The sequence below is a fragment of the Xyrauchen texanus genome, chromosome 42, assembly GCF_025860055.1.
Source record: "Xyrauchen texanus isolate HMW12.3.18 chromosome 42, RBS_HiC_50CHRs, whole genome shotgun sequence".
Taxonomy (NCBI): Eukaryota; Metazoa; Chordata; class Actinopteri; order Cypriniformes; family Catostomidae; genus Xyrauchen; species Xyrauchen texanus.
In genome coordinates, this window is record NC_068317.1 from 22,541,909 (window position 1) to 22,686,087 (window position 144,179).

At 37.6% G+C, this 144,179-nt stretch overlaps 7 protein-coding genes across 11 annotated transcripts; 3 read left to right on the forward strand and 4 right to left on the reverse strand.

Annotated features, from left to right (window-relative positions):
- Positions 1 to 649: 649 nt before the first annotated feature.
- On the forward strand, positions 650 to 6,159 carry LOC127634760 (lipase member H-like). Its single transcript, XM_052114433.1, has 10 exons — positions 650 to 701; positions 2,354 to 2,730; positions 3,032 to 3,140; positions 3,245 to 3,346; positions 3,899 to 3,988; positions 4,255 to 4,422; positions 4,891 to 4,980; positions 5,073 to 5,181; positions 5,257 to 5,430; positions 5,579 to 6,159. The coding sequence occupies exons 1-10, from the start codon at positions 650 to 652 to the stop codon at positions 5,652 to 5,654; spliced, it is 1,347 nt and encodes a 448-aa protein (XP_051970393.1). The 3' UTR covers positions 5,655 to 6,159.
- A 158-nt stretch (positions 6,160 to 6,317) lies between these two features.
- On the reverse strand, positions 6,318 to 18,310 carry zgc:112982 (uncharacterized protein LOC503771 homolog). 2 transcript variants are annotated; one of them, XM_052114427.1, is made up of 11 exons: positions 18,095 to 18,310; positions 16,085 to 16,128; positions 15,432 to 15,971; positions 14,291 to 14,995; positions 10,901 to 11,070; positions 10,686 to 10,824; positions 9,029 to 9,086; positions 8,698 to 8,828; positions 8,370 to 8,466; positions 8,179 to 8,284; positions 6,318 to 7,013 (listed from the first exon to the last, which is right to left on the reverse strand). In XM_052114427.1, exons 2-10 carry the CDS (start codon positions 16,120 to 16,122, stop codon positions 8,186 to 8,188), a joined length of 1,977 nt encoding a protein of 658 aa, XP_051970387.1. In that variant the 5' UTR covers positions 16,123 to 16,128; positions 18,095 to 18,310; the 3' UTR covers positions 6,318 to 7,013; positions 8,179 to 8,185. The 2 variants fall into 2 exon arrangements, with proteins under 2 accessions (XP_051970387.1, XP_051970386.1); XM_052114426.1 differs by having other exon boundaries at positions 15,432 to 15,998.
- A 375-nt stretch (positions 18,311 to 18,685) lies between these two features.
- Positions 18,686 to 36,031, reverse strand: map7d2b (MAP7 domain containing 2b). 3 transcript variants are annotated; one of them, XM_052114437.1, is made up of 17 exons: positions 35,773 to 36,031; positions 34,585 to 34,653; positions 33,248 to 33,411; positions 28,653 to 28,755; positions 27,125 to 27,217; positions 24,856 to 24,951; positions 24,603 to 24,733; positions 24,233 to 24,354; positions 23,911 to 24,119; positions 23,014 to 23,146; positions 22,737 to 22,917; positions 22,285 to 22,389; positions 22,085 to 22,135; positions 21,892 to 21,970; positions 20,467 to 20,593; positions 20,083 to 20,343; positions 18,686 to 19,943 (listed from the first exon to the last, which is right to left on the reverse strand). In XM_052114437.1, the coding sequence occupies exons 1-16, from the start codon at positions 35,798 to 35,800 to the stop codon at positions 20,091 to 20,093; spliced, it is 1,944 nt and encodes a 647-aa protein (XP_051970397.1). In that variant the 5' UTR covers positions 35,801 to 36,031; the 3' UTR covers positions 18,686 to 19,943; positions 20,083 to 20,090. The 3 variants fall into 3 exon arrangements, with proteins under 3 accessions (XP_051970397.1, XP_051970398.1, XP_051970399.1); XM_052114438.1 differs by lacking the exon at positions 27,125 to 27,217; XM_052114439.1 differs by lacking the exons at positions 27,125 to 27,217; positions 33,248 to 33,411; positions 34,585 to 34,653; positions 35,773 to 36,031 and having other exon boundaries at positions 28,653 to 29,033.
- Positions 36,032 to 36,965: 934 nt separating this feature from the next.
- LOC127634980 (eukaryotic translation initiation factor 1A, Y-chromosomal) lies at positions 36,966 to 42,553 on the reverse strand. Its single transcript, XM_052114762.1, has 7 exons — positions 42,397 to 42,553; positions 41,638 to 41,721; positions 41,418 to 41,521; positions 41,061 to 41,111; positions 40,764 to 40,845; positions 40,542 to 40,633; positions 36,966 to 37,916 (listed from the first exon to the last, which is right to left on the reverse strand). Exons 1-7 carry the CDS (start codon positions 42,410 to 42,412, stop codon positions 37,911 to 37,913), a joined length of 435 nt encoding a protein of 144 aa, XP_051970722.1. The 5' UTR covers positions 42,413 to 42,553; the 3' UTR covers positions 36,966 to 37,910.
- A 1,044-nt stretch (positions 42,554 to 43,597) lies between these two features.
- Positions 43,598 to 49,036, forward strand: si:dkey-226l10.6 (zinc finger protein 62 homolog). Its single transcript, XM_052115283.1, has 2 exons — positions 43,598 to 44,037; positions 46,408 to 49,036. The coding sequence occupies exons 1-2, from the start codon at positions 43,720 to 43,722 to the stop codon at positions 47,554 to 47,556; spliced, it is 1,467 nt and encodes a 488-aa protein (XP_051971243.1). The 5' UTR covers positions 43,598 to 43,719; the 3' UTR covers positions 47,557 to 49,036.
- A 172-nt stretch (positions 49,037 to 49,208) lies between these two features.
- LOC127635327 (ribosomal protein S6 kinase alpha-3) lies at positions 49,209 to 102,585 on the reverse strand. Its single transcript, XM_052115270.1, has 22 exons — positions 102,281 to 102,585; positions 99,557 to 99,616; positions 67,901 to 68,017; positions 67,462 to 67,543; positions 63,416 to 63,496; positions 63,220 to 63,299; positions 62,660 to 62,766; positions 62,158 to 62,195; positions 61,033 to 61,175; positions 60,885 to 60,955; positions 59,556 to 59,644; positions 59,383 to 59,447; positions 57,793 to 57,895; positions 57,441 to 57,565; positions 57,183 to 57,308; positions 56,415 to 56,504; positions 55,733 to 55,891; positions 52,785 to 52,946; positions 52,615 to 52,691; positions 52,406 to 52,523; positions 51,951 to 52,091; positions 49,209 to 50,761 (listed from the first exon to the last, which is right to left on the reverse strand). Exons 1-22 carry the CDS (start codon positions 102,341 to 102,343, stop codon positions 50,639 to 50,641), a joined length of 2,220 nt encoding a protein of 739 aa, XP_051971230.1. The 5' UTR covers positions 102,344 to 102,585; the 3' UTR covers positions 49,209 to 50,638.
- A 7,186-nt stretch (positions 102,586 to 109,771) lies between these two features.
- On the forward strand, positions 109,772 to 120,205 carry LOC127635328 (YTH domain-containing family protein 3-like). Of its 2 annotated transcripts, XM_052115273.1 has the most exons (5): positions 109,772 to 110,103; positions 110,651 to 110,675; positions 111,215 to 111,294; positions 111,568 to 113,211; positions 118,717 to 120,205. In XM_052115273.1, exons 1-5 carry the CDS (start codon positions 110,080 to 110,082, stop codon positions 118,738 to 118,740), a joined length of 1,797 nt encoding a protein of 598 aa, XP_051971233.1. In that variant the 5' UTR covers positions 109,772 to 110,079; the 3' UTR covers positions 118,741 to 120,205. The 2 variants fall into 2 exon arrangements, with proteins under 2 accessions (XP_051971233.1, XP_051971231.1); XM_052115271.1 differs by lacking the exon at positions 118,717 to 120,205 and having other exon boundaries at positions 111,568 to 116,257.
- The last annotated feature ends 23,974 nt before the right edge of the window (positions 120,206 to 144,179 follow it).

Here is a 144,179-nt window from a genome sequence, read left to right on the forward strand (position 1 = left end):
AACCAAACATGTCAATAGTTTTTGCATATTGGAGGGCTTATGCAATTTATGGTAATATAAAAACATTTCAATGTACATTATTTGAGTTCAGATCACCTCCAGGGCAAGGAATCTCCACGGCAAACCCTGAGAAGTGGCGTGTAATGTTCTTCAAACAATGTCAAATCTGTTGTCAAGTTGTCAAATCAGATATGATTTAATGTATATGGTAATATAAATACATTTGTTTTCTTTTAAAGATGTTTTTAATTTTGTACAATAAACAATTCTGCTGCTGTGCTAGGTGGCCATTTGATGTCCTGTATAAAATCTGGGTCCTGAAACAAAACCAGTTTACAGCCACTGCTAGAGTACTAGAGCTTTATAGTACAAGTGTCCTGATAAAGTTTCTTTATTAAGGTCTTGTTAATCTTCACCAAATCTTTCTTTTGATTTTCTATACTCTTCTGGAAAAGTTTCTAAGCTGCCCTGCTGACTTACCACACTATTGCACTAACCACAGAGCAAGTATTCTGAGATCTTGTCCAATCTCCTTCACCCCGCCCATTACCCCTCCTCCATGGCTATCCCTAGTTCTTTTCTCTTCTTTACTACATGTACTCCCTCTCATCCTTCCCTCTGTTGACCTCTCTCTCACTTCCTGGTAAGGATGTCACTGAGGCGTTTCCTGAGTTTGGTGAGCATCTGTATGCTTTGTAAAGGTAAGAGACAGAACAGGTCTCAATAGATTAAGCAAATTTAATGTGGTTAGCTGTCTGATTCCTTGACTCTCCTTGTCTGTTGGAGATGACTTAAAAATGTAAAATTACTTGTGTTCAGGGGAATATGCTTTTTAAATAAGGGTAAAGACTGCTCCATGAGATGATTTCATTTTTGAACATTTATTATCTTGTGTGATGAACTTAAACAAGGACTGTGTTTGTGGTCAGAGAGACCATTTTAATAGCTCGGAAAATATACTTAACATTAAAATTAGGCTGACTTTTCACAATCTTTCAACTGTCCACCAAGTAATGTTGATTGTGTTTGAGGTCCCAGAAACCTCAGACATAAAACATAGATGGTACAATTTTCAGAGGCTAAGATTCTCTGACTGGTATACACATTGAAGGGATACATTACTGCCAGTTGTTTTTATTTTCTTCTACAATATGTTTTTATTGGGGTAAAATTGATCCCGAACAGAAACAATGTTAAAATGTAAAGACAAAACTTCATAATATCTGCATACTGGGTTTTAATTAGGTCAAAGGATCTTATCAAAAGAATCTGAAGGGAAAACAAAAGGTTTGTAGAAACATGTGGAACAAGAGGTGGGATGATCTGCTTTTTTTATAGAAGCCTGATCCAATTGTGCCTTCAACGTGCACGCTAATTACAGAGCTCAGATCACCTCCAGGGCCGGGAATCTCCACGGCAAACCCTGGGAAGTAATGTGTAATGTTTTTCAAAACGATGTCAGCTAGACAAATGAGATACTATCTAAGGTTCTGCAGGACTGGGAGGATGTTATGTAGGTAGAAGCATCAATCTTTGATATGTGGGAATAACAGAGACTATAAGGAATGGAAAACTGGGTCACTAAAACCCAGGCTTAGTTCACGTTAGGTCAGTGAGCTAAGATTTTGGATGAATGCTATTCTGAGATGCGGGTTGATGCTGTTTTGGTGGCATGAGAGGGACCAACACAATATTAGGCAGGTGGTTTTTCAGCGTATATGCAGACCAGTTTCATACACTCAGCAGCAAACACGTCATCACTTTGCTCATTCTTGAAGTACAAAAACCTTCATAACATTTGTGTGAATGGTGACTAGATCCACAACTTTGGACTGCCAACTGCACCGCATCGAATCGTCCTTGTAGGAAATACTGTAATTGTAAGGGATAATATACAGTGAGCTGATTTAATAACAAAATACACTCCATTCATAGTGATCTGACATGGTGATCATCAGGTTGGTCTTTCAGGATTTATTTTCTGATAATGACAAGTACATATGAAATAAAGATTCTAGATGAAATTGTTGTATTACGTATTTGACAAGAAAAAGACTGCAGAGTGATACAAGAGACAATGAACTAGTACAGCTACATAGGAAATAATTTGCCAGGCACAGTGATTCATTGATTGAATGCAGAGTGCTACAACTGACCAATCAGAATGAAGAATTCCAAAGAGCTGTGTAAAAAAGATGGATAGATTATTCTCCTGAATTAGCTGTTGATCCTAACATAAATCTGTATCTAAAAGCAAAAAGTATAACTAGCCATAACAATTATACTTTTCAATAATTAACAGCATAATCCCTTTCATACACAACAGAGAAGTAAATGTTTCTTCTGTCTCTAGGTCAAGAAAGTGAGTGCGACAACTTCACTGATCTGTATTTCCATGAGTCGTTCATGGGGACATATCTGGATGTTCGTCTACTCCTCTACACCCGCGCCATCCTAGAGTGTGGTCAAGAGCTTCCCCACCATAACTTCTCTCAACAGCCCCTGTTTGACGTGACCAGACCCACAACTTTTGTCATACATGGGTACCGACCAACAGGTGCACCACCCATCTGGATCAACCACATTGTGCACCTGCTAGCAGCACAGAAAGACATGAACATCCTCGTAGTGGACTGGAACAGAGGCGCTGCCAACCTTAACTACTTCACAGCTGTGGCCAATACACGTCGTACAGCTACAAACATCACTGGTTTCATAGAGGGCATGGTGGTGAGCGTTATGAGACTTGTATTAAGAATTTGGGGGTTACCAATATTGTGCTCATAGGGTTATGTTTGCTTGGCAAAGAAAAATACATCCATCCATGAAAAGCTTGCCTGAAATCAAGTTTAAAAGACCTTGAAGTTTGGGTGTTAACCCAAACCTTAACACCCAATCTTCAAGGCCTTTTAAACTTGATTTCAGGCAAGCTTTTCTCAGCAAACATTAAGCTTCTTTCTAGTTGTAAATTGTTTGTTTAGTTATGTCTGCCAAATGGACAGATGTGGTGAAAAGTCTATATTTCTTTCAGAAAGAGGGAGCATCACTTGACTCCATCCACCTGATTGGGGTCAGCCTAGGTGCACATGTGGCTGGGTTTATTGGGGCGATGCTGGGTGGAAGAGTGGGCAGAATCACAGGTGAGGCTCATGAGAGCAAATTAAACAAAACCTGTTCTAATATCTTTAAAGAGTTTTGTTCAATAAAACTTAGAAAATGCTTTTTTCCATTTGAATTACTCTAGGTCTTGACCCAGCGGGGCCAATGTTTGCTGGTGTTCCCCCTGAGGAACGCCTTGATCCAACTGATGCCCAGTTTGTTGATGTGCTGCACACAGATATGAACTGTAAGCGTAATACAGCATGCGATCAAGCTACTGATAGAAAAAAGTACATTAAAATATGAAGATCTACATGTAGTTGTGTAAGGCTATATTTGAAATGGAATACTAGCGTACTGCTTAGTATATACTGTACAAACTGCCTATTATTTAAAACAAATAGTATTGTAAACAGTATGTATTTGAGTATTTTGTTGCTGCTTGACCTCAATACATTCAGATATCATCTTTCAAATAAAAAGGGATATTTGTAATTTCTCATTATATTTTGTGGTATACAAAAGCAGTCTGATCAAATAATGAGTTAAAATAAGATGTTAAAAATCCTGGACGATATTGCTTCTGTGTCATTTTTCACTTTGAAAATGAAAGATTGAGCACACTGCTTTGAGGGATGCAGTATTCTTTGCAGGAGGACCTGTTGTACATTTTGGCAAATATAGAATTTCATATGGACATTCTACACATACTGCAAAAATTGTACCAAAAGTGTGCTATTTTAAATTTAAACAGACTAATACTCTCACGCTTAAAACTCTGTAATGTTTCCTGTGGCAGCCTTTGGCCTTAGAGGAACCCATGGCCATATTGATTTCTATGCCAATGGAGGATTAGATCAGCCCGGTTGTCCCAAGACCATCTTCTCAGGTCAGTCTTTATAAGATCTGGAAGACATCAGGATCTAAACATGTAAATGAGATGTAAATTATGAATGAGCCTCAAACAGAATGCTATCAAAATAAAAACAAAACAGAAAGCTATAAGGATAAATGAAATGATTCTACCAAAGCATGTTTCCATATAAATGTACCTAGCTTTGAAACTAAGATTGTCTTTATTACATAATCCATACAACGGGATTGATTTTGAAATGGGAAGGATGTTCATTTACCCATTTGTGCTCTTCTCCACAGGGAAATCTTATTTCATGTGTGATCACCAGAGGTCTGTTTTCCTGTACCTGTGTGCTCTGAATCACACCTGTAACCTTACAGCATACCCCTGTTCCTCATACGTTGATTTCCTGATTGGCCAGTGTTTGCAGTGTGAGACCTTCAAGCCTGCTTCCTGTCCTGTTCTAGGTATAAGCATTCCCAATAATTAGCCTACACACACACACACACATTGGGTTTCCATGATTTATGAGGAATTTGCATAGACATAATGGTTTTTATATTGTACAAACTTTATATTCTATCCCCTAACCCTACCCCTAAAACTAACAGGACATTTTCAGCATTTTTAAATAATAAAAAAAATTAAAAACATTTTAGTATGATTTATAAGCCGTTTTCCTCGTGGGGACCGACAATTTGTCCCCACAGCCTCAAAAATTTTTTTTACTATCCTTATGGGGACATTTGGTCCCCACAAAGTGATAAATACACACACGACTACTATGACTGATTATTGTAAAAGTACCCATCGAAGAGCTTTTTAATATTACTTGTAAGAGGCATCTCCCAAAGTCAGTACCTTCAGATGTTTGAATCTTTAAAAACAAAACCATCAGACACTGTAATATTAACAACTATGTTGTAAATCTTCAGGTTATGACATGAGTCAGTGGAGAGATACGCTATTGAGGTTGGGGCAAACAAGAGCCTTTTTCTCAACTACGGCAGAACTCCCCTACAACAGTGAGTTACCAGGACTATAGTTTATTTTTGTGCATAAGAATTCTCAAAGGCAGTTTGTGCAATATTTCTGATTTCTCATTATTTTTTAAAAGAGACAAGCTACAGAGTGGAACTAGTAACCTGGAACCAGTTTCTTCGCTGGGGAGTGGTCATACTCCGCTTGCACAATGGAAAAAATTTATTAGAAACAAGGATTGATCAGTAAGTATAATGAGTTTATAAACCATATTTCTTTCAAATGTACATAAACAAAGTCCTCTTTCTGTCTGTATTTAGTAAGCTGTTGCGATTTGAGCAGTATACATCCACTCGACTACTTGCACAGTTTGATGAAGACCTAGATCCAATTCATAAAATCTATTTGCGGATTGTCACTGGGAACATTATCGGACCCTGTTACAAGATAAGGCTGCTTCGTATTCGGATATCACCACTGGAAAAGCTGAACAGGTAAATAACAACAATCCATTACTGTCCATCTTGTCTCCCTAAACATTGCAATTGAGACTTGTAAGAAACAAATGCTGCATGCTGAATTTCTCCATTTGCACAATGCTGACAGATATCTCATCGTATTCTCGGTTCATGTCCCCAACAGGTCACCAATGTGTCGATATGACATTATTCTAGAGGAGAATGCGGAGGTGTCCTTCAAACCTTTGCCCTGTAATTAATCTAATTTGTGAGAAATCACCTCAAAATGCCTCTCTCAACTCAGAGCCATTTTAAGTAGGATTAAAAAGTTCCAGGCCATAATTTCAAAGTTGGTCAGCACGTGATTGTCTGTGTTTAATAGGACAAACACACCTAGAAAGTTAAGAGGTATTGGTTCAAATGTTCTTTAAGTGAGGACAACAACATCTCACATGTGTGTGTTAAATATCTGAGACACTTTTAAAACACTTGATACATTTAGTGCCTTGTGTGTGTGCGATATTACTGCTGTGATTTTCCAGAGCAGTTGTATAGTTGTATTCGATCTGTTATTCCAGATGCTGCATTCAGGGAAGTTTTGCTCTGTCAGATTATATTTTCCTTACAAATGTTATTAAAACAACTTTGTATTTTTTTTTATATATTTTATCTGTTGAAATTGTTTTTTTTTTTTTTACTGTACAGTCAGTGTATGGTTTGTCATTACCGATATAAACCAAATATTCTACTGTATAGATGTTTAACATGTACAGCTTATGCATTATCTATTTTGCAAAATAAATGTAGACTTAAATGTACAGTAAAACTATCTGAAGCATACATTTTTAACATTTAGGCACAAATAGATTTCCTTTACAGAAGAAATTCTAATATCAGAGTTTACACAGAGAAATTCAGAGAATATGCATTTATTTTGTGTCATATGTAGGTACAACAAAAAGTCTGCATTTTAGTATAAAAGCAAAACTGACTGTGTTGCATACTGCTATGAAATGGAATACGTAAAGTACAGCAAGGGTACATCTCTACAAACAAATACAACATTTTTCCTAAATATCAGGTGAAAAGCCGGACAATATAAGTGAAAATATTTCAGCCAATTCTTCATGTTTCAGGTTGACTGCGGTGTAAAATTATTAAGGTTAGAGTAACTTTTTTTCGTCCGCTATTCTGTCTGGCGTGCAGTCGAGCAGTCATGTATATTTTTGACAGAGCCTGTTCGGATGCGTTCTGCATGTGCACTACAACTGCTTTGCGATACTATTTAGTACAGTTAACTCCACACAAATGCACAGATGCAGACACAGCACGTGGACTATGCCGATGATGTTAGATATTAGAATACATTGTATACTAAATTGACAAGTTCAAAATCAGGAGGGAGTCAAAAACAGATGAAAAACGTATCTGGAAAAATCCCTATTAGTGTCGTCTCAGTGAAGGTGCAAAAAAAGTAAATGTGTACAAATGGTACAGAAAACTAGTCAAGGTCTTTGTGGTTTTAACTAAACCACCAACAAAACAGAAACGGCAAAAGAACAATGTGCTTTAAGCGACCTCAGATTTGAAATGTCATTTTTTTCTTCACAAAGTGCCATCTGCAAAAGAAAATACATTTTTATTAGCAATATAAAGTGAAAAAAAAAAACATGCAGTGGAGAAAAGAATTCAAAATATATATTGTAAAACAAAACGTAACATTTACTGTTAAAAGGTTTGCAAAATCACTTCAAGTCACTCTTCAATAAATACATCATTAAAGGGGTCATGACATGAGAAACCAAATTTGCCTTGATCTTTTGGTATATAAGAGGTCTTTGTATCATTAAAACGTCCTGCAAGTTTAATATTTTAAGACGTCCTCCCCATTCTAAACGAATCATTTATTTAATCAAGCTCAAAATACAGCTCGTTCTGGATTCATGGTTAGAAGTGACGTGTCGGTTAGAAGTGACGTAACAGCGTTTGCATATGACCGCCTCCAGCACAAGATAACTACGCTTTAAGCGCAAGACAGCTACGCTCATTTCAGTATCGCCGTCGCCTCACAAGTGTTCAGTCGATGGACAGCGAGCTCTGACAGAGACTACTTGTGCACAGGAAAATTACGATGCCACACAGATGTGCTGTTCCTGGCTGTGGTCAAACAAAACCTCTGAATAAGCTGCCGAAAGATCCAGACGTCAGGGAAAAATGGATGCAGTTTATTTTTTGCGGACGTTCCAGTCACGGCAGTGTTAACTTAAGCGTTTGTTCTGTACATTTTAAGGATGACTGTTTTGAGAACAAATCTCAATATGATGCTTTCTTTGCCAGAAAACTGTTGCTCAAAGATAAGTCCGTGCCGACTATTCTGGGAACAACGACGACGCAAACTGTAAGTAATCTATTTTAAACTTTAAACTACTTTTTAAAGCGCAATTTCATTCATTATGAATAATCACAGTGTTTTTACTTAGTTTACTTGCATATTGTTCTGGCTGGGGCGTCAATAATTGATACATAGGCACTGACGTTAGCCAATCATAACAGTGGGCGTTAACACTGAAGTCTTAAATGGAAAACGCCCCCAAAACAGACTGTTTGAATCAGAGGATGAGAAACAGGGTGGGAAAAGGTCATAAATCACTAGATTTTAAAAGTTTTTCTTAAAAAAAAATATATTAATACTATAATTGCACCTAAGGGAACATAATAATACAATAAAAAAAACCATGTCATGACCCCTTTAAGTAATGACAAAAAAACACAAATATTCTCTACCACTGTTTCAAGTCCTCCTTCCCTGTGGTCTGCTGTTGCGATTGGAATTTCCCCTCGGATTGAAGTTCTGTCTGTTTGGTGCATCCATTCTTTGACGAGGACCATTCTGATGAACCAGAGTCATGAGATGAACATCCAACATTTCTTGAAATATTTGTATTCTACATGCACAAGAAACAGACACAACTCACCCATTGCCTTGGTCGTTCAGGTGCCTGTTCAGACCAGCCAAAGTTCCCTTCCAACTCCTCTGGATCCTCACTCATGTAGAGGGGCTCACTCTCGTGACTTAAGAAAATAATAATTCATATGACATATCATAATGTCATGCTTTTTTTGAGAGATGCGGATGACAAACAATTTTGCATTTGCTAAGACGGTACATTCTGAAAACTCTGAACAGATAATTTAATATCGCTGCATGAAAACACAATTAATCTGATGCTTGAAAATGTAATTTTGAAACAATATAAAAACACAAGCAAATCAAGATAACGAAAACACTTTTAAAATCCATACCTCTGAGGTGCCGTTTGAGTAAAGTTGCCCCCAGCAATGGTGATCTTCACATCTTCCAGTCGCTGCTGTCTTCTTCGCTCCAGGTCATACCGGAGGTCACCAGGGTCAGGGACAAGCTGTCGACTATGCAGCTGGCAGAAATATTCACATTTGCACCAACATTAATAAAAGTTCTCTGGTACTGCATTCTTTAAAAAATGATGCAGATCGAAAACGGAAAATAGAGTTTTTAACCAAAAAGGTAATAGTGTGGAGAAGGTTTGTTTGTAAAAACTCTCTCTTATTTCCCCATGCAGGAATGACAATATGGATCTGACAAAGATTAACTTACCCGTTCTGGCCCTATCTTGCAGAAGATCTGAGTTTCAGATGAAGGCATTCCAAGTGGCCTACAATAAGAAATGAAAAAATTTTAAACTTATATTCTTTTTTTTAACTTCTTCCAAACTTATATACACCTCTCCCCAAAATACAATGACTACTTTTACATGGACACCAGCAATCGGCTTTCTACGAGTGGCGTTAAAGAGCCATTCCATACGACTCCAGTGTTTCAATTAGTGATGTCAATTTTCAGAATCAATCGTTGTGGAAATTAACAATTAATCGACTCCAAAAAATATTTGCATGTAGCATTATTATTTAAATATAATTTACATTAATACACTAAAGGAATGCAAGTATTGGCATTTTCCTCCTAAAATATTCTTAGTTCAGTGAATTTTAATACATATAGGCTGTGTTTAGTACAAATTTTTTAATTGTTTAAAGACTGTTAATGAATTAGGGTACTGTTAAAAATAGCTTGTACACAAGATGTCACTTATGCATGTCGGAGTTCATTAAAACTTCATGTTGTGGAACATGGGATATTTTGGAAATTAAGTCAAATCATAACACGCTGCATAAATATGGTATTAACATACCATTTCTAAGGTGACGATAGTGAGATGTCAGCTGAATGTACTTTCGCGCTTTCCCAGTGATTGCTGACGTAATTGTAGGTTGGGATGAAACGAGGAGATCAACAGAGCTTGTTGTCATGTACTTTAACACACTATCAAGGTGAGTGCAGAAAAAAGTCATGTTTGTTTAAAGAGAAATGCTCCAACATTCTTTACATTGAGCCCGATTAATCTGGCAACTGCGTGTCTTCTATGACCGTCCTCTAGAGGCAGAAGACTGTATAGATAGCCTTATCAACATCTGATGACTTTATTTCAGAATACATTTATCCTGAAATGAATTAATCGACAATCATCAAGCTTAAATGATTAATTGAATTTCGATCAATCATTAACATCCCTAGTTTCAATCCATATTTTCAAAAGTGATATGATAGGTGTGGATGAGAAACAGATCAAAATTTAAAGGGATAGTTCACACAAAATTGCAAATGCTCTCATAATTTAGTCACCTTTATGCTACGCTCAATGTGTATGACTTTCTTCTGCAGAACACAAATTAAGATATTTAGAAGCAAATTTCAACCCTGTACATCCTCACAATGCAAGTGAGTGCCTACATTTTAACAATCACACCAATATTAAAGTCATTTTTTTGTCAATTTCACTTCCATGTCCATTAGGGGGCGAAATGAGAAAGTCATACACATCTGGGATGGCATAGGGTGAATAAATGACGAGAACTTTCATTTTTGGGTGAACTATTCCTTTAACTTTCCATCGAGACAATTCCGCTGCAAAAGAGGGGTTTCACTCTAACATAAAACTCTGGGATTTCCTCAATGTAAGTGCACATATTCTATCACATGTGAGGGGCCGCTGGTATTTTACACTGGAATAATTTAAATGTATAAATGGGTGTAATTCATAGTGTATGTTCTTTTCCCACTGTACTATGCCCAAGAAATGTTTAATTATTTCCGGTGTTGAGTTGTTGGTCTCCATCCTATGACAAACAGTATGATTTGGGGTTTAATCAGATCATTGATGTTTTCAAACAAGGCAGTGTCTTTAGAGATTTACCTATTCAGGACTGGTCCCACACATCCCATTTCTTCTTCTTCCTCCTCCTCCTCTTCCTTAAAGTCACCCTGAAGTGAATAATACTGTTCATTTGAGAACCGATCGTTAAGAGTGATCCCTTGACCCTTAAAGCAATTTTCTGCAAAACAAACGCACCCATTCATTTTCAAGATTCAACTACAATATGCAACCAAGCAAATTGATTGGTTACTGACCTTTGACTTGATGCACAAGTGTGATGATTTCTTGGGCAAATGTCCCAGAATGTACTGCCGATTCTCTATAGGTTCCAGAATGCTCCAGCAAAGGCAGGAAGTCAAGGCGCTGTCGACCCACATTGACCAAGTCCAGTGATAACTGCCTATCTGAAGAATATCCTAAATGACTGAATAACAGGCAACATATTATCAAAAACCATTTCAGCTGTAAAATTCACCACTAAAATTTTAAATTAATGAGAAGACAGAAAAGAGCTGTTGTATAAAGTGATTTTTTTTAATGAATGAATATTCTAAGACAAACATCTAATTTATTAGTCATTATTAATCTTTCCCAGTTGTAATAAAATCAGGTACATAATATGTTTAGATCAAAGATCAGTATTAACGTTAAATCGCAAACACAATATTCAAACAAAATGTTATTTCTTTTGTTTCTTAACTACAACATTTTAAATTAATGCAAATAAATTGAATTTTTACCAGTTATATATAGACAAAATCACCAGCAGCACGCTTTTATGAATGCAAAATATCTCCTCAAGGGAAATTAAAGGTGCTAGGTACTTGGAAAACCTCAACTGAAAAAACTGCTGATTTACTGTGGCACAGTAAGGAGCACAAAAATTAAATACAAGATCCTTAGAAGTTAAGCAGCATCCTAATTATCTGGAGACTGCATTGTATTACTGTTTTTTTTTTTTTTTTTTTTTTTAAATAATAGCGATGCAAAGTCATAATTGCAATTTGAATATTGAATGCCAAACAACCCTAAAAGTGCAAATCTAGGTTGGCTAAACCTTAACTGCTATTGTACATACCATGCCGTTATATAAATAATATAATGGTAAATAACAAATATGGCAGGTCGAAGTTCATGCCTCTCCTCTCACTAGGTTTCCATCCATCAATGAGGGTCCTTCAGGAAGCTTCTTATTTGTTCCTCATTGTCAACACATGGCGATCACATCAACAAATCTCAAACAGTACATTCCAACCAAATGGAAGGTATGGGTGCACAAGCTTGGTAGGTGAGCAAGAGAAATCCAAGGTAAGCATTAGACGCATTGAGTCTCTCAATCAACTCAGGTAATTCCTGACTTCCTCCTTTCTTGAGGATCTCCAGGGTTTAAGAATTACAATGGAGTGCTCTCTTCCTCGTACGATGATAATGATTATGACATAACGATGCATTACTCTTCACGTTCAGCTGAGATCCTAGACTTTCCCTTGGCATCTGGCAAATCTGTGGTGTGCCGTTTTTACGACCACTTCCTCCACTGTTTGAACTCCAGTTGCTTTTATTCAGCAATTTGCATTTACCACATGTCATCAACCTCCTCCTTTACTGTGCCTGTCCCACACATCCTTTTTTTTGCCACACATCCAGTTTTTGCCATGTTTGCCAAATCGGTCACTTTGAAGAGTCTTTCAGGTGCCAGCAGCTTTCTTTCAGTGTCAATACACAAAATACAACCATTTCTACTGACAGAATGTTCATAAATTTGTTGAGATGCCTTGACCGATTCCTAGAATCGAAATGCTGAACCAAAATATAGAAAGTGGCTCCAAAACCATCACCATTGGTTCATTTTCTTACATTTGAGCAGAGTATTTTGATTATGCTTCTCAGCTTTCCGTATTTGTTGTGAAAGAAATGTTGTGACATCAACACCATGAAAACATAACCTTGTGTATCATCTTCAACGAAAGCATCTTTGCTGCATCCACATGTAATCCAACACTCACTCAGTTGAAGATTGTTGGTTGATTGCTGGGCGGGAAATGTATCAAAAAATACATACATATCTGAATAATCCTTTGAGCTTGGGGTGTTCAATGACTTTCTGTGGATCAAATTTCTTCACACCAAGGTCAAGATGTGTATTTCAGATGTCCATTCACATGTTTTTGGTTCCATTTACAGATTTCAATTTGTTCATGCTTTTCTGCTTCCTCTTCTTTCTTTAAACCAAGCCCATACTCTTTGTCCACAGGAGAAACCATCTGCAGCAAATGACAGCCAGTCTGAAGACTGTGGACATGACGGACATGTGTGCAGACCTATTCGACTTTAGATTTAAATCACGTTTTAATGATGCTAAACGGATTCTTCAAACTAGTGGTTGATAATTTGTATAGTTGGTGACTTACCTTTAGTCAATACAGTTCTGAAATGAATAAACAGAGCTTATAAAATGCGGGGTACTGGTATTTTGGTGGAGACATCATCTTGAAGAACCGAAAAGTAATTTTCAGCAAGTATGCAGACTGTCCTTTATTTGGGTTAACTGGTGGAGCCGTCCTCAAATCTTCTTCAGAAGCAACTGGAGATCATTCTACCATGTAAAATATTTCCAACATCTAATTCTCCACTGATATGAAGCACTTATCAGCAGGAAGAAGTGGTCTTCATTTAAGTCATACCTCACTTCAAATATGGTGATTCAGTCCTTTGACTTCCATTCTGAATGAAGATAGAAACTGAAAGTCAAACCACATCCTCTCCAGAAGACAATTCCACAGGTACGTCTGACAGCAAAACGCTGAGGATCCAATCCCTGAAGCTGTCTTTTGGGTCAAGGAATAACACACTGTATCTTGCAATATCATCTTTGTCAATCTTACTTCTTATGACATCTGGGATTTTTACATTGTTTGTAGTTGCTCAAAATACATTGGGCATCACCTGTAGTGTAAACTTCAAATACGTCCTTCTCCTGTCAGTCTCCTTTGAAGATCTACTAGCCATGGATCATAACATCAGGGACTTGAAGCTGTCCAGGTTCTTGATATTTTTGAGCTTCGCTGGTGGCTTCCAAGACCAAAAGATTTTACACGGGCTGAAATGACGTTTTGGGCACCAATAGAATAGAACTCACAGAGGAAGATTTATATATGAGAAAACTCTGGTCAATCCTCATTCCATCCAATTACTTCATACTTCTAGTAGCATGGTTCAATTCTTGAAATATGAATCCACAAGGGACAAGACTAAATGTTGATGTATATCTTCTAGTATCCGCACAACACAGTAAATCCTTCTCCTTTTAAAGCTCTTCAGAGGGTAATACAGAATATCCTGGGAGCCTTGACCAAATAAAGGAGAGAACCATTCAAATGGACATGTAAATGCATAACGTTCCCATCCTTACAGCATGCTTCTCCTGGTATGATCTTTAATTCAGTCAAAAATCCATGCTTTGACCATTGCTCTTCAAAGGGTTTTCTGGATTCTTCGTGACACTTTCCAGAGAATCTTCTTGATGTTCTCTTTCACCATTCATAGACTGTTGCTCATCCTGTCTTCAAGACGTTGAGACAACAGATAGGAAGAGGCATGAACTTGCAACCAGAACCAAAAGTGGAACAACAATGATACTATACCTGCTTTGCCCGATGGGGCGACTCATGTCCACCTTGATCTTGAGGGTCTCCTGTTCACTGAAATCCATTCTCGGCACAGGACCAGTGTTGGTGTTTAGATTCCTTTGGTATTGAGGTCTTAGACTAACCTCATTTTTTCCCATCATCAACCTCCCATGATTCTCTTGAGAAGATCTCTCCTTCCCCCATTCATGGACAGAGTCTCTTTCTCTGTCACTCCTGTCTGTTCTCAAATCGATATCATTCATATCATTAAACTCCATTTCCCTTTGTTTTTCTGGGTCTCTTGAATGTGACTCCATTCTAGCTCGATCCGGGTGTCTTGCTCGGTCTCTTACTTTACTTTCTTTTTCATAAGAAGCGTGTCGATTCCTTAAATCCTCTCGGATGTCAGTGTTTGATGGTCCACTGTGCCTACCTTGTAAGGTACGTGTATGTTGACCTTGGTCTCTTCTATCTCGATGAGGTTCCCGGTTCCTTGAGGTCTCACTTCTTCTAGGTGGATCTCTGCTCCTTGGACGTCCACTTGTTCTTGAGTGGTCTCTACTCCTTGAGACTTGTTTTGAAATTCCGTGATCATGTTCCACAATGACTGGTGCACACTGCAAGCTAAAACCCCTGTGATGTTCGCTGTACTCATCCTGCAGACCAAAATCTGTAAATCCTTTAGATGGATGATGCTCAATATAATCTGACTTTGTTGACCTGTATTAAGAAAGCAAGTAACATTTGTCCAAGATTAGAATGAAACTACAGTTAAACGTAGTTACGAGCAAGTAACGTTTGAACCACATTAGAATGCAGTAAAACCAAACTACAAGCAAAGTATAAGATAACAGTACAATTTAACAGGATGTTTTATGCATGTATAGAAATTAGACGAGTTCCATAAGACGACAACGACAGTTAACTGAAACGAAGTAATTTCAAATATCAAACAACAAAGTAATGAAGACTAAATTAGTTAAGTTACTGACTGCATAGCGGTAAAAATGTAAATTCAAGGCATAATGAATGTGACTTAAAATCTGTATCCATCACAGAAAGTGATGGAGACAGTGGTTGAATCCTTCAAATCTTCTTGTCTTCGTTGCTCTCCCACCACATCAGCATGAAGAGGGAAAGAGATTTGTTCTTGTACCTCTCAGAAAAGGAGCCTCTTTTATATTTATCGTCATGTTCTTCATTATGAAATTCGTATTCCATCCTGTCAGGTCTTCTTCCTTCTGAATGTCTTGGATAAGACCTGTCTCTTGATTCTTTGTGGTTCTTTTGTGAACTATGCTCCTGCCTGCCTATATTTTTCTCAATGCCTTCATTTCGGTTCCAGACTGGTGATGGCATTCTGTAATGCTCTTCCATGTCAAAACGTGCATGATCAGGGGAAGGTAACCTCTCCCTAGGCAGCCTCCTTGGAGAATGGAGTGGTCTTTCATCATGACCCTGCACCTGATAGCTGGATGTAGGTGAAGTCTCCTTTTTTTGAGCATGCTCTATCGCATCAATAAATTTGGCCCAGTGATCAACATGTTGCTCTCCTTGATTGGGATCTCGGTTCCAGTGAGTGTTACTTTCTACTTTGTTGTCATATTCTGCGTTTCTCCATGAATCAGACTGTACTGATGAATGTATCTGGCCATCAAAGAATCTGTCTGCTCTTCTCCCATGAAGGGTTGGAATTCTGTTGATATTTGAGAGGTTCAATATGCTGTTAAAAATCAAACCAGCAATGAACAATTAAATTATGATTTATAGAGCAACTCCAAATCAAAACATCTGGTTTAAATTAAATACCTTGAATATACAGGAGATCTCGATCGCGGACGTGACATTATCTCCTTAAAAAACAAGACACTGTTAGATGAGACCCGATATATGCAAATGTAGTCCCCAGGCTTCCCACACCTTATGATGAATTAATTTCCACAACCTTTTCATGATTTATCTGGTTGTTTTTTATTACTTTAATGAGATTGCACAATGCTCTAATCTAGCCCATGCTGAAAACATTTATATTTACTACAGAAATTTCTGTGGCTTTTAAAGATTTTGTTAAATTCCATGACTTTCCAGGGGATAGAATGGGGATCAGAAAAAAAGATTAGACTTTCCAGGGCATGAAATCATAATTTTATCAGGATTTAATCACAATTCCAGGATATTTCACAGGCATAGCCGTGGGTAGTAGTAGTTGATTGCTGTCAAACTGTTGTATTCTGTGATCAAACCCAGAATAGGGTTTCAAGGTTTTCCCCATGACCATGGCAGAGTTCCATTTATGAAAATTTCACAGTTCTTGCACATTAACCAGTGATTTGTCGGTCTCTAATATGAATATAATTTGTATTTCTCATGATAAATAACAGCCCAAACACATTTAGAAATGACAACTACGTCTTTCAAATAAGTAATTCGATTAGTTAATATTAACTAGAACATATCAGGCAAAACAGCATGGTTTCACTGATATATAATATAAAACTGGTTTGCTCATGACGTCACATCAGTGAAGCCACTGCGCCGCCAAATTGCTATGACCAAACATTCCAATGTCCCCATTGACTTAATAGGAAATCATCTAATTTCAGCGGGTAAACATTAGTCAATCACCAATGTTATACATGAAATCTGCATGTACATCCCTACAACACAAACGTCCTACACTTGTAATTATTTAATGTTGATATTTTTTCTGTTTCTTAAACTCAAGAGCAAGTTATGTAAATCTTCATCAAACAGTATCGACAGCGAACAGATCAGCTGAATGTAAACTAGTTCACTGAAACTAAGGTAAGATACAAACATACATTTTAGACCATTTTATTTATTGAGATAATCAAAGTGTTTGTTCAGTTGTTTTATGATTTTATCAAAAAGTACCTAGTTCTCGCGGTTCCTTGAATAAGTGTGCGCGCAGAGAGTGAAGGAGACAACCAAACCAAAGCTGGTTAAAATTCAACTGATACGCTAGGTTTAAATGGCTAATGAACGCATATTTATGACATTTATCCATGTATGACTACAGAGAGCACTTCAATATGAAAACAAGCAAATCCCGAGCATTTAAGGTGATTTAGAAATCCCGGTCTGAGGTAAGGACGTATTGTCACCCTAAACAGTTTTTCCTACCTTTGGTGATCGTTGTGCTGCATTGATAAGGACAACACCAAGGCAGGTGAATGCTCGGCCATCGATTCGCGTATATCTTCTCCCTCATAACAGGAGCCAATTAAACATTAAAGATGATTGTCACTAGAGGGCAAAATGCGACTGTTGTATACGGAGACGACAAAAAGGGGGCCCCTATCGCCTGCCAATTATTAATGCTGTATGAGAGTTGCAAAATGGCTGCTCGAGCACTTCCTCACGCTGGCAGTTTACCATTGCATCAGCGATCAAATTCTATATATTTATCAATGCATAGTATCCTGTAAGTGTTAGTATAGTAAAAGTATAGTAAATGTTTGAAGAGGCGAAAATTGTTGAAATCAAACACCCCAACAGGAAGAGAAATCAAATTATATTAAACCGTGGCACTTATATACGACATCTTTTATTAATAAACTACGGCAAAAAAAGAGACTCGTTTACAAAAATAATACAGATCCATCAATAATAAGAACATCATTAGCTCTCGGCTAGGCCTGCGCCGAATAAAATGCCAATGGGACATAAATGATGATTCAAGAAAAAGGCGTGATGACAGTTAATTAAAACAATAAATAAATAAACATTTAAAACCGAATTCATGAGGTAAAAGTTATGATAAATAGAGTAATAATGATTGGTGTAAGCTGCACTTACCCGCGCTATGGTTTCCCCACACTGCGAGACGATGCGTCCACCAAAATACCAGTTTCACGTGAAAGAAAGGACGAACTATAACGAGATTAATTATATTACAGATTGAGCGGAAGTAAGAATCAGTGCGATGAATCAAGTACAAGGAGATCGCAAATTTCTTTATTTTCTTCAAACGACCAACTTGACCCAGCGCTCCGCACACAAGGTTGATCCGGAAGAGAATGACGCTTTTTCTTCATCAGCACTTTCTGCGCCTGCGCTGCCAATGACCCCTACAGACGGATGTGTAAATTGTCACACATTTCAGTGAAATTATACTGTATATTGTGGCTACTATATATATATATATATATATATATATATATATATATATATATATATATATATTTTGTTTTTACATTATAAGTTATAAATAGCAAATATAAATCAGGATAATATTGCTTGACTGATGCATATGTAGGCTATATGCTGGACTGTACGTAAAATGTAATAAATATATGCTTTTTTTAACTGGCTAGTTATTTATTATTCATAACAATGGTAAAACTGCATATATTGTGCATAATGAATGCTCAGGATATGATACAGTTTTTATTACAGTTTTATTTCAATATCTCAAGGTTCTGCAACTTCAAAGCAGATGATCCATTGATTCATGCACCTTCTCATGTGTCATTATAAAGTGCTGAATTCCAGTATCAACCCATCACCCTCTGTATAATCTAAAATGGGATCAACATCCCAAAATTTGCTATAGATAGATGATAGTTAGAATAGAGCAATGGAACACTCAATAGTTTAACTGTTACAGACACAAACATCTTTCAAGATATTTGTTCCTTGTTGGTCCTCCTGAACCAATCCAGTGCATCAGAAGATTTTTTTTTACAACAGCATCATACTACATACCATTGAGACCACCAAACATCAGTTCAAACACTGGGAATTCAAATAACTGAGCTCACATGCAAATCTCACAAGTTTTTTTTTCCCCACCAGGTAAGCAAATTGGCCTATGATTTATCATAGCATGTGCATGTCTTTATACTGTACAGCGTTACTAATGCACTTTTCTGCAGAGAACTGTTTGCAGTGATGTTATATACTTCATAGATAACAAAACAATACAGAAAAAGCCCATGGAGAATTAAAAGCACAATGCTATGTCAACACAAGGGAGTGGCGCACGTTTCATTCCCTTTTTACACAATAAACTTAATTTGACGTACAGGCTTTTTTGTGTACATCCCCAAAACTTCGAACAGCAGCAGACTAATAATACAATGATGCCAGTATAACAGTGTTATAATGGAATAATATCACACTTTACATCTGTAATAAGTATTAATATCCACGTTCATACTACAAAGCTTGGATTGCTCAGACAATGCGGAGAATCATGGCTTTACACAATATACTGTTTGCAAACTCTGGCCATAGAATACAGCACAATGAGCAGACGCTGCACACAACGCCTTGTTTGCTGGTCATTTATGCAACCCAAAATAAAAAAAATTACACAATTGAGCTGCTACAATTGTCACGGTGTATCACTCGTCAATGCTACAGGTGTATAACAAAAAGACCACTAAGACTTGTTTGGTGATACTACAGTGAAATCGTGTGAAATATTATATCTATAAGGAGCAGGCAAATGTTATTTTTTTGTGTGGAGAATCAACTGTCAGGGTGTCCCTTCTTGGTTATTCACACATAGTTTAATATTCAGTGTTTGTTCTCCAGTTCTGATGGTATTGAGGAAGAGGAGGCTCTGATGAAGAAGCTTTATTGGGCAAGGACTGTCAGCTTCAATCCATCATTTCAGTCCAGCCTGATGCTTCAAAAGTGTCTAAAAAAAAAAAGAGAGGACAAATTACAAAACAAGATCAGATTTCAGTAGATTTGAACCCACTTATGGAGGTACTACAAACAACTAAATGGATTGAGAAGGATGGATACACCAAAACTGTAATAATAATCATGATCACCTCTGTAATTAGATGTTGAGTTTGTCTGAGGTTGGTCTAAGACTCTGAAAAATTGATGAGTCAATAGCAGCGGTGCTGCAATCCTGGATCAGGTTCTTGTTGCAGTCACCAAATGCTGGAGCAGTTGATACTTTGGGATGTGAGACCTGCCTGGTCAGTCTCAGGATATCACCCAAAGCAACAGAACTCATGCTGTTCTGTGAGATCTCGCTGACGGGGGAATATTCTGAAACAGGGAGCAGCTCATCTCTGGAGACTGGGCTGCAAGGGAAAGTATTTCGGTACATTTTAGGGCATTTAGCCAATGCAGGAAGCATGCTAATTAGGTTCTACCCATTATAAGCTTAGCATTCAACATATGTCATGACATTGTTAGAGACTAGCCTGACATCCATGGACTGGACTCCATCAGAGAGATCATCTGCCCCACTATTCTTTGCCTCCAGTGGCTCAAGGAATACGACTGGAGAATTAGACGTTGCCTTTGGTGGACTGTTGTTCTGTGTGCTAACTGTAGTGCAAGATAAAAAAAAATATTTCAAGCTCAAAAAAACTCTATGTGGGGTGTGAGAGACCCCAAATACATTTTAATAGCTGTGCAACTATTGTTAACATTGAATGTTGATACTTTATGACATTTCTCAATCTTAGGAGAAATTATTACAAAAAACGTATTACACATGCTTCAACCATCCTCCATCAAAATAGTTAATTTACTCTTTGGGGGTCTCAGAGACACCTGATATAAAACATAAAAAAGCTAAGACTCTCTGAAGGGTGGAATACACTCCTGATGGTTTATTATTTTTCTACAATGTGTTTTTGCTGTTGTCAAACTGACCCCAAACATATAAATGTTCCTAGAGTAGATACCTTTGAATAGGGCATGCCTAATTTGTGGTATAACAGAACGATGAAGGGTCAATAATATCTGCCTATTGTGTTTTGATTCAAGGCAATGGGAATTGTTAAAATAATTTAAAGGAAAACTAAGAGATTCATTTTTTGTTATTTTTACACATACCTCATTGGTGTATCTGGGACCCAAAACATAAAAACAGTAAAGTCAATATCAAAAGAACTAAAGTCTTAAAGGTGCACTCAGTAATTTTTCCCCATAAAAAAGTTTTACTCCTAAAGAAATGAATTGTTATTTTAAATCATGTGTATAAAATCATGAGCACTCGCATGAAATGAGTACTCTAGTAATATCAGTAAACCTAATAAAAGCTGTTTTATTATACATGGTGCAGGGGCACCCACATGGTGGCTGCCATTTTAGAATCACATGACCAGCTGAATCCTACTCACTTAATCTAAGAAACTGTCTTGTTATTTGACACTTTCACTCTTGTATGAAATTATTCAAGGCTGATTGTGTATCGTGAATTACCACAATGCATCTGTAACTGAAAACTCTTGATTTTGAATGGAGCTGCATCCACGCCACTAGGTGTCACTTAATCTAGACCAAGATGGCATGAACCAAAAATTGCTGAGTGCACTTTTAAATATTCAAGAATAATTTTAAAGCAATTTTACAAGATTATCAAAATTCTAATTTGCTGTTGAAGATACACTGATTACAGTTCATAATTATGCCATATGATGGCGCTCGTTCATTAGTACATAATACAGATTTTTCCTCATGCTGAGTCACTCAGCCATTCAACAACAAGAAACAGATCAATGAATGTGTTTGTGTGAATTACACAGTCTGATGCTTTTACACAGTGAAATTAAAATGTTAAGTGTTGGTACATTTAAGATATGTCCACTGTAGAACTGCATTGTGATAAGAGTCAATACCTCCAGTTTCCAAGGGAGACGGTGAGACGGACTGGGAAACGGATATTGAGGATGGGGCTTCCATCTGTGCTTCCTCTTTCTACCCAAACACATGACATGCAAAATTATTAGATACAGTTGGTAAATCATTGTCATTTGATAATGTAGCCGCTCTTTATGCAGGTTTGAATGAAACAGACTGTTTCGATTTTACCTTTGATTCTCCATCCGGCTTTCTTGTTCTTTTCATTATCTCCTCAATACGCTGCCAAAATCACAGATGCAAACAACAATATTCAGTTAAAAATTCAGTGTAAAAGTGTATAATGCACTTTACATTACATAGTAATTTAAATAGCATCCATTGAATTAGCTATTTATTGCATGCTTCTAATTGTAAACAAAGAGTACAACCTTCTTCCTTTGCAGTCTTTCTTGCTCCTCCTGAATTTTCAGAAGCTCTATCTCCTGTCTCTTCCGTTCGGCTTCCCTATGAACCCTCTGCAGTGCTTCCTCTCTCTGCCAGATAGCACCACACACCACATATCCATTCATATCACACACGTATCTGTACAATTATTCACAGCTAAAGAAGGACAGATTGGTGCCGCACATGTTCGGGTAGGTGGATGAGGTAATTGAGTGTGCCAAATGTGTTTTGATGAGTCAGTTTTATTTATGTGTGTCTTGTTTTGATGTAATCATTTACTTGTGTAAATGAAAAGATCTTTGTATTAAAATATTAAAGAATGCAAAATAGAAGCATTTTCACAAGTGATTTCAGACTTTTGGACCCTACTGAATCTATGGGTTTCTGAGGGTCCTTCTTTAGATAAAATCAGATTCAAAAATAATAAACCTCTGACCTGTTTATCCAGCTCATCTTGGAGCTCTTTCCAACGTTGCTCCTTATGTTGACTGTCCTCCTGCTCTCTCTGGCAGCGTTCCACCTCTTGTTTCTGTCTTTTTTCCACTGCTTGCCGAGCTGCCTGCTCCTGCCGATGTCTTTCTTCCTCTTGCTGTCTCTGGAGCTCCTCAGCCCTGAGCCTAAGAGTCATGGACAAGATGATAAATAATATGTGATGATATATACAAGCAAACGCATCAATGTGACATATAGATCCTAGAGACACACATGTGTACCTCTCCTCCTGTAGGCGTTGCTTTTCCTCCTGCTCTTTCTGTACTCTAGCCAGGCGTCGTCTTTCTGCCAGCAGCCTGGAGGCCTCCTCAGCATCAGTGGTACCCGCTTTCCCGGTGGGAGTCACTGGAGACTCTAATACACACAGATGGAGTGAATAAAGTAGCCACTTAGTCCTTGCCACATTATTGGAATCTTATTAGGCACAGATTATAATACTTATTTATCATATTTAAATTTGTAATGTGTCATTTCTGTGACATTTGTGGCACCAAATGCAATTGCAAAAATAATAACTCTTTCAGAAACAGGCTTCCCAAACATTTGTCTGACATTGGTCATACAAACAGGTAGTCCCACCCCAAACCATTGATTGTGCCACTTAAACAAAAAGTGTAAACAACCACAAAGTCACAGTGTTAAAATTAAGAATTTCTTTCAAATTGATTTTAAATTATATAAATTAAATTAATATGTATTACATTTAAAATAATATTTATTATTCAATAATGTATTTAATTATTATTTAATTTTCACATCTAAAGATTTAGAGTAATCAGGACTTAAATATTGATCTGTTTCTCATCCACACCTATTATATTGCTTCTGAAGATAAAGATTTCAACACTGGAGTAATTTGGATTACTTTTATTTTTCCTTTATGTGCTTTTTGGAGCTACAAATGCCTGATCACCATTAAATTGCATTGTATGGACCTACAGTGCTGAGATATTCTTTTAAAAATCTTCATTTGTGTTCTGCTGAAGAAAGAAAGTCATACACGTCTGGGATGGCATGAGGGTGAGTAAATGTTAAGAGAATTTCATTTTTTTATCCCTTTAACATAAATAAATCAAACAAAGCAGGTTTAATGAAAAAGAACTATTATAAGATACTACCTAAATTGTGTCCAAATTCCTTGCTTGTGGATTTGGGGATTCTCTCTGTTCTGGATGTCTTTCTCTCCAGAGTGCTGTAGCCTTTACTTTCCTCCCCTCCCCACCTCTTGCTCTCTGTGCTGGGCGTGGTGGCCCTGTGCCTCAATGGCGATGGGGCGTATTGCCCTGGGGAGGCTGGGGACCTTACAGGGCTCTTACAGGACCTTGATCTGAATAACAAGTATCAAGTATCAGTCAGTAGTATCAACCTAAAAAGAGCTTCACTTTCTCAAAGGATGTATGAACAGAAACCTAGCAATCGTCATTAGTTTGAGAATATTACCTTTTGGGAGTGCTGGGGTTTTTGTGGGTAGATGAACTTCGGGTGGGTGTTGTTGGTGACTCAAGTTTTTTCATTGACGGGTCAAGTAAGGTTTGGGCGATGCTCTTGTCTGATTTCTCAGTCTAATTCCAAAAGCAGAGACTAGAATCATTGTCATGATACAGTATGTAACTGTTTCATTCCTATGAGCTATAAATCCATCACTGGAACTGGACATGCACAGATCAGAGCAGTGTAGTTGCTAGGAGACCAGCTCCTCGGATGGGTGTGTCCCTCCAATACTATGCACTAAATATAAACGTCTGAGCTACAGTATGTGACTAAATTAATATTGACAAATATGTTGATCACATCTATCAGGTCATCAGACCTGAGGTGTCTTTGGGGTTGTGGCTGCTCCTCTGGAGTCGTCCAGTGGTCCACAGAATGATGCACTAACCTTCTTCCGATCGGCTTTACTGGGAGGAGCTCTGTAAGGAGACCTATGAGGGCTGGAGGAGGCTATTCGGGAACAAAGACAAGACACTGAGGTTCCGGAGGTCAAAAGAAAACAAAGGAATAAAAAGGGTGGGGCAAAAAATGGAACTCAATTAAATAATGAAGCTTAATACAAACACACTTGCCTCTCTCCGTCATGTTGGGCAATGTAGCGGCAGAGGAGGACAGATGTCTGCTAAGGGAAGAGTCTGGGGACTCGGGTGGAACCATAAAATTTTGGACTGCAGTAAAATGTATAATGAGAGGATGCAGGGAGAAAGAAAACAAAGGCAAAAACAACCATCAGACAAGATCGTAATGATACTGATTCACTCACAGATGTGCAGATAAAAGGACAGTTAATCCAAAAATGAAAATTCTCTCATCATTTATTCATCTTCATGTTGTTCAAAACCTGTATGACATTCTTTTTTCCATGGAACACAAAAGGAGATATTAGGCAGAATGTTAGAGACCGAATGCCTCAGTCACCATTCACTTTCACTAAAAAGAAAAAAGATGCAATGAAAATGAATGGTGACTCAGGCTTACATTCTGTTTAGCATCTCCTTTTGTGTTCCACAGATAGGGGTTTGAAAGAACATGAGTGATTAAATGATAACAGAATTAAATTTCTTTGGGTCGAATAGCCCTTTAATTTTTAGGAAACATTCCAGAGGCTTGTTTTTCTGATATAATTAATACTCACATGGGTATTCATATTTTCAATAATCAAAGAATTTATGGAGGGCTCTGATTTTGTTTATGAAGCAGCAGGCACTTAGTTCATATGTAGCAGATCTGTCTACATAGATGAGAGTTTGTGCTGTTTGTGTGTATGTAAGTAGGTGTGTGTGTGTTTGTGTGTCTGATAATACTGCTTGTGGGACTTGCAGGAGAGTTTGCCAAGGTGGGATGTGGGCCTGCATCTCAATTCAGATAATAGATGAGACCCCAATGCATTCTTTCGGGACGTGTAATGCAGATCCAGGCAGATTCTGATTACAGATCCTCCCCTTCGCATCCAGACTCCTTAGTAGGCAGGGGAGAATATGACTAGTGAGAAAATGAATAGACTCCCTAGCTGATGCATTGAGACTGTATGACCTAGCATGGGTTCAAATTCTGCTTTAAAGTGCTATTGAAATTATTCTACTTCCCAGTCCTGAGGTCGTAATTTGGAGTGTCACATTCAAGCACTTTGTTTACAGAGAGAATAGGAAACATGGAGAGTGCCAGGTTGATTCTTGTACATTTTGCACAATCTCATTTTTAAACCATAATATTGGCCATGTATATTCCAGGTTTAATACAAGTTAAGCTCAATCAAAGCACTTACTTTAATTCTTCTGTTAAAACTCATGTATTATTGGAGCTGTAATGTTGTTCAAATTTTTACCATCATTTTAGGGTTTGTTAACATTACATCGTCATGGCAATGAAGCTGTAAAATTGGCTATAACTTAATAGAGAAAAGGTTAGTAAGTGATTTTATCACTCTAAAATCCTGTTTACATGCATATTGTTTATGTCTTGTTGCAATATTTTGTACAAGTGAGTTTTTTAACGTTCAAAATTTGGCCCTCATTTGGCCCACATTCATTTATACATTTTTGTGCTAATCAATATTATGGCAAAAATGCTGTCGATTGGGCTTGACTTATATTGAACCTGGAATAATCCTTTAATGGAATAAATGGAACATGTTAATCATGATAATGGAATTTTGGTCAAATACATGCTATTTTCTATATGTAAAAACAGCACAATACGCTACGCAATTAAATTGTTAGCGATAACACGGTAGGTGCATTTAGAAAAATTAATAAAACCTATAATTCACTAGAGAAACCATGCTCTTCTCTGCCATGTTGAATGTTTATGTCTTCTCCCAACTCGGAAACTTCGTTATTAAAATTATCTTTGAGTTTCCTAGAAGGAAATGATAATTCCAACAGCACGTGAAGGCAGCATAAATTCTAAACCCATAGTTGTGATTGAAATAGGGTTGCTAAAGTGTCCTGAGTGTGTCATTTCTACAGTATGTGGTTACTAGGGTGTTCTAGGTGGTTGCTTACTGCCCCAAGTCAAAGAGTCTACCCCAAGTCTCTCTGATGTTCTCGTCCCTAGATATGGCTCAAATCCCTCCATCACTGTAAATATATGGATTACTTTCATGTGTTTTATGGGCAGCCAGGATTTAGAAAAATCCCTAACCCTAAGTATGAACAAAAGCAATAGTAATGATGTTTGTCTTGGCTTATCAAGGAAAAGAAAAACAAAGGGGTAGATATTTTTTAACATATTAGAAAGAACAAATGTACAATATATCTCAAATCCAATGCACAATGACAATGTACAATCTCATGCACATACAAGAAGGGGGTGCCACATAAAGCAGTAGGAAGTCAGTACCGTTCCTGGATTTTCTGGCAGTAAGGTGAGCAGCAGGGTCATTGGCTAAGGATGCAGAAGCAGGAGGAGAGGGCGGGGCAATCTTAGGATCACCTGTGCAGCAGGCGATGCAAAGCAGAGAAAGGATGAGGTGCATGAGCTCAGCGTATTTCACAAGATCACAGTATATTGTACTAAATATGCTACAAAATATGAGAGGTCACTTCAGAACATAGTGTCCCTGTGAAATACTGATATACTTTGTCAGCAGATTTCTGCTGATGGGGAGCTGCGTTATTTCCAGCAGGAATATATAAAAAAAAATAAATAAATAAAAAAAAAGAGTAGAATTGTGCTTTATAAAGCAGGATGGTAATATGAACCACTACAAGATGGAATAACCCAGAGCACAGCATGCAGCCAATGATTCTGATCATATCAGTATATCAAATAGCCTAATGTTCTCCAAGGGCGACCATAAACTCAATATTACGCTCAAACCCAATAAGCAAAACAGACATTATATACATGTTTTCCTAAGATACAATATCATCAATCTGCTCTGATAAATGTCTTAGGGCTACCTCTCTGCTCTTGGACAATGTAAATAATTGATGTAGTTATGAATGCACCACAGACTCTGGGTGGTGCTTTTGCATCCGTCTCTTAGCAACAATGTTTTTCTGCTCAAACACAGTCTGTTTATCTAAACCCCAGATCAGAGTTATAGAATTGTATAATTAAAATCTTCAGATAAATGGGATTGTATTTGAGAAATAATCTGGCAGAGACAGAACCCAAGGCCCTCAGCTACGCAGTATTAATTTGCCCTGTTTAAGCACAGTGACAGCACAGTTTATAATGTTTGTTCTCCAGCAAAAACAGCCCAAATTGGCTGGTAGAGTTAGCAGAGCTATTGCACAGAGGATTTATGGTGCCTCTAGGTATCTGATACTTATCAGTGGTTGTCAATTCTAACCTTGAGACTCAGCCTCCCTGCAGCTGGAGCGACTCATTGAGATGCTCACTCCAGCCAGCCAGATATCAGCAACAGAATGACGCCTCCGTGACAATGCAGCTACCTCATAAAACAGTTGCATCTAATACAGCCTGTAAGAGCTGTCACAAAACAGCTGATTTACATCCTGTATCATCCCTGCCCCACCACTGCTGTATTTGTCAATATCCCAGTTCTTTTTAAAGGTATAGTTCACCCCAAAATGAAAATGTTCTAATCATTTATCTGCATGCTAGGCATAATGTTAGCCTGTTATTCACCATTCACTTTCTTTGCATGAAACATAAACACAATGAAAGTGAGCAGTGATGGTGGCTACCCCACCTGAAATCTCCTTTTGTGTTCAGCAGAGAAATGAAAACCATTTACAAAATTGAATTTTTTTGTCTAAACTATACCTTTAAAACAAAAAGGCTGCAGTGCAGTTTCCACACCCTGTTTTTCTATCTCTTCATCTAATTCCCTTCTCTCATCTTCCCACGGCTCTGAGTTTACACAAGGGAGCCTCCACGCCCTCCCAGTCACACTCACCCTCACAGACTCCGGGAGGTCCACCCCAAGTCCAGCGTTTAGGCCTCTGGTCCACCTGGAGGTTGCGTTCCAAGGAGCGTCGCATCAAGGCCTCCAACCGCTCCTGTTCATTGCGTTCCAAAACAGGAAAAAAAAGAGACTCTCTGACAGAGCTGTCGCTACGGCGCCATTCAGATGGGGATGAGGCTAGCTGCTCCATGGCGACCACCTCTCTTATCCGTCTCTGCCTCTCACTCTCTCTGTCTTTCTTCCTTCCTCCCCGAATGCATGCAAAACAAAATGACGAGGGCCTTGCCTTCTGTGTCTGACTCTCTCGCCTTCACCCTCCCTTGCACTCAGTGACTCTTCCTCTCTCTCTCTCTATCTCTCTCTCCCAGGTGACTGTGTGTCTAAAGAGCGTATTGCCAGACAGAAGAGAGAGCAGCCACACTTAACTCCACCCACACCCTCCCCCCTCAGTGGATGACACAATGGGTGAGCACACACAGAGTATTATAATGACACAGGTTGCATCACTGATATCAGGAAGCCGCTCTGCATTTTTTAAATGTCTTTTATATACTCACTCTCTCTATCCAGCTCTCCCCATTCTCTCCTTTTTTCCAGTTTAACTCCTCCTCTAGCCATTATAGCTCTGTTTCTTACTCTGATTTTTTTCATCTTGATTGATTCTGAAAAAATTTACTTAACCCTTAAATTCCCAGAGCATTGATATTTACACGTGGAAATTATGCAGTGCAGCTTGTCAGAATGCACAAACTCAAGAGAGTTAAAATCACAAAATATAACCAAAACTCCAAGCAATAAAAGCAGAACAGTGAAATTGCATTCATTATAGAGCACAACAGTCCCCATCCACTTTTTCAGCCATCTTGATTCCAGAATAATTTTTTTCCACTATTCAATTTTTTCCATTGGGATTTCATACAATTCATCATTCATTAAAGAGTTCTAAACCATTAACCGCAGAGCACAGAGGTGAATCACAACATTACACATTTTTATTTGAAGCAAAAAAGTATATGAAAATCAGACAAATGATAAAGGTACAAGACTGTACTAAAATTTTCATAAGCACAATCGAATTAAAATGTATTTAAAGTTGTTGATTATAAATATATGAAGTATTTGTTTGTGGCAATTCACTGATTGGTGGATCTTTCTCTGTAGGATCATGGGTAGTGTTGTTGTTCACCACAAATTTTGCAATTAAATTTTTTTATAAAAATGAAGATGAAATAACGCAGACAGCTTTAACAGAAGCATATAACATTGATTAACAACTTTGGAGCTTATGGTAGTCTGTCTTTAAAGGTTTATATGTTATCATTAAAAATCAGTTCTCCTCAATTATGAGATTTTTTATTTAAAGTACAATTCTGGACTTTTATGCACAACCACACAGCTCTCTGCAATACTTGATTCTGATTGGCCAATCGTGCCACTCTAATATTTGTGTACAATGATCACTTAACTGTATAATTGGCCATTGTCCCAGGAAATTATTTCCAACATAGCTGTGCTAGTTTCATGTCTTGTTTCACTCCGCTGTCTTTTTTTCTCACATGATAAAATTATTTCGACATGAGAATTATTTGGTAAGTAGCCGTGTAATAAAGCACGATAATATACACATTAGCCGGTCACTATAACAAAATAAACCCCTTCAGGATGTTACAAGACCCCTCTTGGATCCTATCACACATCCTCAATCAAAATATCAAATTATTTTTCTATTGGATACATCTAATGATAAAGACTAAAATGATGAATGCTTTCATAGCTATGAGCGTATAATCCATCATAAAACTAGGTGGCTCACACTGCACATTGTCTGCTGGTGCATAAAAGGAGGGCAGGCTACAGATACAGATTTGATACCTCTGCAGATGCAGAGGAGGCAGAGTTAAATTAAAAAAAGTGCTGGCCAAGAACACCTGAGGTCATCTGAGGTAAGGCAAACCATAAGACAGAGCACTACAATACAGTCTGAATCAAGAACAGCAGTACCACACCCCACACACAATGATCCAACAGCTAACTGCAGATTATCTCTTCTAGTAAGCATTGTATTGACGTGATACAGTATTTTGCATATGAGTTTCCGGTTGGCTTCTCAATACACACTTACTATGACACACTGCATTTACCAAGTTAAGAATGCATATCGGGAACAGTGAGGTAATTTGAGCATCCCAGAGAGACTGTGATTACAGCACTGGAATGGGGGTAGCCAGATTTCTCTCCCCTGCTAAGGCAAAGCTCAATGTCACAAAAGCTGGGTACTTTGGGAGGCTAAATTACAGATGAGTGAAGAAAATGTGTGAAAATGGCCAAGCAAATATGTTAACATGTATGGTGTCCCCTAGTATGATTTCAGCTACACTATTAGGACATCTTGAGCCAATATACAGTAAATAGCGATTGCACTCCTTGTTTTCAGTCTCTGCACAATCCAAACATATGCCTTTGCTTAGGCCTTTTTGATGGCCTTTTTTAAGCCTACTATGCAGCCAATGGTTTGGTCCCTATTATCTAAACCTAATCACATATCTAGTGTACTAGCTGTTATAAATAACAATATGCCAAACCCTCAATAGTGGAATAACTTCCAACAATTAACAAGCTACATTTTGTCCAAGACTTAAGACTGATCTTGTTCAAATGTATCTTGATAAAAACAAATGGGAAATATAAGCACTGATCATACAATATCTACTCACCAAACTCAATATACTTTTTCTCCTTATTAACTTGGCCTTTACCATCTTTGCCTCATCTTAGCACTGGATTTGCATATTTTTCCTCCATGTAATAAAGTAATTGTCACAAGGTAAACACACTTAAAGAAGGAAAATGGTAAGGGCTTAAAGTAAAACAAAAACAACAACAAAAAATTGCAGATGACTTCATTTTATCCACCAGAAATAGTGGAAAAAGTGGGTGTTCCAGACTAGAATGGAGTTTGCACTGGATTGCGGAGGACACTTTTTTTGACTAGGATGTGGAGGCTGAAGGTCAATTTCATCCTTAAGGACATCCCAATGTAATGCTTACTATGGCAAAAGCTTCTTTTTCAAATCTATCCTTATATGCTATTACAGCAGTCCTTGCCTTTACTACATTAATGCTAACTGGTATTACATTTCTGTGTTAACAATCTGCAATATTTTAGAAAGGCTGCATTAAAGGAATATTCCAGGTTCAATACAATTTAAGCTCAATCGATAGAATTTGTGGCATAATATTGATTACCACAAAATTTATTTTCATTTGCCGCTCCTTTTCTTTTAAAAAAAAAAAAGCAAAAATCTGGGTTATAGTGAGGCAATTACAATGGAGGTGAATGGGGCCAATCCGTAAACATTAAAATACTCACTGCTTCAAAATTATAGCCACAGGAGTAAACAATATGCGCGTTAACATGATTTTTGTGTGATAAAATCCCTTTCTAACCTTTAGTTTTAGCCAATTTTACAACTTTAAAACGACTAACAATGACGATATAAACAACTTTTCAGCTTAAATTATACACAAGTTTTGACAGAAGAATTCATTTAAATGCTTTTATAAAATGATAAGCTCCACATTTCTGCCTTTAAACTATCCAAAAATTGGCCCCATTCACTTCCATTGTAAGTGCTTCAATGCAACCTCAATTTTTGCTTTTTTTTTTTTGAAAAGGAGGGATGAGTCTAAATACATTTTTGTGGTAATCAACATTATGCCACAAATGCTGTTGATTGGTTTTATTTTGTATTGAACCCGGAATATTCCTTTATAAGTTTTAAACTTAAAGCAAATAGTACACCCAAAAATGAATGTTCTCTCATTATCACATTATCACACCCTAATGTCACCCCAGATTAATTAAGATTTTTAGAAGAAGATAGAGCTCTGTCAGGTCCTTATAATGCAAATAAACGGGTGCCAGCACTTTGACGGTCCAAAAGTCAATTTTGGGCAGCATATAAGTAATCCACATGACTCCAGTCGATCAATGAATGTCTTTTGAAGTAAATCATGTTTATGTAAGAAACAAGTCGATAATTAAAATGTTTTTAACTTAAAATCAGCGCTTCCATTCAGGGCTCTAATGCTGTTTGAAATGAACTAACTTTCGCATGACGTTCGTTCTTCTGTTATAAAAAAGCATTGCTTCCGAATTCTGAACTCGCCGTTGCACTTACGTCATACGAAAGCTACTTAATACATCAACTGCTGCAGGAAGCACTTTTTAAAAGTTAATAATGTTTCAATAATCTATTTGTTTTTTGCACAAACTGATCTTGCTTCAGAAGATATTCAATGATCGATTGGAGTCGCATGGATTACTTTTATGCTGCCCAAATGTGACTTGTCAAAATGCTTGCACCTGTTTACTTTCATTATAAGGAACTGACAGAGCTCTATCTTCTATCTTTATTTGTGTTCTGTTGAAGAAAGACAATCATACACTTCTGGGATGGTATCAGGATAAGTGAATAATTAGAGGATTTTCATTTTTAGGGTGAACTATTCCTTAAAACAAAAAAGAAAAAAAAAACTATCACTGGATACCCCAAAGAAAGTAAAGATTGGCTGTGACCCCTGACCTTTTCCTCCTCAATGCGTTGCCTCCGTTTCTCCTCCACAGCTGAACGACGGAGTATCTCCTTCTGCCGTTGCTCGTCCAAACGCCTCCCTCGTTCTTCCACCGAGCGTTCATACTGTTGCTGTGCACGCTGTTCTTTCTCCCAAAGAGCTTGTTCCCGCACAGCTAGAGAGAGTGGGGGGTGGATATGGATGACTATAGATTGCCCTGATACAGAAAAGGCCAAGCCTCTCCCTACCTGCTGACAATACTGATTTGTTTGTGCTAAGCTCTTAGGAGTATTATTAGAAATCTTGCAGCATCACGCAAAAGCACAAGTTTTCAGATAAAGATGCCAGTTTACAAATGCACACTTTGCAGTCAGCCATGATTTATTTCTTTTGTGAAAGTGTCCCATTACAGGGAGGTTTGCAAGCTAAACTGAGTAGTTTTCATGTGATCTCAAGATTGTGGCCCCCATGAGTCAGCCAAGCTCCATGTTAAAGAAACAGCTTTAATTAGGCCACTGATATAACTGGATTCTTCATCTCATGAGAGTGTGCATGATATTAAACATTGTTTTCAAAAGAACTATTAATTTCTGTAGGGGTACACGTTTTTTAATGAAGAAACGAATCCTGGGTGCATGTTTAAAAGAATTGTTCACACAAAAAAGAAAATTCTCTCATCATTTACTCACTCTTATGCAATTCCAGATGTGTATGACTTTCTTTCATCTGCTGAACTCAAATTAAGATTTTTAGAAGAATATTTCAACTCTGTAGGTCCATACAATTCAAGTGAATGGGTGTAAACATTTTGAAGCTCCAAAGATCACATAAATCAGCATTTATCTAGTCCATAAGACTCCAGTGGTTAAATCAATGTCTTCAGAAGTGATTTGATAGGTGTGGGTGAGAAACAGATCAATATTTAATTCCTTTTTACTATAAATTCTCCTCCCTGATCAGTCAATCTCAATCTTGTGTTTATGGTGATTCACATTCTTCATGCATATCACCACCTACTGGGCAGGGAGAAAAAAGGACTTGAATATTTATCTGTTTCTCACCCACACCTATCATATCACTTCTGAATATATGGATTAATACACTGGAGTAGTATGGGTTACTTTTATGATGCCTTTATGTGCTTTATGGAGTGTCAACCTTTTTGCACACATTCACTTGCATTGTATGGACCTACAGAGCTGGGACATTATTCTACAAATCTTAATTTGTGTTCTCTAGAAGAAAGATTGTCATATACATCTGGGATTGCATGAGGGAGATTAAATGATGAGAGAATTGTCATTTTTGGGTAAACTGTCCCTTTAACAAATGCAAAATTGAAGCTTACCTTGGCTCCTGTCTCTCTCCTCTCTCTTTTCTTTAGCTAGTCGAATTCTGTCTTTTTTTGAACTGCCATCTTTGCATGAGAAAGGGAATTATATGTTAAAAGCACTTCAATAAGCAGGGAACACACCTTGAAGAGTCTGTGCAATCATATCACAAGCCAAGAATGACCCAAATATTCAAGACTGGGTGGGACCAAATGTAAAAATGTAGGAACCGGTCATTGAAAAACCCATATTGATCAACCACTATTCTGAATATCAGGTCTATAGCCCTGTCAAAAGCACTACAAACACAGGCTGGGATGAAATCTTTGGTTTTACTGGTGTAATGTATGCAAATATATGCAAAGTCAAAATGCTTGTGAGGAACACAAACGGAGAAGAGATTTTCCATGATTCACAGTAGAACCTGTGCCACAGACTGTCAGGGCTCTTTAAAGCTACATTAAAGCACATTTAACATGCCTTTGATTAATCTTTTAAAGAAAACACAATATGTATAGACAGTTTGGCAAAATCATTATAAAGGTTTTTGGAATCATGTGGCATGCAAATATAGGTGGTAAGAAGCATGCTTGAAAATGAAAGACTCAAATCAAACAAAGGCTATATTAATTCAAAGCTAAAAAAACCATTCTTATGTAAACGTATACAGAAATGCATCATTAGATCAGAAAAATGCATCATATTTGAATAAACAATAACATTTGATAATGTATATTATTATACATTCTGCATCATTACGTATGTATCATCGTTAATGCATCATAATGAAGAGTATTTATTTTACAATGAAGATGATTTCAATATGTCAATAGGAAGATTTTAAAAGCCACTATGTATTTTTTAAATGAACAGTTCATTTTGCTGCACAGTCCAAAGAGTTGACATATGTTAACGGCTGGCATCAGTAGCCTACATCTGGTTGTCAATGCTGAGATTGCTTGGTATTAAGATAAGCAGCTATTTAAGAATGTCATGAAATAATGTAGCAAGACTACAATTTCTCTTTCAAATATATTGACTTGGGGGAATACTTCACCTGCACAGGTCAATCTTATGTTACCCATCCTCTTACCTCAGCAGCACCATTTCCATGCCAGCGAATCAAGATGCTCGCCTTTTCCCATTTTCCAGTGATTTTTGGGTGATATTCTGGATTTACCATAAGAAAATATTCCAAAACATACCTGCCGGGTTTTCCACGACCGTAGCCATTTTCAGTCTCTATGGGATTTATTCCACAAATCACTGTACAGATGACATTCCGACTCCAAAACAAACTGCTCCCTTAATTATCAAACACAACCTGTGTATAACATTCAAAACGTGACGGAGAAACAAAACGGTGAAGATTTGATTAATCCGAACCTCTTGAATGTATTCTTCCAGTCAGATACCAATTGTGAAGGCAGAACAACCACAAGAGCGCAAGGTTCTAATAAATTACAACACGCTCGACCAATCGCTACGCGCGAGGCACGCGCGCGCGCAAGCAATGCACCCACGAGCAAAGCATTACGTCATAGTGTATACAGAGCTATATATGGAAGGCTGAACAGCTGCGCACGATAAAAAAAATATAATTTTTTGTTTTCCCCGGAGGCGTTCAGTTATATTGGTTGTGCCTAGAATTTCATTTTCCATTTAATTGATCAACAAGGACATTTCTGCGTGTCATTTCTTCATTTGCATAACACTGACAGTATGACCAATGTGTTATTATTAACCAGTCAGCCAAAGCACTGTGATTATGTTGTTTATAACTGACACTGCGGAGTTTAGCAAAATATGCAAATAACTGATTATTGAGATTGACTCCTCAGGTGCATGCACAATTTGCAGTGATTCAACCAATCAATAAAATGAATCTGAATATACTAAAATGCAATATAATACAAAACATAAGCACTTCAGTGCTGTGGACAGATTTAACCACAAACCAAAGATAACGTGTCTCTTAACGGTTAAGCTCTGAGCATAGACACACGTGCTGTACTCTTTGTTTTTTACACTGTAACACACGTGATGGTAGAATGAAACATGCAGTGACTAAAAGCTCTGAAGCCTATGGCTAGACGCACTCACACTTGGTATCCAATGTAGCATAAATCATTTGAGATAAAGACAATAAAATTGATACACTTATTTAGTATTACGAGATCACTGTTCATTATAAAATTATTGGGGGTAAAACAAACATGAATTATTTCCCCCTGAAGCTTTTTTTTTAAACTAGTCATCAAAACATGGGACAGAAAAAAACATCTGGTAATTTATGTGTGCAGATTCTGGTTAATGCATTCATTATGTAATAAATAAGACTACTTTTTGAAAAATGACAAGCTAAATGGCTTAAAAAACTAATCTTTTGGATTTTGAATGTTGTTCAACTTTATTTCAAAATCACAGGTTTTCTGATCAAAAGCTTAACACAAAAAAGGCAACCAACATCTCCATCAAAACAATATACAAAATATTAAAAAGTTATAACAGCTGATATTCTCATTCAAAAGGACTTAATCAGCAAGAATACCACCCATTAGCTCTCATAATTCTTGCATGAAAGTGTCTATTTGCATACAAAAATACTACCTCTTCCTTGTCATTTGCTTTGTGAGATATAATTTTAGAAAGTAAAAAATACTATTTCTGCTAACATATGGAGCTTTTCTAGTTTTGTGTCAAGCTACTATATTAAGTTGTAACCAAGTAATTGTCAAATAACATACTTATTTAAAAGCTTCAAATTCTTTTCATAAATTCAGCAGCCCTGAAGAAATGAGTATTCATTTATCATTTGAAGTAGACACATATACAAAACAGGATGGATATAGTAGGATAGTAGGATGGATATAAAAAATAAAAAAACATCACACAAAAAGTGGAACAAGGAGCCAACCAGAGACAGGCTTTCAGAATTATAAATGCATTGCCCAATGCACTGTTGTGTGATCAGTAAATAATAGATTTAATAAAACATTCAAAAAGAGATGCATTTTAGAGGCATCACATTTTCCCATAGAGTTAAACTCAACAGAAATTTTTTACATTTCTTTTAGGATACAGACTGCTAGACCAAACATATAACTGGTTATCTTTTTATTGCGAATCCCAGAGATTCGGTACTTGTAACTAAATTTCACTTGATGTGAAATCAATATAAATACATTAAAGGATAACAAAATGGATTGCAGGTGACAACAGAAACCTAAAAGTTGAGGCTGTGTACATATGGTTGGAAGAGCGACTTCTGAGGGGGTTGGGGGGGTTGTGAAGATGACTGTCTCTGGGGGATGAGAAATGTTTATTTCCCAGCTTCATCTTCTTAGATCTGGAGGAGAGGGAACATTGTCATGACAATAGGTATCACCACAATATTTGCACAGATATACTTCATGAATATACACCACTTACTTAAAGGTATAGTTCACCCAAAAATTTTAATTCTCTCATAATTTATTCTCCCTCATGCCATCCAGATGTGTGACTTTCTTCAACTGAACAAAGATTTTTAGAAGAATATTTCAGCGCTGTTGGTCCATACAATGCAAGCGGATAGTGATTAGCACTATAAAGTTCCAAAAAGCACAGACAATTGCAGTAAAAGCAATCCATAAGACTCCAGTGGTTAAATTAATGTCTTCTAAAGTGATACAATCAATCTGGGTGAGAAAGAGATAAATATCCATGTCCTTGTCACTATAATTGTTTACTTCCGGTCTCTTTGATGCCTGTCCACAACAGGACTCGGTTCCCTCCACCTCTCCCAAGATGCAAGCGTGCTGGTATGTTCAAATAAAAGCAAAACCAATGACGCTTGTGAACAGTGTTCTCTTGTAAATAAATCGAGCTGCACTTCCGGTTGAAACACTTCAGATCTCGCGTGAACATGCCAACATGCTTAATTCACGCAAGAGGAGGAGGGAACCAAATCCCGTAGTGGACAGGCATCAGAGAGAGACCGGAAGTAAACAATTATAGTTTAAAGGACTTAGATATTGATCTGTTGCTCACACAAATCGATCGTATCGCTTCAGACATTCATTTACCCACTAGAGTCCTATGGATTGCTTTTACTACAATTGTCTGTGTTTTTGGAGCTTTAAAGTGCTAATCACCTTCCACTTGCATTGTATGGACGTACAGAGCTGAAATATTATTTTAAAAATAATTCTGCAGAAAAAACAGTCACACACATCTGCGATGGCATGAGGGTGAGTAAATGAGAGAATTTTCATTTTTGGGTTAACTAACACTAACTAATATCTTCAATGTAACAGAATTGATGTACTTGTTTTATACGATTGTACTTGTATTGTGAAAAATTATCTTTGGGGAATTGTCGTTTGATCTCATTTAACGAAACATGAGATCATACGGAACTCTAATGATGACACGCAAGAGCAGCACTGCAGCTCGTGCCTGACTGAGGAGAGGAAGAATTACACAGCTCACAGTCCAGACACACTCCAAACCTTACAAACATCTTCAGGTGATGTAGATCGCAAAGTATGAGGGAAGTATACTCCAAAAATTCAAAATAATATATACAGAAGCGCTCTCAGTGTGAAATACAGCGGAGCCGGAGTTGCCGTTTCACTGAAGCAAACCTTGCGTATCAGAGCGTCTTTTAAGGAAACACAATCACCATTATATTTTTATTGCATCCTTTATTAAAGTTCAAATAATAAGGAAGCAGTTCATGTAAATAACTACAAACTCCAAAACTGGGATTTCTCTGTGCTTGTCAGAGCTGCTTATATGAGTTGCGAGAAGTGTCCTGATCTAAGGGGGAGAGATTGAGGCACACTCTGTCATGGGGACACTCATCCCTCGAGCGCTCACACTTAATGCAGTTAGTTTATAACGTGATGGCTCACAACTTTTTGAATCATAATATATGCATCACTGTCCATTTCTTATCATGAAGAAAATTGTCAATGCACAGCTTCATAAAAAATTATTTATTCCCAATGTGCTCTATATCCTCGTGGTGGCGTAGTGACTCGCCTCAATCTGGGTGGAGGACGAATCTCAGTTGCCTCCGTGTCTGAGACAGTCAATCTTTGCATCTTATCACGTGGCTTATTGAGCACGTTACCGCGGAGAGGTAGTGCATGTGGAGGACCATGCTATTCTCCGCAGCATCCACGCGCAAGAGCGAGAACCACATTATAGTGACCATGAGGAGGTTACCCTAGCACTCCCAGGATTCAAACTTGTGACTCCATGGGTGGTAGTCAGTGTCTTTACTCGCTGAGCTACACAGGACACACGCAGCTTTATAAGAGTTTTTTTTTTTTGTGAGTTAAAGATGGATTGATGAGAACAGAATGGTGAGAGAGGGTTGTCTTCGCCCCACTATACACGGCAACAAAATAAATTTTTGATTTGTTTTTTTGGCTCATTTTAAAAAATTATATCTAAAACTAATATAAAACAACATACACTTACTTTAGCAGCTATACTGCAAAAAAAATAATCTGAGAATGTTGAATTTAATATATAAATATATATATAAAAAAAAACATTTTAAAATATCTAAAAACCTTTAAACAAAAGATGCATTCACCTGTGAAGAACTTGAGAATTTGCTTCTCAAGAAAATGTATCTTGTTTTAAGGATTTTTAGTCATTTTTAAATGGAAAACAAGACAAAAACAATTAATAACAATAGGATTTTTTTGCAGTGATTTTTTTTTTTTACTGAATTACATTTTTGCCATTAATTCAGTGAATGTCATTTAGAGGTATTTTTAAAAGACAATTTTGTCCTCTTTATTGTTAGCAAGCACGTTTAATACAACATTTTAACTCGGGCACAAGCTGAATAGATGTTTAAGAGCTAATGCTTAATTGTTGCAATTATTGTAGAAGTCAAATAATCGTTCTAATAACCATTAGATTAGTCGATTATCAAAATAATCGTTAGTTGCAGCCCTACTTGAGTACTTACATCATCTATGTCCTCATCATCATCACCAATGTCATCAAACTGAATCTCATCATCATCACCAGGTCCGAAGGTATCAGTCTCATTGATTTTGGCTGCAAGGTACCAACATCAAGAATTTAAAATGACATTACATTGAATACACTAGAGCAAAAAGTTTTTTTTGTTTAGTTATAACTGTTTAGTACAGGTTATAATTTCCAGATTAAGATCAAATATGCTCACCGTGCTCTGGAAGCTCTCCATAGGCTTTCAGACTCCGAGCTTCATCAGCATTATACTTCAAAATGACATCTGCTTTATTATCCTAGATGTTAAAAGATAAATGTAAGAGACTTACTCCTAAAATCCATCAAAGAGGTATGTACAGTTTAAGAATATGCCTTCTTATTTTCAGAACAAAAATTAAGGTTTTAAAATATCAAATACAGTATATACAGTTTCAGCCCAAAATATACTTGAATAGGAACTTTGTGGACATAAACAAACATTTTATAATTTAGTAGGAAATATTTAACAAACCTGGTAATCCCTTAATCCAATGAGTATAATGTCTGATGTGTTAATCCAAACCTAATATTACAAAGAGACAAAAAAAAGTGTTGAGACAACGAGGCAAACAAATGCACACATTGTTAAAGAACAATAAAACATTTCATTATAGTCCGTTTCTATCACATTTCAGGATTGTATTTCATCCTATGTAGATTAACACTTTCAGGTAAAGTAAATTATGCAGTTCTCAAACATAACATTACCTAATTAGTTTCATTAGAGGATATTGACTGATTGGCCTACACCCCAAGCTCTAGAACCCAGCTAATTCACAAAGTGATGAGAAAATGCTGAATCCGCACAAACTGGAGCTGTAAATTGCACCTTTTTCCGGAGCTTTCCTCGAATGTGACAAAGCCGCTTGACTCCATCAAAGCACAAGGCCTCTAACCTCCCATTTCCCAACATCTTGATGACCTGAGCATATTCTAAAAGACAGAAGACACATTTTCAACACATTACAAATCTAAAAGCTAATGTTTTACATTAAAGGAAGTACCCCACATCATGAAGGTGTAATATATGGAAGGGTACTGCAAGGCACCTTGTCCATCCTCTTTGAAAACCAGCTCCCTTTTCTCGGATTCATTCTCATTCTTACCACGTCGCCGATTCTTTCCTCCTTTACCTGGACACAGACATAGAAAAATGGATAGTTAACCATAATGCATGTTCTCATGTGGTTAATCATGAACCAATGACTATGGCAGAAAAACATGATGCAGCAACATTCTCAACATCTAAAATCAAAAATGATAACCGGCCTGAAAAGACTGGACTACCAGCCACAAAACAAAAACATGTGCCTGACTTTTGCTGGTTTTACTGTGAATAAACCTGTCATAAGAAATGTTAATTTCCGAGCAAAGTACAAGCATCCAACAGAGTATGACACACCTAACATGATTGTGGAAATATAAGACACGGATGATGTTTATATATCATTATAACATATATGGCTAACCTTTAGCTAATTTTTATATGTTAACACTCTTATTAACAGCTATAGATCACTGTCTTTCACTTTAAACCCCTAAATGTGCCATTATTACAAAATTGTAACTGCGTAACACACAGAGTAGCGGACAAAATCCCTTTCTATATATTGACAACGAGTTATATTTTACACTCGAGCTAACAGGCAACGCGTTGTGTTTATAAAACAGATGAATCTGTCGAAAGGGTGACAAAAATCTTTATAAACGAGCCGCCACACAGGATATCACGTTTAACAGTTCGCCACACTTTGTTTGCTAAATTTGGGGCTAATGTCCCAACCAATTGACATTAGAGAGCTCATTACCTTTGTTTTTCGGCATATCCTGTACACAAAGTCGTTTGTTCCCGTATAATGTTCAGAAACGACAGTAATAATGATTATTTTTCTTCTTAAACGTGCAGCTGTGGGAATTAACGCCGCTAAAGAGAAAAGCCGAGAATGACGCATGCGCAGACGCAGAGTGCTTTATTCAACAGCACAAAACTTTATTCACAACCTGAACCAACTCAAGAGCTGATAGGAAATGGCTATTTAAATGTTTTGTTACAACAGAGTGAAATAAAGCTAAATATATATATTTTTTTATTATTTTATTATAATCTAATGGTATATAAATAAAAGGTGTATTAATAAACCCTTATAATTAGAACATAATAAAATTGAGTATATTCTGATATGTTTTGATGTTTTGTTTTTCATATAAGAGATGATGCCACAAATATAGAACAGAATTCATTACTTCCACAATGAAATTTCTGACTGTAAAACATGTAGTAAGCTACGAATAACACATAAGATACACGTAAGCAACACAACATTGTATGTAGTTAAATAGACACACATCTTATATCATTTCAGTAGTACACCCAAATGACAAAACCCATATCATACTGTTCATATGTTGTACTTGCTATAGTTTACTTCCACGTTGCTTCTTCGTCAAATAGCTTTGTCAAATGTAAATCAAGTCAATCACTGAAACATCATCACCAGCATATGATATGCTGATAATTCATCACAAAAAATTGACACCATTACATATCTTGGGTCTTTAATTACCCTATATATAATTACCCTATATTTTGGTAATCAAGGAGTTAAAAATATTATTATTATTATTTTAATTTTTTTGCAATTTTGTCTTACACTATTCAGAAGAGAAAGGCTGAGGAATACTAAAGAGGTGTGGGAATAGCTCCAAAAAAATAGATGAGGTACAGTGGGTGGAATATGGTACCAGGCCACAAAAGACCCAAAGTATGCATGAAAGGGTTAATAAACACATAATTATATTAGACATATGACATATTACATGATACAATATATATTATATAATAATAGAATGGTAACATTATATTAATAAAACAAATGAATTAACCTGAATTAACAAAGAACGTCAAAAAGTTACATTAATGTGTTATTTACGTACTTAGAAAATATCTGTCATCCTCTTCAATAGGGGGCGACAATCTTTAATATTTACATTTGTGAGTGACATCAGAAGAAACAGCGTGATATTTGCTTTCTTTCCTAAACATACAACGTGCTAAAGAGTAATTATCCACCGGGACAATGGATTGTTAGCAATCTAATTGCAAACAACAGCTTATTATGAGAGATTAAGTTATGTATTCTAAAATTAACAATATGCTACATAAATGTGTGGTTGGCGGCTGTCCGAACCGATCTGACACGATTATTCATTATATTTTACCGGAGGATCCTAAAAGACGCAGTCTGTGGTTAAAGTTTATAGAAGATAGTAAAGCTGATGGGGAAATTGCGTCCTCCTCATGCCGGGTGTGCGGGGATCATTTCTCCGAAGAAAACTACTTCAAACTGGATCTGGGATTCACCACACGCTTGATTTTAAGCGTCAATGCTGTTCCCACGATCGTCTCTGTTAATCGATCTACTCAGACTGAAAACGAGAATCAAAACGAGGTAAGATGGTTTCAAAACTAAACAAAGGAGCTGGGCAATTAATGTAAGATGATTAATGATCATGACATGAATTAAAGGTGCAGATGCACACAAACATTATTATGTGATTATTATTTTTTATGCCTAAACAAGTTAAAATAAAATTTTAAACCGAAGAATAAAATCATTAGCACTCACACGAGATTAGTAACCTTATACAAGCTGTTTTATTCTACATGGCGCGGGTCCCCTCAGGGGGGCTGCCATGTTATCAGCATCACACGACCAGCCGAATTCTACTTGCTTTAAATGGATAGTTTAACACAAAAATAAAAATTCTCTCTTCATTTACTCAGCCTTATGCCATCCCAGACATGTATGACTTACTTTCTTCTGCAGAACACAATGAAGATGCATAGGAGAAAATATCAGCTCTATTGATCAGTACAATGCAAGTGAATGGTGGACAGAACTTTGAATCTCTAAAATCAGTCAGCATAAATGTAATCCATATGACTCCGGTGGTTTAATACATGTCTTCAGAAGCGATATGAAAGGTGTGGGTGAGAAACAAATCAATAATTAAGTCCTTTTTACTATAAATGTCTACTTTCAAATCCACATTCTTCTTTTGTTTATTTGGCAATTAGCATTCTTTAGGCATATCGCCACCTACTGGTTGGGCGAGTCGAAAGTGGAGATTTATTTAAAAAAAAAACAAAAGGACTTTAAAATTTATTCGTTTCTCACCCACACCTAATATATCACTTCTGAATCATGGATTTACCCACTGGAGTTGGATTGTATTACTTTTATGCTGATTTATGTGATTTTTGGAAATTCAAATTTCTGGCCACCTATCACTTATGTACCTACAGAGCAAAGATATTATTCTTAAATCTTCATTTGTGTTCTGCAATAGAAAGAAAGTTATGCACATCTGTAATGGCATGAGGGTGAGTAAATGATTAGAGAATTTTCATTTTTGGGTGAACTATGCTTTTAATTTCAATATATGCCCTGCAATTGGATACTTTCACTAATGGATTAAAGGCTGATTGTAATGAGTGCATTTCTACATTGGCATCGGTAACTAAAAAGTATAGAATTTGAATGATGCACAAAAATGATCTTTTGCCACCACCTGCCGGCTAACATGTAATTTCAAAAATAAAGACAGTAACTCCTAACAGATATGCTCTACACTTACACTTTAGTTTAGAACAGCATGAACACAAGAGGAGTGATAAACAAGTGTCCGAGTGCTGATGCTGTCAGGCCATTAGTGCTCATGGAACGTCTCTCGTCCAATCAGATTTGAGGACCGGAACTAACTGTGGTGTGTGTGTGTGTGTATATATATATATATATATATATATATATATATATATATATATATATATATATATATATATTAGGGCTGTCAATGGATTACAATTTTAATGGAATTAATTACATGGTGTCCCGATTAATTAATCACATATACAAATATTTGCTGAGAAAGCGCTTGTATAACAATAATTCAATAAATAATGATTAATTAATTATACATAGTTATCTTTAAATATTTTTAAATTATTTTATTTATTTATATATATATATATATATATATATATATATATATATATATATAAATATAATATATAGGAAAAATCTGTTATACATTTTTGTATTGAAAAAATGTGTTGTAATAAATAATGCTTATAAATTATTTTCATAAATATTATTTATTTCCAGAAAGGCTAGTTACATTGACCCAACCACAGAAATAGGGAGCCATTATGGTCTTATATGCTAATGGCTTTGCATTGTACATAGATGTTAGGAAATAAACTGGCCTTGTTTTGTAAACTGGCACTTTTATATTAATTTAACAATGCATTTGGTGATTTGGAAACAGTTCTCTAAAGTCTGATGAAGATGAATGAAAAACATTGAATAAAATATCACAATATATTGTAGTTTTGAATAACAATACCAAAAATAAAAAAAATCTCAATAATGTATTGTGACCCAAATATCGATGTTATATCATATCGCCAGTTACTTTGTGATTCCCACCCGTAATCACACACACACACACACACACATATACAAACATACATGTATATAATCATGGAATTATTGCCCAGGAGGACAGAGATTTTCCTATGATGGATCATTACAAATAAAGCAGTATAATGCTTTGACGTTCTCTGTTAATTAATAAATAAAGATGATATTTTTCTAGTTTGGAGAGGGATGGCAAGTAAATTATATTGCATACGTTTTTAACGATTGTAGTTATTTTTAAAAGTTACTTTTTTTAATTAAGTTTTATTCAATATTACTTGCAGTTATGCCAGTTATGTACTTCATTCATCAACTCCTGTATTGCTTTTTATCTGACAGGAGGCCGAGGATGAGAATGTAGTGAGTGACACATACAAAATTACCATTGGTGAGACCATTTCACTTGCTGGTGTCAAAGAGGAGCCTCTTGAATATGACTTAAGTGCCAGCATGGCAGCCAAAAAAGAAGAGCAGAACCTCTCACTGGATAAGTGTTTTGATTATGAGGAGATTGAACTGGCTCTTACTGATGAGATGGATGTACTTATGGACAGTTCAACTAAACCAGTGGTTCAAGATGTTGGTGGTAAAGCAGTTAAGTTCATCAGTTGTTCAACTTGTGGAAAGAAGTTTCGTAGAAGACGTAACCTTATGAAGCATCGACGGGCTGAACATCCTAAGAAGACATTCCTGACCAAATCAGAGGTTAAAGAGAAGATTTTCGTTTGTTCTTGTGGGGAGAAGTTTCATACTATGCCTCTCCTTTTGCAGCATCGAGCTACACACTCTAAGGATGGAAAGTACAGTTGTTACCATTGCGGAATGGGCTTTACTGGGAAAGTGCTTTTGAAAGCTCACCAGAAAATTCACAAAGATACAGACTCCCTTTTGCCATACCTGTGCGACTCTTGTCCTAGACGCTTTGGCTACAAAGTTGCTCTTATCGCTCATTTGAAAAATCACTCAACCCACACTTGCACCTGCCCCATTTGTGAAGAGGGCTTTCAACTCAGATCTTCTCTCACTCACCACCTCAAAGTACATCACGCTGGGAAAAGAATCCCATGTAAGATATGTGAAAAGACGTTCCTGGTTGTCAACGACTATATTAAACACATAGACAGCCACGTTGGGATGACCCCATACTACTGCGCAATCTGTCAAATCTATCTAACACAGCGAAGCTATGTGCCACACATGCAGACCCATGAGAAAATGGAGCGAGAGTCTGTTGAGTACAAACCAAAGCGTGGCAGAAAGGTTTGTGTCAATGTGTCGACTCATCAGAAAAACCCAGAAGGAACAACACTTGGAATGGAGCCGGTGGTGCAGGATGAGGCCGGAATGGAGCCGCTCAGTGAAAGTGAAATGGATACTCTGGCTGAGAGTTCAGCATCAGCGGTGGAATATACAGTTGAGTCTGTGGAGTCTGCAGAGGCACAGATTGTTTTGGAAGAGGAGATGGACACTAGAGGGATAAGCCAATGAGATATCTTTTGTCTACTCATGGCATTCGTAACATCAAAAGTAGCAAGACTTAAATGAATATCTTTGCAAAGCTTTATTAACTAAAATATCAAACCAAGTAGAAATTATTCTAAAGAAATAAAGGACAAAACTCATAAAACCCCATTATAAATAGACAAATGATTGTGACACTTTCTAATCAAATGCTAGCATAATGTCATACATTCACTAAAAATTACCATGTTGGTTAAAAAGACCAGTTGGTTAAAAAATGGCTCAGAAAAGTGAAGTTAGTTCTGAGAAAAGACTTTTCAGATGCCTCTTGGTTTGATATTTTGATATCTATAATGAAATGTATACATTTTAAGTGTGACTTAAATGTCTAAATACTTTATTGGGCCACTGTGTAATTTTTTCTTTTTTTTTCTTTAAATGTACATGCTCACAGTTTTTATTTGGTATTATTTTAGGCCATTGCCTCATTAAAGAAAAGAAGAAAAAACTTTGTTTACCTGAGGAAAATGATCACTTGAAAGCTGATTTTCTTCATTAGTCAAGTTAATGGTTAAACCCAAGGGTGCAGTCTTAATTTCACAGCTACACTGTTGAGCAAACTGCTTATTTTAAAGGGTGGAGTAAGTCATTTTAGTCCAGTTCACTTTTTTGTCAAATTCCACAAATATCTCTTCACAGTCTACCAGCTGTCCGTTCTGTGTGTGCTCTGAAAAAATCCAGTGTTTGTACACAGCTCAGGAACCCCGCTTACTCCACCTTTAAGAAGACATCTGTATTCATGACAGAACACAAAGATATATCATATACGTACATTTGTATTTTTTTTTTAATGTAAACATAGTCTTCTGCTGTGGTACCATATTAGTATTAATGTTTTGCTGCAAAGACATTTTAAAATCATTTTATATGCATATAATGTATACTTTGTAATATGCATTTCATAAAAGCATTAAAACAATGGCATATCCAGGAAATTACTTTAAGATGGGCCTCAATAAAAAGGGATGGGCCACACGCTAATGTTTTTAAAACCAAATTTTACTTAACAGAGAAGTGGCACATTCAAATATTTCTTTCACACTTTCAGAAACAAAATGTAAGATATATTTTTTTTTCACTATTTGTTATAAATATATATATATTTGAAGTCAAAGAAAACCCTCTAATATTCTGGGTGGTCCAGTGTCTAATTTGGGTGGGCCCAGGCCCATCCCGGCCCACACTTGGATATGCCACTGCATTAAAATATCCTGTATTTTCAATAATGCAGGTCTGATGGTTAATGCTCATTTGAATGTGGTTTCTTGTAATCAACACTTTTTTCTGAGTGAATTAGAAAAATGCAGGTGGTCATTTAATTGTATCCAAAAAGTGGGTGTTACATACCAGAATGGAGACAAGTGGTTGAAGGGTATTGGTGATATCAACTGAAAAGTAAATTAATTCATAGGTGGAGCAAGTTGTATATATATGTATTTTGTTACATTTTACATGTAGTACACAGATTAATCAAGCTTAGCAAGACTATGAATGTGTATAAAGGAGGTTAATTGGGTGAATTCTGATTCTTTGTTGACTAGAACACTAAAACACTGCAAACAAGTGAAGTGTTTTTTATTTTTACTTTATTTTCTACATGTACAAATGAAAGAAAAGAACATGTACAAAATGAAAGAACAGGATAGCAGCTTGCTTACATGGACAGCAACATTTTTCCAACACTCTTCCAAGACAGGAATAATACAACTGAGATGAAAAGAAAATGTACAACAATGTTTAAACTTGATTTTAAGAAAAAAAAAAAAAAACTTAAAGGAATTAAAATAAGTTGTCAAAAAGAGGGGGGAAACTTCCTCAGTCATGCTCATAAACTTCCACAGAGCTACAAGCTAATATAGCATCTTGCCCATGCACATTTATAAAAATATGTCTAAGGCTGCGAGTAGTCACTTCAAAAAGTCACTACATATATTTCTGAGCAAAACCTTCCTACATACAACAATTACACAGGTCAGCAGGTTTTTAGGTGAGGCGATACAGCTGTATACATTTTCCTTTCCAGCTTATTTATGTATTGCATTTCACCTGAGTTTTCTATTTGACATTCTTTGCTGCTTACAGCAGCGGTGGCCTCCATTGCAATTTTGTGCTTTGGGCCATTTCACATTGTTGTCCTGTAAAAAAACATATCTTAAAGGAACAGTTCAACCAGAAAGACAATGCTGTCTTTTATTCACACTCATGTTGTTCTGTGTGACTGACTTTCTTCTGTGGAACACAAAAGGAGATGGGCAGAAAGTTAACCTCAGTTACCATCCAATTTAATTGCATCTTTTTTCCATACAATAAAAATGAAGGGTGACTGAAGCTGTCATTCTGCCTAACATCATCTTTTTTGTGCCACAGATGACAATAAGTGGGTGTGAAACAACACAAGGGGATAGTGCACCCAAAAGTGAATGCAGGTCTGCTTAGAGGACTTTCAGTTTTTTTTGTTAAAGGATAAATAGGAAAAAGTAAAGTAGTGGTGGGACAGTGGCTTTCATGATTTGAGATAGGGGACAAGTGCAGTAGATTTAAGTAAGAGCACAATACAATATACTTGGACTATTCAGTGATGATTTGAAAGCACATAACTTTCCCCACATACAACACCCCCATACAACTGGAGCTTTTCTCAACTGTGTGCACACTTCGGCACATGTATCTGTTGGAATTTGTTACAATATCAAAAGTTTACTCTGTAAAATCCCCACCCTCTATGAATACATGAAATACTTAGCTTTATATAATAGCTGATATACAGCATATTTACAGGTTTATATTCATGAATGATACTGTTACTCAGATGAAGTCCACAGAACTGTCCTGATACTTCAGAGGTTTGGAGGCAGCAATAACTGTACAGGCAAAACAATTTAGTTTGCCCTCGTTTTAACAAGAGAAGGAAGATTTTGATTGTCCACCAGGGGTCCTCAGAACCTACGCTAGGATCCAAGGCCTTGTCGCAAGGTGGGCACTGCAGCAAGCAAGCCGAGATTAGGCTTTGCTCAAACCAAACTAGAGGTTGGATGTGGTATGTATGTGCTCATAGAGCAGTGGAGGTCAGTTTTTTTACCCCCCTGCGCTGAGCGAGAACAGAGCAGCCCACGGGCTCCAGCACTGGAGGAACATTCCTATTCAAGGCCGAGTAGGTAGCAGCCATCGCCCCCTACAGGAGAGAAGATTTAACACAAAACCTTGCAATATTTATAGATACCAGTTAAAAACAAATCAATCAATCTAAACTTTGATATTTTATTCAGGTTAACCATAATAAGACAAATTAAGCAATTAAATAATATATTTTTATTAAATGATTTGCTGATGTTTGTTTTTACTCTTGTTATATTTTTCTCTATTTAATGATTTACTTATATCTATTTACTTATTAATATACAGTACTGTGCAAAAGTCTTGGATGTTTAACAAAAACATTTGTCTTAAGATGGTTATTTAGCTGTTGTGTGTCTGGAACATCCTATCAGCCAACAAGCAAGAAATAGTCCAGGTGTACCTAACAGAATTGGTGCTTTTTTAAAGGCAAGGTTGGTCACACCAACATTTACATTTACTGGACTTTGTATGATGTTAATTGAAAAATTATAACTAATTATGGCACTATTTTTGAAGAAATCCTCAATATGCAACATTTTTCACAAGTGCCTAAAACTTTCGCACAGTACTGTATGTATACAGGTATGCATGTGCAAATTAATTAAAGGGATCATGACATGCCGTTTTTTAATTTATATGTTCTTTGAGTTTCACTTAGAATATTAAACAAAAGAGCATTGAAGAGCTCTATTTTCTATCCTCATTCTAACCCTCTTTCAGAAACGGTTCATTTTGGTGTTGCTTCTCCTTTAAGACTTGAAAGTAAACACCAACTGTTATGATTGGCTCTCTGCTCTTGACTGACCTGATCTCATCCTTCCATATCACTGCTCACTGCTACTGGGCAGGGCCACTGAAGTGATAAGTTAAAGTAGACGTTGATGTGTTATAGTGGGGGCGGTCAGATGCAAATGTCTACAGTGACATCACAATGTGGAGAAAGTAGAGAACAAGTCGTTTCGGCAGCTTGGTTTCAACAAACACTCTTTTTGCAGTAAAGAGGACATTTTGAGATCTGAATCTTACAGTATGTTTATATGGACACTAGAGGGATAAGCCAATGAGATATCTTCTAGTATCCCTCTAGTGTCCATGCTTAACTCTTATATCAAAAGATTTTTATTCCTCATGCCATGACCCCTTTATTAAGACAACATTAAACCTGAAAAAGCAAAAAAATAAATGCCATTTCAGGGGCATGGTAAAATGCCCTAGGGGAAAAGAGTGTATGGAAGGGAGCAAACCTTCACCAAATGGGGGGCATCCTGTCTGTTTAGCTGGTATTTGGGAAGCTGGTCTTTGTGGATGATCCAGGGATGTCTTAACACTTGTGCAGCTGTTAGTCTCTGATGGGGGTCTACATGCAACATCTTAGACACCAAGTCCTGCACAAAAAATAAACAGGTGTATGATATCATAGTTCATGTCATACATACATCTGTCTCTTGTGTCAATAATGTTTGTATGGTGGCCCTCGAAGGAGGTGTGTCCTAAAGGGTGTGTAGGAGTCAGGTTTCCCAAATCTTTTGAGCAGTGAATTTGCATGACCTTTCCAGTCGCTCATGGTTACTGGATCAGAACCATGAATTATATATTAATATTTGTTATATGAATGTTTATCGCAATTTAAAATTCCATGGCTTTTACAGGTTTCCATTGGCATATTTCAGATGTTTCTCTCATGTAGTGCCACACTCACCTTGGCCTCAGATGAAACAGAATTCCAGTATCCACCTGTGAGAGAAAACTTCCCACTGCCGATTCGAGCCAGAATCTCTTCAGGTGTGTCCTCTGGGCCATTAGCAAATGGAGTAAATCTAAGAAAAATACAACAACTCAGTATCAGTTGAACAGGACCACCTTTTAAAAAGTACAGTAGAACTTTCTTGAGTGGCGTAGTTCACTTACCCAGTTAACATTGTGTATAGAAGGACACCTAAACTCCAGATGTCACAGGCAGCATCATAACCCTGTTTCTTCAGCACCTGGGGAACGAAGAGACTAGCTATGATCAAAAATACAAAAATTTTCCAATAGACCATTGTGCCACAATGCACATGCAAAACAGCTAAATGTACCTCTGGAGCCACAAAATTTGCAGTATAACAGGGTGTCATCAGCAGTCCGTTTTCAGCTCTTAACTGCTTGGCAAAGCCAAAGTCACAGATCCGGATGGACTCAGGATCCCCAGATTCATCAACATAAAGGATGTTACTGGGCTTCAGATCCCTGTGAACCACCTGAGCATGAGAGGAAGCTTCCTTTAGATCCATGAGCAAGCCTCTCCAATTACATATAGAAACTATATACACATATTTTATCTTAAAGGGGTAGTAGTTCACCCACAAATTTTAATTCTGTCATAATTTATATGGAATATGAAATATCCCTTTAAAGGTGCAGTATGTAACAATTTTCATGTAATATTCCCCCCTTTTATTCCAATGAGTGAATGGCTTGTAATGCAATTTAAGAAATGAGCCCTTCCCAGACTTCCTATGCTGCCTATTAAAGCCTGTAGACTGATTTTCATGTGAAGGGAGCGGGTCGGTTTTACCAGGAAAATCCAAAGGATGTGTAGCTTCTCTTTCGCTATTCAACAGTGACAATAAATTGCAACACTAGGTAACTTTATCTTAGAAATGGAATCCAGCAAATGAACGGCTCCCAGCACAGCACAGACACCTACACAAACTAACAGTACGCTAAAAAAATAATTATAATTTATTTACTGAATCCCATCTGGCTAAGCTGGAACATGATAGTGGTCAAGCAAAAACTAGTGAACATCGGCAGGGCATTTGATTGCTGGAGGGACCTTCATTCGGGTTTGGGGATCAAAACTGACCCTGAAATGGCGTTCTTCTTTTTGGACAGATAAGCTTGCATAACAGCAAAGCATGTGAGATACAGTGCATCAGGAAAGTATTCACAGCGCTTCACTTTTTCCACATTTTGTTATGTTACAGCCTTATTCCAAAATGGATTAAGTTCATTATTTTCCTCAAAATTCTTCAAACAATACCCCATAATGACAATGTGAAAGAAGTTTGTTTGAAATCTTCACAAATGTGTTAAACATAAAAAAATAAAAAAAATCACATTTACAAGTATTCACAGCATTTGCTCAATACTTTGTTGAAGCATCTTTGGCACCAATTACAGCTTCAAGTCTTTCTGTGTATGATGCTACGAGCTTGGCACACCTATGTTTGGGCAGTTTCTCCCATTCTTCTTTGCAGGACCTCTCAAGCTTCATCAGGTTGGATGGGGAGCGTCTGTGCAGAGCCATTTTCAGATCTCTCCAGAGATGTTCAATTGGGTCTGGACTCTGACTGGGCCACTCAAGGACACTGACAGAGTTGAGGTCCAGTGTGCTCTGGAACAGGTTTTCATCAAGGATGTCTCTGTACATTGCTGCATTCATTTTTCCCTCGATCCTGACTAGTCTCCCAGTTCTTGCCGCTGAAAACCATCCCCACAGCATGATGCTGACACCACCATTCTTCACTGTAGGGATGGTATTGGCCAGGTGATGAGGTATCCTCCAGACATGATGCTTGCAATTCAGGCCAAAGAGTTCAATCTTTGTATCATCAGACCAGGGTATTTTGTTTCTCTTGGTCTGAGAGTCCTTCAGGTGCCTCCAGGCGGGCTGTCATGTGCCTTTTACTGAGGAGTGGCTTCCGTCTGGCCACTGTACCATACAGGCCTGATTGGTGGAGTGCTGCAGAGATGGTTGTTCTTCTGGAAAGTTCTCCTCTCTCCACAGAGAAATGCTGGAGCTCTGTCAGAGTGACCATCAGGTTCTTGGTCACCTCTCTGACTAAGGTCCTTCTCCCCTGATCGCTCAGTTTTGCCGGTTGGCCAGCTCTAGGAAGAGTCCTGGTGCTTCCAAACTTCCATTTACGGATGATGGAGGCCACTCTGCTCATTGGGACATTCAATGCTCCAGAAATTTTTCTGTACCCTTCCCCATATCTGTGCCTCAATACAATCCTGTCTCGGAGGTCTACAGACAATTCCTTGGACTTCATGGCTTGGTTTGTGCTATGCACTGTTAACTGTGGGACCTTATGTAGACATGCCTTTCCAAATCATGTCCAATCAACTGAATTTACCACAGGTGGACTCCAATAAAGTTGTAGAAACATCTCAAGGATGATCAGTGGAAACAGGATGCACCTGAGCTCAATTTTGAGTGTCATGGCAAAGGCTGTGAATACTTATGTACATGTGATTTATTTCAATTTATTTTAATTTTTAATAAATTTGCAAAGATTTCAAACAAACTTCTTTCACATTGTCATTATGGGGTATTGTTTGTAGAATTTTGAGGAAAATAATGAATTTAATAAATTTTGGAATAAGGCTGTAACATAACAAAATGTGGAAAAAGTTTAGCACTGTGAATACTTTCTGAATGTTATAGTGCCATAACGATTAATCTGTGTAATTTTAACTTGATCTTGCCAGCTAACGCTGACGAATTGCAAGCTACCTTGCTTTCGTAACTTTAAAATAATTTCAATGATCTTCTCTTTATTCTAAAATCACGTGTACAGGATAAATTTAAGCAAATACACTGGTTTCTTGATCGTAGTACAACATATGACATACAAAACATACAATAGTGCAACATAACAGTGCAGTGCAACAGTAAACTGTCTGGTATAGTTTGGTAGTATGTAGCTGTATGTGTGTATCAGTATGCTATGTTAGCTGATAAGTAGTTTTAGTTTAGCCTCAAAGTTTGTAGTAATACAATCATAAATGTGTAATGCTTCCTCATCTGTCAGCATGATGCCGGTGGATCACGTTCAGTCTCTTTGTACGTTATGTCATGGTTTTGGCCAATGCTCACTCGCATCCCTATGGAGTGTATGCATGAGCAGCTGGCTGCAGTTCACTTAACGCCCAGAGGTGTCATTAATAACAGGAGTTTCTGAATTGTACATACCGCATCTTTAAATAATACTTCTACTCCATCTTCTACTGTAGTGCAAGTTCTACATAGTCTACACACCCCTTGAGCATGGAGGTACTCCACAGTCTTTGAGATGGTGTACAACACAGCACTGGTCTCCCTTTCTGAGAAGAACTTCTGTTTGAGGATCTTATCCAGCAGCTCTCCACCCTTCAGCAGCTCTGTCACCAGATACACTGAGCGCCCATCATCATATACCTGCAGATGGTGCCACAGTAAAAGAGAAATAGATTATCAAAGCTAATAATAGATAATAAGTTTAAATTTACCATCCCTTCGATGTTTATAATGTTATAGAAATACATTCTGCAATACATGATGTCAACATGAAAATATACTGATGTTTATATTTGCGACTAAATGCATTTACATTTTGAACCCGATCAATGAAACGGATGCTTTCCTTTGAGTCAATCACTTCTAATGTAAGGAAACATATTGTAAATGCAATGCTAAAACATTGCAAAATGAAAATTAATGATGGCTATCCTGCTCATTTTTGAAGAGAGACAATAAGAGCAAGAGCTCATTACACCATTCACTCAATACAACGGCGGAAATTCTGGAACAATCACTCTTGGTATACACATCAATGCTCTTTGAACACGACAAGATATTACCTTAATATAATTGTGTTTACCAATATGACATTGCCCAATGTCTACCAATGCATTGTCTCTTCCTTATGCAAGATGAAAATGAAATGGTTATAAACACTCACGTCTTTCAGGGTAATTACATTTGGATGTTGTCCATAGCGTAACAGGATTTCCACCTCCTCTGTTGGATCCCTTTTAGCTTTATTGATAATCTAGACAACAAATATATACAGATGCATCAAAGAGTTCAGAAAACTGAAAGTTCAAAAAGGCAGTTAATAAAGTAGAAATTATCAAATTAGAAGTCTTAAATAATGTAAAACATGAAAAAAGGAAGGCTCTGGACAAAACATGCATTAAAATGTGATTTAGTCTCATTATACAGTATAAACTAGATGTTTACATGTTCTAATACACTGTATTTTTTGCGGGGAGAGAGGGGCGTTTTTGTGTTTATTACAGACAGGATATGTTCAGATCCCTAATACTAAGCTTGAGAAATAGTAGTTGTGGTGCTTGCCTTAATTTTATGTTTTTGGGGGCCGTTCAGACCGAAGGCGTTAAGGTGCTAACACATGAAAAAGAACAGAAAGCATGTGTCTCAAGGCCCGTTTTGAAAAGTTTAAGTGCTTTTTAACTTGACACAGCATTTAAAAATGTGTTGCTCCTGTACAAGGTGCTAAAAAAGTATCAAGACATGGTGCAACAGTCAAAAACACCCATCTAGCATGTGTTTACATTGAAAAACCATGCAGAAGGATGAAAAATGCATTCGGTGGGAACGACCCCTTAAGTCTTTTTGAAGTCATTTGCTGGATGCATTATCTGCAGAGACCTGTCTCAATGAAAAGCAGCCAGCCAGTGTGTCATTTTAATGTGACTATCCTCACCTTCACTGCGTACTCCATGCCAGTGCTTTTCTGTATGCAGCGTTTGCAGATGGAATACGAGCCAACTCCTATATCCTCCTTCACCTCGTATGAGTCAGTGAACTGAGACACGTTTCTGTGGAGCAGCTATAGAGTGGAAATAGCCTGATGAAATAAAATCGGACTCATAGCCAGACCTTAAACACAGGTATTACAGCATTTATGTGTGGAAAAATCCTTTATATGCAGTTTAAATGCATTTTCAATAAGTGTGTATACCTGAACTACAGAGCTCATACTGTTGCTCTGCAGGGGTTGAGACTCCTCTTCTGAGCTTATTGCCACAAAACTAAACCCTCTGAAGAGCTGATTGGCATTGGCACTAGGTGGTACACCTGGCGAGTCTGACAAATACACACAGAGTGTTTTGGTCTCATCGTTAAATACCCCATCAAATAATCCAACACAGATTTCAAAAGGTCTATGAGCATTTAATTAAATTTAATTTTGGGTATTATGTATTTGTCTGAAAGGCATTTACATAAACAGAGCTGTACAGTCTACCGGTAGAAGATCAACGATCAGTCACAGAAAGTTTAAGTTAAGGTTTAAGAAGGTTAAGCTGATGTACCTTTGGGAGATTTTGCTGTGAATTCTGGGTCAAAGTAGAATGTGTCGTCTGGTCTACCAGAGGCAGGTTTGAAGGGTGGGTAAAGCTCTCTTCTAAATAATTTCTTGTGGCAAAAACATAACATTCACACATTACAACCAACATGCAACGGTGGAACTGAAAGACCCCATGAGATCACTTGACAAGCACAGTTTGAGGAAGTTGGGACAGGACACATTGAAGGGCTCCTTTTTTACATTGGACCTTAGTTTACGTCACAGCCACGAACCATGATTTGAATATTTGCAATTGTTAGCTGGAGGTGCCATATGAGTCATCAATATTTTTAGGTCAGTTTTTTCAGAAGAGAAATTCTGTACTTTTGTAAAAGCATATTTCTGATATTGTCAACTTTTAGGAATACTCTAGCATATACTGTAAAACGACTAAAACGACTACAAGTTTGCTTGACTTTGATTTCAGGGAGTCTTCAAAAACTAAATAAAAAAGTTTATCTCAGAGATTTTGGACATGGCATGATTTTTGGTGCCAGACGTGCTGGTTTGAGTATTTCTGTAACTGTTGATCTCCTGGGATTTTTAAGCACAACACTCAGAATGGTGCCAAAAACAAAAAACTTCTAGTGAGCGGCAGTTCTTTGGACGGAAACACCTCATTGATGAGCGAGGTCAAAGGAGAATGGCCAGCCTGGTTTGAGCTGAAAGAAAGACTACGGTAACCCAGATAACCCCTCTGTACAATTGACATGAGCAGAATAGCATCTCAGAATGAACAACATGCTTGAGGCGAATGTGCTACAACAGCAGAAGGCCAGCAGGTTCCACTTCTGTCAGCCAAGAACAGAAAACTGAGGCTGCAGTGGGCAAGGCCACCGATAAGTGAGGACAACTAGACCTTTTGACCCGAGCCTGGGCTTTAGTTAGTGGGAGGGGAGGGGGGCACAGAAAGGCTGTTCCATATTGTAAAGTGCATCTAAGTGCATTAAGCAGGAGACATGGTTAAAAACACAGAGAAGTGTGCAACAGCGAAAAATGTAAGCAGCCGTGGCAGCGTAAGCTGAAAAACGGTCTGCACCGTTGGACAACTAACTGGAGGGGTCCCGCTGAATACATTTTGTACTGGGCCCAATAATTGCAGCCCTGGCAGTGTGCACAGGCTCACCAAAATTGGACCTTTCTGTCAGCTTCAACCAGTCTGTCCATTCTCTGTTGACCTCTCTTATCAACAAGGCGTTTCTGTCCGTAGAACTGCAGCTCAATTTTGCAGGTTGTTTTTTATTTTTGGTAGGAAAAAAAGTAAACTCTAAAGACTGTTGTACGTGAAAATCACAGGAGATCAGCAGTTCCAGAAATACTAAAACCAGCCTGTCTGGCACTAAAAATCATGCAACATTCAAAATCACTGAGATCACATTTTTTCCCCATTCTGATGGTTGACGTTAAACTCTAGACCTGTATCTGCATTATGTTATGCATTGCACTGCTGCCACATGATTGGCTGATTAGACAATCACATGAATAAGCAAGTGTACAGGTGTTCCTAATAAAGTGCTCAGTGAGTGTGCGTGTGTGTGTATACATGCAAACATACATTCCAGTCAATGGTAGCATAAAACGGGTGTCTCTTTATCTCTTCGACTCCATCTGGACCAGCACCTGTAGACGCCCATAATGAAACATTAAGGACACATGTTTAAAACAACCAAACATAATTCAATACATCAAAATCAATTCTAATGTGCAAGTGTGTTGTCTGCTGCTTACCTAATCTATTGGAAGGGTTTCGTTTGAAAAGGCTTCTGAGGAGACTTTGAGCTTCTGAGCTCAGAAACTGAGGCATTCCAAGCTTGGCCCTACAACAGAAGAGGTCAAGAATCGATCCAGATGCCAGACAGTCACAACCACAGGCAGCATGCCCACAGATTGTTGACATGCATCAGATGGATATTGGCATTAAAATATAGCTAGCTTCAATCTGATTAATTGGCTTCTGCGCAATTAACAGGAGTCGGGGTGCACAGGTTTTTATCAATCTGCCAGAAAACAAAGTTGTGATTTGGATTTGCCAACATTTGCATTTGAATATGTAAAAGATGCAGTAAACAACATCCTTGAGCACACCTATCCATCCACTATATATTATATTACACTTAATTTTCAGATTTGCCAGCCCCGAAACATCAGGTAAAATGTGATAAGTTTATACAGTTTGTTTAATTTTATATTGGTAAAAAGGTTGCTGTCTGTTATAAGTGGACACTTCTTGACCAGTTTAAGCTGCAATGTGGACAAGACCTTATTCTGAAGGTCACATATCTTGATATGTGTCAAAACTATGGCACAGAGGGTAGCACATTTGTTCATATTTAAGATCTACAGGCACGCAGGGACCCTGGTTCAAATCCAGCCTACTGTAGGTCACATCACGTAAATTTTATTTGTATAGCACTTTTCACAACACACATCGTTTCAAAGCAGCTTCACAGAAAATTATGCTGTAAATGTCTTAAAGTCATTGTGCAGTTTAAATTAATAACATGAAAATTTGAGAAAGACAAAATCAGTTACTTGTCTACACTAGTGTCATTTCTAGGGCTAATGCTTTGTGTTTTTGTACTGTATAAGTGGCCATAGCTCAGATCTTATCAGCCTCTCTAGAAGCCTTGAATAAATTGTAATAGACAATTACAGTGTTCAAACCCTCATCTTGCCTATGCTCTGCAGTCGTTCCACTAAAACCACTTTACTACAGCTTATCAATGCCATCAAACTCTATGCAGACATTTGATTATAATCATCCACCACAGTAGAGAGCTAGTGTAGCATGTCTGGGCTTTATTTACCGCTCAGAAGGCCGTTTTATGATGTGAAGTGTGCTTTGTGTGGTTCCATGTTTACTGATAGTTAAGTGGTTAGACTTTAGGCTAAACAGCTCTATCAGTTAAACCAAGGGCACGTTCTCATTGCTACAGCACTAAGCAGCCAGATGTTATGCAGACCAAATCCGCCAACACTTCCAGCTCAGACTGGATGACTGTGTTGTGATTATAGAGTGAGGCAAGTATCCTCTGGGAGGATGAGACTCTCACTCACTTCAGAATCATAGTCATGGTTTCCTTGCGGTCCTTGCCTTGGAAAGGCAGCGTTCCAGTTAGCATTTCAAACTGAGGATGGAAAACAAAACAGATTATTTGTCAGACGTCTGATTCATTATGTTGATGGGAAATAGCCACTTTCTCACCATGAGTACACCATAAGACCACCAGTCAGCACTGTAAGTGTGTCCTCTTCGGTTCACCACCTCTGGTGCCATATACTCTACCGTCCCGCAGAAAGAGTACGCTTTGTTTTCATGATCAATTGACTCTTTACTGAGTCCGAAATCTGTAGACACATAAAAACACTTTTTCAGAGAGGAAAAATCTCAATTAGTGATTGACCGAAATTAAAATTCTACACCAAAACCGAAATTTCAGGATATACTGGGCTGCAAACCAAAAGTGCAAATGATAAATTAGCATAAAAAAATAAATAAATAAATAACACTATGCATTTTATAGTATAACAGTTAATTTATGTTTTCAAGTGATGTGACTTTATAAAAACATTTATGCTCCAAAATGTTTTGAAATATTTAATGACTAGTCAGTCCACTAAGCAGCCTTCTTTGGAACATCCCAGGCAGCTATATTCTATGAATACAAGTGACAGTTCAGGCTAAAAAAAGCAATTTTTCAGGATGGTCCAGCTAATGTGCATGCACGTTCTCGAATTGAAGGACAGTAGATATGTTAATTATGTCACACTCTGAGCAACTAAGAAAATTGGAAACTTCCAAATCGTACTTGGATTCAGACCACAATATGCTTCCATAAACGGTGAGTTTGTTGTGCAATTGTGCTGGTCCGTTTGGATTTGTCCATGTGAATATAATCACACAGAGGGTGCACAAGACTCATCAACTGTAAATGCAAGCTAATTTCCATTAATATATATTCAATCATCAGCTGCATTTACATTAAATCCATTTAAACCAGTTTCAATTTGCACTTGCATTCTTCTCCTTGTCAAATCTGCTGTTCACAGTAAAAGGATCTGTTAAAGTAACAATGTCTGTTAAAATTTTCTGTGCATCCTTCATTTCAATCTTCCACAAAAAAAAAAAAATGTCTGTGTATTAGCCCAATGGATGTCACCTTGTCACATTAAAGTATGAGTGTGGTTTACATGATCATAAACCTCTATAGAGGGAAGGTTAAACCATCTGTCTGCCCTCCCATGAGGCTGCAGCCGAACGGCATCAACACTAAACCCCCAAGGTGGCACAATGCTAATGCAGCCATTCCAGAAATCTGAAATTACCTACCTGTCAGCTTTATGTGGCCATCCTCATCCAGTAGAATGCTGAAATTACACAGATTCACAGTATTAGAAAGCAATTTACCTGAGTATGTGCACACTCACACAAGGGTCTCCTTACTTTCTATTGCCACTGCCACCCTGAGACATGAGAACATATCTTTTTATGCCACTGTTACTACTACAAACATTATTTTTATTGCCCTATTCTCTCTAGACATAAATGTGATTTATGGATGACCTTAAAGACCAGCAGTGCGGAAAGATGAAAGCAAGAGAGAATGAGTGTTTTAGTGAAAGAGAGATAAAAAGTAAAAGAACAAATAATAAACAGTATGGAAAGAAAAACACAAATTATGTAATGCTTTGAGACTCATTTATGGCTATAGTCTATTGTACAAGTATAAAAGGTCATACAGCTTTTGTGCTCTGCAATGATTGTTTATTTTAGCACAAGACACTCAAATGTTTTATGATCTACTCTGGGTGTATATGGGAACATTCATTACTTCTCTGGTTTGAGGTCTCTGTAGATGATGCCCAGTCCATGCAGATGGTCCAGAGCCAAAGCCAGTTCAGCCAGATAAAACTTCACATCCTCCTCTGTGAACATCACCTGAAGACAGAGAGGACATTGTTACCTTACTTTAATAAACAGACAACCACACACACATGTTGGTCTACCTATCATTATGAGGACTTTCCATGGACATAATGATATTTATACTGTACAAACTGTAGATTCTATCCCCTAAACCTACAGTTGCTATTTGGCTTTGTAAGGCAGTGTTTTATGTTACTGCTGAACAGCAAACACATTTTACTTTGTATTTTCATTAATGTCAGATGGCAAAGGCTTTGAAGAACGTACCCGTGTGGGAGAAATTGATTAAAGTATTGCATTGGAAAGTAATTCTTACTAAAGTTCAGCACTATTTTAAAGTGGTGGAAAGTTTTCATTCCTATTATTAATTTTTAATAACTATTGGCCGATTAATCGGCAATCGATTTTCCCACCTAAGTTATCATTATCGGCAAAACCCACTATTGATTGACCTCTAGTGTTTACCTCTTTTGACAGTCGAGTAAAAAGATCCCCGCCTCTTAAAAAGTCCAGAATCAGATAGAGCTTTCCTTCAGTCTGGAATGCTGCAATTACACAAGATGAGAGAAAGAGACAAAGAGACAGAGAGAGGTTAATTCGTTTACAGAACATTAGGATGAGAGCTGTTCTTCATTCTGATTGGCCAATGACCAGCACTCACCATAGTGTAGCTTAACTATAAAGGGATGATTAACCTCTACCAGGATGTCCCGCTCCATCTTGGTCCTGACCCGGTCTCGTACTGAAAACACACACATAAACACGCTAAATGGCTCTGCTACTGAAGGGTTAGTTCACCCAAAAATGAAAATTCTCTCATGATTTACTTACCTTTAAGCCATCCCGGATGTGTGTGACTTTTCTTCTTCAGCAGAACCGAAATGAAGAATTTTAGAAGCCCATTTCAGCTCTGTTTGTCCATACAATTCAAGTAAACAGGTTTGATGGTCCAAAAGGCATATTTAGGCAGCATACAAGTAATCCACATGACTTCATTCGATCAATTAATGTCTTCTGAAGCAAACGATAGGTTTGTGTCAGAAACAAATTGATAATTAAGATACTTTTAACTTTAAATTGTTGCTTCCAGCCAGCGCTGGATTGCTGTTTGAAATGACCTTGATGTTCGTTCCTCTGTTGTAAAGTTCCAACTTCACACGTGAACGCGCGCCATTGTGCTTACATCACGCAACGGTAACGTCATGCGTCGACTGCTTGCAGGAAGCGATATTTAACAGTTAATAAAGTTTTAATTATCTATTTATTTTTTACAAAAACTTCAGTCCAGGAGACAATAATTGATCGACTGCAGTCATGTGGATTACATTTATGATGCCTAGATATGCCTTTTGGACTGTCAAACAGCCACCAGCACTGTATGGACAAACTGAGCTGCAATGGGCTTATAAAATTCTTCACTTCGGTTCCGCTGAAGAAGGAAATTCATACACATCTGGGATGGCTTAAAGGAAGTAAACCATGAGAGAATTTTCATTTCGGGGAACAAACCCTATAAGAATATTGCTGTTAAGTTCACTAACAACACTTTCTCTCCTCAATAAAAAACTCTCCCCCCACCCAGAAATCTGGCACATCAGTATCAGACAGATGGCACCGGATGACTAATTAAATAAAGGAGAGAGCAAGAACATGCAGTGCAAGAGACACAAGAGTGTGTGTGTGTGGGGGGTGTGGGGGGGGGGGGTACAGATGTGTTTATCATGTGGAGTTTTTTTTTCTTCCCATTGCTGAACAGCAGATATCTATTTACAATCTAAAACATCTACATCTGGGAATTACATAACCAAAATACTGGAATAAACGGAAGCGGTTACTGTGGAAAGAGTGAGTGCTTAGTGAATTTCTGCATTATTTCGAGTCCCACGTGATAATGAGACTTTTGAACTGCATGCAATATCTCGCCTCGTACACCTGCAAAACTTCCTGTCGAGGGCAAAAACAATTCATTTGCACTTTTGGCAACAGGGTTACAGCCAACTAAAACTAAAAACAAGCAATGATGAAAATATTCAAGCACTCTTTTTTAATGTCTGTATTTCAAGGAGACACAAATTTACTAAATTAAATCCAACAGTTTAGACTTCACAGTAAATATAACAATACAAAAAAAAAATTTGAGCTGGATATCACAAACTACCTGAGGACATGATACACCACTGGTTTAGATGATTTAGATGGCCTGCTTGTTCATCAACTGAACTATATAAAATTCTAAAAATACATACATATATAAATACAAGTATATAAAGTGTTGATATAGTAAAAAAAGAAACACAAAATATCAACATACAGTACACTTTATGATTGCATTGGCAAAGCCCTACCAAAATCTACTGACAGATTTATCAATCAATAGTAAACAATTTTTAATTTCTATTTTGCGTAAACATTGGATATTTTGAAAATTGGACTATTATATGTGCTTATTTAATTTCACTAAGCAATTCTGAGTACATCCTATTTTTGTCACTAAATTGTATTATGTATAAATTAAATCAACATTATATCAGCCATCGGCCACACAGGACTCTTGATATCTATATCGCCATCGGCCATTAAAAGGACTGCTGAGAGGATTATTGGTTACCCCCTGCCCACCCTTGAAGAACTCTTCCAGAGTGAGGAAAAAGTCTGGAAAAATCACTCTGGACCCCACTCACCCAGCCCACTACGCTTTTGAACTGTTGCCTTCTGGTCGACGCTTCAGAGCACTGAGCACCAGAACCGTCAGTCACAGGAACAGTTTTTTCCCTCAGGCTATCCATCTCATGAACGGTTAATAACTGCCCCATTGAGCAATAATTATGTGCAATTCACAGTTTAGTCTTTTTATATTTATCAAACACATCCTGCCTCTTCTGCCATTACATTCCCTTGAACTGTATATGAACTTGAACCTGCACTACGTATGCATGCATGCATGCTGGTATATATGTATGTATGTACGTATGTGTTTATGTGTGTGTATGTATGTAAGTATACAGGGCTGGACTGATAATCTGGCATCGGCCACGAAACGGGCCATGATAAGCTTTGGTGGTCGATATCCCCAATGCAGTCTGCAGTAGCAACCACGGAGGTGACACTTCCCCCGTGTGCTGGTATTTATGGCGGGAACCCCGAGCCACAACCAATGCCCATGCCTGCCAAGGTTAACGAGCCAGTGACCATGCCTGTAGCCTCGACCGTCCCAGAGCCAATGGCTGCCTGTAGCCTCGACCGTCCCAGAGCCATTGCCTGCCTGTAGCCTCGACCGTCCCAGAGCCAATGCCTGCCTGTAGCCTCGACTGTCCCAGCTATTAATTCATTTGCACTTTTGGCAACAGCGTTACAGCCAACTAAAACTAAAAACAAGCAATGATGAATGTAGCCTCGACCGTCCCAGAGCCAATACCTGCCTGTAGCCTCGAATGTCCCAGAGCCAATGTCTGCCTGTAGCCTCGACCATCCCAGAGCCAATGCCTGCCTGTAGCCTTGACTGTCCCAGAGCCAATGCCTGCCTCTAGCCTCGACTGTCCCAGAGTCAATGCCTGCCTGTAGCCTCGACCATCCCAGAGCCATTGCCTGCCTGTGGCCTCGACCATCCCAGAGCCAATGCCTGTCTGTAGCCTCAACCATCCCAGAGCCAATGCATGTCCATGCTCATGACCATGGAGGTTGTTCCCCAGTCTCTGCCCATACTCTTAACCATGGCTCTTAGTCCAGAGTCTTCCACGGCTTCGCCCCTCACAGCCCCACCTTCCACAGCTCCGCCCTCAGAGTCTTCCATGACTTTACCATCTAACAAAAACTACCTACTGACCCGGTCCCTGCTCTGCGGCTACCTCCCAGGCCTCCTGACAGTCTACCCCTGTCCTAAGGTTACCTTCCAGGCCTCCTGATCACTCCCAGTCTCTTTCCTGGCCACGGGATTGTCCGCCTATCCCTCCTGGACTCCATGGTCTTCTCTTGGATCCTCCCAGTCACCTGTTTCCTCCTGCCCTCCTCCACCTTTAGGTGCCAGGAGTCAACTTGTAAAGGGGTTGGGGGGGTGTAAATGTCACAGTAACAGTGTTTCAAAGGACTGTTATTTTGAAGTAGTTTTTCGTCCGTTGTCTTCTGTTTCCCCCGGACTACGTTTCCCAGAATGCACTGTCCTCATCACTGCCATCTGTTCCCCATCATTGTCCCATGTTCCTGAATCTGTCATCAGCCCTCTTTTGTATAATACCTACTAGTTTAGTTCCATCATTGTTGGTTCTAGTTCGTTGTTACATTGTCAACCCAAATGACTGCCTAGTTTTGTATCCTTTAGTCATCGTGTTCTGTGTATCCTCGCCTTCTTGTCATTGTCAATTAAATGATTGCTGCACCTACAGTATATCCTGCTCTCTTGCCTCATCCATACAACACATGACAATATGTGTATATATATATATATATATATATATATATATATATATACATACTGTATATTAGTCTTTTTGTGTATTCTGTATAAACTTTATTTTCTATTCAATTTATTTTATTCATTTTTTTAATTATTGATGCTATATTGTATTGTTGGGCATTGGAATCTCCTGTCACCAAGACAAATTCCTTGTATGTGTAACCATACCTGGCAATAAAGCTGATTCTGATTTCTATAAAGCCCAAAGTATAAATCCACAAAGCATACATATATCAGTTGACTACTTTACTTTATACCTTTCAGAGTGGCTTTCTTCAGCACTTTCATTGCATAAAGCTGTCCTGCATCAGGGCCTGTTGTTTTCTTCACCAAAAATACCTGTGATGTTTCCAGAAACAAACAAAATCATGGCTTCATCAGAAACAATAACAAAAAACACTTTAAAGCAGGATATTCTATCCTTCAATTTTTCCTGAAAACACAATTAGTCATTGTGCTACACCACGCAAAGCTCATGACACTGTAACTATAGTGACCACTGTAATTGTTCCATGTGTAATTATACTTAGACTGTCCTTACAACGAAAATTACTTTTGTTTATGAGAATATTTATTTAACATTTGCGCATGACAGGCTTTCATCTGTGTGCTCATGCTGATTACTTCTAAAAGTCTAATGGAAACCCACATACTGTACACACGCCAAACACTGAAAATACACCTGATGTAACGCACCTTTCCAAAGGAGCCCTGTCCAAGCACCTTGCGGAGCTCGAACTGTTGTGGGTCGGCCTTTTCTGAGCCTTCTTTCACATGGTGTGTGATGCTGATCTCTTTAACAGACACTTCTTCCTGGAGAGGAAACAGAAAAAGGAGAGAATTAAATAAGCAAGAGTCAAGACACAGGGTTGGTAACCGAGAACCAGTTCTTATTTAGAATCGGTTCCATTTAAAATAAAATAAAAATACAAAAAAATAATGATTAGCATGACTTTAGGTTCCTTTAATTGTTCTTGATGTAGATGGAACATCATACTCAAATACTCTGCCAGTAATTCTACTGTAGTGTTTATAAAGTGCAAAACATTTAGCACAACCAGTGTAGTCTGATTCCCAGACAGATTATTCCCGGACAAAGAGCCAGTTCTTTTTAGTGAAGCAAAACACTTATGAATCAGTCAGAGCGGTAACTGAATTGATCTGACTCTTACTGAACCACAAGATATTAATTTTGTCATGTCTGTCTTGAAATAAACCAAGAACTGTTACCGTGTTAAAGCTCTTGAGACATAAATCAGTGTAAGCTACTGACTGACTGTTCTTATGACAATGTATTTTATAGAAGTACAGTTATTTTATATAAATAATTGAATGAATGAAAAATATTTTAGCAATTTATATTTAATATACTGTATAGTACCAATCTTTGGATTGCATTTATTCTGCAGTAAAAATAAACACATTTTTGCAAGCATTGTATAGGCCTACATATATTGATATATCTGTTCTGTTGAAATTGAAAATGATCTCATTTGGCAACAGAGTGCTGAGGGCAAAATAATTTGATAACATTTTTATTTCTAAACATTTCTTCCTCATAAGTTTCTGATTCCCATCCCACTAAGAAACATGCAAATGAATGCCAAAATTTAAGTGATGTAGATCCCACAATCAAAAGTCCAAACTAGTTAAAAAAAATAATAAGGTACAAAAACTATCATCAGCCAAAGAGAAAGCACTTCTTCTGCAATCTGGCACTAATAAACCAGAGTAGACATAGCCAGGCAAGTAAATTAGACTTTTATAGCACTTTTTATATTGTTTCAAAGCAGTTTTACAGACAATCATGCCTTAATGTCTTAAAGCCCCCAGTAAGAAAGTCAAAGACGAGTGTGCCAAAAAAACTAAAACAACAACTCCATAAGATGTTTATAATATTGTTTTAATTTCACGTATCATGGAATTAACAAATGGATAGAAAATTAGCAAATTCCCGCATGCAACCGGTGAGCAGCAAAGTGGTCACAAACGCATCGTTCTCACCCACGCCACGCACATCACAGCCGTGCCATGCTCTATCCCACGTGTTCCTGGGCGCGACAAGGGGCTCTGTGCCCTGCTCCATGCCTGTTGGAGGAGGAGGGGTTGAGCCCCGGCAATCTCCCTGCAGTTTGCGCCTGCCGCTGGGCTTCTGATACAGAATGAAAGCAAGACCTTACTATCTAGAAAGCTCATGTGATGGACAGCTTCCCACACGGTTGCCATGACACCGCCCCCAATCCTCCTGCTCCATCACAGTACTGGTGGGTGTGTAGAAGGGTGACTAAAGACACAGCCTCACTCTTTTCCTCCCACTCGCTCTCTCTCTCTCCCTCTAATCCATCAGCTTTCCATCTCCACACGGTGAGATGATGTCATCTTGTGTTGGCGTACCGACAAAGTGGCTCTCACCAAACTGATGAAACTTTATGAGTGCAGACAGCCCTCCACCACTCAACATACTGAGACCTAAACAACAACAATCCACTAAGATGCATTAAGACACACTAGTGTCTTAAGAACATTCATCTGAAATTTGACCACTCAATCTGAACAAGTAGAGGAACAAACCGAACACACATCACTACATAATTTTTACGTTTTCTAAAGAACATGTGAGTGCTGCTTGCCTGTCCAGATGCAAGAAACTCTTTCAATGAATGTTCTAGGTTCAATAAAAGTAAAGCTCATTTAACAGCATTTGTGGCATAATGTTGATTACCACAAAAAAACTAAATTTTAACTTGTCCATCCTTTATTTAAAAACAATATAGTTAAATACACTCACAAAAGCATACACAGATACATACAAAACATACATGTTCACATGATTTTAGTCTGATAAAATCACAATCACACAAACACGAAACCCTGTAATTACAGTAAATTAGTGTAAATCATGTTAACATACTGTATATAAAGTTTACATCTGTGGCTAAACTTTTGAATGGTGTGTTTTTTTTTTTTTTTTGCATTTATGGACTAGCCCCATTCACTTCCATTGTAAGTGCCTTCATTTTTTGTCAATGATTGAAATTATTCCACAAAAGCTGTCGATTGAGCTTGTATTGAACCCAGAACATCCCTTTAAGTACTGAATATCCTTCTTTATAATTTTTTGTAAATTGTCAATAAGGTTTTTCTTAACTTGAGGGGTTTCTGGCAACCTGCTACTGGTCCCTAGATATGACTCGGGATCCTCTTTTAATGTAAGTCAACATTTTGAAACCCATTTTATCACCTGCTTCAACAAACCATTCAATTTGAGGTATCATTCATGTCCATAGTACAAATGGTGTGTGATGAGTTACATGACAAAATATAATACTTATGGTTAGGATTTTTTTCAAATTAGACTAATAGCCATTAAAAAGAACAATTTAAGCGGAATGTTAAAAATTGCATTATACAGTTTTCTACTACTAGTACTAGCACTACATAGAAATCCAATATGCAGTATGTAAACATTGCAAAGTGTGCAAATATTTTGCATGAAATAACTAGATAACCTACTACAGTTGCTAAAATGTGAAGCATTCACCCCCAAGCACACTCAATCATTTAATTTGGGAAGTTATGGCACATTTGACACCAAATTACAAACAATTACTGTATTTATTTCACAGCGGATAACTGGACATCCCCTCTTATGTAACCATGGACAACACTGTCAAGTGACAACAATGTTGCTTACTACAGTTTAAAGCATTTATTGTTGCATTGTGTATTTTATTTCAAATACTACAAGTAAAAAAAAACTGTAGGCAGTAAACACTGCATAGTATGGTATTCCATTCTGAATGAAACTTAAGACTTGCTAGGCTGCTACAATCCCCTTGTGTGAAGATCACAAGAATTGCGTAAAGATCTCTGTCCACCTCAATGAGGACCCCCAAATTTCCCCTTTCCTCCTGTCTCAAGTGTTATCTCTAAAGTTGATGGAACCATAAATACCTCAGAATCCCGTGGAGAGTGACATGGAACCGAGGCCAGCAAACGCTCCATCCTGTTCCAGCCTAGATCAGTCTGGCATTGTGCCAGCCTGGCCTCTCTCAGAGCAGCCAGCATCCTGCCATGAGGTGCTGGAACTCCGTCCAGCCCTGACAGCGTTTCTAACCTGAAGTCCAGTAAGTCTACTATATGACGGTGTAGTCGCCTTTGTCTAGTCCAGTCTGGTATGTTTGTCTCTAGCATCAAGCAATAGGATTTATAAAAACTAGTTTCTGTTGGGGCAAACCAGTCGTCCTCAACTTCAGATGGCTTGGCTTGATAGGTTCTTGCCGAGAAGCATGTAGAATCAGGAATGGGTGGGCAGGAATTTTCTCTGGAAGCATCCAGAACTCAGCAAAGCACCAATGCAATCTGCGTTTCCCTGACATCACTTAGCAACTTCTGCTTCATGAACGAGAGAAGCACTAAACCAATCGGCAGCTGAGGGAGGCAGAATGAATCCGCTGTTCACCTGCACCATGTTAAGTACATAAACACATCCAACCAGCAGCACCTCCCTGCCTCTCTCTCGCTTAGCATAATTCACACTTCATCTAAATGAGGCCAAAAATGGAAACTGATACTTCAGAATGAAAATGAACCTCTAACGCATTCAGATACAAGTAAAAGTTACCATATTTAAGTGGCATCAACTAACATTAACTAAATATCTTTAATTTACAACAGTTCTTGATGGATAATTAACATTGAACCCTTTTGAATACAGACATCTAAGCACAGTGATCTGGTTCAGATGTCAGAAAATGGCTAAAGGATGGGGCCTTTATTCCTGCCTGGTGTATGTTTATGTGATTGTGCCTGATTCTTCCCTGATGAAGAGGAAAGCTAAAGTCTAGGGTATTATGTGCATTGTGGTGGAAAGGTTTTGTTTTGGACTGGTATTTAAGAGGCAGTGATTCAGAGTGCAGATGGCGATGATACAGAATGCACATGTGCCATTATATCACTGACTTAAAGAGCACCTGTATACAACACACACACACACACACACACACACACACACACAGCATTTATCAATATCTCATGCCATCTTTTATTTAAAAATGTAATATTCAAAAGGTTTCATTTATTTATATATATTCTAGTGCCTACTAAATCTGTAGTGTATACAGTACTACTAGGTTTTCAAACTTTTTGATTCCAAAGACCCCCAAATACTGTATGATGATACCCTTTTGACGGCCCCCTTCCTTTAAAGGAATATTCCAAGATCAATACAAGTTAAGCTCAATTGACAGCATTTAAGGCTTAATGTTGAACACCACCGAAATAATTTAAAAATCGTCCCTTCTTTTCTTTAAAAAAGCAAAAATTGAGTAACAGTGAGGCATTTACAATGGAAGAGAATGTGGCCAATATTTCAAGGCAGAAATTTGAAGCTTTTATCTTATTTGAACATTAATTATTCCATTAAAACTTGTGTATTATTTGAGCTGTAAAGTTGTTTAAATAAAATTTTACAGTGATTTTATGGTTTTGGGGTTGGTTGACATTACATCATCACATTCAAAAATTAACTTCCATTTTAAATGCCTCACTGTAACCTTAATTTTTGCTGTTTTTAAAGAAAAGGAGGAATGAGTCTAAACTGTTATTTGTGGTAATATATATATTGTCACAAATGCTGTTGTTTGGGATTAACTTGTATTGAACAAAGACCTATTTATACTGTGTGAGGAAAATAGGAGTGAAAAAATTGTAGATTTTTTTTATACAATGTGTTGTTTTTCCCCCTACATTTGTAATAAACATATTAACACGTATATAAATGCTTATTTTCAGAAACTATCAAATAAATGACCTATGTAAAGCATACTACATAATAGGGCATACAACAGCCAAGAGCATGTCACCTCTGAAAGTCGATTTTTGGATTCTCAAAACGTTTTTTTAAATTTAGATTTTTTTTTTGAACAACTGTAAACATTAACTTATTGCTAAAGTCCCATTAGTTCATATGTGTTTTTTATGTAATTAAGTGAATCAGCCACACTTTAAATAACCATGTAATTCATAATTGTAAGCCACCAACAACATGATATATTGATCCAAAAGGGAGATAACATAAACAAAGGTCAAATGGCAAAATAAATAAAATAGAATGAAAAGCAAGGACACAGAGTCTGGTCGAGCATCTGAGAGCACATTAAATAAACTTGACTGTAAACTGTAATTCTGACTCATCATCACTTCATTTAAAAGGCACCTTGGGCCATTAAATACATTAATAATGGAATCACTCTGAGGACACGACAGCCTGACCTCTTAAAATCAGATTTTTCCTCTGGTGTTCATTTGTTACTTGCAGACAACTCTCATTACAAACATAATTCATTTATGCATATTCAGCCTGTAGGCCATAATATTAGTTTGCTGTTGATAAATAATTACTCAAATTGAAAGGGAAAGAAAAAAAGAGACACAAATTAAAAACATACAAAAGATGTAACACCATACAAAATCAACCAAAGAGTCCCTCAAACTTGTTTTTCTATAATGTCCATATTGGCTCATTTCCATGCTTACAAGCAAGTGTCTGATACATGCCTTCAAGAGGTACACGTCAGCATTGGAGACAAACCGAAACCCAATCACTGTCCACAGTGCGGCACTCACCGATTTGTAGGGAAACCTTTCAGGCTCCTTTTGAAAGAGTCTCCGCAGAGTCTTCAGTCGACACTGCAGTGTGCGGACCACCGCCTCACCGAAAACCAGTGTCCAGGTCTTATTGCACCCCATTGCACTGCCACACCTCTTCTGCCTCTGATCTGGAGGGACACTGTCCAAGGAAGTGTGTGTGCCACGATATGCAAAGGCTGTAAGGAGTGAGTGCCTGTATGACAATCAGTGATTCACTGAGGGGGGAAGCCCAGTCCTGATGGAAGGGAGTGCTAAACCCAAACTTGGAGATTCCCCTCTCCCAACCCTCCAATCCCTCTAGCACACACTCTTGGAGATCCCCACACACTCTCACAGCTGACCAGTCACAGAGAAACACATACACACATACTCTGGCATGGCCTTGTTTCAGGATGTAGGGCTACAGCTGAGATTAACAACACCTGTTGTGTGAAGTCCAGTGGTACAAGGGTAGACTGTCCTATTCAAAAATTGAGGTGTACAGAACACAAAGTGAACTTTAAAGGAGACATGACATGAGGAATCAAATTATCCTTGATATTTTGACATATAAGAGGTCATTGTACTGTAGTATAAAACACACTACACTGCAAGTTTTAGATCTCAAAGCTTTCTCTCCAGTTCAAAAAGAGCATTAATTGTTTCCACTCTGCAAAAACGACTCGTCTTAAAATGGGCAACATTTTGTAATGTCACAGTGGAGTGCCATTTGCATAGTGCCCGCCTCCACATCATACGTAGTTGTAGAATCCTGTGAAAGCGGCTGGGATACTGCAACACTGAAAGTGGTACTACTGTAACTGTAGTTTGCTTTTAACCAGCGAAAGGAGTAAAGTTAGGTCCAAAGACATGTTGTGTTCCTGGCTGTGGAAAAACTGTCTCTCTGCATAACCTTCTGAAGGATCCCACCGTTAGGAATGAGTGGTTAATTGAAACGAAGTTCCTAAACGCATCATTGTGGGAAAAAATGCTTTGATTCTTTGGATTCGTGGATGAATTCTTCTGAGAAACTTGTATTGGAAGTGTAGCAGTGGCAACAATACTGGGCAAGACGTGTAATGGTGGTGAGCATAGTGGTGGCGTAGTGGCTAAAGCACAGGGCTGTTAATCAGAAGGTCGCAGGTTCTAACCCCATGGCCACCACCATTGTGTCCTTGAGCAAGTCACTTAACTCCAGGTTGTTCCGGGGAATTGTCCCTGTAATAATTGCACTGTAAGTCGCTTTGGATAAAAGCGTCTGCCAAATGCATGTAAATGTACTTTTGAAATGTATTCCACTACAGATAACAGAATACATGCTTTAAAATGAAATTTGTAACATATTCTGTTAGATTACTCAAGGTCAGTATGTATTCTAAATACTTTGGATTACTTCTTCAGCAATTGTAGATTTTTTTCTTTTGTTTTGACTAGAAAAACTCAGTAAGACAAAATACACGTTAAAAATACATTCTCTGAAAAATCGGAATATCTTATGCAGTGTTGTTTCTAAAACAAGATAAATCAAACTGATCTTGTTTTAAGGATTTTTAAAAATATTTTTACAGGAAAACAAAAAAATTATTATCAAGAATAGGATTTTTGCCCTAATATCAAAGGTCTTACTAGAAAAAATTAATTATGATCAAATGTGAATTTTCTTGATGAAGAAATATGATCGTGTCTGCTAACATGTGCATGTAAAATGGCTAGAAATAGCATTTTAGCTAAGCGTAAAGCTGACATTTTACACAAGGTTTATTTCTATTTCTTCTGCTCCAAACTTACTTCAAACTTAAGAAAGTGTTTCACTGCTGTTCAAATTCACTTTGGATCGCATCATATATATGTTTAAATGTTTTCCATCTGAAAAGACTAAATATTAAAAGAAACAAATGACAAGAAAATGCAAAGTAATCTCTCCAGTAATCAAAACACATTTTGTAAGAGGAACAGACAATCCCACTCTAATTCTATTTTCCACTTCCTCATGCTCATAGATCCTGTCAGCTGCATGTATGGAATTTTGGGAGTCAGTTTCACTAAGTTGCGCAACACAATTAACAGCTCGGCTGGCCTGACTTTGAGGCTCTCGATGTTGGAAAGGCAACCTTGAGCTATGCTCCATTAACAGGACACCACACTCACCATTTTCCACTAAGATAACACATGCTCAATCAACAGTTCCTAAAACAGCATTTTATCATGTATGCATAGGCATATGAGGAGAGTTTTCTATTAAGTTAGGTGTTAACAAACAGAAGCACAGTGTAGCAAACCCTGTACGATATGGACTGTGCTCAGGGTTCGGGTTCTGTGTACATTGTGTGATTGAAATGAGTTATGCAACTTAATGGAACAGGTTTGTCACCTCAGAGCAGCTGTGAGATCTTTGTGGATCCAGTTTCTCTCTTTGTACTGATGGAGCTCAAGGTCAGTCGGGGTGAAGGGCAAGTATGAAGCTCCATTTTATAAAATCTTAAAATGCAAACACTTCAGAGGCAGGTACATTATGGGAACTATTTTGGTATGAGCTGCAGCCTAGAGGTAGGTAAATGTGCTCAGACATATAGACAAATGTCCCCCCAATTCAGTGAGGCATTTCAAATGGAAGTGAATGGGGCCAATTTGTAAATGTTAAAATACACACAGTTTCAAAAGTATAGCCACAAGACATAAACAATACATTTAAGACGTTAACATGATTTTAGTGTAATGAAATCGCTTACTAATAATTTCTGTGTAAAATTATATCTAATTTTACAACTTCGTTGCCATGACAACATAACACTGTAAATGACCATTTAAACAACTTTTAACAGAAATAATATAAGTACTTTTATCAAATTATAAGCTTCACATTTCTGCCTCTAAACCCTACAAAACTTGGCCCCATTCACATCCATTGTAAGTGTCTCACTGTAACCTTGTTTTTTTGGGGGGGGGTTTTTTGAAAAGGAGGGATGAGTCCAAACAATTAGTTTGTGTTCTAACTGTAGAATGCTTGATTCTGATTGGTTGACAGATGTTCTAAGATATGTGATAATTTTATTCAGTAAAAGCATGGCTATAGCCCTATTCGGATGGTACTAGTTTTCCCTTAGGTAGGAAATTCGTGTTTCCCAGGCGATTTTAATCCAGTCTGAATTTGACAATTTGTGTTTTTCTCACATAACCTCTGTAAAAATTCCAGAGCAAATTACCAACTAATTTCGGCTAAATCGTGGGTCCTCTGAGAAATCTAATCCCATCTGAATGCGAATGCCTGTGATTGCTGAAACTACTTGAACTACTGTGAAGAACGTACTTATGCTCACCAATCTTCTGCCTACTGTGCACCTTTCAATTTGGATGTAGATTTTTTGCCATCTGATGAAAACATACGAAAATACAATTTTGAAAAAAATTAAATCATGACTACTCACATGAAATGAGGACTCTAGTCCTAACAGTAACCTTTTTAAAGCTCTTTTATTCTATATGGGGCAGGGACGCCCTCACGGGGCTGCCATTTTAGAATCACATGACCAGCTGAATACTACTTGCTTAACCTCAATAACTGTCTTGTTATTGGACAATTTCACTCTTGGATTAAATTAATCATGACTGATTGAGAATAGCAAATTTCTACAATGGCATATTTAACTGATTTTGAATGATGCTGCACCACACCACTAGGTCACCACTGTAAGTCCAAGATGACAGAAACAAAAAGTTACTGAGCGCACCTTTAAAGGGTTAGTTCACCCATATATGAAAATTATCCCATAATTTATTCACCCTCAACACCTCCTAGGTGTATATGACATCTCTGGAGAGACCTGAAAATGGCTGACCACCGATGGTCCCCATCCAACCTGACAGAACTTGAGAGGATCTGCAGAGAAGAATGGCAGAACATCCCAAATCCAGGTGTGCAAAGCTTGTCGCATCATCCCAAAAAGACTTGAGGCTGTAAACGCTGCCAAAGGTGCTTCAACAAAGGTACCGAGTTAAGGGTCTGAATACTTATGTCAATGCGATATTTCAGTATTTTCTTTTTAATAAATTCTCAAAGTATTCAAAAATAAATGTTTTGCTTTGTCATTATGAAGTTTAGAGTGTAGATTGATGTGAAAGTAGTAATAATTTAAAGCATTTTAGCATAAGGCTGCAACATAAAATCTGAAAAACAAAAAAACTAATGCAATTAATGTAGTTGTTGTAATTATAGAGTACGTAAATATAGAACAGTCCTGTAAAATAAAGTGCTACCATTATTTCTTATGTGATCAAAAATATGCCACAAATGCTGTCTATTTAACTTAACTGGTATCGAACCTAGAATATTCAACAAAGGCCAAAAATAATATTCAGGAAATTATACCTGTCCTTCGTTTTCCCCATGCTCTTAGACTTTACTGACGCCTATTTGAGAAGGGTATCGATACAGATTTCCTGATTTGATTCAATTCCGATTCACAGGCTAATCGATTATGATTTAGATTTGATTCAATACTGATTCATTTGGGTATATTTATGTTATAATGTCAATTTTGCTTACATATGAAAGAAATTCTCAGATAATGCTGTAACTTAACTAACACATTTTTTTTAAATTAACAACAGGGCCCAAACTAGCAATTCAGTTGGTATTTATTTAACAGATACAATAATAAACACAACCAAAAGTAAACCTTAAATTAAAGTAAAAGATACATCTTGGGATTTTAAGAAATCGATATCGGAATTGTTCAAATCAAGATCTATATTTTGACTGAGCCATAACACCAATCAGCATGGATGCATGAAGTTAGTTTATTAACTACTGCTGTTTCACACTACAGCAATTAGTTTATCTTTGTTTTCATTTTCTTTTCATGAAGGTGACCCACTCCATGAACAATAAAAGTCTTTATCGCATGTGAGTGTCCATTATTTTAGTACTATTTATTTCTTTTGGTGTAAAACATTACAGTGACACTTGTTAATCACATTGTAAATTTTTTTTTTCAAATGGTATGATATTATCATACTTATATAATTCCATACGTTTAATACAAAATGATGTGAATTTTATGTCAAAAAGATTTCTACATAAGGCTAATAGAAGCAAAATGATGGCATAATGTATTCATTCATTTCCGAGGGGGGGACAGGAAGATCAATGGAACTTATCAATTATAAGTGAGCTACTATCCTCAACACGATCCAACTCAAAGCATTGTTCCACTGCTCTGAGCTTTTTGTAATATATTTCAACTGACAGTAATATTCAGGAACAGAATGTTTAAACCAAAAAAGATGTCTGAAGACCACTAAACTAAATTATTCTAACCAAAAAGAACTTGTCTGTGACAATTCAGAAGCAAACCATAAATATATTTTTCCAGGCATCTGGGTGGTTTGCAATTCACTATAATGCTGACCGAGTTAACAGTTTATTTTTATAATATTTCCTCAGGGCTTTGTGTCCGTCTCAACAATCACAACTTCCTAACATCTCTGTGGCCCCTATGATCTTTTAATTGCTGGAGAGCAAAGAAAATAGGAACACTTTACTATAAGGTTCCGTTAGTTAACATTAGTTTATACACTCACCTAAAGGATTATTAGGAACACCTGTTCAATTTCTCATTAATGCAATAATCTAATCAACCAATCACATGGCAGTTGCTTCAATGCATTTAGGGGTGTGGTCCTGGTCAAGACAATCTCCTGAACTCCAAACTGAATATCAGCATGGGAAAGAAAGGTGATGTAAGCAATTTTGAGCATGGCATGGTTGTTGGTGCCATACGGGCCGGTCTGAGTATTTCACAATCTGCTCAGTTACTGGGATTTTCACGCACAACCATTTCTAGGGTTTACAAAGAATGGTGTGAAAAGGGAAAAACATCCAGTATGTGGCAGTCCTCTGGGCGAAAATGCCTTTTTGATGCTAGAGGTCAGAGGAGAATGGGCCGACTGATTCAATCTGATAGAAGAGCAACTTTGCCTGAAATAACCACTCGTTACAACCGGGGTATGCAGCAAAGCATTTGTGAAGCCACAACACGCACAACCTTGAGGCGGATGGGTTACAACAGCAGAAGACCCCACCGGGTACCACTCATCTCCACTACAAATAGGAAAAAGAGGCTACAATTTGCAAAAGCCCACCAAAATTGGACAGTTGAAGACTGGAAAAATGTTGCCTGGTCTGATGAGTCTCAATTTCTGTTGAGACATTCAGATGGTAGAGTCAGAATTTGGCATAAACAGAATGAGAACATGGATCCATCATGCCTTGTTACCACTGTGCAGGCTGGTGGTGCTGGTGTAATGGTGTGGGGGATGTTTTCTTGGCACACTTTAGGCCCCTTAGTGCCAATTGGGCATCGTTTAAATGCCACGGCCTACCTGAGCATTGTTTCTGACCATGTCCATCCCTTTATGGCCACCATGTACCCATCCTCTGATGGCTACTTCCAGCAGGATAATGCACCATGTCACAAAGCTCGAATCATTTCAAATTGGTTTCTTGAACATGACAATGAGTTCACTGTACTAAAATGGCCCCCACAGTCACCAGATCTCAACCCAATAGAGCATCTTTGGGATGTGGTGGAACGGGAGCTTCGTGCCCTGGATGTGCATCCCACAAATCTCCATCAACTGCAAGATGCTATCCTATCAATATGGGCCAACATTTCTAAAGAATGCTTTCAGCACCTTGTTGAATCAATGCCACGTAGAATTAAGGCAGTTCTGAAGGCGAAAGGGGGTCAAACACAGTATTAGTATGGTGTTCCTAATAATCCTTTAGGTGAGTGTATATTAGGTATCATGAACAAACAATTAACAATATATTTTTTTACAGCATTAAATCTTAGTAACTGTCAGTTAATAAAAATAAAATTCTTCATTGTTAGTTCATAGTGTATTTACTTACGTTATCAAATACAAATTTTGATTTAAAAAATGTATGTGTTTGTTGAAATGACTATTAACTAAGTCTAATAAATGCTGTAAAGGTATTGTTCATTTTTAGTTCATGTTAACAGATGGAGCCTCATTGTAAAGTGTTACCAAGATATCATAAGAATGTTTTTTTACAAAAACAAAAAGGAATGAAATGTCACTCCTGTTCCGGTTGCTGCCAGCACATGCATGAGTCTGTATTTGTAGCTTGCTAGCCTGCTTAGCATTGCTTATTCTTATAAATTCTTCGTTTTATTCTTTGCCATTTTACAGCGTGCTTAATTTTTTCCTTCTTTTCTACGGTTTCAACTGCGTGTATTTTTCCTCCGCGCACCTGTTTCCCCCATTTTTTCTGCATGCATTTGTTTGCTCTTCTGTGTTTTACACAGATTATTGCAGCAATCTCAAACCTCTGCTAATCAGGAACCACATCAAACCACATCGATCTCAAACCCTCGCCACACAAGAACAACCATAACAACAACAACAAAGAACTGCAGTAAGTCATGGCATCAGCTCATGTTTTGCATCTTGCAAAAACCACGTCAGACACTGCAATATGCTCTGGCCCCCTCCCTGCTTGTCATGGTGATGAGATTTATAGTAGATTAGTGTCACTGAACGGCTGGATGTCTGAGTGGTGTCCAGAGAATAGCATAGGATTTATAGACAAATAGAGTTTTTGGCATAGACTTGACCTGCTAAAGAGAGACAGACACTATCCCGCCAAAGAAGGTGCCATTCTCCTCTCTAGTAATTTGGCTCATAGTCTTAATAGTGATATTATTTGACAAACTGGGGCCCAGGTCAGGAATCAGACAAACTTTTAAATCCAAATGTCTACTAGCTGCCTTGAGACATCACACAGGTCACATAAACTAAAACATATAGAGACTGTATCACCTAGATATCATATAGAGACTGTGTCTGTTCCCCGAACTACCAAACACAAACCCCTCACTAAATAATTTCCCAAAGAATTTATTAAGGTCAAACTTAATGATGCCTGTGACACCGTGAGATATAAATAAAAGAATCTCTGTTGTCTTTTGCCCTTGCTACAATATATAGATCACCTGTGCCATATTCCTTTGATTTCCTTGGTGAATTTGAAAAATTTCTACCAGATCTAGTAATTACTGTAGACAGAGCTTTAATTGTTGGTGACTTCAAAAATCACATAGATAATGAAAATGACACATTGGGATTAGCATTTATGTTTGTAGCTACAGACAAAACTGCCAGGTCAACATATTTTAGCAAACTCATAGAAAATAACCACAACAATCCTTGTATTATTCAGTAAAATGGCTAAATTGGTTAGGAATAAAGCATCGACTGAACCAGATATTCCATTGCAGAAAAATAGTAATGAAGTCATGAATTTCTTTACAGATAAATTTGAAATCATCAGACATAAAATTGGAATTATGCAATCAACTGTCAAAGCACCTCAGAAAACAGTGTCTCATAATTTTCCTTCTACTCAATTCTGACAAAACAGAAGTAGAAATTATTGGACCAGAAACCTCTAAAAATAAACCACAAAAACATCATTTGACTCTCGATGGATTTACTGTTATGTCATCTTCTATATTGAAGAACTTAGGTGTTATATTTGATACCAATCTGTTGTCTGAAAATCTAATTTCCAACGTTTGTAAAACAGCGTTCTTCCACCTCTGAAAGTTACGACACATGCTCTCTCCATCCATCCATCCATCTTCAACCGCTTATCCGAAGTCGGGTCGCGGGGGCAGCTGCTCCAGCAGGGGGCCCCAAACTTCCCTATCCCGAGCCACATTAACCAGCTCTGACTGGGCGACCCGAGCGTTCCCAGGCCAGTGTGGAGATGTAATCTCTCCACCTAGTCCTGGGTCTTCCCGAGGCCTCCTCCCAGCTGGACGTGCCTGAAACACCTCCCTAGGGAGGCAGCCAGGGGGCATCCTTACCAGATGCCCAAACCACCTCAACTGACTCCTTTCAACGCAAAGGAGCAGCGGCTCTACTCCGAGCTCCTCACGGATGACTGAGCTCCTCACCCTATCTCTAAGGGAGAAGCCCGCCACCCTTCTGAGGAAGCCCATTTCGGCCGCTTGTACTCGCGACCTAGTTCTTTCGGTCATGACCCAACCTTCATGACCATAGGTGAGGGTAGGAACAAAAATTGACCGGTAGATCGAGAGCTTTGCCTTTCGGCTCAGCTCTCTTTTCGTGACAACGGTGCGATAGAGCGAGTGCAATACCGCCCCTGCTGCCCCGACTCTCCGGCCAACCTCCCGCTCCATTGTCCCCTCACTCGTGAACAAGACCCCGAGGTACTTGAACTCATTCACTTGGGGCAAAACCTCATTCCCTACCTGGAGTACGCACTCCATCGGTTTCCTGCTGAGACATGCTCTCTGTTGCTGAAAAAAGTATTAACGCGTTCATGACCTCAAGACTAGATTATAGTAATGCATTGCTGATGTAATGCATTAGCCCAATTTTAGCGTTGTTACATTTGCTACCTGTTAAATTTAATATTAACTGTTAACTACATACAAAGCTTTGAATAGTCTAGCTCAAAAGTTCTTAAGTTAACCTTCTACCATGCTATATTCTATCATGTTAATTACGATCACAAAATTCTGGCCTGATAGTTCCAAAAATAACAAAATCCCCAAAAGGAGGTAGATCATATTCCTATTTGGCTCCTATGGAATAGTCTCTATAACACTGTTTGGGATGCAGACACGCTCAATCAGTTTACGTCTAGACTAAAGACTTATCCATTTAGCCAGGCATACACCTAATTTATCCATCAACTCACAATTAGGCTGCTTTAGGTCTACCGGAACCAGAAACATTTGTCAGAAATATCTAGCATAATCTATAACTCTGCAATAAATTGAATGGCATCTAAGCTAATATTATTCTATTTGTTTCCCTGTTTCAACCTCGGGATTCATATCCCATGTTACCAGAGCTGGCCAGGTCCAGCTCCATTTTTGTTTGGTGTCGGACTCCATTGCTAAGTGTCGTTGAGTGATGACAAAAACTACAGCTGGTGCTAGCCAGACATCACTTCAGTCTTTTACGATGGACTTCAGAGGATGAACTGATGCCAACTTTATATGCCACTGTTTGAACCTTGGACTAAGGATAGACCCCACCGAACCTCACCAGAATGACCTACCGGTTGAACTGTGATGCACCTCATTGATCTCTGCCTGCATCACCTTTGATGGACTACACTCTTGAAATGGAATACATAGACCATCAATTAATTGTCAACAAAAGCCTTCATCAGCCAACTAACAAAGGACAATGTATCAATGTGAACTTCTGCAGTTAAACCAGGATGGACTTCAAAGATATTAGTCATTAATCTTACAGTTCATACAAAATCTTTGTTTAAACACTGGCCCATAACATTTACTTAGTTTGCACATTTTAAACCATGACTTGCACTGCACACAGATAACTAATATTGGCATTATATTCATGTTATTTAGCCAAAGGGAAACTGGCCCGCATGTGAGCCTGGTTTCTTCCAAGGTTATTTTTCTCCATTAGCATCATCTTGGTGTATTGTGTTCCTTGCCACTGTTGCCTTCGTCTTGCTTACTGGGGTTCTAAATACAATTATTTAATCATTTAATAATTTAATTATATACACAATTTACAATCATATCTAATTGAATCAAATAAAAATGTTATACCCCCCAGGTTTCCACTTAACATTTACACAAAGGCATATACAGTATGTGTACCATACAAACATACAAAACCAGGTCTTAACCACAAACACACATGTTCAGGTCTACAAAGAGGCATTGTCCTTGAGTCCTATTAGTCTTGCTGCTCTGATCTTTTCTGGGGCCCAGTTCACTAATAACGGATTTCAAACACTGCCAGAGTTACACACTTGAAAGACTCTGCTCATTAGTGAAAGAAAAGAACATGGCACAAACATGTTTAATGCAACAAATGAATGCATGCACAACACAAAATATGGAATAGAATAAATTAGGAGAATGTGTGGATGATAAAACCGCTAAATCAAACTGATTCCTAACTGTTTCATGGTGTCAACTCCAAAAGTGTTCTTTAGAAAAATGAATTCTAGCTCTTTGATGTGGCTCTTCCTGTTCAGAGCACCTATGAGCAATGAATCCTCCACCAATACAGACACAAACTACACTTCATTGTTCAGTCTACACACTACATCCTTTATTGTCAATTTCCTTCTGCATGCCCCCTTCACTTGACCTATAAAAATAAATAAATAAAAACATAACAACAAAAAAAATCAACCCACTACCAAATGTCTCTCTCCATTAAAAGGGAGTTAAAACAGTTGATATTAGAGCTGTTTTTTATGCCTTACACAGCATATCAGAACTATGTACCAGCATACGTCTCATTTTCTAACTGGGTCAGAGTCAGTATTTATAGAAAAACTTATACTTTTACTTTAATGTCTCAAATATTTCTAGCTCACAGAAGCAAAGGGATCCTACCCGTGTGTTCCTCTGCCTGATTCGCAGGGGAAACATTTTCAGCATGGTCCTGTCGGCATGACGGCCTCTCCACGTTGTGGACGGCTTAACCAGAACCCTTGTCCAGTGTGGCAGGAGTGATCACTTGGGCAGTCTGATTGTGGTGCAGTCATACATACACACAAAAGCACAGCAAAGGAAACGCCTGCCCAGGAAGGGCCTACAGCTGCAGGTCAACACTGAGATTACAGCATGTCCTGCCCTGGTTTCCTTGGCAACACCTGCACAGGAAGAGGCACATCTGTCCAAAGAGAGCATCTCTAAGTTGCTAAAGGACCTCTGATATATCAACCATGTACCGTACACACATTCTCAGGTAAACATATGCTTAGATTCCAGTCGACAAATAAAGTTCTTCTGAGCCCAAACGATTGATTCTTTTTAGAAACAAAACAATACTTATATACTTTTTAACTACAAATGTTAGTATGTAGAGTACATTCACTTGCATTGTTTAAAGGAGGAGTCCTGAAATGTAATCCAGAAATCTTAAATTCTATTTTGATGACAAAATAAACTTTTCATTTTTGGGTGAACTATTCCTTTATTGTAAACATTAAATTGCTTGTGGAACATAAATAAAATTGTGAAAGTTGGGAGAAAGGTTGTATTATCTATACAATAGCCTAAAACAAGCACTTTTTGGGCAGTTTCAGCGCAATTTGAGCGAAGCGCCCATAGACAGCAAAAGAACCAGGAAAGAGCAGGGCAGAGTGTGTGTAACTTCATCCATAGGAAGAGTGGAACCGATGTTTTCTGAAACCATGCCTTTTATGTACATTTGGATATTGCCTCATAAAGCGCAAAGAGCGATAATCAGTGCTACACAGACATTTTTCCTAGAACGTTCTTGCTACCTGGTAGAAACTTTTCCACGGGGTACTGGGTCGTGACCCGGGGGTTGGGGACCTCTGGCCTAAATAGCTCTTTGGTTATTGGTTAACATTATTTTCAGCCTAGGTGACGTCAAACGAAAAAGAATGTTGTTTCAGAGAAGGAGCAAGTATTACATTTGAATGAAAAATGACAAAGTCTTTGGAATAATGTGTACTGATGAATTGTTCACAATAAGACAAGCAATATGTATTAAGGAAGTAAATAGGGTCCATTTTGATTTCAACTTGCTCCCAATTTAGTGAATGACTTAGCCTCCAGTGTGCTGTCTATCTGCACAGGTCTAAGCAAAGTTCAAAAGGCACCTCATTTTCATCCTAACTCCAAATCCTTTTGGATGAACCCATTGATTCTCAATGTGCTAATGCACAGTAAGTCTAGGATTTCTAAACAAACATAGCGCTATTGTACACTATAGTGTAACAGTGTGGCATGTGTGCAAACATTAAAAAAAAAATGTCTGTCATACATCGTCATTTAAGTGTTACATTAGATCAAATCGAGATTATTTCAAATCTTGAACCGAATCATGAGATAATTAGGACGACTAGATCTCTAGAAAATACACACACTGTGTCATTTAAAATGTCAAACATCATTTAAAGTGAGCCATTTTAAGAAAGCAAATGCTATTCAGAAAGCACAGAGATCATAGACAGCAGACGTGCAATCATCAGCAATTGAGGTTTTGTCTACGTCAGATCTTCCTGCATGGTCTAAACAGCCAGGTCATGTGGCGCCAAAGCAAATTCAAAGGTGGGGTATTATTTTTTCATCTGCCTCACTTGACTTCCTGTGCTGAATGACAGAGCAGGAACCCTCCCATCAGTTCTTGGAAAGCACTCAGGAAGTGAGGCATCCTGATGAGGGCATTACATCACCCTCTGATCCTGACCTCATAGACATCTAAAATCCTCCTCTCACTCATGACACAGTGCCAAGATTGGCTCCAAACACATCTCCCATTGTGGAAAAACACTGTCTGTTTCTCTTTTTTCACACAGTGGGACATGTGAAATCAACTGTAATGTTTTTCTAAGTTAGAGAATGACAAACAGAACAAGAGCACCAAAAAACATGAAAAGATGTCTAGTCACAAGCATGGTGTGTGTGTGTATATATATATATATACACACACACACTGGCTTCCATAATGTTGGAATAATGTAGAGATTTTGCTGTTTCGGAAGGAAATTGGTACTTTAATTTACCAAAGTGGCATTCAACTGATCACAAAGTATAGTCAGGACATTACTGATGTAAAAAAAAAAACAGCACCATCACTATTTGAAAAATGTTTTTTTTCTAGACAGGCCCCATTTCCAGCAGCCATCACTATCCTTGAGTAATAATGCTAAATTGCTAATACGGTACAAGAAAATCAATTGCCATTATATCAAACACAGTTGAAAGCCATTTGGTTTGTTAAATGAAGCTTAACATTGTTTTTGTGTTTGTTTTTAAGTTGCCAAAGTATGCAATAGACTGGCATGTCTTAATGTCAATATTAGGTCACAAATGGGAAGATAGGCAAAGAAAAAGCCACTTTTGAAACAGAAAAACCACAAAAAAAAAAAAAAACAACAACAAAAAACACACACAGACATTGGACAACAGACAATTGTAAAAGAGTGTTATGGATATTAACCCCATTGAGCTATTGTGGGATCAGCTAGACTGTAATGTGCATGATAAGTGGCCGACAAGACAGCCACATCCATGTCAAGTGCTACAGGAAACGTGGGGTTAAATGTCACCTGAGTATCTGGACAAACGGACAGCTGGAAGGGCAAGGATCTGCAAAGCTGTCATAGCTGCATGTAGAGGATTTGTTTTGATGAGAACACTTTGAAATAGTTTAAGAAGTTCTGAATATTTCTATCAAATTGTAATAGTAATTTTTCATGTTATTAATGTCCTGACTATACATTGTGATCAGTTGAATGCCATCTATTATAAAAAATAAAGTTATTTCTTTCCATAAGAGCAAAATCTGTACATTATTCCAAACTTTTGGCTGCTAGCATATATTTATAAACAGCTCTGGAAAAAATTAAGAGACCACTGCAAAATGATTAGTTTCTCTGGATTTACAATTTATAGGTATGTGTTTGAATGAAATGAACATTTTTGTTTTCTTCTATAAAGTATGGACAACAATTCTCCCAAATTCCAAATAAAAAAAAATTGTAATTTAGAGCATTTATTTGCAGAAAATGACCACTGGCCAAAAAAAACGAAAAAGAAGCAGTGTTTTCAGACCTCAAATAATGCAAAGAAAACAAGTTCATATTCATTTATAAACAACACAATACTAATGTTTTAATTTAGGAAGAGTTCAGAAATCAATATTTGGTGGAATAACCCTGATTTTCAATCACAGCTTTCTACCAGTCTTTCGCATTGCTGTTGGTGACTTTATACCACTCCTGGCACAAACATTCAAGCAGCTTGGCTTTGTTTGATTGCTTGTGGCCATCCATCTTCCTCTTGATCATATTCCAGAGGTTTTCAATGGGGTTCAGGTCTGGAGATTGGGCTTGATATGGTGCTCCTCCATCCACACCTTGATTGATCTGGCTGTGTGGCAGGATAACCTTGTACGTGGCTTGATACCTGCATCCTTCCCAAAGACGAATCTGCCCAATTAAAGCCTTGCTGAAGCACCCCCAGATCATCACTGATCCTCCACCTGGTCATCTAATGGCTAGATGGTTTCGAATTCTCAGGGCCAGCAAAGCCTTCTCTCCTGGCCTAACATGACAAATAAATCATTCTTTTTCTTCCATTCATTCTTAATCACCTTTTTGCCTATGTATTATTAATCGCTTTCCACTCTTAATTAATCTTCAAACAAATAGAGAAAAACTAAAAGTTTGAGTCAGAATTTATTCATTGATGCTTACAAGCAAAGTGTGACAGCTGTTTCACAAATCACATACCCGAAGCAGTGCTGAGTCTGAGCTTCACGTCCTCATGCCTTCAGAATTTCTGCAGAATCCCTCAACACTGCAGTGAATAGGCAACTTAAGTCAGATTGTCAGATTCATCAGCCAATCAGATTGATTTATTTGTTCTTGGTGGGTGTGATCTTTAGGATATGTCCTGATTGAGGCCTTCTACCTTGAGTGACGCAATCACGCTTTAAGTGATGTATGTATTCAAGAGCGAAAAGCGAATGATCAAGCTCTCTGACGAGTTGGCTGTCATCACTGCTGGTATTGCCGTTGAGAAAGAGATCCTTATGGATTTAAATACATGCGATTTTCTGCATGACCGTGGCATTGCTTAATTTATTATACAGGAAAGTAGGAAATTGGTAAGTGCTTTTTGCATTGTTATAGCAACATCAGGAGTTTTCTAAGTGTAAATAAGGCTGCTTGAGTATTCAGTGTCAGACCAAGTTTTGAAAAGTAGTGCTGCGTTCCATTCAACACTGAAAGTTGGATTTTACAACTTCCTACAAGGAGAAGTGCAATGAAATGCATCTTGAAGTCAGAATTACAACTTGAAGGCTCATGCAGGCATTCTCAAATCTGATTTCATCGAGATGTAAGGGCATGATGTCACACAAACCTGTTGACACTCAGAGAGATATACAAGGTAAGGGATAAACATTCACTTTATTAAGTAATATCGATAAATGAGTTTGTTTCCACATTACATGATATTACATCTTGTTTTACAAACACCTGCAAAAACAGGTGTATAAAACATGGTAAATTATAATCTCTTTTGATAATCATTTACCTGAAGAACAAATGCTAGCACTGCAGCATTATTTATCAGTTGGGTTGCTAGAGACATCTCTAATGAGAGTCAAACGCCTGCTAAGCTAACGGGAGCATTGCAATTTTGTTTCCATAAACATCATCTTTCGAATATCGGGGAATATAATGCATTTAAGGTATCCCACATCCAACTTGAATGGAACACAGCATAACCGTGTACACTGATGAAACTAAATGTATGGTAGATTCATATGAGAAATTATTTTTGAATGTCTGTTCAGGAGACATTCATATCACAAAACAGTCATGTGCATGGATGGGTTTTTAAAATGTCGATTGGTATTACTATTTAGCTGTGACATAATGTATGATGCTCAAAGGCATAGGGTGTCTTATTCGTTGTGAAACTGTGTTTTCTTAATGGCATGAATCACACTGAAGGCCTAGACTGTAGATGCACGGCCCACAACTGTTAGACGGAGACCTGGAGAGGCCTACAAGCCACAGTGTCTCACACCCACTGTGAAATTTGTATATATATATATATATAAAAAATTTGGCATCAAATTGTATTAAAAATGCACGTTTTTGTTCCTATGACTATGAGATTATTTAGCTCATTGGTTAACAGACTATCGTTTTTACAGTTCAAATTAAACCATGTATTGCTGTAGTGTCTGAAAAAACTACTGGCCAAATTTTCACCAGGTTTTTTTTTTTTGGGTGACCTATCAATTTGATTTTGGACCCTGTTAGGAATGCATGTTCAGGGTATGTCAAAAAGTGATGTGGTCTTTCCAGAAGCCGTTTTAAAAAAATGCCTTATGACAATGCCTATGACGAACCCATATTGTGCCCTTTATTAGAGCACAGAATCCAGCACTTACTCATCCTGACACAGCACATACTGCAAACCGTAAAAAATTTAAGCATTTTCTCACCATCCTCTCCTGCTGCTTCCCAAATGCCTCAGTCTTATCAAAACACTCACTGGAGTCATTCACAATTACTGTCGTTGTGGCAGTGGGCCACCGATGTATATGAAATGGAGGGCGTTTTATCTGCAGAGTGAGGGCTGGTGAAGGACATTTTTACATTAAAGCCACAGACAAGATGAATGGATTCCCCTCTCTAGATCTCAATAACATTTCAACAACCACCCCCACTCCACAATCTTTCTCGTAAAATCACTCTCTACCTCTGCTTTCAATTTGCTATGGCTGCCTCTTTTCTTCTCTGTTTTTTTAAATTCCTCTGTCATGTGCTCATCTTGGCAGGACAGCAGACCAGAGCTCAATAATTAGGATGGCCCATGGCCCAGGGCCAGTTTGAGAAAGTTTCGGGCAAGTTGATGGAGCTGTCACATGCCCTCGCGGACTTCATCATGCACATGTAATTTAATGACTTGCAAACGTAAACATTTGGTGTTCTGTGATTTTTTGGAACATAGCTGTTTTGTGAATTCTGTCGATGTAAATATATCACCATGCTGCTATCCAGCTGGCTGACATAGATATAGTTTCGTCTAAATTGCAAGAGTGAATTTGAAGCATTAGTGAGAGGGTTGAAAAATGCTTAACAAATCAGTAGAGATGCAATGATGCATCAGCCAAACATGAATTACTTTGAATTGGGTAACAATGACAGCAGAGTTGCCATTTGTAAGATTTGCACTGCTAGAATTCAAGAGGAACTACTGTTTAAAATTTTAACCCTAGAATGCATACTGTATGTTCAATGCTGGTGTTCAATGCATTTAACACTGGTATCACTCTTGTAATACATTGATTTTTCTTATTTGTGTTATGCAATTAAACATTTGTTAAATACCATGTTCACGTTCATATTTATGTTTAGTATTTAAGTCTAACAAGTTGTCTTTCAGCCGATGCTTTTATCAAAAGTGCATTTATCCAAAGTGCAAAACTTACCAACACTACGGTATCGGTATTTATCGACGGTACACCTTTATCGATAACCATATAAAAAAAAATTCCGATATAATGCTCGATAGTTTCATTTAAATGCATTCAAATGTAAATAGACATGAAGTTTGGTTGCATGAACAACCCTCATCATAAACAGCCTATCATATGGCTTGATAAAGGAGCATGCTACAAGTGACAAGCAAACAGCCAATAACAAGTTGCGTTGCTGTTGGGTTCGGTTGCGCTATCGCCATGTGACATCAGAACACACAAACACATGCGAAAATGACTGCCGTGCCTGTCGGCAATGAGGAGATTATGAATTAAAAAAAAAGAACATGTCAGCTCCACAGTGTGGCAGTTTTTTGGTTTCTTTACATCTGACCAACATCAGAACACAGTTGAGTGTAAGCTTTGGGAAGAAAAAAAAAAAGGCCCGACCAATTACGGAAACACAACTAATTATTTAATCACTTTAACCGCTTACACCCTTTGGAATATGCAGCATGTCGTCCGCCACAACCTACATCTACCTCACCTCAACAAACAACCCACAAGCTGTCCACAAAGGAGAGGTACTCGGCAACAATGCCTTATGAGAAATCCTCCAAAGGATTTTTGTAACATTTTATTTATTAAGTTCAATAGTTTCTTTAACACTTATGTACTGTATTTAATCTTCATATAAGAAAGAAGATATTTGTTTACATTTTATTTTGACTGCTAAAACTAAAATTATTTTTTGTTTTTATTAATAGAGTGGGTAAATTACATATACAGTGGTTAAATTCAAACCTTTTTTCTACTGGCGTTTGTTTAAAAAAAAGTTATTAAAATGTATCAATAATTATCAATACCTAATGATATGAAACATTATACCATGATACATCGCACAGTCCTAATCATAATATAGAAATATAGTTCCATCCAACAATAAAGAGTACATAGGTTTGTAATTTTACAAGATTATATATAAAAAAGGTTCCTAGTCAACTGTACTTTCATGTATGTGTTTGTGTGGGTTGATTTGTCGAGACATTTCATATTTTACCACCAAACATGGAAATTGCCCATAATTCTGTTATACAGCAATTTTAACACAATGACACAAAACTCCTACATTATTTTAAATGTTTGCAAAACTATTCAGAATTTAATAAAATATCAACCATTTAAAAAAATATATCTAAATTCATAAAATTATCATTACAGTTAAATCTCCTTGGAAAAAATAAGCAGTTTTATAAAGAATAAGCATTTAGATTTTATCTGGGGTTTTTTTGACCCACATATGCACTCCCTGGTGAGTTTAATTCACCAGGTTCAGTTAATAGGAGTTAAGAAAATTCGAAAAAATAAGAAATCTTACCAACAAGAGGCTATTCAGAATTCAGCTAATGTGAATTAATAATGATGATGGGAGTTAATAATGTGCTTTTTAGTTCCGTGTTTTGTTTATAACTGAAACCAGTATGTCAGAAAAACATTTAGAGACACAGAGAATAAAGTAATTAAAAATGTTTTATCTTTATAAGTTGTGTTATTATTTATCAATGATTTGAAACAAAGTAGCCTAAAAAAGCAGGACCACTGAACTATCAGTATTGGTGTCGGCAGACGTTGTTCTATATAATCGAAAATCTGTGTTGGCACACACATTTTGTATTGGTGAATGCCTAATAAAAATATGTTGCAAAAAAAGAAAATGTATATTTTTTGGTGGGGCCAGAAAATGGGCAATTAGCAGGGTAAATATAGGCCAAGTAAAATATCTGAACTGAAAAAAACAAAAAAACAGACAAAAATCCTTTTTGTTGTGCCCTGCAAACAGAGGCTTTGTTGCATGATGCTCCCTCATCATCACCCCTGAGATATGGAAGAACCTTCCTGGTCCTGACCGACTTATACCCCCCTCTTTTGAGTCGTACAAATGAGAGCCTGTACCTAAAGCTCTTTAGTGGAGGAATGACTATCAACTCTCCCACACATATTCAGCTCGGAACAAAGAGCAGAGTTTAACCAACATGGATTCCACAGGTTTCGGACCCCTCCGCAGTCACACGCCAAGCCTCTGACACACACCCACTCTTGCTTTCTTACACACACAGTGCGCCGTCACAACGCTTTTGTGTCCAAGATAAGTGGGATGTTAGAAGAGATGGATTCACAATGAGAGACTAACAGGAAACCTCTATTGAGAATGCCATTACCCAATGTACCCTCTGTGTGTCAGTAGAGTTGGGCGATATAACCAAATAAATTTGGTATACCTCCAGATTTTTCAGTCCTTTGACAATATACAATTTTTACCACTCAGTATTAATGTATAATGTATTTGCTCTAAAATGGCTTCAATCAGAGAAACCATTGTTTCAACCAAATAATATATATATTTTTTAATTTAGTTTCAGTATATTTATTGCAACAAGTAAAACACAATTATATAAAAAAAATCTAGTTAAAAATAACCAAGGCATGTTTTCCCACATAATTTTTCACTAAAGGACAATTACATTTTAGCATTTTCATTAACGTATATGAACCAATATAACGACACATAGTTATAAACAGCAATATTTTTAATAAAATATTTTGGTACATGTAAAATGCCAAGCAGAGACTTGCAAAAAAGTTAAATGCAAATGAATCGTTGAATAGGAGTTATAAGTCAATTCATCGACATGGGAGCAATGGTGCTGATGTCGGATGACCCGAGGACAAGTCTGGCATGCATCATTTCTCGAAACCATTTTCTGCTCTTCACGGAATTTCCGGTTCTCTCTCTATCTACTATCATTCAATAAAGTGTTTTTTTTTAAGTATTTAAAAAAAAGCCAAAATTAAAACTCAATTTTTATATTTTCTGAGGAAAATCTTGCCACCGCAAAGCTAAGATGTTGTGGGTGGTTGCCAGAATATTGCTGTGCAGTTGCTGGGTGTGTTGGATGGTTACTAGGCAAATTCTTTGGCTAACCCTCAAGTGTCTCTATCCAAAGTTTACCTGACCAACCACTGGGTGGCACCATGATTATTTTGATTGACTGTTTTCTGGTTCTGTTCTCCAAATGAAGTAATGTATCTACCAAAACCAACCCCGATGGGAGGACAACAACCATTTTAAGTCATCAACGTACAGTAACTAACCTCGGGTAATCAATCCACTCATGAGGCAATGTCAAAAGACCGTCATCGTGACTAAAATATGGAGCCACATTTTTTTTTTATTACAAATGCTTAACAACACGTTATCTGCTAAAAACATACGTAGATGGTGTGGGACAAGTTACATAATTAAATGTAATACTTGAGGTCAGGGGTTTGTTCAAATCCCTATATGACCAATGGCCTTAGAGAGAACCACTAATCATGCTTGCCTTACCAATCGCCACTAATAACAAATTTATTTACAAATTGAAAGGGTCTAGGAATCATTTTGAAGCTGAACATAAACTTAAGTCTGTTTTTTAGCCACAGCAAAGCAAGTGTGAATCAGGTGTGCAGGGCCATGCTGGAAGAGTGAGTCAGAGTAGACAGCATGATGTCTCGCCACTCTCACACCAATGACTGCAGAAAAAGACAGAGACGGAGAGAGGGAGAAAGAGAGGTAAAAAAGAGGCAAGAGTGGGTGTCCACAAAGCAAGAGCAAGTCAGTCCAGATGGTCAGAAACGATTAAATACCATCTGCCAGATAAATCTGGAGACATTGCCAAACATTAGCACCAACAAGCAACACACACCATACACGCCCCACACATAGACATAGATGAAGCTAATGCTGGGCACATACATGACCCTGAAATGAAACAGTACATCAGTGTCAGGAGAAGTGATCACAGTGTCAGGTAGGAGGATGAGTAGTCGATGCAAACTGATTAGGAGAGAGTTTGAGAAATTGAGCGTTTCAAGTTTAACTCACTTTTGAATTAAGGTTAAAGGAATTTAAAGCATAATGTTGATAATAATATAACAATTATTTTGACTTGCCACTTGTTTATATCAAAAAACCAAAAATAGTTAAAGGCTAGTAAGGCAGTTACGATGAAAGTGAATGGGGACAGTTCATAAACATTAAATGGTCTGCACTTATATAGTGCCCTTTTAACCTTAACGGTATTCAAAGCACTTTACACTGTGACTCATCCACCCATTCATACACACATTCATACAAGGCGCTAGCCTGCCATTGGGAGCAACTTGGGGTTCAGTGTCTTGCCTAAGGACACTTCAGCATGTGGAGTCATGTGGGCCAGGATTCGAACCACCAATCCTGCGATTAGTGGCCAACCTGCTCTACAAACTGAGCCACAGCCACCCCTAAACATTAAAATACACACCATTTCAAAAGTATAGCTGCAAGACGTTAACATCAGATGTGCAAACACGCTTTTACTGTGATAAAATCATGAACTAAATGTACATGTAATGCTTGGCTTGTAACTAAAATGTTGCAAAACGAACCAAAGCACCATAAGCCATTTGAGACCCTTCATCCCAGTGCCCTGGGATTTTTAATAACCATAGAGAGACAGAGGTTTAACATAGAGGGGTTTGGAACAACATGAGGGTGAGTGAGTGAGTGAGTATGTGAGTGAGTGAGTGAATGATGACAGATTTTCATTCTAAGGTGAACTATTCCTTTAAACAAAATTTTACATGAGCTCTCGGTTTCATAACCTGTCAGCATTCATCAGAGGGAGCCAATGAGCTGTTAGCTGGTGTGATTCTCTGTGTTTTGTGAATGAATTAAAAGAGAGAGGTTTAAATATGATCCGGTTTAGAAATTCTGAAATTGTTTGCAGATAAGGCTAAGTGCCTGAGTGTAAAACCAAATATAAGAAACACACATTTTCCTTCTCTCCTTCCTGTTTTATTGCTCCATCTACAGCCACTCTGAGAAAGTGAGCTGCTTTAAGACCATTTAACTGAGCACATGACTAATGCATTCACACGCTCTCCTACTCATTAACTCTCATTATGCTACTGAAAAAAACTGTTTATCCACCCCATTAAACACAGGAATCGGAACATACTGAGGTAAGCACACAAATATACAGTATACACTAAAACAACAACACATAAAAAGACACACAAACAAACACTAACAAAATATATTTAATTCTACTGGTGACTTTTTAAGGGATTCTTCAAACAAAAATGAACATTTTGTCATCATTGTATCACCCTCATGCTTTTCTAATCCAAACCCATATAAATTCCTTTGTAAAGTCATTCACTTTCATTGTACAGAAAATTATGCAATAAAAGTGTATACTTTTTAGTGTCAGTCTTAAATCTTTTTGTGTTCAATATGGGTTTTGAACAACATGAAGATTAACATTTTTGGGTGAACTATCCCTTTATACTTGCTGAATAATGACAAATATTAATTTGTATTGGTTTGTCAATGATGCATTCGTAGAAAATGTTGGGATCTCTACACTGAAACAAATAGAAAAGCAGGTTGGCCGATTTGCAAATTCATATTATTTGTTATCTACACAAAAAAATTGTGTTTCTCTTCTAAACTTGTTTTCTTTTCTTTCTTTGTAACTCTGTACAATGTGCCCTCTACTAGATCACAATAAGTAGGGCAAAAGTGTACTAGATTACATTATGTAGGGTAAATGTGAACCAATGTAGTATGTTAAACAATGGCAAAAATTTTATTTTTGCTGTTTGTTATATTTACTTTATTTCTCTCTCTCTCTCTCTCTCTCTCTCTCCCAATGTGTTCTAGGTCCTAGCGGTGGCGGAGGACGGATCGCAGTTGCCTCCGTGTCTGAGAAAGCCAATTCGTGCATCTTATCCTGTGGCTTGTTGATTGCATTACCACGGAGACAAAGCGGCGTCCACGCTCAACTCACCACGTGCCCCAACGAGAGCGAGAACCGAATTATAGTGACCAGACCAACTGGAGTCACTCAGCACGCCCTGGATTTGAACTTGCGACTCCAGGTGTGGTAGTCAGCATCTTTACTCGCTGAACTACCCCGGCCCCCCTAATGTAACAATTCTTGAACATTTTGTCACAACTTAATTTCACTGCATTCAATATACTTACTTTTTCTTTTCTTTTTTTTTTTTAAAGGATATATTTGTGTAGGGACTACATGAATACTTTGTTGACATAATGGCAGGGGATTTGTAGTTCCCAGCATACTTTGCATGGGACTTGATGCAGTATATATATATATATATATATATATATATATATATCTTATTGAAATTAATAGATAGTTTATGTATTTTGAGCAAGAGGAGGAAAGGAGGAGATTTAACACTGTTCATTGCTGTTATTTTGGGATTTAGAACCAATTCTGTTATGCTGTGTTAACATTGTGTTGAAAAGTTGTACTTTAGATTAGGTTGAGGACGGATACACACAAACAATATATGCTGTTGCTTTACTACTTAACATTTAGCATGCTAAGGTATGTTATTATTATCAAACTAGCATAACATTATAACATAAATCAGTGATGTGACACAAAAAATAAGTTAAACTGAAGAAATGAATAATGTTAGGGACACATAAAATTACTCCAAGGCCACTTAACAGGGAAATTTTAAAATAACTTTATTCCATTATGTTAAAATGACGTGTTTTCAGACAAAGAATAAATGAACTAAACCAAGATGAAAAAATATGTTTATGTAACTTATTTGATTCAGCATAATTGATCATGAACCGAAGTACATGATTAAATCATGTAAATAAAATAAAAAAATTCGGAGTACATTTGGGTCAAACACAAGTTGAAGTGCAGACCTGTAAAAATTGAGAAAAAAGGGCAAAATTTTGAATCCAAGTTCAGCATTTAAAAGTTACAAAAGAGTAGCTTTCAGACACTTTATATGTTTTAGAGTGTGCTTATGAGTGGGGAAGTTCAGGATGGAAAACTAATACTCTAGAGAAGGTTTTTAATGACGCACCAACTTTCTTAGGTCCATCTGCCCTGCATTTAAAAATCAATGCTTCTCAGCACCAGTGCGGGAAGAAGGCAGGGGAGTGTTTCAGTGATAGGGAAGTCCTAAAAGTCTGCTTTGATGTTTCCAGTATGAGGTCAGAATCAATTATGTCATAATGGCGTTGTTTCATGCATGTTACAATAACTCGCTAACGACATCTGAAAAGAGTGTAGGAAGAATCCTTCCTGAACTAGTACAACAATTACTGTTTAAACAGATACGCTCCCACAAACAAAAACAATGAGCACATTGTTGTCTAGGCTGGTGCCTTTTCAGCAGAGGGCAGAGGAATGCTGGGCCCCCATACAGTGCAATAAGTATAGTACATTGCAGCTCAATGCAGCTCTAAGTATGCCTATGTAACATGCTGGATTTCCAGCTTCTCTGCCATGCATACAGCAATCAGAGGGCTAAATCGATGTAATCTCTGTCTATGGGGAAACAGTGATCAATAACTTCCATTTATCACCAGCTCCCCTTACACGTACACATAGAGGGGAAATTAAGGTGGTACCCTGGAGACCAGCATCTATAGTGTTTGGTGAGGTCAAGAAGAGCCTCTTCTCAGTGTTGCAACCTTGAGAAGAAGCTTTGGAGAATCCTTGAGAAAAACAAGTTGAAGACCAAGAGGAAAAGAGAGAGAGAGAGAGAGAGAGAGAGAGAGAGAGAGAGCGATAAGAAGGGTCTAAAAGCTTGGGGATATATAACACTCACTTGACAAAGCAGGTTTTCATCTTCTCCCATGCAGTCCTCCAAGGCGTGATGGGGCTCAGTCTGTCATGTGAGGGAAAAGTTAATATGGAAAATCAGTGTCTCATGCACAGCTATGCAAACCATTTTGGACAAATGAAGCTCAACTGGTACAGCATGGCACTAGTGATGATAAGGTCAAGGTTTTGGGATCCCAAAGAATACATCGATTGACAATACACTGTAAGTCATTTAGAATTAAAGTTGCATAAAAGTCAAGAGTCCAAAAAATTATTATTTTTGCAAATTTGTTTTGTGCTGCTAGTGGCTCACAGATTAAAAGTCTGACCTACACCCAATGTAATAACCACAAAGTGGGTTTACTTAGTTTCTAAGAGCCATTACTATGGCAGCCACACAGTCATGCCAGTATAAATGATTGCTCATCTGCACCAAATGACAGTGGTGGAATGTCTCATTAAACTGGGCCTGCACACTGTCATTGACTGTTTAGGGTTAATTAGTCAGGGAGGGGACACAGACAGGCTGATCTGTCAATGCACAGGAGTGAAACTGATGGATGTCCCATGATCATCTGCTGGCTGGATTGAAATATTGTGTCCTCTTTCTCCACACTAATACCATCACAACAGCTTTATCGCAGACTTTATTACATCTGGATCAATGGGCTTTGTTTGTTTGAGCTGTAATCTGAAACATTGCATCATTCTGGAATAGATGACTGTGCAGTTTGGAGTGAATATGAAAATGTAAAAAAAAGAAAAAAGCAGTAATTTGCATGTATTGAATGCGTGCATGCTAATTGTCTTGTTTTTTTTGTTTTTTTTAAGAAATCTGAACATCTGAGAAAACAAAATTGTGATGGTAAAGATATGAAGGTTTATGTGTAAATAAATGTTAAAATGTTGTTATGGTTATGTTATATAAGTCCCGTAATCCTTCACCGTAAAAAAATTCCGGAACTTTAATGGTAAAAGAATGTAAAAATGCAACAGTAAAAAAAGTTAATTGGTTAACCGATAGTTACCAATGTTTAATATATTTAACAAGACAATACATGTAATTTTACAGTAAAATATTGCAAAAACATAAATAAAAAAATATGTTGTTTGATGTAAAACGTATGATTTTACCATATCATTAACCATAAAAATTTGAAAAACGTTATGTTTAACAAAAACAAACATGTACAGTATTGTAAACTATGGTAAACTATTTTTAAAATTACAGTGAAATCAGGTATTTCAATAAGTCCCTGAGAACAGTTATGTTTATTTTTTCTTTTTAATATCAGATAACATTGGAGTGTTCTGTGTTAAATTTTATGTAGTTTAGTTCATGTTTATTGCATAACTTTAGTGTCACGTGTGTTACTCTGGTGGTGTTTTGTGTTTGTGGGAGTGACACCGTGGACTGTCTCTACATGTGTATTACTTATTGCTCCTGGAATGGCCGTGCTTGATGAACTTTAAAGTCATTGTGTGGCCTTTTGTTGTTATCAAGTTAAACAACAATACATTTTAAAGTGAAAAGCAAACTTTTATATTTCCAGAAGGTTAGTATATCAAGTTTATATAATTTAATAATATAAACTGTGGTGAACCATAAAATCAAAAGGCATCAAAATTACATACTGTAAAGCCTGAAACATGGTCACTGTATTTTTTATGGTACATTTCTGGCAACCACAGCTGCTGGTATTTTGACATAAATGTCTTTTCTTTTTCTTTTTTTTACAGTTTCCAATAGACCTCCAACCATATTCTAAAAATCCCATTAAGAAATCATAAAAAACTTTTGTGTTATAAGCAACGGTATTTTACAATACACACTAAAATTGTTTGGTAACACTTAACATTTAGGATGTAGGCTATTCATTAATGTTTGTTAACTCTTTAACATGGATACCAATAAACAATACTTTCATAGCAATTGTTGATCTTGGTTAATGTTACTTTCCAACATGTTTAACATTAAACATGGTCTTTGTGAACTTTAGTTAATGCATTATGAACTAACATGAACAATAAAAATGTACAAATTAACATTAACCAAGACTAATAAATGCTGTAATAAATATTGTTCATTGTTAATCAATGCCTAAACAATTCACTAATGTTAACAAACACATTTTTATTGTTATGTGTTAACCTGCCAATTATCATCAGAAATATATGGAACTATCCAACATTCAAAATAAAAAATGTATCTTATCTTTCAGTGCCCCTACAAGACTTTTCAAAACTAAAAATTAAGGTATACACTACACAGGTTAAAGTTCATATTTTAAATAAATTTCTCATCATTTCAGTGATTATGACAAAGATTCCAACGGATGAATCGAGTCAAACTTCTTTCAACAGTCAGAATCAACGTCACAGTACCGGCATGAATCATACTGAGATTTGTGGACATTACGCACAATTGATTCAAAGGTCAACGTGTATTTCACGAAAACTTCTCAATCAACAAAACATACTGATCAAAATTAATTGATGTGCTATTTACAAAGTTATTAGACAACAAGTAAAACATTTAAAAGGCTGTTGGCCAAGGATACATTTAAAAGGATTTGCGAACAGACATAAAACGAGTCATGCCCTCTAGGCTATAACGGGTAAATCCCCTAACATCGGATATACAGATAAAGATCTGGAACAGGTTGTTGTTGTTGTTGTTAGTAAATATATCTGCCTTATTTGTCTGGAGGACTGTTGGGGGACTCACCTCGCTCGCCGCACTCCCGATTGTCATCTTGCGCCAAGGGTCAACTAGTTGTGCCAGAGGCATGTTCACGTTCCGGAGGTTCCTTCTTTACCAGATTAGATTCAGAGGAACGATAGTGAGCTACTATTGGAGAAATTACGCCAGCTTGTTTGTGCGATCTTGACACAAAGCGAAGAACCCAGGGTTTCGCGTGCGTAACGCATCCAAAAGCGCCGCTGTCACCTTTTCATCCACTCACCTCTGACAGTCAGCGCTGCGTTTCCATAGAGATAGAATGACCGTGCCCCTGATCTCGCGCCAGTCGCTCTCTCTCTCCCCTCTGATAGAAACAACACGTTCACGCGCTATTTGCGCTTCCGCTTATCCTAGTATGACGCATCGGATTGGCTTATCTACCTTTCAGTCTTAGTTGAGGGAGGGGCGGGTGCTCTAGGGCTCGTAGACGGACAGGTGAAAGCGCATTGGATTCATAGGCTAAGCTGTGGTCTTGATATGCGTTGAGACACGCTCTCCCAACTTTCTTGTCAACACAGGCCACAGCTTAGCATCACTACATACAACACTACATTACATTTGCATAATATCGTCTTTGATTTATGGAAGGTATACGAATCTGGTCTGTGAATATTAGCCTACAAGTAGAGGAATACGACGACATGGTGTTGCGGTAGACTATGTGCCTCTCATATATTGGCATAAAAGCTTGTCTTGTCAGCTTTATTTGACACTTGGTTCACGTGACAGTGCGACATCTCCTGGTGAGTTTTAGTGACGCAGGACTTAACATTCATTAGATGACGACAACTGAAATCATGAAAAATAATCGAAATAATAACAACAAATTAATAAATAAATAAATATTTATTTATTTCATTCTTTCAGTTGGTGGCTCAGTGGTTAAGGCTTTGGGTTACTGACCAGAGGGTCAGGGGTTCAAGCCCCAACACCACCAAGATGCCACTGTTGGGCCCTCGAGCAAGGCCTTTGAACCTATCTGCTCCAGGGGCACTGTATCATGTCTGACCCCATTTTTAAATACGCCTGTACATTTCTCATCAAATTAAGTGCTACTTAAAATACATGAGCTTCTATAAGGTGCTCGCAGTAATTATTTTCCTCATTTAAAACGTTTTCCTTCTAAAGAAATTAATTGTAATTTTCAAACATATGTATAAAATCATGTGCACCCACATGAGATGAAGACTTTAGTTATATCAGTAATCTTATAAAAGCAGTTTTATTCTACATAGAGAGGGGCCCCTGACGGGGGCCGTCATGTTAGGATCACATGATCAGTTGAATACTTCTCGCTTAATCTTAATCGTAATCACCCTGTTATTGGACACTTTCACTCAGGGATTAAATTAATCATGGCTGACTGTGAAAAGTACATTTCTACAATGGCATTTGTAACTAAAAACTATGTGTTTGAATTATTCTGCATCCATGCCTCTAGGTGTCAGTGTAAGTCCAAGACAACATTAACAAATACAGAGTGCACCTTTAAATCAATAGTGGAAATGTGCTCTGGATCATTTATTGTAACAGTTTTGTTAACAACTGTAATTAAACCTTTATATTTTGCATCAATGAGTAAATACATTTTCTTTTTTTATAAATGACCAAAGTATGCAAAATACAATAAGAAAATATGGGATTTGCTGATACCCTGGTATGAATTATTGCCAACTGGCCAAGACATTAAGGTGGAACAAGCCAAATTATGCCTGAGGAGGTGCAAGGTTACAACAATGATGAAATTACATTTATGGTCATACCATTATCATAAGTACATCATCATTTTCAGATACATCACAGTTAATATTATCATCAGATACATTATATATGATTTCTATTCTTTTGCAGGTACAGATGCCTGCCTATTATGTGCTATAACAGTTATCTCTACTTTTCCAGTATTACAACAGTATAATCTCCTTACAAATCTCTGCATTAATGTCCTGACATGAAAAAAAAAAAAAAGTTCCAGTGATTTTTCAATAACATGCTAGGCTAGGTGTAGAAACCACGTTGTTTCTAAGGTCTGCTCATTAACTGTATTATTAATAACATAGATTATTGATATAATCTCCTGATGAAATAAGGGGTGTGTAAATAAAGTGTGTATTTTTTTTAATTAAAATAATCTCTTCTATACTACCTTAACATGCAGAGACAACTATAAGCAAGCTATTTGTAAGTTGATTCCCCCGAAATTAATACACTGCGGCTTTGTGGCACAATCAAAACATTGTTCTGTTTGTTAGAGCCTCCTGACCAGCCTGACATAGCAACACTGATTTAACCAATAGTGTGCATTTGGAGCAGGACAATATGCCTATCCCCAGATCAATGGCAAATGGGGGGACCAGAGGTACAGAAATGTCATACTTCATGTTTAAAACCAGACAAAGGATGATGCCTCCAGTACTTTGTGATGACTGTACCTTGATGTCCTCCACACTGGCCATGTTCCTGTTGATCATTTGGTCCTTTAGCATAGTGATTGGGTCACTCTTCTTGTGAACTTCTTGATTTCCTCACATGTGTGGTAATTAAAAGAGAGAATCAATGATTAAAGGCACACTATGTAGAGAACAGCAAGACCACTAAAATGAAGCGGTAACTAGCTAAAGCTAATATTGCCAAGGGGAGGAACATGATTATGGAGGGCTAGAGGGTGAAGACAGTGTTTTAAATGAATCAAAGAGAGAGGAGTGGCTGCCACAGGAACATGATTGAAGATCAACCTCACCTGACTCCATGATCACTCATGCTGTGCCCATGGTAACAATATGTCTGGAGCTCCATTAGTATGGGTACCTGGAACAAACAGGCCAGGAGTGGGTCACACATTTACCGTCACAGTCCCGATCTCCCAAACGGATGTCTGTTTCCACAACTAGCCCTTGAGAAATCTATAACTATTCCTAAACTTGATCACCGGTAATGCAAAATACTTTTAAAGAGATAGTTCACCACATAATTCTGTCATCATTTACTTACTCTCATGCTGTTCCAAACATAGGAAGAATGTTAGCCTGAGTCACAACTAACATTGATTGCATAAGTTTTCCATACATTTTAAGTGCATGGTGACTGAGATTGTCAGTCCCTAACATTCTCCTTAATATATCCTTTTGTGTTCCACAGAAAGTTGGTTTAGGAACAACATGAGGGTGAGTTAATGATGACAGAATTGTAATATTTGGGTGAACTGCTTTATACCTTTAAGCTCCTAATATCTACTCATTAAACTTTTGTTAGTGAGAACTCTCACTTTACCTCTCTTTACAGATCTTCCAAAAAATCTTCTGAAACATGGTAGCCTCTTTCACACAGGGAACATCCATACCATCCACCTGGAGATTACAAAGTAAAGGACTGTTTATACAGAGTAACTTACTTCCTCACATGTGCCTTTTATGTAGAGGAGTGGGCTAGAAAGGAAAAATAGATGAAAGCCACCCTTAAACCGGGTATGAAGTCTCCTCTTGTAGTAGTCTGTGCCGTTCCACTGAAGTGCCCATGCCATATTTATTATTCTCACAGATGAAAATGCAGGGGAGTGCCATGTTGACTCTAAGATCTGGCTCTGATCATGAGACTAGTCAGATTTATTTTTATTTTGACAAAAGCAAATCCCACACAACCCGTGAACATAACAGACTAAATTATCTCACCTGATTGGCAGTTCTTTCCCCACTGAGTATGACACAGACCTCATTCTTACCCTGATACTGGCACGCCAGGGCCACACCTGCAAAACATTGATATTTATATCAAGAAGTGCTTGACATTCTTTAAGGAATACAGAGTGCCTCTCACCTGGGCACAAACCATACCATTGACACCATTGAAATCCTTGGCAAATGTGAATAGCAAGTTGCTCTTGTCTTTGGTGACACCACCCCTTCGCCCTGAGATAGATTACATCCACATGCTATAAACAGTAGAAAACTCAGAGAGTATTATTAGTACTCTCAAAGAGGATGAAATTGTTGCCTTGTTTATGAAATATGGTTATATTATCCATTGGTATAATTACAAACAGCTTGCTGTGGCACTTACTGATACTGAGGGAGGTTGAGGTTGAGTTGGGTTTGCTGGATCATATGGAGAAGTTAAGTCAGTGTATTCAGACATGGCGATGAACAGTTAATGAAAAGCACAAAGTGTGGATGACTGGAGGCACCAGTGAGGCCAGAGTCCCACCAAAAAATCCACGATCATAATGGAAATACCTAACCATAAGACTGCTAAAACAACTGCATACAGCAAGGGACAAATCCCTTATAAACTCTTAACCCTACGTCTTACCTCTGACACTGGTTGGGTACCCTACCAGACAAACAAAGAGATAAAAAAACATAAAGGCTGCTACTAAAGCGTTGTGAAATACAATTAATTTGGTTGACTTGATGATAACTGGACCAGATAACTAGATAGATCTTCAAATAACGTTTCTGAAATCTACAAAAATATTTCAGAAAACATGCAAAAATTACCCCATTGCATCACTCTGTAGACCACGCATATAATTCCAACTCTAGTTCCAATAAATGCCATTATACGCCAAGTTATCCAGCCAGGGTAGATGTGCAATACAGTATTTACAGCACACCATCTACTGTTAAAGGCAGAGGATGCTATAGAGGTCTAGTTTAGGCCTTTAGTAAATCTTTTAATGCCTCTAAGCTAAATAGAGTTTGAATATATCAAAGCCTCTGTCTCTGTATCAGCAAACAGATAACACACAGATACATGCGATACATACGTTTATTCTGGCTCCACCTTTAAGTGAATTTGCAGTCACTCTCCAAGTTCTGCTTGCTCCAAACCTACACAGGTGTGTTTCAAGAGGATCAACCCGTGCAAGCTATTGTCTTAAACATTGACACTAATTCCACATGGCTGAGAATTTTATCCGTTTCAAGAATTCAAGTCCAATTTCACAGCGTGCAACAACAACAACACATTGTATTTTTGTCATTGTTATTGTTGTAATTATTATTATTAGTAGTAGCATTAGTAGCCTAGTAGTAGTGATAGTAATAGTAATAGTACTAACATTTTTTCAAAAGTTGTAAAAAATTTAAAATATTTAAAAATATTTTAAAAAAAGTTGCTTATTTACGTCAAGCCAACCCAAAATCAATTAAATACAAATAATATTACAGCTACAGTAGGTCCATTTGTAGTTATATTTTGTATGTCTATGCAAGTATGCATACATAATAATTATGCTAGCATCTCATTAGGCACAAAGCAAAAAAAAAAAATTAAAAATAAGAGAGAGAGAGAGAGAAAGAAAGAAAAAGAAAGAAAAGAAAATATAATAAATGTGTTGTGTAAAATTGTGAATAGGATGCAGTTGCGTCACATAAATAAACTGATATATAAATAGGGCAACATTTCACAGACACGATCTACTTAATTTGGGAAATTTTATAACAATCAGTTTGGTTGTTCTGATGGGTACTGGCAATGAACGGCTTTTATTTTAGTGACTTGTAAAGAACGTCATCTTCAGTAATGAAATAGACTAGTGCCACCAAGCGGTAATGCGCAATCAGAACAGAATGATGTATTTTCTGTGTTTGAATACACTGAATAGGTTTGTGTTCCGTTTCACCCACCTATGTATGATAAAGGTCCCTAATTCTTAAAAACAAATTTACTGTGTAAAATGTTTGAGTATAATCTATCCTTTTTGCTTAAATTATTTAAACGAGAAAAAAAAACAAGAAACACTTTTTTTGCTGGCACGCAATTAGCAGTTTATATTGTCCTACTTTATCAATATCACTAACAATGAATGCAAATCTTCAAAAAGTTCTGAAATTAGACTATATAAAATATACACAAAATTACATGTGTATGAGAAACAGAGCATTAATCTAATATAATAGGTCAGCTGAATGTGTTAAAAAATAAATGTATAAAGTTTTCATCAAGCATCAAGTTTCATATTTTTCATATACAGTCATATTGAATGAACACCAAAATATGTAGTTGGTGGTACAACAAAATTATTAAACTTTTGTTCATTAATGACTTATTAAAAATAATTATATTTTTGTAATGAAACATAAACATGAACCATAATTAGATAATATTTGATTAATTATTTTGTAATATTCTTTGGATAGTAAACCATGTGTACTGGAAGATATTTATATAATTATTTGCACATTACAAAAACAAAGAACATTGAGCACTGCATTAAAGAAATAAAGGGGAAATGTGGAAAACCGGGCCAATGTATTCTGAAAAATATAGATGTGTCGTTTAAAATATATAAATAAGAAATAAGTAAATCAAATAAAATTATATAAAAACTAGGGATGTCAATAGATTACAATTTTTATTCAAATTAATTATATGGTGTCCTGATTAATTAATCAAATTAATCCCATATTAAATATTTGCTGAAAAGGCCCCTCAAATAACAATAATTCAATATATAATGAAATAATAACACTTATCTATCTATCTATCTATCTATCTATCTATCTATCTATCTATCTATCTATCTATCTATCTATCTATCTATCTATCTATCTATCATATTCTAAATAATATTAAGATAATTAAAATACATTACATTATTGTGGCAGAGGAGTTAAGTATTGATGAGACGATACAAAAAACACCTTTAGAATCCAATGTATTGTTTATTTGCATATTATTGAATATAAGCCAATCATTGGAATACATTTCACAGAAATCCATTTTGCTAATTAATTTGTCAGTCAGCCAGAGGTTTATTATGAGGGCTTGTCTAAGACCCATACACCTGTGCCAGATGGATGCTTTTGGTTGCATGGCATCATAAACATAACATTTTTAGTCTGCAGTGTTAAATGTAGTTTAATACTTTTAAGAACACATCTTGAGATCCCTTGGTTTGGATTTGTGTTCCATCAAGCTGTGTTTTGAACATGCATCCTCCTGCTCTCTACTGTGCTGAAGGGTTGTTTTGTTATCTCTGAATAAGCTGCGCATTGCCTATACAGCCGAAGTTTTGCTTACTGCCCCTGGAGAACACAGGTGGTACTTCAAGCTTGCATTTTTCAGGAATCTTATTTTTATTAAGGTCCGGAGACATGATTAAATGCGTTATTTTTAACGCATTATTATTATTAGTAATTAGTATTAGTAATAATAATAATAATAATATAAAATAATCGCACTGATTTTAGGCTACTAGTTAAATAGAAAGACCTAATAAAAACATTAAATAAACATTAATAACAGAAATGTGCAATCAGAAAGAAAGACAATGTCATAATACCTTAGAAATGTATCATTCTTGCTAATATGTCTCAACTAAAAATGTTTATAGGATTTGCTGAAAAACAACATGCATGTTCAACAGCATAGTTATTATTACTTGAAAAATAGATGTACCGACTGATAAATCAGGCGCGTGCCTCTTCTCTACGTCAGTTGCGGAAGGTCAGCGCTCAAACGGAAGTTAGAGTCAGAGCCCATCCGCCATTGTGGAGCAGAGCAGGAGTAATATTCTCTCAGACGTTACACAGTGTGTGAATGTTTTCGACTACTTTACACACACATCACTCCGCCGCCAACCTCTCCAGCCGATTCACATTCGCTGTCTCTACCGCCCGAGAGGACTGTTGCCGACCGTTTAAGACCGGGCGAGGAGATCAACGCCTGTGAAATACACTGTGATTACAGGGCCAGTCCCGGAGACAGGAAAAATAACGTGAACCTGCAGCGGTGGCAGGAGAGACCGTGGAAAGTCAATAGCGATCAGCTCGGTCTCCTGGAGGATGTCTGCGACAACTGTCGATCAGGTACACAAGGCGGACCCTTGTCCGTGTAAATAACACATTCATATGATGGTGCATGGAGAGACCGTGGCTGTGTTTAGAAACCTCGTGAGCGTCCTACCTGGACAGTTTTTGGGTATCATAGGAGCGAATCGAACGTTCAAAAACGAACAAATGTAATTTCGAACGAACGTTCCAAAAATGCTGTCCAGGTAGGCAGCTCATTAGGAATTGAGACGCAGCCAATATGGCCCATATTAATGTCGATTTAACACAAGTTAATAGAGTCTTGGATATTTGATAGCGGGAGCTTATGGCTGTTCCTGCTGAGCCGAATCATTGGTCATGCATCTCTGATGATGTCATGCGTCGAGTCCAGTAATCATGTACAGGATGTATAATTTATATAATATTTATAATAATTACAGTAGTCTTATATACTAGTCAGCAGTGACATTTGTCTTTCACAGATTCTGTTCTATTTATATTAAACTGCTGATGCTTGTTACCTCAAGTTCATATTGTTATTTTTCTCTTTGCCACTGCTTACTCACTGTGATCACAACATCAGAGACCTAAAGGACAAGGAAACAAAGGTATGTAATGGAAAGACTAATTTTCCTTAAAGTTGACTGACCCGAGAATGCTCAATGCTGTACTTCACAGCACCTTTTATAAATGACTGATAAAGCCTTTTATTTTTGAAGATAGAATAAGGACTTCATATCTCATTTAAACAGTTGATCTTTTTTTTTTTTTTTGACATCACTCATGTGGCTTTTTAAAAGGTCATTTCTGGGAATCATATTATTTTATACAGTAGACCAGTCTTAATGTTAATTTACTGTTGAGTTATTAACAGCGCAATTGGAAAATGTTTGGTCAGCTTTATTGTTTATATTTAATATTTTGTAGAAACTTAAATCATGGTGGATAATCTAATCTGCATAGAAGTGTTTTACTTTTTATAGTTGCTTAGACACATTCATTCTCAACTGTAGCTTACTTCTGCTGTCTCATTACTTTTTAATTGACATCATGGTGGATTGAAACTTAACCACTGAGCTGCAACACATACAACACTGAGAGTAAAATATATCTCTTAACTCTTTATCTTTTTTCTAATTTTATTTAGTGCAAAACGGTTCGATGCATCAGAAGGATGCTGTAAACGATGATGACTTTGACAATTACCTGAGCAGCCAGACAAATCAGGTAAGTTTCTCTCATCAGACATACTACGTCATTACTCAAAATATATTATTAGTGTAATTTTTGTCCTTCCGTTTCAGTGTAATCCTTTTTACTACTTGACCACTTTTTATATTTGCATGAGAATTGTTTAGGGCCCGGAGTCTGTTCGTGTACATTTGACAGATGACATTTTACTATTCACACTTTTTCATCTGTTTTTGTCTACAAAAACATCTTTAGTAGGTATTCAGTCATTACATACTTTACTGACTTATCTTTAATTACCACCTACAGAGTAATAGCTACCCACCAATGTCTGATCCCTACATGCCCAGCTATTATGCTCCTTCTATTGGATTCCCTTACTCCCTGGGAGAGGCTGCTTGGTCCACTGCAGGAGACCCCCCAATGCCCTACCTGACCACCTATGGACAGATGAGCAATGGTGAACATCACTTCATTCCAGACGGAGTCTTTAGCCAGCCTGGCGCTTTAGGCAACACACCCCCTTTTCTCAGCCAACATGGATTTAACTTCTTCCCTGGAAATGCAGACTTTTCCACCTGGGGCACCAGTGGTTCTCAGGGACAGTCTACACAGAGCTCTGCTTACAGCAGCAGCTATGGCTATCCCCCCAGCTCATTGGGTCGGGCCATAGCTGATGGACAGGCGGGATTTGGCAGTGACACTCAACTTAGTAAAGTTCCAGGACTCAGTAGTATTGATCAGGGTATGGCCGGGCTAAAGCTTGGTTCTGAAATGTCGGCTGTTACGAAAACGGTGGGGTCACCTTTAGGAGGAACAGGGGGGATGAGTAGCATGGCTACTAACAGCATGTCACCTGTCAGCTCCTCTGCACCCAAACCCACCTCATGGGCAGCAATTGCAAGGATACCTGCAAAACCCCAGCCTAAATTGAAGACGAAACCCAACATGGGTTTGGGAAGCGGTGCAACAATCCCTCCTCCACCAATAAAGCATAACATGAACATTGGAACCTGGGATGACAAAGACTCCATCTCCAAACCCCCTCTTGCTCAGCAAATGCTGCCCCCTCAGCCCTTGTTGCAGCAGCAACTCTTACCTCAACCCCAACCCATGCTGCAGAACCCAATGCCTCCTCAACACCAGCAGCTACAGCTACAATCACCCCAGCCCCCTCAGCAGCTGCCCCCAGGTCCAACCCACCCTCACCATCCCTCACAACCTGGTCCTCCCCAGCCACTGCACCCACTCCAGCAGCAGAACCTGCCACCCCAAAACCGTTGGGTGCCCCCTCGGAACAGAGGAACCACCTTCAACCAAAACAGTGGAGTGGAGAACTTTGGCCTTGGGACGGGAGTCCCCATGAGCTCATCGCCTTCTTCTGGTGAGGTACACCCTGTGCTGGAGAAGCTCAAGGCTCTCAACAATTACAACCCCAAAGACTTCGATTGGAACTTGAAAAACGGACGAGTCTTTATCATCAAGAGCTACTCTGAGGACGACATCCACCGCTCCATTAAGTACTCTATTTGGTGCAGCACAGAGCATGGAAATAAGCGCCTGGATGGTGCTTTCCGTTCGCTTGGTGCCAAAGGTCCACTATACCTACTCTTCAGCGTCAATGGGAGTGGACACTTCTGCGGCGTGGCCGAAATGAAGTCAACTGTGGACTATAATGCCTACGCTGGTGTCTGGTCCCAGGATAAGTGGAAGGGCAAATTTGAGGTGAAATGGATCTTTGTTAAGGATGTGCCCAATAACCAGCTGAGGCACATTCGTTTAGAAAACAATGATAACAAGCCTGTCACCAACTCCAGGGACACTCAGGAAGTGCCCCTAGAGAAAGCAAAGCAAGTGCTTAAAATTATTGCGACTTTCAAGCATACCACCTCAATCTTTGATGATTTTGCACATTATGAAAAGCGTCAGGAGGAAGAGGAAGCCATGCGAAGGGTAAGTGCAGCTTTCTGCCACTCTTCACAATAGCAGAAAGCAGGCACTGCATCTTTAGATCACACTGATACTATCTTTTAAACATTGTTGCATTCAGCATGTCCATTCATTTCAAATATATGTTTTTTAATAGCTTACTTCCAAGCCAGAAGTGTACTTGGTCTCAGTTTGTCAGACAAAAAAAGAAAGAAAATTAGTGACCATTAAGAATTCAGTTTTTGAACTGATCTGTTAATTCAGTAAAAGTTTTGCTGGTGTATATGTTTTCCATTTGTGAGTAATTACGCAAAGAAAAATAACATGACTTGTGCATAACACATTTCCCCTATATTTCATTGAACCAATCTGTAAAATTTTCAGCAGATAGATATGAAACAAGTAGTTTATTTTAAAAGGAAGAAGTCTCTGCCATCTATTGACAAAAGACTGGCCTCAATCAGTGATGCCAGTCACTGCCTCTGCTCAAACAGCCGGCAGATGTCCCATTAATATATTGGACTTGCAACATTTCCTGCCCACCCAACACAAATAATTGATGTCTGTGCCAGTTACCTCGTCATCAGCTTCTTTTCATCTTTGTCTGTGAGTTATGATTGCGCATGCAACATTTTAGGTCACTATTCACGATTATTTTAGTTTATCAGGTCAGCTTTAGAAGAAAAGCTGTGAAGCTAGCATTTAAATAAAGCCATTAAGTATCTTGTCTTGATAGAACTTAAAATTGTTTGAAACAGGTGTAGGTATGATTTGCAGCTTTGCTTTTGTGTTTGTCGGATTAGAATGAAATGAAACCATGTGATTTTTTTAAAAATATATATTGGCACTAAATATTAACACTAACACTCACCTCACTGACTTGACTTGTCCTGACGTGACTACTGTATGTAGCACAGCAACTCATCCACAGAGCATCCTCACTAATCCTTTTATGTTTGAAAATTTTGTTTTCAGTTTTCTAACATCATTATTTTCCAAAGTATGAGGGACCAGAGAGCGTTTTCGAAAGTATCTATTTCAGTGGAGGAAAATGCTGTTCCAGTGTAGATGAGAGACATAAACATAGCAAAATCAATGACAACGTTTACATGTACTTAAGAAAGCGGGTTATACCGGGGTTTTTGCAGAAAGCGGCGATCTGAAACGTCATGTAAACGTGAACGCCGATTTCCTTAAGCTGTTTAAGAGAAAGTGATTTAACACATCTTGGTTTCTCCCGGAGAAAGCTGCTTATGTGGCCATATAAACACATATGTTTTGTGCTTTCAGGTTCTTTCAGAGTGCGCATGCGCGTGGAACATGCTGAATAAAAATGTTATAGGATGGAGCCCAACAGCAAGTCAACAAAACATTTCTGGGAGTACAGTGGGAAAAGGACATACACTATAAACTATACCCATTTAGAAATACCACTGTAAAATATTGATAGTCCCTCACGTTTGTGTATTTTCACTGTTATATTGAGGGAATACCAGAGTTTTATGTAAAAGGAAACTGCAATTCCGCTGCAGGTTGCGATAGAAAGGTAAGGAAACAAACACAAACAACTCGGGAATATATGGAAATAAAGCAAAGCAACAGAGAATAAAATAGTGAAGTCTTCCTCCGATACCATGTTTGTTATTTATACAAGCGTCACAGGGTAATTACATTGCTCTGGAGAAAGCTGCTTACTGACCGAGCTACATGTATACGGGAGTAAATAGTACATCGCTTATACAGTGCATGTAAACAAGAACACTGCTTTCACGGAATATGCTGCTTTCTCGCAATAACCCACTTTCTGGTGTCCATGTAAACGTACTGATTGAGTTGTCAAATGAAAACGCATTAGTGTGGATGCACACCACATCCACACTGATCCATTTTCATTTCAGATCTCTGTTTTCAGTTTCCTAGCTTCATTGTTTTCCAAAGTATGCGGTAATGAAGGGCGTTTTCTAAATGCTTAATTTTCTGTGGAGGAATAAGCCGCTCCAGTGTGGATGAGGTGTTAACATAGAAAAGTCAATACAATTCTAATTAATCGAATAGTGTGGAGGTGGCCTAAAATATACTTGTATCCAACTGCTTTTTGGGTAATTATTGCTTGCACAATATACTGTATATGCTCCTTACTTAAGCCACAATGGGATGGATGTTCCCAGGCTCTTTTTTTTTTCCCTTTATTTTTCTTAAACCTTGCAATCAAAATGGCTTTGACCTTATTCATTGCAACTTGTTGAACAAATTTGAGCTTTCTATTTACTCTTGACTGTTTAGCTTTTGAGCAAACCTCAAAATTAAGTTATTCTCAGAACCTTTTTCCATTTATTTTGTTATCTTGCCAATCATGTGTAGTTTGCCAAGGCCATAATGAAATAAACTATTTAGATTGAAAAGACTTGTAAGTCTTGTGGTTTAATTTGTGAAATCTTCTTGCTTGCTTGTTGAATGTTGTTTTATGCTTGTTTCTAATGAATACATCTGAACCTAAGGTGCACTGCTGTGAAGTGTAAAGCAGATTGTGTAGACTATGTATAGAGATGAAATGTTTTTGACTTGTATACAGTACATACAAGATATTATGTTTTTAAATTTGATTTTTTAATAAGCCTGGTACTTTAAATCTAGAAATGTGTGTGACACATGTTTGTTTCTTTTTTTATTTAATCAGAAATGTCAAATTCATTCAAGACCAATGGCAGATGAACTAATGAGTGATAATCTATGTGTGAAACTGCATCACTGATATTTTGACATCCGCTCCACACACTAACTGTTCATTTTGTTTCCCTGAAACAATGTAGTCTGCTCTATAAACTCAATAATTTAATCAGTAGCACTATTTAAGTTTAATTAAGTTTATTATAGCCTTGTAGTGGCATATGTTTTAATTTTGCTTAGTGTCTAGGGCAGACGTATTGGGTCTAGCTAAAGCAAATATGGCTCCTGATGTACCTAGCATTCCTCAAATTCCTGTTCACAAACAAAACAAAGGTAGGCATATAGGTATTTTCTTTAAAAATAAGAGCTTTTTATGGGAGCTTTAAATGCAACAAGTTTGTGCACTAAAACATGCGAGTTGTTTCTCGGCTTAATGGAATTATATGATTAAAATAACGGTGATAATTAAATTCACTGGCCACTAAAATATTGGTCCAGTTGTAGTGACCAGTACATTATGCTGACACTTATTGCATGGATGCTGCATCATGCAAAGGCAAGTTTTCAGTTATCAGTGCCATTGTAGATATACTTCATTCACAGGCGTATTTGTCAGTCTTTATCAATTTATCCTTCGTGGTATGGCTTTGTTTTTACTTATTTGTCAAAAGTACTATTAATTTTTTTGGTGTGAAACTTTTTAAGTGGAAAAAAAAAACTTGGTATTCCTGATAAGGGTTCATTTTAATTCTACATGTCAGAGATATCTAATCAGTCACAGTGTTTGAAAACCACTAGCTATCTCAGCAGTTCAAATACTCACTTTCACTGTTACATACATGACAATTGCAAGCAGTTGTTGGACCTGAAACCTTGCTTGGTTAGAAACATTCTTAACACCGTAACTGGCTCTGACCCACAACATACAGAGCTGGCCTTGTCCCTCATGTGCAAAGAGATTAATTGTATTGCACTGTTGCCCAGAATGAACTCGCAGTGAAATTGTAAACAGTAGGTTGACTTTTCTTAAGCTCAAATCGATCTGTGCTTACCAAAATGTGTAACACTGCCCCCTGTGGCCCAAATGGTAAGTGTTATTGGGCGTATGGGTGTAAGTGTAAGCTCCATTTTCTGGATGAAATGTCCACAGAGGGGCACCAAAAGCGAGTTGTGAACGGAATTGTTTTCAGTTGTACAGGGTGTAATACAGTGAAGAGGAATGTATATCTTATAAAATGTACTTGTAAAAAAGCAACCTCCTAATGGTGATCGTCACGTGATCGTGATTACTTCCTAGTTTCAACACGGGATCTGAACCTGGGACTCCCACGCTGCTGATGACACAACATGCTTCCGGTCATGCCACAGGGGAAGGTAAACATGCTGGAGGCGATGCAAAAATATCTGATAGAGATAACGGTTGTCTGCGAGTCGGTCATATAGTTACCGATCCTATAGGATACCGGAACTGTTGGAATCCACATGCCATCTTCCTGTGCGCTGTTGCTTTTGCCAGTGAGAGGATCCTTGCTGCAGACTAGTGCAATGATGTGGTGGATTTAATCCTCTGCGTAGTGAATTTTGGTGACATGGTGAATGCTTTGGGTTTTATACGTTACACTGAGTAGTATATTATTTTGTGTTAAAGTATTACAATGACATATTAGTTTAGTACAGCTTAGCTTTTTCATAACCATGGATTTCGTTAATTACTTGACATAGTTTGTACTCTTCACCAACATAAAACTATATAAATTAAGCAAGATATTCACACTACTCACTATAAAGTGCTTAACATTTACTTAAGTTGAAGTCATTTATTTTTTTTATTGCTAATGTTGGTGCCAGATGGGCTGGTTTGAGTATTTCTGTAACTGCTGATCTCCTGGGATTTTCACACACAACAGTCTCTAAAATTTACTCCGAATGGTGCCAAAAACATCCAGTGAGCAGCAGTTCTGTGTATGGAAACGCCTTGTTGATGAAAGAGGTCAACAGAGAATTTTCAAACTGGTTTGAACTTATAAAGTCTACGGCAACTTAGATAACCGCTCTGTGTCAATTGTAGTGAGAAGAAAAGCATCTCAGAATACTATTCTGAGATACGGGTTGATGCTGTATTGGCAGCACGAGGGGGACCTACACAATATTAGGCATGTGGTTTTAATGTTGTGACTGATATAAAGGCCATATCTGTGTGTGTGTGAGATATATACACACACATATATTAATGACAGTTAAGTATGAGACAGTAATGATACAAACAGTTAAATGTGAATACACATGCGCATTAAAACATCCACTGTCACTAAAATCCACAACAGAGTATTTAATCCATAATGTCATCGCTCTACAGTCTGCAGCACGGGGTATTTGTTGCCAGTTGCCTTTTTCACCTTAATGTGGATGCATCACAAGAAGAACAGATTAGAGAGCATTTGTAAAAAATAATGATCATAAAGTCACTTAAATAGTTTCTTCAGAAAATGTAATTGAAATCTCGAAAGAGCTTGTCAGACAGCAAGATCTGGTAAATCAAGTGATTTCAGTGCAAAATTGCAATTCATGCAGTCTGTATAAACATGGTTTGGCAAGTATTAATCTTCAAGTTTTTGTTTTTTTTAATCCCCAAATCTACTAATGTAATGTTAGCTAAGGGCAATGCACAATGTTAACCGAGACTAAATTAATTTCCTGAGTAACTCGTATGGAAAGCACAAGTGATTTTACAGACATGCATGTTTCAAAAACTGTTTGGTTTGGCTATGTTAAAGACAAAGACATTCTTAATGGCCTAATGTTCATTTTTTGTGTATTTAATCATCTAATTTAATTTTTCTCCCTCTCTTTCTCTCATTACAGGAGCAAAATAGAAATAAACAGTAGGTTTACAGAGAGTTCCCTGATAGAACGTCAACACTAATGATGTAGAACCTTAATTATTGCATAACCTCAGAGGAAAAACAGGGTTCTGACACAATTTCTGCTGAAGACCATGTATGAACACATCACAACAGTGGACTTTTCTGTGTCAGCTTCTGATGGATCTGCCCTTAAGTTAAAATATTGCACGAAACGGAAAGAAAATCACTCACATTAACTATCTTCAAGCACTTTCAGCCCTTCTAAAAGCTTCTACCAGTACCCTTAACTATCACTGAACATCTGTTTGGTATTTAACCGATTGACCAGTGTAGTTATTTCTGAGGATTTCAGATGTATTTGTAGGATTATTGTTTTGTCTGTTATTTTTGTTTGTTTTTGTAAATCCTTCAAATTTAGGCACTCTATAAATTTGAGCACACTCAGAGTATATGAGAACATATTTCACGGAAAGAAACATATGTACTTAAATCCACGTGAAGCTGTAAAAAAACTTGCATCCTACATGACTGACCCCATGTCAGTATATTCATGTTTGTTATGGTTGACTGACTCCACAGTAGGTCATTCACCTATCTGTATCAGCATTTGTGTACCAAAAAATACTTATAAAGCTTGGTGGAGAATGACACCAGCCAATGCACCTTTGTAAACTTGTATTAGTGCATTTGTCTTATGAGAAACCTGTTCAGGAATGCCATAAGTTCTCTGAAAGGCCATGTTCCTCAGATGAAGCCTGATGTTCAGGAGAACCTCTGTAACGCATCTACTGCTTAGGATTCAACCGAGCAGACGCTCACAACCATAGGTGACTCACTAGATAAAATGAACATTATCCATGTTTAGCAATTCTACGTTTTGAGTTTTTACATTCAGAAGGTGCCGTTTACCCCTTGATTCAACAGAGGTGAAACATTATTCATATTGTCCAAATTTGTATTGCATGATAACTTTCAGTTTTGCCATTTGCAACTGTATACAGAACATTATTCTGAGGCCATGCAAATGAAACAATCTATTTAGGTCTTGATTATGTTGATTGAATGATTAAGTAATGGTGTTGCTATGACCTGATGTTACAGTCCAAAAGGTCTTTGTTGGGGTTCAGTGGTACACCCTTCCATCAGATGATCCTCAAATATCTGTGTGTAAAGCAAAAGTAATTGCAGTGTCTGCTAGTTCCTGTTTGTTCACTGCAAGCTGCCTTCATCACAGACCACGCAAGACTGCTCTTGCTAAAATAAGATCTGGGTTGAACCGGACCCAGATATGGTACTGGCACCGCCTGGGTCGAAATTAGTGGGACGATGGCACTGCTGCAAAAAGAGACGCCTTCTGCCCTTCCTCTGTGTGCTTTGATTAAAGGCCATGTTTGTATGGGTTACTGTAAATCAGTGCTTCTTTATGATACCGATGCTTATTAAGGTATGATGTGATTAATCTGATTTGAAAAATAAATATAGATTTATGGAAATAGATTCTGAAAGTTGTCTTGCTTTTAGCAGTGTTAGTTTTATGCATCCCACGAGATCGCTACCAGATCTAATCTCGACTGTAATTCATATGTATTTACACATTGCATGTAAGAACGGTTCAAAACTTGCTCTGGCATTTAATACATAGACATTAAATAGAAGCTTTGATCAGCCAAATAACAATGGAGACTTTATCAGCGTGCCCTTGATGGACTTCAAAGACATTGTCATTATTCTTACTGTTCATACAAAAACCCTTTTGCTAAACAATGGCCAACAACATCTACACCGTTTTCTTACATAAAACAGGACTTGTATTACACATATACAACTATTATCAGTATTATGTTCATGCAGTTTAGTCAGAGGGGAATTAAAGGAATTTCCCGGGTTCAAGACAAATGAGGCTCAATCGACAGCATTTGTGACAAAATGTTGAGTACCAGAGTTTAAGAAAAAAAAAACATTTGTTTTTTTATGACGTACCCCCTCGTTTCTTAAAAAAGAAGCCGCAAAAATCGAGGTTACAGTGAAGCACTTACAATTTTGTGATGACACCGTTCAAACAATGCAGGACGGTTGCTGTTTTTAATAGAAAGTCCTTTAGATGGCGCTATTGCACAATACATTCTAAGTCTAGGGCACTTATCTATATATCTATAGAGAGAGAGAGAGAGAGAGAGAGAGAGAGAGAGAGAGAGAGAGAGAGAGAGAGAGAGAGATCAGTGGTCTAGGGTATAAATCTTTACATTATTTTTTCTTTTAAAAAACATTTTTATTTAATATTTTATTCACACTATGAAGAGAGGGAACATTGAGAAGATATGACATAGATTTAATATTTATTTGTATGTGTATGTGTGTATATATATATTATATATATATATATATATATATATATATATATATATATATTCATACATTTTTATAATTAAAGCCACATTGTGTTATGTGAAAAAGTTCTATTAAATGTGAGTAATCTTTAAATAATCTAAATTAAGACCAAATTTGATGTAGGCCTATTTAAGTTATTTAATTCATAATATGTACATTTAGTTAAAGATTTCTCAGTTCAGTTTGTTGGAGATTTGTCACTAGAAATATGTAAAACTAAATAAGACATATATTTAAATTAATGATAAATTTAACCACTTTTCAATTATACAATCAAGAGGAGGAAAAATGTAAAGGTAATAGGACATAGATTTAATATTTTATTTCTATCTGTTTGTATTTTGTTTTTCTAAAACATAACCATATTTGCTATTATTTTATCCTGATAATATCTTCACTTTAAATACATGCAAGGCTGATCAACGTCGTTTTTCCTCTTAGATATGCCTTGCATGCCTGTATGTTACAAAAGAGTACACCAGTAGAAAGAAAATTACATTAACAAGTACTTCTGTTCAATTAACTGCGAAAGAGTCATAATCATAGTGACAAGGTGGTGAATTAAGAAGGGATTGGGAGAGAGAGGGAGAGAGAGAGAGAGAGAAGCTACAAGAACAAGGTGACAAGGTCTTCTTGTTATGTCAGCTGGGAGGAAAAGACAGCTCTCGCCCAGAAACTCCATCTTTAATCAGGCAATTACAGCAAGAACATGGCACTTGTTGTCCAATCTGCACCTTTATTAAGTCAATTAATGGTGGCTTGCCAAGTGTTTCCCTCTGTGTGACAGCGGATATTCCTCTTTTTTATGGTGCTGTACAAAAAGCTGTAATTTCTAGGAAGGGGGCTTTGAAAAAAGATTTGACCATGTTCTGAACATATGTATCAGTACACCCATCTGGCTCAAATTGCTTAAACATTTTCTTTTGCCTTTTTATGTTGCATTTGAGCAACCAGTCTATGCTAATAATAACCTATTAATAACCTTTGCATCGCTCCCTCTAATTGCCGGTTTGGCCCACATGAATGAAAATAACAGTTTTTATTTCAACCTGGAAAACAAAGTTGGATTTGAAAAATTTAGTAAAAGAAAATAATTGTGATATTTAAGATTCTGCACTATTTTTAGGCTACTAATGTACAGTAATGTACATATTTATGATGTTGACTATGATAACTACTTTGTACCAAAGATCACAAAGCAATTTCCTTGCTTAGTTGATGCACACAAGATACTTTAAGAAATTCTGAGATTTTACCTTTTACAAAAATTGATATATATTTTAAAACTTATCATTTTAAAATTGATAATTGATATGGATAATATTTTTATACTAAAATAATTATGTATTAAATTAGAAAAATACAAAGTAAAAGTATCTTCACCTGTGGTCTCAGGCTTTTGGACCCCATTGTGTATAGGAATTTTCATGAGTGCATGTTCTTGATCTTACAGTTTCAAATCATCACCATTGACCTTTCGATGGGTGCTCAACTTTCACATTTTACATAGTAAGCATGTCATCTTAGCCCTCTCCTCACCTGATCTTTTTCACCTGGGAGGAATAGATTTGCACAGGGAGTTCTAATGTTAAATCATGTAGCATTTGGCTATGTGGATCAGGAGCATCAGAATGTAGTTTGTTTCACTAATATAAACAGCGATACAGTGATTGGTTCTGCGACATTCCACACCACCAGTTTACATATTCATGATGAATTTGATTGTATCATCTCATCCTAAAGGGTAAAAGTACTTTAGTATTTTATCATGGTGGACAAACTGAGTACATGATGATATGAATCTTTGTCTTTATCAAAGGAGCTGATTCATTCTGAATAGTGTTCTGTTCTACTACAAATGTTCCTTTCGAAGGCTCTGCGTAGCCAATTAGGAAGAGATGAGAGCCACAGCCAAAGGCCTTTGATTCGGTTCTCTATGAAGTCATATTTAACTGCCAAGAAATAGCTGAGAGCAAGGTTATGTCAAAGCTTTTTAAGGACGGCCGTCTGTTGAAAAATTATTTTTCTTATCTATATAAAAAGACTTGTATTTTGAAAAGCAGATAATACTGTTTAGTGTCTGTGATATATGTACATATATAAACTCAGCAAAAAAAGAAACGTCCTCTCACATTCAACTGCTTTTATTTTCAGCAAATTTAACATGTGTAAACATGTTTCAACAACTAAAACATAAACTAAACAAGTTTCACAGACATGTGACTAACAGAAATGGAATAATGTGTCCCTGAACAAAGGGGGGGTCAAAATCAAAAGTAACAGTCAGTATCTATTGTGGCCACCAGCTGCATTAAGTAATGCAGTGCATCTCCTCCTCATGGACTGCACAAGATTTGCCAGTTCTTGATGTGTGATGTTACTCCACTCTTCCACCAAGGCACTTGCAAGTTCCCAGACATTTCTGGGGGAAATGGCCCTAGCCCTCACCCTCCAATCCAACAGGTCCCAGACGTGCTCAATGGGATTGAGATCAGGGCTCTTCGCTAGCCATGGCTGAACACTGACATTCCTGTCTTGCAGGAAATCATACACAGAACGAGCAGTATGGCTGGTGCATTGTCATGCTGGAGGGTGGTGTCAGGATTAGCCTGCAGGAAGGGTACCACATGAGGGATGAGGATGTCTTCCCCGTAACCCACAGCATTGAGACTGCCTACAATGACAACAAGCTCAGTCTGATGATGCTGTGACACACCACCTGAGACCATGACGGACCCTCCACCTCCAAATTGATCCCGCTCCAGAGTACAGGCCTCAGTGTAACGCTCATTACTTCGATGATAAACACGAGTCCGACCATCACCCCTGGTGAGACAAAACCATGACTTGTCAGTAAAGAGCACGTTTTAACAGTCCCGTCTGGTCCAGTGAAGGTGGGTTTGTGCACATAGGTGACGTTGTTGCTGGTGATGTCTGGTACGGACCTGCCTTACAACAGGCCTACAAGTCCTCAGTCCAGCCTCTCTCAGCCTATTGCAGAGAGTCTGAGCGCTGATGGAGGGATTGTGTGTTCCTTGTGTAACTCGGGCTGTTGTTGTTGCCATCCTGTACCTGACCTGCAGGTGTGATATTCGGATGTACCGTTGTTACACGTGGTCTGCCACTGTGAGGATGATCATCTGTATCGCTGTCGTAGGTGTCTCACAGTACGGTCATTGCAATTTATTGCCCTGGCCACATCTGCAGTCCTCATACCTCCATGCAGCATGCCAAAGGCACGTTCACGCAAATGAGCAGGGACCCTGGGCATCTTTCTTTAGGTGTTTTTCAGAGTCAGTAGAAAGGTCTCTTTATTGTTCTAAGTTTTTATAACTGTTTTTATAACTGTGACCTTAATTGCCTGCCGTCTGTGAGCTGCTAGTGTCTCAATGACTGTTCCACAGGTGCATGTTCATTATTTGTTTATGGTTCATTGAACAAGCATGGACAACATTGTTTACACCCTTTACAATAAAGATTTGTAAAGTTATTTGTATTTTTTACAAAATTATCTTTAAAATACAGTGTCCTCAAAAAGGGACACATTTTATCTGAACTGGTGCTGATGATGTGCAGAGATTTCCCACCAGAAATCACTGCCTCAGTAAACCCCCCTGACGCCATGCTATAGAATATAAATACACTTCTTCTCATCTACATTTTGATAGGCTCCAAGCTTCCCCATGTTTTTAAAAGCATTTAAAGACACATGCATATATATATTATATATATGTTTATATATGTACATAAGTTTACTTATAATTTTATGAACTTTTGTTTAAATTAATATTTAACTTTTTATTATATATTTTTACGGTTCATATTTAACTTTTTTACAATTATTGTTAAAATTTTTATTACATTTTACAAATTACAATTTCTCATATGTGAAGAATTTGAGCTGTATGAGCAGTGCTATACAATTAAATCTATTATATTTTATATAAATATATAAATATGTAAGTTCTTACCTATTTGTGCTAAAGTAATTCTATAATGGGACAAAAACAAATCATAAAAGCCTATTAGACTTGTTTTTAAATGTAATTCAAATGAGTACCTATGCAGTAACCTGTGCAAAATGCATCATCAATCTTCTCTCATCATTTAAAGAAGAAACCATCTTCTAACCCAAAAAAGGGATGGAGGGGCTTCTCTGCACTCATCTCTCCTCTGACTTCCCCACTAAGACCTAATGGAGATTAAAGGCCATTAAAGTCTCTTTGCTCCAAGTACAGTTTTTGTTGATTACATCGAGCTGGTTTTAGCCAATGATCCGATTACAACTGTTGTCACCCCTCCCCTGGCCCTCTTCCTTCTGTCCCCTGCTAAAGTTCCTGGTTATGCCATTGTACCATATGCTGACGTGCATATCCTAAAGCTTCAACCTGGACCAGTGGAAGGCCAAATGGGCTGTATTTTAGCTCTGCCAAGCTGAATTACAACAGTCTGGGGTGATGGAATCCAGTAAACAGGCAGTCTTGACAGCTAGAGGACGTGAGAATGAACTGTGATGTTCGACAGGACTGTTGGATCGAAAGGATGCCCGAGGGGGCATTTTGAAATCACTGCAGTTATTAAGAATGACAAAGCTTCTTATTAATCTGCTTGGATCCATCTTACAAAGGGTCAGTGTGTATCTCTGCCTTTCAGATTATTTCTCAGTTTGAAGGATGCATAAGAAAAATAAAATTTTAAGAGCCATGAAATACATATGCAGCCATGGTACATATCCCCATAACTACAACTTTAAAGAAATGGTTCATCTAAAAACCTCAACCTTAATTTTGTACAAAACCTGTATGATTTTCTTTCCTTTGTGGAGCACAATACATGTTTTGTAGAATGTCCAAACAGCTTTCACACATATTGATAGTAAATAGGAACTGTAGCTGTCAAGCTCCAGAATGAATAAAAAAATACAATAAAAGAAAGGCATAAGACTTAGGCACGATATTACAAGTCTTCAAAAAACATGCCATATCTATGTGTGGGGAACATACTAACATTTTGGATGTTATTCACTGTAAACCTTCTCTTTGGCTCTAGCTCTCATTCACACTTACAAGCATTCAGATTTTGTGCACCACGCACAACAACATACCACACACACACACGCGCGCGCACACGCACGCACGCACGCACGCACGCACGCACACACGCACACACGCACACACACACACACACACACGTAGTGTTTCCATGTTTTATGGGGACTTTCCATAGACATAATGGTTTTAATACTGTACAAACTTTATATTCTATCCCCTAAACCTAACTCTACCCCTAAACCTAAACCTCACAGAAAACTTTCTGCATTTTTACATTTTCAAAAAACAAAATTTAGTATGACTTATAAGCTGTTTTCCTCATGGGGACCGACAAAATGTCCCCACAAGGTCAAAAATTTCGGGTTTTACTATCCTTATGGGGACATTTGGTCCCCACAAAGTGATAAATACACGCTCACACACACACACACACTACTGGTGAACTATCCCTTTTACTTTAAGTAAATTAGTTCACATTGGTAAAATAAATGACACACATTCAAAAAGTCTGCTAATAACAAGCAGCATAAAGACATGTATCCTTTAGAAGTTCCAATCCAAAGAACTGATTACAATAATATACCCCAAACAAACACACCCTATAAAGGTACTGTACTCTGTTAGAGTTACCATATACTAATAGTCTGCAATGTGTGCATGTTTCCTATCCAATCATCAGGTATAGAATTACAGACTGCTCTCCTTCTGTCTGGACCCAAAGGCTGAATCTCATTCTTGCAGCCTCTTTAGTGCTCATGTAAGCTTTTCGGAAGGAAACCGTGACAGAACTGGGTCTTATTCCATAGAGTGGATGGTGCTGGTGATTACCACACTCCCTCTGTCTCCCTTTACTGTGTTCTTTCAGTTATTTATTCTCTAATCTGTCACATAACACACTCTTTATGATTGACAGATTCAGGACAAACAAACAAAGTGCCAAATAAACCCCAAAGATAAAAAAAATAAAAGAAAGGAAGAAAAAAATAAAGTTCAGAAAGTTGTCAGAATTTTACTTGAGTACAGCAGATTTGCTGCTTGTAACATATCTTGGGACTGGATGCAGAGATGAAGAGAATTTACTACAGAGGGTCACTTCCACAACTCCTTTTTTTTTACTCTATCACAGTGTAATATTGTCATTTAGGAGAAAATATTACTTGTCAATAAATCTTGTCAAGTTTAAAAATAAAAGTTAGAGTGACCTAGCACCAGTGATGGTTCTAGAGGGGGGATCTAGAGCCCCCCCACCCCACACTCACAGACAAAGGTCGAACAATATAACACTCACATTACCTCTCCAGGTCGGACAACACTCCACTTGCACCCCATAAGTATTAAATAATTAAATAATAATTGTATTTAGAAGCTCTGTGAGGAAGCTGAAGGCGACTGTGGCAAGGAACACAAAACTCCATGTTGATTAATGGAAAAAAATTACCTTGGGTGAAACCAGACTCACTGTGGGGGCCAGTTCCCCTCTGGCTAAACAACATGAATATAATGCCAGTATTAGTTACTTAGTGCAAGTCATGGTTTAAAATGTGTAAATTAAGTAAATGTTAATGTCCTGTGTTTAATAAAAAGGAAGATTTTAAGATTAATGACTAATGTCTTTGAAGTCCATCCTGGATTAACTGCAGAAGTTCACATTGATGCATTGTCCTTGTTAGTTGGCTGATGAAGGCATTTGTTGGTAATTAAATGATAGTCTATGTATTCCATTTCAAGAGTGTAGTCCATCAATAGACAAAGGTGATGCAGGCAGAGATTAAGGAGGTGCATCGCAGTTCAACCAGCAGGTCATTTCAGTGAGGTCCATCCTAAGCCCAAGGTTCAAGCAGTGGCATATGACTTATCCAATGTCTTATAGTTGGAGTTTGCATCAATTCAGCCTCTGAAGTTAAAAGACAGAAGTGATGTCTGGCTAGCACAGGCTGTAGATTGTCGTTGTCACTCCAACTAGCAGTGGAGTCCAACACCAAGCAGGAACGGAGCTGGATCTGGCCAGCTTTGGTAACCTTGGGAATGAGTGAGGTTGAGATATATGTTGAGATATGGAAATAAATAGAATAATATTAGCGTAGATACCATTACATTTTATGCAGATTTATAGATCATGATAGTTGTTTCTGGTTCTGGGACACCTAAATATAGCAGCCAAATTGTGAGGATACATTAGGTGTATGCCTGGCTAAATAGAGGAGTCTTTAGTCTAGACTTAAACTGACTGAGTGTGTATGCATCCCGAGCAGTGTTAGGGAGACTATTCCATAGTTTAGGAGCAAAATATGAAAAGGATCTACCTCCTTTTGTGGATTTTGATATTCTTGGAGTTATTAACAAGCCAGAATTTTGTGATCATAATGAATGTAACAGAATATAGCATGTCAGAAGGTCTCTGTAGAAAGCACTGTGGAGCTAGACTATTCAAAGCTTTGTATGTAGTTAACAGAATTTTTAAATCAATACGAAATTTAACAGGTAGCCAACGTAACGATGATAAAATTGGGCTAATATGATCATATTTCTTGGTTGTAGTCAGCAACCTGGCAGCTGCATTTGAAACCAAATTAAGTTTATTTTATTGAACTATTGTGTCAAGTAGATGTGTTGTGGGCAGAAAGATATTGTGCAAAGACATATAGGTGTAGGAAAAAAAGGGGGTTGCTCCATCCCTGAATATTTATGCTTGTCTACCAAGCAACCTTTAGTGTTACATAACCATCTTTCCCAAATTCTGGAGGATGAGCGAATCTCAGGAAGATCTTTGTCCATTTCTAGCACTTGAAGAAGCATTTACTATTCTCATGTGAGTGCTCAAGTAAGATCGCAGAAGGGTGTGGTAGTTGCTAGTGTTTTAAATTGTATTGAATGAACTCTGTGGCACAGAGGCACTCAGAACTGCAATTACATCACAGTGGAGGGCAGCCTGCGGAGCATCCATAAATATTCATGCCAGAGCTGGAGGCAGAATGGACACCTTTGATTCGCTGTGATCTTAGCCCCCCGATGCATGACGGGTGGCTGCAGACAAAGACTGCATATAATGGGTTTCTGCTTCATGACGGGACCCAGTGTTTATCTTACGATCGGGAAGGATCAAAGAGCTGCACACACACATGCTACAAGCAGGCAAAAAGTGATGCAAGTGATGGAGATGAGGAGGAGGGGATGGTACAAAGAGAGAGATTTTACTGCCAGGTAATGAGCAAAGAAGATGCTACCAGTTTAGCTATAGTATGTCTTTAATGGCAAATTGCCTGCTAAAACCATCTTAAACCAGCCTAAGACCTGGCCTTAGAGGGTTTACGCTAGTCCTCAATTTGTCTGCCAGCCTGACTGGCTTGAAGTGATCAAAACGCCTCTTAAACCAGCCAACACACCAGCCAGGCTGGGAGACCTACTATGACAAGGAAACCAGATTAGCTGCTTCAATCTTGTGCGACTCACGTCCACGTGTGTATGTTGTATTTTGGCTTTCCTATAGCAACACATAATTTAAATGAATTCAATCTGACTGAATACTGTTCACAAGACTCAAAACTACCATTTAAGAGCATAAACGTTTTGCGCATCAGGGCGCTGATAAACAATGTCCACATTTGTGGAAAATGGGACCTTTTTTTTCAAATGTTGAAAAAAACCATCTGTATAGTTTTCAACTATAACACATCTGTGGGTCATTTTGCTTCATTTTAATATAAATTTTGTTATATTTTATTTTGTTATCACTGTAAATTAAGGTTCTATTCATTAACATTAGTAAAAGCATTCCTAAATATTTACTATGCATTTTCACATTGAGAATACATTTATTCATCAAACAGTTTTGCGTTCAGAGGTTTTATATGGAGTTAGATGTCAAACTTTTTCTAATTTACTGCCTGTAACAGTTAAAGCATGGGCAAGGAAGAGGCGGGAACCAGCTGAACAGACAACATTAACTTATATTAACTAATGATATAAATGAACTTAAAACAAACATAAACAAACACAGACACACATGCAACACGGCCACGTGCATCTCTCTCTCTTAAACCGGCGTATCCGGCTGCCCCTTATCTCGCTATCCCGCTGATCAGCTGATTCAGCTGATTCAGCGCCAGCCATGCGCCATCACGGCCTGGCCATGCCCTCCTCCTCGTCACACTCCTCCCGATTCAGGCCACACCAACAGTCTGACTAACTCCACCTGTTCTGTCAGCAGGCGGTCCACCCTGCCTTCTGCGAACCTGGGGGGAGAAATGAGGGGAGGTGTGGGGAGGGAAAGGGCGAGCAGAGACACAGAGAGAAGAACTTGCTCGCTGGATGCGTTGTCACCCCGTCCCCAACTGCTCCTCTGCCCTCTGGCAGACACCAGCAGCTGATTCAGCGCTGGCACGGCACGGCCCGGCAATGCCCTCCTCTTCATTACACTGCCTTTGAATGATTCAATATTTGAACTATTCAACTTGGTAAATTAATGTTCTTATAATCTTGCTCTGATTATTAGATCTTCGGTGTGATTTAACAGCACAAAATGGAATCCTACACTTCACATCAAACACTTTGTCTCATATGTGAGGTTTGTTTACTTTCTAACTCAGAACTGACAAATCAGAATATTATTATCAGTGTCGTTTTATTTCCATGGTGCTCAAGATTTGCATTTTAAAAGAATATTGGCAGATATGTGCCAGTTTATTCCTCCCTTTGCAGTTGTGTAGTAAGTGCTGCATCTTGATCAGCAGAGGTCCTCGTTGCTTTGAAGGCTGTTATTGAGAACTGAGTGTCTGCTCTCAAATGGCACTCTAGGCCTGGGATCCAAAACAGCTGTGATATGCTGTGATATAGTACACTCCACCACAAGTGGTGTATCTTAGATTTAAAGGCAACATCACTGGCTAAAAGAACTGTTCTCAATTGGTGGGTCACAGCTCTGTTCTGATACGGCATGAACAGAAGACAAAATCAATACTAAATGCACATAATAAAATTAACCATACAGTATAACAGGTAGGATGGCAAAATAATGAACTATTAAAATGCTGAAAAATGTTTACATTAAAGGTTTTGTGTCCAATCAAACTCTAGAAGCTAGTCAAATTAGTCAGATGCCAGTGTAAACAGACCTGCTCGACCCGCTCCGATTGGGATTCGAACCGGCATCAGCTGGCCTGGGAGGCAGACGCACCAACGAGTAGGCTAAATGCTACAGCCTTTAACGTCAGTTGATAGTGAGCCTCTTGAGGCCAGGGGAATGAGGTTTATACATACAGCACTGCTATTACATACCCATCCGGGTCATGGCACCACTGTAACCGGTCCTGCTCGACCAGTCCATCGCGCTAACAAGGAGGCAAGTTGCGTATGTTGTATATGTTGTGTTGGGTGGTGGTCCCTCAGCATCAAATGCAGGAGTGCTGGTGTCTGCACCAGGCTTTTAAACAAACTGAACCAGCTTCATTAAAGATCACGGTAGTCAACTTAACCTCCAGTGTGCTGTCTGTCTGCACTGGTCTCAGTGTAGCCAAGTGGAGAAGCACAGACAATATTAAATACAGGTGCACATTGCAAAGAGGAAAAACATGGTTTGTGCCAACCACAATGTGTTTTATGCAGTGAATTACTGGCTTTGTAACCATAGTGATTACAACATTTTACAACTAATGACATTGAAGGGAAACAATCTGATATCATTTTATTCCAATTTGATTTAATTCATTTTAACATTAATCCTCTTCAGAACTCATTACAAGAAAGAAAAGTAGACATGAATATCTTCACACTGTCATTTCATCCTGACAGTGAAATCACAACACAGCATTGATCAAATTGCATTGTCTGTTTGAGCAGCTGAAGGACCACAGCAGAACCACACAGTGTGGCATTTCTTAGCATGTATGTGCATTTATTATTTTTCTTGTCCTAATTACTGTGAAATGAACAAGACTCCATCTGGCTTAAATAACAGTTAATAGCAAATATTTAATCGAATCAAAATATGCAGCGTGAGAGAGGGACATGTTTTAACAGACTGCTCATTTTATGTTTTCACACAAGACGTGATGTAAATCAGGTCCACATCTGTTTTGGGCTCGTTAATAAGGGTAACTATATCAGCAAAGGAACCACTGAAATGCAGCATAGACAAAATTACAAAATACAACAATATAAACATAATACGATTTTTTCCAAAAGCAAAGACTGGAACAGCATTAACTTTAAATTAGCAATTAGCAAAAAAAAAAAGTGTAACACTTTAAAAACATTTGTTAACATGAACTAACAATGAAAAATAGTTTTACAGCATAAATTAATCATGGATAATGTTATTTTCAGCATATACTAACACATCACATGTCAAAAGTTGTATATGTCAACATTATGCACTTATGAGGATCTCTGAGGGTTAAACAAAATGTAAATCATTGAAGGGACAGTTCACCCAAAAATGAAAATTCTCTCATCATTGACTCAACCTCATGCCATCCCTGATGTATATGACTCTCTTTCTTTAGCAAAACACAAACAAAGATTTTTAGAAGAATATCTCAGCTCTGTAGGTCCATACAATGCAATGGTGACAAGAACGCAGAAGGTCCAAAAAGGACATAAAGGCAGTGTAAAAGTAATCCATATGCTCCAGTGGTTTAATCCATATCTTCAGATATGAGAGATGTGGGTGAGAAAAAGATAAATGTTTAAGTCCTTTATTTACTATAAATCTCCACCCATGACCAGCCCCAACTAGTAGATGGCTGAAAGTGTAAATTTACAGTAAAAAGGGACTTAAATACTGATCTGTTTTTCACCCACACCTATCATATCTCTTATAAAGACATGGATTTAACCACTGGAGTCATATGGATTACATTTACGCTGCCTTTATGTCCTTTTTAGACATCAGGAGTTCTGGTCACCATTCACTTGCATTGTGTGTACCTGTAGAGCTGAAATATTTGTCTAAAAATATTTGTTGGTGTTCAGCAGAAGAAAAAAAGTCACACATCTGGGATTGTATGAGGGTGAGTCAATAATGAGAGAATTTCATTTTTGGGTGAACTATCCCTTTAAATGGAGAGAAAATTAAGACTTTCTTCCAAGAACACCACCCTGGCAATTTGTGAGAATCACTAAATCTATGATCAAAGTTAAGACAAAGCTCAACCCTCATAATTATATAAATACACTCTGCCTCCTCTGGTAGTACTATGCACTGAGTACTGATTTATAAGCACTGTTTACAGAGACTGTATCGATCCTGCAGCAGGAGGATTCTCCTCAGCTATGGTTTCACAGCTTCTTGTGTGCTGGTGTGACTGGAACATAGACCATGCTCTGTATGGACTGAGATTCTGCCTGGTCCATTGATCACACCTTTATTCAGTTCATGTAAAGCATTAAAACCTCCCATCTAAATTACCAGTTCATTCTCTTTATAAAAAGTGCTTGAATTAGAAGGCAAACCCTCAAGGGTCCTGCTTTCAATAAATTAATAAAAAGACCCTTGTCTCTTAAACATAGGAAGAGCGTTATACAGTTTCGCTGTATAGGCATATATTAAAATCTGTATGATATTTTCTTAAGCAAGAATGACAAATACATTTTAGTTGTTTAACAAAAATGTGAGCTGATTTAAAGCTGAAGTCTGTAATTTTCTTGTATAAGTATATATTTTATACTTATTGTATAAGTAAGACATTAATTGCTCTATTTCTTTATGCATCCCAAATAGACAAGCATATCAAAATTGGCTCAATCGATGGCGTGAGTTTGGGGTGGGACTATCTGTTTGCTGACCAATGACGGGATTGGGGAAGTGTTCGGGGGAAACCTGTTTGAAAACAATTTTTGTGTTTGCAATTCATTAGTTGACACTAGCATCACAGAAATTTGGTTTTATTGTAAAAAGAAAATTAAAAAGCCTATTTTATAGCTATTGAGCATGTTGCATTATTTCATATTTAAAATGAGCATAAATGGCAGCAGTTGCATTAAACAATCAATCAAAATAAATAATCACTGACAAAGTACCCTACTCCTTAACACACACACACACACACACACACACACACGTTGTAAATGATGGGAAATTAACTTAGTGGCATTGTCTCTCCCTTCACTGCTCAGTTGACATGTATGGACATTTTCAGAGTACACTGTATCTGTCTCCCAATCACCCTGTTGGGGTTTATTGTGTGATAACAACTGGCTGACTGTACATTATTGCCTACATGTCAATACAAAGTCCCCACCATGGTATATCTGTAATTATAGTAACTGAATAAAAACAGATACTGTATGTAATGCACTAGAAACACTACTCAAACGTGTTTGTGTATCATCTGGGACCTCCCTAACAGTCAGTAATGGGCACTAGTATATGTTTTGATGTCATGTCTCCTATTTAGAGATTCTTGTATAGTTCTCTTGTTGTTTCCATTCTTGGGTGTTACCCATGATTGCCAGGTGTGTCTAGTTTTACCTTGTTACCTCTTGTGTATTTAATGCTCTTGTATTCTCGTGTCATTGTTGATTCTTGTCCTTTCTAGGCTGTAGTGGTTGTGCTCTTTTTTCTTGAATTCTTGTATTTGTTTTGAGTTTCATTATAGCTGCACTTAGATCCATTCTCTTGTCTATCTGCACACGCTACAGTGCGTTTCTTTTATAGATAGAGAAAGCTTGTCGTGACACTCTTGTTCATTTGCCAATGAGGTCAGCAATTGTTCATCTGTGCCGCATCACTCATATAATATAGTAACATCTTTCTAAACCATTTATTGTTTCTTAACCTTCCAAGATTCTACTCCACAGTGAGACACAATTAGTAAAGCCAGAGTGTGTGTTTGAGAGAAGGCAAGAATGACAGACCAGACTCTATATTTGTCTAAGCATGCTGGAGGTGTTGCCTGAGATTTTATGTGGTAATTATACAGTGTAGCTCTCTGACCCTCGAGCAGAAGTCAGGCGAATTTACCAGATTAATCATCTTCATGGAACTGCCATCACACACACACACACACACACACACACACACACACACACACACACACACACACACACACACACACACACACACACACATACACACACACACACACACACACACACACACACAGCTTGCTATATAATATCACACTCTCAGAAATGGGCTGGACAGTAAACACGACGTGTAAAAGGAGGTCACCATCTACCTAAAGGCTGATTACAGCCCAGAGATGCTGAAGTATCAAAAATGTGTCATTAATATATTGCCAATGAGAATTAGCAACAAAAAGCATGCATATGTATTGGGAAAAATATTGGGCATTGCACAGAATCTTCTGTAATTATTGTACCATGCCTGTGGATCCATGGGTTGTCCAATCATAGGCCTTTAGGGATCCTATAAAATGGAACTGTAGGGCACTGCTTGTGTGTCAGAGCACCGTTTGTGCATCACTGCCTGAGGACCACCCAATCTGGATTTGAACCATTTAGCTTCGGAGGTATGTTTGTTAATTAGCTAACACTAATATGCTTGGTTTGAGGTAACTGGTTTGTTTATTTGGTCGATTCGTTTCAGCATAGACAGTTTATCGCTGTGGTCGGCTGGCGGCTGCCATTCCTTCAACATTTTCCGTCCGCTATGGAGTGTTTTACTGGCATGTTGATGTCTTTTTGTTATTTGCGTGGTTGTGTGACTGGATCTACAGTTGGAGCTACAACATAAAGGTATCTGTAACTATCGCTATTTAGGCATATTTTTAAATAGTTATGTTGTAAACAATCCTTTGTTTAATTTGTAGGAGGAATAATTTGTGTTCTAGGAAACATCTTGTTGATTAAGCCTGCTGGGCAACATTCTCCAATGCTGCCGCTTTGTTTGTAGAACGTCTTTAGTTGTTGTTTTTGTCTTATTTGTTTAGTTTTATGATGTTTAGCCTTGAGCTATTTTGAGTTTATTTTAGTTTCATCTAACCTCTTCTCTGGCTCTGTGCAATTTGTGTGAATAATCACCTCCATTCAAGTGCTATAGTTTGTGGGCCTGTGAGGTTATTTGTTCTGTTATTTATTTTGTTGTTGATTTATTGTTTTGAACTGTTCATAGAGTGGTTGAACATATAAACAGGTGTTTCACGTCTCCATTTTCCCTGCCTAACAACTGTGACCACTCTCTTGTACTGTTGTAGTGTTTGTTTTTATGGTTTAACTTTAATTCATTATTTGTGGTTAACTTTTGTTTCTGTTTACAGGAGCCAAGACCCAGGGCAGGCAGCTAGCCTCATTGTGTGGTGGTGTTACTTCTGTCACTGAGTGAGGTGTATTCATGCTTGACCTCATATGTGTGCTGATGTGTGCATGGTGAGATTCGTGCACTAGGTGGTAAGATTTCATGATAGGAGCCTTGTGCTCATCAGCTAGCCTACCTGCTATTGGTAAGCCTCTGCCTCTTGTTTTGTAGTGTTTGTTTGTGTTCGTGTGCGCATTCATCTGTCCGGGTCATACAGTCTTTTAAATGTTTTAAAGTTACTGCTTGTAATAGTAAATAAAGTTTTTGTATCGACATCATTGGTCCTTTTTTCAAAACAAGTGAACCTGTGTGCCCTGTGTTTATGGGTGATTTAAATAAATATTAATATTTCACTGTTTAACAGGGTGGCGTAGTCAGCTACATTTACATCCTTAGTTTTGCCCTGCATCCCGCTTAACCCAACGCCACACATATACCATGTGCAAATCTTGTAGCACGAGGGGATTTAAGCAAGTAGGACATGCTCATACTTTGATCTTCCTCCTTATTATGTCCTGGAACATCAAACAACATTGAACAACCCTAGCCCTAACACTAGCTAGAGGAGAGTCTGGTTTCTCCCAAGTTCTTTTCTTTTCCACTAACTAATACCTCTGGAGTTTTTGCCCCTTGCCATAGCTGCCTTTGGCCAGCTCACTGGGGGCTTAAAGACAAACCATTATGCCATAATTCTCAGTTTTTTGTTGAGGCTACTGGGGACTTTATGACATTTATCAGATTTCAAACATTACAAAATGATTTTCTATACAGCTGCTTTGAAAAAATTAGCATTGTGAAAAGCACTATACAAATAAACATGAAATGACTACCTCTTTCCCTAACACTTAACCCTATCCTAGAACCGACCCCTAAATCAAAAGAAAATTATAGATTGACAAGAATATTGTTCAAACCCTAATCTAACCATATTCTGGCATAGCCAGGCTTTTGAAAATCACACTTAGCAGTTATTGTTTGGCCAAGATCTGCTCAATTCTCAGGAAAAGATTGACTGATTGGCATGTAAAACAACAAACCAGTTTGTTTATATTAAACCTGTCATGTAGGGGCTGTTTTGACTGAAAGAGTACTGGACTAGCATAGAAAAATCTCATTCAAACAATTGCAGAGCAATGTCGGTCGGTGACAGGCTGTACAGTATTCAATGAAAACATTTGTAGAAATGTGTGGACCATGATCAGAATTTCTGCATGTTAGTTCTTCCTCAAGTAAACAAGGCTTCTAAGTAATTTTCTCCCTTTGCTTCATTGCCCGCAAGTCTGTGAATATGTTTTTGTGCAAAGTTGCAGGTTAGCTTATGCAGTGACGTGCGGTGATGTCTTAAAGAGGCTAGGCACTGAGTTATGAAAGCCAGATTACCTGATTTATTGTTTAAGCTAATAATACGTAATAACAGTGAACGTTACGCACAAGCGCGGCATATCAAGAAATGTATATGTATTTTATATATGTTTTATATATACGATTTTGTTCATATATCTTCATTAGATATTATTATACAAAATTCAGTAGTCAAAACACAGAACATATAACAGAACATAAGTTGTTTATTTTTTACAACATTATGTGCTTATTTTTTTTATGTGCAATCTTCATCTTTATAACAGAAGATACAATACAACAATCCTTTACCTTTTCATTGTGGTAGGTTATATACAGCTTCCTTTGCTCGTCAAGTGCAAGGTCGATCCGAGATTTTCCAAAGGTTTTCAGTGTAATTTGACACTGGATGTGAGCTGACGACTTTTCATGCTTGGTTAACGCTGCGGGCAGGTTGTTCAAATCACAATATCCCGCTGAAGTCCAAACAGTCTGACTGTTGCTGATTGTTAGCACAGCCACATAGCCGATCTTTTCTTACATACCAATCAGTTTGAAATGATCGGATAATTTTTGGGCCCTTTTGCTGTACTAGTCCATCTAAGGCTGGCGTAGACCTCCCTCTTGCAATTAACTCATATTTGGAATTAAAATCGAGCTTGGAAGTTGGAAAAATTCTTAATTCGTGATTACGGCCGGTGCTGTCATTTTGATTTTGAATTTGGCGGGGATTAGGCATGTACGCTAGCTGTGGTGTAATGACGTTAGCTACGCAAATGTCCAGGAATATCTCGATTTTAATTGGTCCATGTCTGATACGTAACGGAGATGATTATGGGCATAACATATTTACGTCAAAAGGCACAGCAGATTTGTGCTTTTTGCCGTACATGTTAAAGAATACAGGATCGAAGTGCGCATGCGCAACATGGGTTTTCCGCGTGTCGTCTGCATTGAATGGGCCGTAAAAGCACTGCTTATTCTACCATTTGTTTTTAGTTGATTATGCGTAACTGCTACATTTGTCATCATAACGTCTAAACAATTGGAATAACACACATATTGCATATATAAAAATCACAAGAATAAAAAGTAAAAATACAAATACAAGTTTATTATTTAATAAACATTTTATTTTTGAATTTTGGCAGGGTAGGCAGTGCCTAGTTTGCCTACCCAGACCGCACGTCAATGAGCTTATGTGGGCTTGTATAATAGGTCACTGGTAAGCAAACAGCATGAATGTGCCACGGACTCGGGCCATGCTGTGGGGTCCACACAGAAAGAAACAAACACTGTATTAACAGCCAAAAACACACAAACAAACAGCGTTTTTGTGGTAATGGCTGTGATTAAGAGATAAGGGAAGCAAGAGAGAGATAAAGGCTACCCCCAGCACTGACCTTCAGAAATGGCACAGCTCTTTCGGTCTGCCGCCGTGCACACATGCACAGCATATGGAGTCAGGATAAGAGGCAAGTCAGACCCACACTCACTCTCTGTCTGACTCACACAGAACGTTCAGAAACAAGAAACAAACATCTCAATGTATCTACAGTAGTTGGTCAGAATCTCGATTAAATCAACTTGCTGTTATTGACTTCCAAACTACAAGAAATGCCACAGACTAATTTTAAATCCTTAATTAAAACCAGATTACCAGGGACTAGAAATGGCAAAAAAAAAAATAAAAAAAAATATATATAAATATTTATATATATACATACATATATACACACACAAACACACACACACACACACACACACACACACACACACACACACACACACACACACACACACACACACACACACACACACACACACACAGACACACATGTTTTTTTGCAGAACACAAAATCCAGAGAGAAAATGTTATCTTTAAATGCTGGTACAGGTTAAAGTTATTTAATTCTGATTATCTTTTCATGAAACCAAAGAAAAAATGTTAGTGGTAAAAAGTGAATTTCTTTCTACAACTTTCTTTCTAGTTGTATCTAACTAAGCACTGATTTATTGTTAGATATGATGCTTTAATACAGATTTGATGCTGCCAGATTTTGACTGAGAAGCAGACCAGTTATTAAAATGAAATTATCCACATATATATATATTGTTTTTATTAAAGAAAAATATATGTAATCTTTCTTGTAATAATATTCAGTTACATATTGCATATTACAGCTAAAGAGCCAAAAGAAATGAGGGGGTTCCCTTTTGTTTTGTTGATTATTAAAGTTTTTAAAGAGTTTAAAGTTGATTCAGGGCTTTTTTAGCTCCAGAAGAACACTGCCTGTAAATGCACTCTCTGTAGTATTTTTTGTAAATATATTAGGGCTGTCAAACGATTAATTTTTTTAATCGCAATTAATCGCAGAAGCTTCATAGTTAACTGTGATTAATCGCGGTTTGAACTGCACGTGTAAAATTCTGTTATTTTGCATATCAAGGCAGTTCTAAGCCCATAATGTAGTATATCTTATCAGAGTTTTCATTGGGAATCAAAGAATCACATACATCATCATGATGATGATGATGATGGTGATCTCACGAAGATAGATGACACTGCTGTGGAAGAGCAGTGAGGTCTGTGTGATCCTGTGACGGGTATTTGAGCTGTTCTTGATTACTAGTGAAATTGTGTGCAGGTGCAGGTGATTAGAAGCTTGGGGAGAGTGATAGGGGCAAGGGATAGCCCGGTGGCGGCGTGACAATTGTAGACCATGCTTGTTATGATTTCTATTCCGATCAATCCCCCACACAGAAAAACATGGAATAGGTTATTTTCACTTATTTTGGTGATGCAAGTCACTTATGAGACCATTTGTTTCTCTACAGAGGTCTATCAACACTGCGACTGGTATATCACTCACCCTTATAGAGTAGCCTACTGTCATTTAAACTCTATTCTGCTCAGAATGATAAAAAGTTAAAAACAGTTCCTTTTTTAATCCTAGATGTTACAATTAAATATCTGAGTTAGTTGTTTTCTAAATGTGTTTGCTATATAAATCTACAACATTTTAGAGCAAAGCCTGGAAACACTTTTATACAACTATACAAAAAATTGCTATGTTCGAATAGTATTTACCATACTACTATATTAAAAAAGCAATGAACTGGGAATAATATAGCCATTTTTAACATCTCGATTTGGACTAAATAGTTAAGAATATTTTGGCATAAAATTGGATTACATTGCAAAATAGCCAATAGGATATCCAAGATAACTGGACAAAATATTTTGAATTTAACATGCACACAAGATCATGTAACTGATTTGCATACTACAGTTTGAAGTGTTTATCTTGGCATAATGAACGATTTCACTAACTATTTAAAAAAATACTATGCACAATTCAGGGTAAACTCTGTGTGATATACAATAAACAGTACACTAGTGTTCCATTTCGAGTGTTCCATTGAGATATACATCACATTTTCAATCCCACAGAATCTCCCTCTATGCCTTGATTTGGAATTTCTGAAGCTCCCATTGCTCCTGTGATTATCCTCAAATCAATCTGCTTCCAATGCCTCAAGCAACAAATATAAAATAAAATTAAAAAAACAGCCACAACAATTGATTTGCCCAATCATGTGTGCTTGCCACATCTGCAGGCAGCAAGCTAGATTGTTGCAGCATGCAGCAGATATCTGAGATCCAAAATGGATCAAACCCTTGTCAGCCACAGGACAGCTTACAACTGAATTCGCCCCATGTATGTCAGAAACATATTCCGCCTGCCATTGATTTGTGATACCGGAGATGTGGTGCTAACAAGCCATGTTACAATAATGTAAGATGTGGTGATGGTATGTAATGTATCTAAATTAATATGTAATGTCATGTTGAGTTAGGTTTGATTGAAAGCCCAATAAATGTGGGAAAGCCCAATAAATAAAAATGGATCGATTCATAAGCCAAATTTCAGAGTTCCTGAGAGACACCAATCTCAAGTGAGTTCTATTGATTTTCTTTTACAATTAAGTAGTGAAAAGTAAAAAGTCAGTGGTATTTAAAAATGAGCAGTATAAACACAAACATAGTGGTTGCTAGTATAATTTTAGGTTCACAGACTAACACACAGCTATTCAATGCTAAAATCTCTGCAGGCCTATTATTAAATGTCTGTGTATGAGTAAATAGACATGTGTGCCTGCATTTGTGTGTCTTATACGTGCATTTCTATACTGTGTATTTATCCATATGTTAGCTTTCAAGAGAATCCATAGAAGCACAAATGAATGTAAAACAGGGCCTAAAGGACATTCATGCATGCTTTCTGGAGACTTGACTGTGACTGGTTACTGTTGTAAAACCATGGTTAATTTTCTGAGAAGGGTTAGTGGTTGGTGTAGGTTGTGTGTGGGACTCTAAATAAACACATTGAATTGATGCCCTTATACTGTACGTTAGTATTTAATGAGTGCAAATAATATCTGCCACTATTTGCACCGGGGTGCAAATATCATCGAAGACTTTTTGCACTTAGTGCAAAGAATATGCTTTTTACACTTGCAGTGCAATTAGTTGCTGCCTTATTTACTTGCTAGCTAACAAGCAGATAATGTACAATCAAAACAAACCCCTTTAGGATGGAACAAGACCTCTCCATTTTGCGAAATCTGATTGCATAGTTTTTAGATTCTCTAAAAACTGCTGAAACCAAACAATATGGCTCACATTGTTCTCAAAGGTATGGATGAGGCTATGTCTTAATGAAGCATTCATCTAGTGACTTGAGTACAGTAATAATGCAAAATACACTGCTACAAATATCACTAAAGCATCAGCATTGTTGTGGCAACAATATCACTGCACTAACATTACGGTGGAAACATTAGCATGAAAATAATTGCTCCAAAACGACACACTTCTTTATGAATTAAACTCTTTTAATGCGTTATCCTCACATTCTAATGGGTTCAAGTTGAGTGTGAAAATATGTGGGTGGATTCAATAAAACAGGAACAGAAAACACTGAAGGAAAACGGCATGTGGGAGTTCATGAAATGCTAATAAGAATTAAATGAGGAACACCACTGATCTTGATACTGATGATAGGTGACACTCAGCCTTTATTTTTTTCCCCCCACTTTGTTTGTAAAATGACACACCTGACTACATAAACGGTGTATTTGGTGACTGAATTCTGAGATACAGTTGTGCTTTGTGGGTGCATGCATATCCATTTATCACCATGTGATTGCGCACTTTTCTCTTACCTAGCTAGACAAGGCTGTCCTACACTACACACTGTTTCAGAAGGAGTCAAACGCACTAATTACACAAGAATAGTCATGGTAATGACATTTTGTTATTGCTACAAATGTATTAACACCACAACCAAAAACACACAAATGGTGCTCAAATTCGTTGTGCTTAATATGAATATGTAACTGGGGCAAGGCCAGAAAGGTGCCCATCAATTTTTCAATTTGTGACTTCACAGATGTATGTATTTATTTATGGCAGTTAATGCAAATGTATGCCATCTTGGACCAAGATTGCACAATGCTCTGGGTTTGGAGTGGATTGTGACTACACTCTTTAAATAGCATGCAAATTATGCCCCTCATGCCTGTCTCGGAGATCATCATGGGAAAATCATGTCTAAGTGAATAGCATAAGAGATCTCACTGTGGTGCCTTCATGTTGATGGACCATCAAGACTGAGCAGATGGCTAAACTTCAAGTACATGCTGTCCTGAAGAGATGTATTGACAATATACATCATAGAACATTGCAGTATGTTTAATAGTATGAACAGTATATGTACAGTGTGTAAAGAGTAGTGTCCTATGAGGAACAGAACATACACATTCCAGATTGTAAAGAGCAAAGTATGCATGGATTCCTGTGTAGAGCAAATATTGAGAATTAATAAAGGAGCAGTACTAGAGAAGAGCTGAACTAGTCTTACCCACAAGTCATGTCACGCTCACCTAAATGTTTTCCTCAAAGACTAAGGCCTAGCCTTGCATATGATCATGCCATGCTCGGTTAATTCCTGCCACGACACTGTAGCCTTCATGCTGGATGGATCCCTGTAGAGGCCTTGGCCCCAACGAGTCATTGGAGCACTATGCCGAAAACAGTGAGAGCAAGGAGCATGCCTCATTTGCAAGGTCATAGGGAGGATAGTGGAGTAGTGTAGATACTGGTCTACAACCAGTAGAATCTTAGCATTTATTTACCTGACAATAGATAGAAATGGATGAAGCAGGGTAAAAGCAATTCCATTTCATTCATCATGCAGGACTTTGAGTTACATATACCAAACAATGTCACTCACCTTGAATCTACAGTACATAAAAATAATCAAAAATATAGTAAACCAACATAATTCCTCCAAAGGATGGTCTATCCAGCCTAAAAGTGCCAAGATTTTGAGGAAGGACCCAAATGCAGAAGGCAAGTTA

Bases quoted from the DNA above. Each gene is read 5' to 3' on its own strand.
- LOC127634760 (XM_052114433.1), top strand. From the start codon at position 650: ATGTCACTGAGGCGTTTCCTGAGTTTGGTGAGCATCTGTATGCTTTGT. The intron at 3,347-3,898 runs GTAAGCGTAATA...TTCCTGTGGCAG, and splicing joins GCTGCACACAGATATGAACT to CCTTTGGCCTTAGAGGAACC. The intron at 4,981-5,072 runs GTGAGTTACCAG...ATTTTTTAAAAG, and splicing joins GGCAGAACTCCCCTACAACA to AGACAAGCTACAGAGTGGAA.
- zgc:112982 (XM_052114426.1), bottom strand. From the start codon at position 16,122: ATGTCACGTCCGCGATCGAGATCTCCTGTATATTCAAG. The intron at 9,087-10,685 runs GTAAATCTCTAA...TTCTTATTGTAG, and splicing joins GTGGGACCAGTCCTGAATAG to GCCACTTGGAATGCCTTCAT. The intron at 8,829-9,028 runs GTAAGTTAATCT...TATTTCTGCCAG, and splicing joins GCAAGATAGGGCCAGAACGG to CTGCATAGTCGACAGCTTGT.
- map7d2b (XM_052114437.1), bottom strand. From the start codon at position 35,800: ATGGCTACGGTCGTGGAAAACCCGGCAG. The intron at 34,654-35,772 runs GTATGTTTTGGA...TCTCATGCAAAG, and splicing joins GGTCGTGGAAAACCCGGCAG to ATGGCAGTTCAAAAAAAGAC. The intron at 22,136-22,284 runs GTTGTACTCTTT...TGATTTTGGCAG, and splicing joins AAAGACTGCAAAGGAAGAAG to CGTATTGAGGAGATAATGAA.
- LOC127634980 (XM_052114762.1), bottom strand. The intron at 40,846-41,060 runs GTTTGTTAAATA...TTTAACATCTAG, and splicing joins TTGGATTAAGGGATTACCAG to GATAATAAAGCAGATGTCAT. The intron at 40,634-40,763 runs GTGAGCATATTT...GGTACCTTGCAG, and splicing joins TGGAGAGCTTCCAGAGCACG to CCAAAATCAATGAGACTGAT.
- si:dkey-226l10.6 (XM_052115283.1), top strand. From the start codon at position 43,720: ATGTATTCTAAAATTAACAATATGCTACATAAATGTGTGGTTGGCGGC. The intron at 44,038-46,407 runs GTAAGATGGTTT...TTTATCTGACAG, and splicing joins AAAACGAGAATCAAAACGAG to GAGGCCGAGGATGAGAATGT.
- LOC127635327 (XM_052115270.1), bottom strand. From the start codon at position 102,343: ATGCCTCTGGCACAACTAGTTGACCCTTGGCGCAAGATGACAATCGGG. The intron at 61,176-62,157 runs GTAGGTAATTTC...ATGTGTCTACAG, and splicing joins TGGCCACATAAAGCTGACAG to ATTTCGGACTCAGTAAAGAG. The intron at 52,947-55,732 runs GTGTGTAGACTA...TCTCATGCTCAG, and splicing joins AGTACCTCCATGCTCAAGGG to GTGGTTCACAGGGATCTGAA.
- LOC127635328 (XM_052115271.1), top strand. From the start codon at position 110,080: ATGTCTGCGACAACTGTCGATCAG. The intron at 110,676-111,214 runs GTATGTAATGGA...AATTTTATTTAG, and splicing joins TAAAGGACAAGGAAACAAAG to TGCAAAACGGTTCGATGCAT. The intron at 111,295-111,567 runs GTAAGTTTCTCT...TACCACCTACAG, and splicing joins TGAGCAGCCAGACAAATCAG to AGTAATAGCTACCCACCAAT.